This window comes from Wyeomyia smithii, chromosome 2 (genome assembly GCF_029784165.1).
Source record: "Wyeomyia smithii strain HCP4-BCI-WySm-NY-G18 chromosome 2, ASM2978416v1, whole genome shotgun sequence".
NCBI classification, from domain to species: domain Eukaryota; kingdom Metazoa; phylum Arthropoda; class Insecta; order Diptera; family Culicidae; genus Wyeomyia; species Wyeomyia smithii.
Genome location: NC_073695.1, coordinates 182,961,804 through 183,071,061, shown reverse-complemented (window position 1 = coordinate 183,071,061; position 109,258 = coordinate 182,961,804). Strand labels below are relative to the sequence as shown.

Here is a 109,258-nt window from a genome sequence, read left to right as displayed (position 1 = left end):
ATCAAACATTTATAAATTGATTATACGATTTTTTTATGTTTCTTTCAATAGAGTCGACTTGAGCACATCGATTAGTGCGTTTTCGACGTAGAATTATGTCTTACGGCAACATATATAGGGGTACAAACTGTAAAACCGAAAGCATCGAGAGCGTCACGAATATTGCCCACTTTCAAAAGTTCTGAACTCAGCTAGTTTCCAACGGATTCCGTTTATTTTTAAAGCAAAAATAACGAAACAAATACGGAAAATTATATCGCTTTACACCATTAAAATGATTAACCCTAATCGAGTGTATTTCCAAAGCTATTGCAAAAAATTATTGACATAAGACAGGCTGTCGTAATTCTACGTTAACCTTGCGGTCGTTTCGTATAAACAACCTCTTCCACTTTTTTGTTAGGAGAATAGAACACAACACTGCATCCCATCCACCGTAGCCTTTATCAGTCTTATAAGCTTTCCCGGAAAGCCGTTGTCGTCCACGCCCTTCCATACCCCTTTTCGCTCGATAGTGTCATACGCGGCATTGAAGTCGATGAATAACGTATGCGTTAAAAAATGGACTTTTTTCGGATGGTGGTAAAAAAATAACCAAGACTAAGATTTTACATGGAACGTAATTATGTTGGCGTCCTCGCAAAAAAAGTCTACGTCCTTGCGTGCGGCCTTCCGGTAGTTAACCGGTACATACGGTACATGATGGACGAAAACATGCGTGTAGGTGTGTTTTTAAGTTCTGTCTTTGTTTTATTTATCAATTCCTCCTCAGTTCGCACGACAAAATGTTGGAATAGATCTTACGATTCAGGTTTGCCCAAAGATCCTCGATGAGGCGCAACTTTTGGACGTTTGGCGGGTTCATCAACTTGGGTACCACAACGTAATTCAGCCGCTCCATCTCCTCCAATGATCGCTTCGGGTATTGGGCCGACACCAGATCTGGCCAGAACATCGCTTTTTCGCCCTTATGGTATTTCTTGATGAACGACGCAACTTCGGGCAGGCACCTCGAACTAAAAATTTCCTCGCGTTTACGGACAGTCCGGAACAAAAGAAGAGCAGCTTTGACGTCCCCTTCTCGCTGATTGTCAGCCACAGCAGCTCCTTCTTGGAGAACTTGGTTTGTGAAATAAACTTCACCTCGGTGCTCACTTCCTTCGTGGGGGAAGCAAAATACGAAGTACCCTGCCAGTCGTTGCCATCCAGTTTCATTACCATCACCACCGCCACGTCGTGATTCGCCGGAAAAATCGACTTGACTATCTTAATCAGGCGCTGTCGCTGCGTCATTGCCTGCAGCCCTTAGAATACTGGACGATACTGCTGTTCCTGACATGTATGTCCATGTTCGCCAAGTACTTTTTCACTGTTTGGCCGGTTGCACCGACCTCACGGCCAAGCGCACGCAGCGATGTAGCCACTTTTCCCACGGTCTTCCTCCTCAGCTACCTTTGGAGCTTCTTTCTATTCAGGGTCGTCGGCAGTCCGGAATTGGGCTTTCTCTTAATGCTCTGATTGCTGTCTAACAGTGCCAAGATGTTGTAGATGTCGGAACGGGCTTATCCGCTGTCCATGAACTGCCGCATGATGTCCATTTCAGACGCGACAGGGTACACGCACACTTTTGAACGGAGTAGCTTCACTGTTTTCGCCATCACGGTTAGAGTTCGACTGATAGAGTTGTCACATTTCTCCTGCTAACTCATGGGTTAATATGATTGATGTTGCATGCGTAGTTTCGTCAGTGCGTGTTAGTTAAATCCATTAAAAAACAGCAATTTTTGTGCATTGATTTTAGTGCGAACGTTAAGTGGTGCGTGGCGATTCTGCATTCACAGCATTTCTGGAGGGTTTGTCGTACGGTAAAGATTTGGTCCGTCATAGACCGTCCTTCCACGCAGCCGGCCCGATAGCTCACCAGAAATCTGTTGGCTACCGGTGAGAGTCGGCGAAAATGATTTGGGAGAGCACTTCTAAAGCAATTTGTCGGCTTTCTTATAGATAGAGCAGATAACTCTAACTTTCCACTCCTCCGGTAGCTGTTCTGTATATCAAATTCTTGCCACACCTTCCCAAACAGCCCCAAGCCATGGTGTGGCCTTTGCTGTACGTAAGAGTCGTCTCCATTCCACTCGGTCCATGGCTGCAGTTCGCCAGCTCTCCAGTTTGCGAAGGGTCCGCAGGTCATCTTCCACCTGATCGATCCACCTTGCCCGCTGTGCCCTTACCTCGTCCCTGACGAATTGGTTTCAAGAACCATCTTTACCGGGCTGTCGTCCGTCAGCCTTACAACATGCCCAGCCCACCGCAATACGATAGATGGCTTCTCAAACAGCTCCAGCAGTTCGTGGTTCATTCACCTTCTCCACGCTCCGTTCTCCATCTTGTAGACGGCTAACTTGGTGCGGCGACGGATTCTACTCGATCGGAGCGTCCTCCGGAGACCCCAGCATGTACGATTTCCTGTCATAATGCGCCGTTGAATTTCTCTGCTGGTATCGTTGTCGGCAGTTACCAGTGAGCCCAGATACGAGGCGGGAGGTTAGCACTGTCTTCTCGTAAACCCCTTTCTTTCATGTACTTTGTCTTCGATGCATTGATGACCAGTCCAATCCGTTTGGCTTCGGCCTTTAGTCCGATGTACGTATCCGCCATCTTTACAATGGTCCGAGCCACAATGTCGATATCATCGGCGAAAACAAACAGTTGAACCGAGTTTTGGAAAATCGTGCCACTCGTGTTAATCCCCGCTCTTCTAATGGCACCACCCAGGGCAATATTAAACAGTAGGCACAAGAGACCATCACCTTGCCTTAGACCTCTGCGGGTTTCAAAGGGACTCGAGAATGTCCCGATACTCGAACTACACACAACACTCGACCCTTCGTCGCTTTGACCAACCGCGTTAGTTTGTCCAGAAATCCGTAGTCGTGCATAATTTGCCATAGCTTGATCGATTGTGTCGTACGGCGACTTAAAATCGATAAATAAATAAATGTGTGGGCACGTTGTCGCGGCATTTCTGCATAACCTGCCGAACCACGAATATTTGATCCGTGGTGGCGCGGGCACCCATGAATCCCGCCTGGTAGTGCCGAACTGCGAATTGCGAACTGCTTCGCAAATGGTGATAGTCGACAGAGTATTTTGGAGAGTACCTTGTAGGCGGCGTTCAGCAGAGTGATTGCCCGGTAATTCCAGCACTCCAACTTGTCGCCTTTTTGTAGATGGGGCACACAATACCCTTCATCCACTCCTCCGGCACTCGTTCTTCCTCCCAAACCTTGCCAATGACCCAGTACACGGCTCTAGTGAGTGTTTCCCCACCGTATTTCAATAACTCACTGAGAAGTTGGTCCACTCCAGCAGCTTTATTGTTTTTCAGACAGCCAATCTCCTCCTCCACCTCCAGGAGATCGGGGGCTGGAATCCTGATGTCTTCTGCTCGTGCATCAAGATCAGTTGCTCTACTGCATCGCCGTTTAGATGCTCGTCGAAATGCTGCTTTCACTATTCGATCACCTCTCACTCGTCTGTAAGGAAGTTGCCGTCCAAGCTCCTGCACACATCGACTTGCGGCACGAAGCCTTTACGTGAGCTGTTCAGCTTCGTAGTCTCCATATAGGATAGTCAAAAAAAGGTTGGGAAGAGACTGGTAGGGCCAATTGGCGGTAGTCAAAATGAAACAACCAGCAGAGTTGTAGATTACCGAATATTCACGACGAGATTTTCGAGAAATTACGTACTTTCTGTAAATTCATACGAAATCATCTTCCCTGATTTGAGGACAAATGGTCGGCGTGCGACCAGACCGAACCAAGCGCCAAAAACATTATTTCGAGTAATCGGCGATCGAAGTTTACTCACCCCGTATGCTTCCTGCAAGCTGCTGCAGAGAACCTTTGTTATAATACCATTTTAAACTGTTCAAATGATTTCGTTTTTTCATGAAAGATAGATTATCAATTTTAACATCCACTAGTGTTAAACACTCAATTTTCAAAAAAATGGCGCTTCAATAATGATCGCTCATTTCGTTCTACATCGTCAAGCAATTTGAAAGTATCGAAGTTGAAAGTCTGTTGTCCGCGTTTACTAGCTAATTTGTGTAAAGTAAGTTTAGTGACGTGATCTGTTAGCTACTTGCTCCAATTCCTTGTTGTGTTCACACATAATAGGCTCGGTAAAAGTGAAGTCAAATTATTTTATTTAGTGCGAATAGTGCGTATAAAATTTGTATAAAGGTAAATGTGCTCAAACTTTATCGCTTCGCTTCGAGAATTGGGCCGACACCAGATCTGGCCAGAACATCGCTTTTTCGCCCTTATGGTATTTCTTGATGAACGACGCAACTTCGGGCAAGCACTTCGTACTATAAATTTCCTCGCGTTCACGGCCAGTCTGGAACAAAAGAAGAGCAGCTTTGACGTCCCCTTCTCACTGATTGTCAGCCACAGCAGCTCCTTCTTGGAGAACTTGGTTTGTGAAATAAACTTCACTTCGGTGCTCACTTCCTTCGTGGGGGAAGCAAAATACGAAGTACCCTGCCAGTCGTTGCCATCCAGGGTGCAAGAAGTTTCATTACCATCACCACCGCCACGTCGTGATTCGCCGGAAAAATCGACTTGACTAACTAACTAATCGACTTGACAGACTAACATCAATCTGGTGAGTCGTTACTATTACTCTCAAGAGCGGCGGGCGCGTCCGTGAGGAACCCAACAATTTGATCATTTTGAATAAACGACCATTAGTCGTACTGGCCGGCATCAAAAGCCGTGTCCATGATTTTTGCAGTTGAGTGGAGGCTGAAATAGCACATGAAACAATTGAAACACATGGGTCAATGAGCACTAGAGATAGGGAAAAAGAAAACGCACATAATAGGAACTTAGTCTAGACGATTAGATAGACACATAAAATGAAAATTATAATATAAAAGCATACACTTTAGATTGAAATACAAACCTGTTCGTGATTCGTAAATTCGTTAATACACTAAAGTCGCTTTTTACGCGGGGGATACATGCCGCGTAGAAAAAACCGCGTAAATTCCGGAATCCGCGTAAAAAAACCTGCGTTATTTTTGCGATCCGAGTGAAGAGAAACCGAGATCCGCGTAAAAAAAATACCGCGTAAATTCCGGAATCCGCGTAAAAAAACCGCGTAAATTCCGAAATCCGCGTAAAAAACCGCGTAAATTTCGGAATCCGTGTAAAAAACGAGTAAAAAGCGACCTTAGTGTATACTATATGGAATTTGTTTAAGGCAGATAAACCCCCACCAGGTGTTAGTCTGGTCCTAGAGTTTACGTTATTTCGGTCCGTTTTCTGTCCGTATCAATTCCATCTTACGCGTGGCAGAATTTGAACGATCGGCAAAGCTTTTCTTGGAGGGTGCATGCAATATCTGGCTGTAAATAGCGACATAACCCGTAATGAGAAATTCAGGTACGGGTGCTTTCTTACCGCGAATGTTGTGAATTAATATGGGGTTTTAAAGACTTCTGCTGGGAGTTAAAAGATTGTGCGGTCCTGATTCCATTTCTTTAGTTAATTCATTTGGAACGACCCTTTAGGAGGAGTCTCAACCAGGCAAAACACATCTAGGTAGGTAGTCTCCGTTTCGGAGTGGTGCTTTAGCTGCTTGGAAGCTAGGGATTGACCAGGGCCGGGTATAGCATCCTTAAATTCGCCTATCGTTGAGGCTGGCACGTCTTCTACGTTTGTCTAACCGACGGGATCGTTTTCTACGCCGCCATGATTCTATACCTGGGCGCCATTCCGGTGTTCGTCGAAATGCTGCCTTCACCTTTCGGTCACCTCACGATCCGTCAGAATACTACCATCTTAATGCCGGCACATTTCGACTCGCGGCACAAAGCCTCTGGGGGATGCGTTGAGTTTCTAGTAGAACTTTTGCCTTTCCTGAGAACGATGAAGTTGTTCCAGCCCTACATACTCTATTTGCTTCTCTAGGCGGCGCTCCTCCGCCCGGAAGATTTTGATTCGCTGCTTCTTCTTCTGTCGGTGTCTTTCTACATTCTGACAAGTGTCACTGCGCGTCTTAGCCGCCCGCGCAGCTTTCTCCTCATCCTTCACCCTCCTACATTCGTCATCGAACCACTCATTTCATTGGGTTCGTCCCACTTGCCCCATGACGTTCTCCGGCTGTTTTGCTGGTTTTCCAGCAGTACTCGAGAGGAGCTTCCTCTAGCTGATTCTTTTCCGGAAGCGCAGCTTCGAGCGAATGCGCGTAGTTTCAGGCGACGTTAGGCTGCTTCAGTAGCGCGAGCTCTAACCAGAGTGGACGTCGGTACTGAACGTTGTTAACAACGAAGGGTTTTGGACGCATCTTAACCATCGCTAGGTAATGGTCTGAGTCGGCGTTAGCACTCATATGATGCCTGAGAAGTGCCGACAATCAATCAGTATGTGGTCGATCTGTGTTTCTGTCTGGTTTAGTGACTTGTATAGGAGGTTGTGTTGGAAGCAGGTACTGCGCACCGCCATGTTTTTGTGGGTGGCAAAATCAATATGTCTTAGGCCCATTTCGTTAGTTGGTGTGCGCCAAACCTTTCAATCACCGGTTTGTATTCCTCCTCCTGGCCGACCTGAGCGTCGAAATCCCCGATGACATATCATGTTTTGAGTAGTGATCGTACTGACGCTCCAACTGCCCGTAGAATTCATCCTTGTCGTCTTCGGTATTTCCGAGGTGGGGCAGTGCACGTTTATGATGCTGATGTTAAAAAAACGGCCCTTGATTCTCAACCTACACATTCAAGGGCTGATTGGCCACCACCGAGTCATCCGTTTCCGCATCTCGCTTATCACTATAATAGCTCTGGTAGATGGCATGACCATCCCGGAACGTACGTACCATTGAGCCCTTCCAGCACACCTCTTGTAGTGCTACGACGTCGAACGCTGTCTGCGAGATTTCAATACTTCGGAGAGCATTCGTGTGCTCCCCTTGGAAATTAAAAAATCGGCAGTTCCACGTCCCGAGTTGCCGATCGTTAGTCCGTTTTCGTTGCGTGGGTCTCTGCCGATTGATCCAGTCCGAATCCCTTTGTTCCTCGTTCATTTCTTGTGAGTGTTCTATGGTGGCGGCTTGTAAGGCATGTGCATCAACCCCTTGTCTCGCCGGAGGGCCATCGTGCACAACACTGTTTAGTGTCCCACGTTGGCACGAGCACGGTAATCGGCTGGAGTACAGACACCGTTTTGAGGTGCTCCTAACTTGGAGGACAAACGCTCGGAAACTCAAAAGCACCCTCCTTTTATGTCAGCATACGACTGAGCTCTCTCCGGGGTTGGTTATCCGATCTTCCCTTGGTTGCTAATATCTCAGCTGGCGCCACGTGGAGATCGTGATAGAAGTGGCTGAATAAGAGGATACGGACCACGGTTGAAGTCTATTTTATTCCTGTAGGTGCAATGGGCACCATGGTACTCATTATCCAGCCGTTTACCAGCAGATAAATTCCGCAAGTTTTGTAGAAATGCTAACTCGAATGATAAGTTTTACATAGTGTAATTAATTTTCAGATGACCTATTTTTTATGAAAGTCCAGCGTTTTTTCTCTAACTGAGTAAGAGCTGCTCAGTTCTGTGTTTACAGGCTAAACGTCAAAAAAATCAATAACATTGTTTAGCTTGCGGTTCTTAAATGTGTGATCATTTTCATGGATTTAAGTAAATTAGCTGTAGTGTAAGAGAAAAATGAAGCAGATCGCAGGAAAATTAGACGAGGACCGCCCGAGGTTCTAGCTATATTATGTATGAAGATGGACATCGTGTAACATTGCAGTGGCCCTCAATGTACCTTCTTTTCGCGAAGCCATTCGAGCGATTTAATATCCATTAAAAAAACCTAAATTAATCCACCTAGCGGTCAGACCCAGCCTTTCTCATTCAAACTTTTATTTCTAAAAATAGATTTACATGAACGCTTCAATCCAATAAATGTATATTCACTCTTAAGGTTCTAAAATATTGATGTTGTAATCTATACATATAAAAATGTAGTCCGGTCTGTCTGTCTGTTTGATCAATATAGGCTCGAAAACTACCGAACCGATCGACGTGAAAATTTGTATGTAGGGGTTTTTGGTCCCGATAAAGGTTCCTATGTGGTTACTGGAAAACAGCCAAAAATAGCCGATTTCCGTCTAACATGAGTATCTCCGGATCTAGAATGATACACAGCAGCTGAAATCGAAAATGATCAAATTGCACCCAATATGAGTGTTTTTTCAACCAGAATGACGCTAAGAGGCCAGAAATTATATTAAATATCATTTTGAAATCCAAGATGGCGACTTCCGGTTTGTGAAAAACAGCCTAAAATAACCAAATACCATCCAATATGACAGCGGTTCTCAACCTTTTTTTGTCCGCGTACCCCTTGGCAATATTTTTCATATCGATTGTACCCCCTAACTTGGAATGTTCTCGCAGAGTGGGAAAGAGTAGTGGTAGATCATGTTGTGGAAGTCTAGTTAAAGTTTCAAATTGAACTATGGTCAAACAATGATTGCTACAGTCTTGTTTTAAGAGCAAGATTGAACAACAAAGTATTATAAAGAAAAAATTCTTTGTCCGCCATTACTGATTTTTCTACCGCGTACCCCCTGAAGGCTTTCAAGTACCCCCAGGGGTACGCGTACCCCAGGTTGAGAACCGCTGCAATATGAGTATCTCTGGAACCAGAATGATGCAATGAGCTAACAATTGACCTCAGGCACCATTTTGAATCGCTAAATGGCAACTTATAGGCAACAGTCGGAAATGACCAAATAATACTCAACATGGATATTTCCGTAATCGAGATGATGCATAGAAACCAAACATTGACCCTTGACACCTTTTTGAATTTAAAGACGACCACTTGTAGTTTCTGGAAAACAACCAAAATAACTAAATACCTCCCAATATGGGTATTTCCGGTGTTAGATTGATGCCAGAAAATTTGCTGAAAATGACCGAATACCACCCAATATGAATATATTCAGAATTAGGGCGATGTACAGAAGCCAAAAGTCGAGGATGTTGTCATTTCGATAAAACCAATCATTTCAAACGATTTGTCTTTTGACTTTGAACATATCCTATGGCCGATTCGTCGTGCATTTGCAGACTTTGAACACATCGCAAGGAATCAATGACTTTGGAACGTTCAAGTAGTACAAAACCACATTTAAATTATGTTGAGGCCACATAAATATACCAATCAAAGCAGGTATAGTTTTAAATAGTCTTTGAATTTCTTTTCTTTCCATAACTTTTGAGCCACATATCAAATTGTTATGAAGTTTGTTATTTGTAAGTTTGAGAGATGACTCGTTCGTATGACACTAGTTACGCTCAAATAAGTCTTGTGAAATAATAGACTTTCATTGTTTTATTAACAATTTAATACATAACGGTGGCTTAAGCTCAAATATAATCAAATGAAATGGGAACGTATAGGGCAGCCAAACTTTGAAACCACGTGTTCAATCATAATTCATCAGTTAACCCTTAACTAGCCCGCTCATCTGAAAATAATATTGATCAAATCGGTTGTGTAGTTTCTGAGATAATGAAGTTTCGTGATTTTCACATTTTGGTACTTTACAGACGAAGTTACAGTCCGATTACAGTAAAATTCAATAGGGTGTTACGAGGCAGCTAGACTTATTAGTTGACACTAATTTTGTGGGAAGCGGGTCAGCCATCTCTGAGAAAAGTGAGTGAGTTCGAGTAGTCTTTGGAATATGTTTCTTTTCATGGTTGGATTTCACATTTTTAAACATAACAGGCAAAGTAATAGTCCGATTGCAAAACAAATCAATAGGGTCTTATGGGGCAACTAGACCTTCCATTTGACACTAATTTTATGAAAATCGGTACAGCCATCTCTGAGAAACATGAGTGAGATTAAGTAGTCTTCAAAACACGTTTCTTGTCATAACTTTTGAACCACAAGTTAAATATTTATGAAATTCAAAAGTTAAGGGTTTTTCAGGTAGCCCGTTCATTTGAAATCAACTTTGTTCAAATCGGTTGTGTAGTTTTTGAGATAATGATGTTTCCTGATTTTTACATTTTGAAACATAACCTCTAAACTAAAAATCCGATTACAATGAAATTTAATAGGGTCTTATGGGATAAAGAGACCTTCCATTTAAAATTAATTTCATGAAAATCGGTTCAGCCATCTCTGAGAAAAGTGAGTGAGAATAAAAATCTGCACATACACACACACATACACACACACATACACACACACATACAGAAAATACTCAGCTCGTCGAGCTGAGTCGAGTGATATATGCCATTCGGCACTTTGGAGCATTTTTATACTTTCGGTTTTGCAAGTGATTGCTATACCTTTCTAGGAGAAAGGCAAAAAATATGAATGTTCAAACCAGCAACAGACGCAATGCATGGTCGAGTGATAGAATACAACGATTCTTTGGCCTTCATTAGAGCCGTTTACTCAACGATCGATAAAGTAAGTACAGGAGATAGTTTTGGAAAATGTTACCCTGAAGCAACAAATGCTTTGAAGGAATAACAGCGTTTTAAATCGAGCACCAAATCACCGACTCCGACTACATGTAACAAAATATCAAAAAATTGATCGCAATGACGAAAATATCCAACACAGGAAAAAACCGACTTCGAATTTCCAAGGGCCAAAAACACGGAAATAAATAATATGTCACCTGTAAAAACACCACCTTATGTTTGCAGTGATGATGCAAACATTAGATAATGTTTTCTCAGATGACACAGGAACTATTTCCGAGTCTTGTATCCGACCATTTGTGGCTCCTACACAACATCACCTAAACGTAAAATCAAGAACAAGCGGTGGCCGTGACTTCTGTAATGAACACCAATACCTCGAATGTCGAACTACCGTGGAAATTTCGGGAAAATTAAAATGCTAGACATTGTAAGATAGTAAGTTTTCCGAAAATCAATCATTTTTTGCCTTTCTCCTAGAAAGGTATAGCAATCACTCGCAAAACCGAAAGTATAAAAGTGCTCCGAAGGGTCGAATGGCATATATCACTCGACTCAGCTCGACGAGCTGAGCATTTTCTGTATGTGTGTGTGTGTATGTGTGTGTGTGTGTGTGTATGTGCAGATTTTTATTCTCACTCACTTTTCTCAGAGATGACTGGACCGATTTTCATGAAATTAATTGCAAATGAAAGGTCTTGTTGCCCCATAAGACCCTATTGAATTTCATTGTAATCGGATTTTTAGTTTAGAAGTTATGTTTAAAAATGTGAAAATCATGAAACACCATTATCTCAGAAACTACATAACCGATTTGAACAAAATTGGTCTCAAAAGAACGGGCTACCTAGAAAACCCTTAAGTTTTGAATTTCATAAAGATTGAACTTGTGATTCAAAAGTTATGAAAAGAAACGTGTTCTGAAGACTGTTTAATCTCACTCATGTTTCTCAGAGATGGCTGTACCGATTTTCATAAAATCAGTGTCAAATGAAAGGTCTAATTGCCCCATAAGACCCTATTGATTTGTTTTGCAATCGGACTATTACTTTGCCTGTTATGTTGAAAAGGAAAGGAACATATTCCGAAGACTACTTGGACTCACTCACTTTTCTCAGAGATGGCCGATCCGATTTCCACAAAATTAGTGTCAAGTGAATGGTCTAGCTGCCTCAGAAGAGCCTATTGAATTATACTGTAATCGAACTGTAACTTCGTTTGTATTGTGCCGACTTGTGAAAATCACGAAACTTCATTATCTCAGAAACTACACTACCGATTTGATTATTATCATCAGATGAGCGGGCTAGTTAAGGGTTAACTGATAAATTATGATTGAACACGTGGTTTCAAAGTTTGGCTGCCCTACACGTTCCCATTTCATTTGATTATAATCGAACTTAAGCAACCGTTATGTATTAAATTGTTAATAAAACAACGAAAGTCTATTATCTCAAAGATTACATGACTTATTTGAACATAACTAGTGTCATACGAACGAGTCATCTCTCAAACTGACAAATAACAAACTTCATAACTTTTTGATATGTGGCTCAAAAGTTATGGAAAGAAGGGAAATTCAAAGACTATTTAAAACTATACCTGCTTTGGTCGATATATGTGGCCTCAACATAATTTAAATGTGGTGTCGATTCCTTGCGGTTTGTTTGAAGTCTGCAAATGCACGACGAATTGGTCATAGGATATGATCAAAGTCAAATAACAAATCGTTTGAAATGATTGGTTTTATCGAAATGACAACATCCTCGTCTTTTGGCTTCTGTACATCGCTTTAATTCTGAATATATTCATATTGGGTGGTATTCTGTCATTATCAGCAGACTTTCTGGCATCAATCTGACACCGGAAATACCCATATTGGGAGGTATTTTTGGTTGTTTTCCAGAAACTAAAAGTGGTCGTCTTCAAATTCAAAATAGTGTCCAGGGTCAATGTTTGGTTTCTATGCATCATCACGTTTACGGAAATATCCATATTGAGTATTATTCGGTCATTTCCGACTGTTGCCTATAAGTTGCCATTTAGCAATTCAAAATGGTGCCTGAGGTCAATTGTTAGCTCATTGCATCATTCTGGTTCCAGAGATACTCATATTGGATAGTATTTGTTTATTTTAAGCTGTTTTTCACAAACCGGTAGTCGCCATCTTGGATTTCAAAATGGTATTTAGGATACTGGTTAAAGAAAAACTCATATTGGGTGATATTTGGTCACTTTGGACTGTTTTTCAGAAGCCGAAAGTCGTCATTTTGGACTTTAAAATTGCCTGTGAAATCAATTTCTGTCATCTGGGCGTAATTCTGGTTCCGAAAACATTCATATTGAATGGTATTTGGTCATTTCCGACTGTTTGCCAGACACCGAAGGTCACCATCTTAAAATTCAAGATTGTGTCTGTGATCAATTTTTAGCTTCTGTGCATCTTTCTGGTACCAGAAATACTAATATTTAATGGGAATCGTCCATTTCAGGCTGTTTTCCAGAAACCGGAAGTTGCTATCTTACAATTCGAAATAATGTCTGAGGTCGATTATGGAACATATTCGTTACCACTAAAAACATTCACATGCCAAATTTGGTTCCATTTAGTTGATTAGTTCGCGAGATGTGCAAAAATTTGTGAAGAAACATGTACTTCCAGAAGAGGGAGGGGCGTCAAACCATTATGAATACATTTGTCACCTCTAAAAACATTCACATACCAAATTTGGTTGTATTTTCTTGATTGGTTCTTGAGCTGTGCGAAATTTGTGTTTCATTTTCATGGGATTCCTCCCTTATAGAAGAGGGAGTCGGGTTTCAAACCATTATGTACATATTTGCTACCACTAAAAACATTTACCTGCCAAATTTTGTTCCATTTGGTTGATTAGTTCTCGAGATGTGCACAAATTTGTGTTTCATCCAACTACTATGGACATATTAGTTACCCCTTAAAACATCCACATGCCAAACTCGGTATCATTTGCTTGGTTTGTTCTTGAGTTGTGCAGAAATTTATGTTTCATTTGTATGGGACCCCTTCCTTTCAGAAGAGGGAGGGGTCTCAAACTATCATAGGAACCTTTATCGGCACCAAAAACCCCTACATAAAAATTTTCACGTCGATCGGTTCGGTAGTTTTCGGGCCTATATGGATCAGACAGACAGACAGACTTGACTGCATTTTTATATGTATAGATTACAACATCAATATTTTAGAACCTGAAGAGTGAATATACATTTATTGGATTGAAGCGTTCATGTAAATCTATTTTTACAAATAAAAAATTGAATGAGAAAGGCTGGGTCTGACCGCTAGGTGGATTAATTTAGGTTTTTGTCGATATACTGACTTTTATTTGGAACATCCCTATAAATATTCATTCCCATACCATATGCATATTCTACATCGCACTGAATCAACCTTGCAAATTCGTAGCTATAGCCAAAAGTGTATGTGTATGTTATGGGAATAATGGATATGTTTTGATTCTTTATAACACGTTGCATGGGTTCGAAGGAGAGGGACCAAACAGTGCCAATTACCCTACCTGTGGCATGGAAAGATTTTTATCATGAAATTTCAAACAGATAACATAATTTTGTATTTACATCAATAAAAGCACAGTTGTGGATGTATAAATTATTGCAAATACTATCGCTGATAAGCGTTTTTCACATGTAAGCTTATATCACAATAAAAAATTTGGTAAAAAAAACCTGTCTCCTCTACAGCAAAATGATTTTTGCACAGTTTTGATGTTGAATTTCTGAAATGAATTCATGTTTTGTACGTGGCACTATGAATAACACTCTGTTGTTTGACATATATGCTACTCTATGGATCATTGATTCATCATACGCCCGAACTCTGAAAAGGCAGAAGAACAATTGGTTTGACTTTCACATCACAGGATGGAATATGAGGTTTCTTCTCACTCGTTAACGTGTTGACGATCAGGAAAACGCCCTTGGTAATAATATAGACAGTCGCTGCCGGTAGCTTTACAATAAATGCCAACTGCTCAAACAGTGAAATAGCCGGACGAGTTACAACTTCAGTAAGCATTTTCTGGGCAACTTCTTCTAGTGTGATGCTCGTTCCGTGAACGGTTGTGATTCGATTGTGTAAACGTGTGTAAATGAAATGTGTGCACTTGAACTTCACCGACACCGTGATATCAACTATCAAATCCACACTATTTTACGGTGTATCGAACTAAGATATACTAATGTAGAGCTCTGGTTGATGGTTGCCGTTCGACTGAACGAATTTCATAGATTTGCGACTTTTGCGTGCTAGCCGAAATTCGCTCGCAGGAAAACACCATTCGTTTAGCATGGAGGAATGGTTTATCGCGAGATTATTCTTATCGATAGGGCAGGTCACCTTCCGTCCGGCTTAGAAGATATTTTTATATCCTAGTTGCTGAAACATATATATATATATATATATAACTCTAATTTATAAATAATTGATTGTTGATTGCTATTAAGTATTTTTTGTTGTTCCGATGGATGCTTTGTCATTTTATTCCCGGTCTTTGGGTCTATCTATAAAATGTGTTGAATTGCTTATTAACGATTTCAGATTGTGAGAATATTTTCTATTTGATAAGCCGGGAATTGCGATAACGAATTTTTATTTTCAATTTTAAATCACAAGAAGGTGTACGCTTAAAGTTGTGGAATGATCACTTGCGAGCATGGTTGTATTTTCCGTGTAGTGTTTTGTTTTCAAAGTGAGATATCGGTGCTCCCACAGACCGTTATTATTAAAAAAAAAAATCCAAAGAATCTGAGTACACCATTCGATTCGTTATGACGTCCAGAATCTCTTGTCGAAATTTCAAAATCATCGTACGGTACATTTTTGAGTAATGCCCTTTTGAAGGTCGTAAAGTTAAAAAAAGTGATATTAAAACGACGAAATACTCAATGTAAAGCACGTTTTTCAGCCACAGTTTTATGAAACAACTTACAAAATAGTTTCCACAAATTCCGAGTATTATATTTCAAGACATTTACAATTGGTGGAAAGATATATTTGAAAATCCCACAGTGCACAGTGGTCTAAATTCGAAAAATCGTGATCGTTCTAGATTTGACTATGAAAAATTGATTTTATGTACTCAATGTCCTCAGCAAAATTGTTTCATAGAACAAGGCCTTACTTTTGGCGTTTTTGGTTTTTCGATCAATTCACCTAACAGTTAGATAAAAGAAATATTTTTTTCTAATTTTCAATATACCGGATTGCTTTCTTCAGCAAAGTTGTGGAAAACTTTAAAAGAATAACAATTGATGAATACTGCGATGTCCTATCTGTACGTTGAACACGACAAAATAGAGTTTTTCGTGGAACACCCCTCCTTAAAATCAGTTTTTTGTCTATAATTTCGTCTGTAATGGTCAAAACAATGCAAAATGTTCTAAGAATTTATGCATTCAACTAAGCTTTCCTCAAGACTTTGTAAAATTTATTGTTTTGACAATCACAGAAAAAATAATAGACAAAAAACTGATTTTAAGGTGGGGTGTTCCACAAAAAACTCTATTTTGTCGTGTTAAACGTAGAGATAGGACATCGCAGTATTCGGCAATTGTTATTCTTTTAAAATTTTCTACAACTTTGCTGAAGGAAGCAATCCGGTATATTGAAAATTAGAAAAAATATTTTTTTTATCTAACTTTTAGGTGGATTGATCGAAAAACCAAAAACGCCAAAAGTAAGGCCTTGTTCTATGAAACAATTTTGCTGAAGACATTGAGTACATAAAATCAATTTTTCACAGTCAAATCTAGAACGATCACGATTTTTCGAATTTGGACCACTGTGCACTGTGGGATTTTCGAATAAATCTTTCCACCAATTGTAAATGTCTTGAAACACAATACTTGGAATGTGTGGAAACTATTTTGGATGCTGTTCAATAAAATTGTGGTTGAAAACCGTGCTTTACATTGAGTATTTTATCGTTTCAATATCACTTTTTTGTACTTCACGGCCTTCAAAAGGGCATTACTCAAAAATGTACCGTACGATGATTTTGAAATTTTGACCATAGATTCTGTACGTCATAGCGAATCGAATGGTGTAGTCAGATTCTTTGGTGCATTTTTTTATAATAACGGTCTGTGGGAGCACCGTGAGATATAAAGGGAAAGTATCATATCTCAAATAATACTCACATAAAAAGCAAAGCCTTGGTGCTACATTCCGTATCGGAATTCGACCTTCTGTTTTACTATACACAGACTCCGCAGCCGACTGTTAAGTGTACATGACAATTGCGGGGCTAGCGCTACGATCCTACTGACACTACCAGTCTCTCCCGAGCCGAGACTCGAACCTACGACGACTGGCTTGTTAGACCAGCATCGTACCTCGAGACCAGCTGGGAGGGTCAATACTCATATGTTGTGCAATAAAATTTAATTGTTGTATAATATTTCTTGCAAAAATCAGCTTCCATAGATTTTACAACTTGCACGGTCTCATTTCTCATACAAAAATCTCGATGCGACATCATGTGACACTATCGTTATTCAACAGTATCATTAAACATGAAGTAGGGCCTAGGTTGCAGTACACTACTAACAAACATCTCAATAGTTCGATTACAAATGCTATCCTGAGCATCCCACTGCCCAAGCCAGTCAGCAAGCATGCGCAATGTGTGATCTATTGCAAATGTCAAACCTGGGGCTGCGATATGCTGTGCAGCGCTAATCACGGTAGAACCATTACTGATATCACTAATGTGGGCTGTAATCGACCGATGACGAAGGAAGAATGTAACAGGCAACGGCAGAAATTAATCAATACTCGCGTAAGTGAAAACGAACGGAAAACTCCAATACACATCGATTGAAAATCAGAATCGACACCCGGGCAAGTTTTTCGTGCAACACTAAACGTTAAATAGTGAACGTGATGTGAAAAGTTAAGAATTTGTGACGAAACAGATAGTGTGGAATAATATTGCCAGTTCGATTACCTGGCAGATTCCTGAACCCGTGTTATTCTGTACAACGTATTATATTTGTGTAAGGAAAGTTTACTCATAAGAATACATAACTAACAATTGTGTACGGGTTATAATCACTATCGGATATTGTTGGATTTCATTAAACTCAATAAACGTTCCATAAGGTAAGCTGAAACAAGTATTCAGTTATGATTCCCAAGTGTGTTACAAAAACATAGATACCGAGTAACATTTATTTCCAAAAATCAAGTTCATAATTTATAATTCAATAATTTGAAAAATCATATCTCGCTGTCCAATCGATTCGATCGTAATAGATTGGCTGCGAGTGCCTGACGTCAACATAGGACCAAAAATTGTCACACGGTTATCATCCTGATTATGAAAGGGGACCCGATTCAAGAGCAGCGGGAGATAAAGTTATGCTATGCAAACCGCGTCTGGTGCTGTCTTTTTTTTTACCCGCCTACACATCTTCTCAGCGGTGGGCTAAAAGGTCTTGTTTTACGTATTGATTTATACGTTCGCAACCTTGGCAATCATGATTGATGTTGCAATAAAAAACCTAAATTAATCCACCTAGCGGTCAGACCCAGCCTTTCTCATTCAAACTTATTATTTATGAAAATAGATTTACAAGAACGCTTCAATCCAATAAATGTATATTTACTCTTAAGGTTCTAAAAAATTGATGTTGTAATCTATACATATAAAAATGCAGTCCGGTCTGTCTGTCTGTCTGATCCATATAGGCTCGAAAACTACCGAACCGATCGGCGTGAAAATTTGTATGTATGGGTTTTTGGTGCCGATAAAGGTTCCTATGATAGTTTGAGACCCCTCCTTCTTCTGGAAGGGAGGGGTCCCATACAAATGAAACACAAATTTCTGCCCATCTCGAAAACTAATCAACTAGATGGAACCAAATTTGGCAGGTAAATGTTTTTAGTGGTAAAAAATATGTTCATAATGTTTTGACACCCCTCCTTCTTTTGGAAGGGAGGACTGCCATACAAATGAAACACAGATTTCTGCACATCCTGAGAACTAACCAACTGAATGGAACCAAATTTGGCAGGTGAATATTTCTAGAGGTAACAAATATGTGCATGATAGTTTGACACCCCTCCCTTTTCTATGAGGGAGAGGTCCCATACAAATGAAACACAATTTTCGCACAGCTCAAGAACCAATCAAGAAAATACAACCAAATTTGGAATGAGAATGTTTTGAGAGGTAACAAATGTGTCCATAATGGTTCGACGCCCCTCCCTCTTCTGGAAGCACAAGTTTCTGCACAAATTTCTGCACATCTCGTGAACTAATCAACTAAATGGAACCATATTTGGTGATTGAAAGTTTTCAGTGGTAACCAATATGTTCCATAATTGACCTCAGGCAACATTTTGGATTGTAAGATGGCAACATACGGTTTCTGGAAAACAGCCAAAAATGGCCGATTTCCACCCAATGTAATAATATCCAGATCTAGAATGATACACAGGAGCTCAAATCGACCACAGATACCATTTTGAATTCTAAGATGGCGACTTCCGGCTTCTGAAAAACAGCTGAACATTACCAAATACCACCCAATATGAGTATCTCCGGAGCCAGAATGTTGCAAGAAGCTAAAAATTGACTTCAGACACCACTATGAATTGTAGGATGGCAACTTTTGGTTTCTGGAAAACAGCCAAAAATGGCCGATTTCCGCCTAACATGAGTATCTCCGGAACTAGAATGATACACAGCAGCTGAAATCGACCACAGAACCCATTTTGGATTCTAGGTTGGCGACTTTCGGTTCCTGGGAAACAGCCGAAAATGATCGAATAACACCCAATATGGGTGTTTCTTCAATCAGAATGACGCTCAGAGGCCAGAAATTATCTTAAATACCATTTTGAAATCCAAGACGGTGACTTCCAGTTTGTCCAGCCTAAATAACCAATCAGGTACTATTTTGAATTGTTAAATGGCAACTTCTAGGAAACAGTCGACAATAACCGAATAATACTCAATATGGATATCGAGGTGATGTATAGAAACCAAACATTGACCCTGGACACTATTTTGAATTTAAAGAAGACCACTTTTAGTTTCTGGAAAACAACCAAAATAACTAAATACCTGTGTCAGATTGATGCCAGAAAGTCTGCTGAAAATGACCGAATACCACCCAATATGAACATATTCAGAATTAAGGCGATGTACAGAAGCCAAAAGTCGAGGATGTTGTCATTTCGATAAAACCAGTCATTTCAAACGATTTGTTATTTGACTTTGATCATATCCTATGGCCGATTCTCCGTGCATTTGCAGACTTTAAACACATCGCAAGGAATCAACGAATTTGGAACGTTTAAATAGTACAAAACCACATTTAAATTATGTGGAGACCACATATGTCAATCAAAGCAGGTATAGTTTTAAATAGCCTTTGAATTTCATTTCTTCCCATAACTTTTGAGCCACATATCAAATTGTTATGAAGTTTGGTATTTGTCAGTTTGAGAGATGACTCGTTCGTATGACACTAGTTATGTTCAAATAAGTCATGTAATCTTTGAAATAATAGACTTTCGTCGTTTTATTAACAATTTAATACATAACGGTGGCTTAAGCTCAATTATATTGAAATGGGAACGTATAGGGCAGCCAGACTTTGAAACCACGTGTTCAATCATAATTCATCAGTTAACCCTTAATTAGCTCGCTCATCTGATAATAATATTGATCAAATCGGTTGTGTAGTTTCTGAGATAATGAAGTTTCGTGATATTTTCATTTTGGTACTTTACAGACGAAGTAACAGTCCGATCACAGTAAAATTCATTAGGGTGTTACGAGGCAGCTAGACTTATTAGTTGACACTAATTTTGTGGAAATCGGGTCAGCCATCTCTGATAAAAGTGAGTGAGTTCAAGTAGTCTTCGAAATATGTTCCTTTCAAAGCTGGGTTTCACATTTTTAAACATAACAGACCAAGTAATAGTCTGATTGCAAAACAAATCAATAGGGTCTTATGGGGCAACTAGACCTTCCATTTGACACTGATTTTATGAAAATCAGTTCAGCCATCTCTGAGAAACATGAGTGAGATTAAGTAGTCTTTTAAACACGTTTCTTGTCATAACTTTTGAACCACGAGTTCAATCTTTATGAAATTCAAAATTTAAGAGTATTTTAGGTAGCCCGTTCATTTGAAATCAATTTTGTTCAAATCGGTTGTGTAGTTTTCGAGATAAGGATGTTTCATGATTTTTACATTTTGATACATAACCTCTAAACTGAAAATCCGATTACAATGAAATCTAATAGGGTCTTATGGGACAACGGGGCCTTTCCTTTTTCAATTAATTTCATGAAAATCGGTCCAGCCATCTCTGAGAAAAGTGAGTGAGAATAAAAATCTGCACATACACACACACACACATACACACACATACAGAAAATGCTCAGCTCGTCGAGCTGAGTCGAGTGATATATGCCATTCGGCCCTTTGGAGCACTTTTATATCTTCGGTTTTGCAAGTAATTGCTATACCTTTCTAGGAGAAAGGCAAAAAGATGGCACAATAATTTGTTGCCCCGGGCTACCGACGTTTTTCCAAGTCTATAAATTATATAGGTATGATAAATTAATTCATGTTTTTTTCTAAGTTAAGCAACTTGACTACGTTGAAAAAAAATGTATTCCTCTATGGAATTTTAGTAAAAACTGTAAAGAAGGTGAACAAATTGAAAAACATTCGGCTTTGAACATTGAAAAACGATTTAACACATAAAACTCAGAACGAGAAAAAACAGAATCACTATCTCAATTAAAAAAACCTAAATTAATCCACCTAGCGGTCAGACCCAGCCTTTCTCATTCAAACTTATTATTTATGAAAATAGATTTACGAGAACGCTTCAATCCAATAAATGTATATTCACTCTTAAGGTTCTAAAAAATTGATGTTGTAATTTATACATATAAAAATGCAGTCCGGTCTGTCTGTCTGTCTGATCCATATAGGCTCGAAAACTACCGAACCGATCGACGTCAACATTTGTATGTAGGGGTTTTTGGTGCCGATAAAGGTTCCTAGGATAGTTTGAGACCCCTCCCTCTTCTGGAAGGGAGGGGTCCCATACAAATGAAACATAAATTTCTGCACAACTCAAGAACAAACCAAGCAAATAAAACCGAATTTGGCATGTGGATGTTTTAAGGGGTAAAAAATATGTCCATAATAGTTGGATGAAACACAAATTTGTGCACAGCTCGAGAACTAATCAACCAAATGGAACAAAATTTGGCAGGAAAATGTTTTTAGTGGTAACAAATATGTACATAATGGTTTGAAACCCGACTCCCTCTTCTATAAGGGAGGGATCCCATGAAAATGAAAAACAAATTTCGCACAGCTCAAGAACCAATCAAGAAAATACAACCAAATTTGGTATGTGAATGTTTTTAGAGGTAACAAATATGTCCATAATGGTTTGACGCCCCTCCCTCTTCAGGAAGTACATGTTTCTTCACAAATTTCTGCACATCTCGCGAACTAATCAACTAAACGGAACCATATTTGGCAGGTGAATGTTTTTAGTGGTAACAAATATGTTCCATAATCGACCTCAGACAACATTTTGGATTGTAAGATGGCAACTTCCGGTTTCTAGAAAACAGCCTGAAATGGACGATTCCCATTAAATATGAGTATTTCTGGAACCAGAAAGATGCACAGAAGCTAAAAATTGATCACAGACAAAGTCTTGAATTTCAAGATGGTGACTTCCGGTGTCTGGCAAACAGCCGGAAATGACCGAATACCATTCAATATGAATGTTTTCGGAACCAGAATTACGCCCAGATGACAGAAATTGATTTCACAGGCAATTTTAAAGTCCAAAATGACGACTTTCGGCTTCTGAAAAACAGTCCAAAGTGACCAAATATCACCCAATATGAGTTTTTCTTTAACCAGTATCCTAAATACCATTTTGAAATCCAAGATGGCGACTACCGGTTTGTGAAAAACAGCCTAAAATAAACAAATACTATCCAATATGAGTATCTCTGGAACCAGAATTATGCAAGGAGCTAACAATTGACCTCAGGCACCATTTTGAATTGCTAAATGGCAACTTATAGGCAACAGTCGGAAATGACCGAATAATACTCAATATGGATATTTTCGTAAACGTGATGATGCATAGAAACCAAACATTGACCCTGGACACTATTTTGAATTTGAAGACGACCACTTTTGGTTTCTGGAAAACAACCAAAAATACCTTCCAATATGGATATTTCCGGTGTCAGATTGATGCCAGAAAGTCTGCTGATAATGACAGAATACCACCCAATATGAATATATTCAGAATTAAGGCGATGTACAGAAGCCAAAAGACGAGGATGTTGTCATTTCGATAAAACCAATCATTTCAAACGATTTGTTATTTGACTTTGATCATATCCTATGGCCGATTCGTCGTGCATTTGCAGACTTCAGACAAACCGCAAGGAATCAATGAACTTGGAACGTTCAAATAGTACGACACCACATTTAAATTATGTTTTTTTTTTGTTCATCTATAATTTATTTGACACGGCACAAATACAATTTAATGTTTAACGGCGCCAATTATATCTGGTAGCTTACTTTCTAAAGTATCTTAATAACTAAAAGAAAATTTTTTATCCTCGCTGCCGACTACGAGCTGAAACTAAATGTAACTTAAAACTATAATATTTTGCATTAAAAGCACTGGTTTACTGTATGATGGTTTTCATTGCCATAGGTAAGCACATGTTCCGCTGCTGGGCCAAGATATTACGGACTGGCATATTGGGTTGTCTCCCTCGGACCTTGAGAGTATCGTGCGGGTCTGATTGCTGTTTCCGGATCCGGGGTCTTAACGTGTTCTTGTCGTTAGGCTGGATGCAGGCGGAAGGGGGTAGGACTAAACTGGGGCGTGGATGGATTTCAGGAAAACGTATATAAGGGACATGTAGGATAGGTCACGGCTCGCCAAGACATCACGAACAGGAACAGCCGACTACCTACCTTCGGCCTGCAGGGAAGCTATTAATTTAGACCTGGCGTCACGGTGTACAGGGCATGACCAAACAACGTGCTCTATGTCGTGATAACCTTCACCACAGGCACAGATACCACTTTCCCCGAGCCCAACACGGCGGAGATGCGCGTCAAATCTATAGTGATTGGACATAAGCCGGGACATCACGCAAATGAAATCCCGACCTACATCCAACCCCTTGAACCACGGGATCGTCGACACCTTGGGGATTATGGAATGTAACCACCTTCCCAGTTCCCCTCTGGTCCAAGCATTTTGCCAACTGATGATCGTATTCTGACGTACAAATGAGAAAAATTCATTAAAGGCAATTGGTCTTTCATAAATTCCACCGTTTGTTGCGCCTACCTTAGCCAAAGAGTCCGCTCATTGCCCGGTATCGAGCAGTGAGAAGGGACCCACGCTAAGGAGAGTGCTTAACATCTTTCATCGATCGGAGAGCCTCAATGGAACTGAGACTGTCCGTAAAGATGAAATAATGGTCCGTGGGCATTTTTTCGATAATCCCTAGGGTGTACTGAATTGCAGCCAATTCTGCGACGTAAACAGAAGCAGGATTATCAAGCTTATGGGAGACGGGTAAATTGTTATTGAAAATACCGAAGCCAGTGGACCCATCAAGAAGTGATCCGTCAGTGTAGAACATATTGTCGCAGTTGATGTTTCGATATTTATTGTAAAAAATTTTGGGGATCTGCTGCACGCGTAAATGATCCGGGATTCGACGAGTTTCTTCTATGGATGTATCGAAAAACACAGTAGAATCAGAAGTATTTGATAAGTCGACACGATTTGGGATATTCGAAGAAGGGTTAATATTATGGGACATGTGATTGAAATACAATGTCATAAAACGGGTTTGAGAATTAAGTTCGATTAACCATTCAAAATTTTCAATCACAGGACGGTTCAAGACCTCACATTTGATAAGAATGCGAGAAGACAGGCTCCAGAAGCGGTTTTTCAATGGTAGTTCTCCAGCTAAGACCTCCAAACTCATCGTATGGGTCGACTGCATGCAACCCAAGGCGATACGCAAGCAACGATATTGTATTCGCTCCAGTTTGATCAAATGTGTGTTTGCTGCGGAGCGGAAGCAGAAACACCCGTACTCAATGACAGACAATATCGTTGTTTGGTAAAGCCTTATAAGGTCTCCTGGGTGGGCTCCCCACCATTGTCCGGTTATTGTACGAAGAAAATTCACTCTTTGTTGACATTTTTTCATCAGATACCTAACGTGACAACCCCAGGTGCCTTTAGAGTCGAACCAGACACCAAGATATTTGTGTACCAAAACCTGAGAAATCGTTTTACCCATTAATTGTGTTTGAAGCTGAGCAGGTTCATGCTTCCTAGAAAAAACTACTATCTCAGTCTTCTCCGGAGAGAATTCGATACCTGGCTGTAAAGCCCAAGCAGACAAATTGTCCAAGGTATCTTGCAATGGTCCTTGCAAATTGGCAGCTTTGGCTCCTGTAACAGAGATTACACTGTCGTCTGCAAGTTGTCTTATCGTGCATGAATTTGCCAGACATTCGTCGATGTCATTTACATAAAAGTTGTAAAGAAGGGGGCTTAAACATGAGCCCTTGGGAAGACCCATGTAGCAAATGCGAAAAGTTGCCAAAGCGCCGTGCGTAAAATGCATGTGCTTTTCGGACAACAAATTGTGCAAAAAATTGTTCAAAATTGGAGAAAATCCTTGTCGGTGAAGTTTACCCGAAAGAATGTCAATAGAAACGGAATCAAAAGCCCCCTTTATGTCCAAGAACGCAGACGCCATTTGTTCTTAGCGAGCATACGCCAGCTGAATATCTGTTGAAAGCAGCGCAAGACAATCATTCGTCCCTTTGGCACGGCGGAAGCCAAATTGAGTATCTGATAGTAGACCATTTGATTCGACCCAGTGGTCTAAACGACGGAGTATAATTTTTTCCATCAATTTCCGGATACAGGATAGCATTGCAATCGGCGTATAAGAGTTGTGATCAGAAGCTGGTTTCCCTGGTTTTTGGATGGCGATCACCTTCACTTGCCTCCAATCCTGCGGTACAATGTTTTGCTCCAGGAACTTATTGAACAAGTTTAACAAGCACCTCTTGGCATTGCCGGGTAGATTCTTCAACAAGTTGAATTTGATTCTATCTACCCAGGTGCGTTATTGTTACAGGACAGGAGGGCAACTGAAAATTCTGCCATCGTAAAAGGTGATTCTATCGCGTCGTGACCCGCAGACGTATCGCGAACAAAGTTTTGCGCAGGAACAGAGTCCGGACATACTTTCCTGGCAAAATCAAATATCCACCGACTTGAAGACTCCTCGCTTTCGTTGACCGTTACGCGATTCCGCATTCTTCGGGCTGTGTTCCAAAGAGTGCTCATCGATGTCTCCCTCGACGTCTCGTTCACGAACCGACGCCAATATCCGCGTTTCTTTGCTTTAGCCAGGCTCTTAAGCTTGGTATTAAGCTCCGAATACCGTATATAGTCGTCGGGTATACCTCCCTTCTGGAAGGCCAAAAACGCGTCGGATCTTTGCGTGTAGACATCGGAGCACTCTTTGTCCCACCACGGAGTTGGAGGCCGCTCTTTGATCGTTACGCCGGGATATTTCTTCGTTTGGGCTTGCAATGCGGCGTCGAGGATTAAGCCCGCGAGGAGGTTGTATTCTTCAAGTGGTGAGTGATGTTGAATCGACTCGACCGCTTTTGAAATCATTTCCTCGTATAACTTCCAATCGACATTCCGTGTGAGGTCATACGGAATGTCAATTGGTCGCATGCGAGTTGAACCGTTAGTAATTGAAATAAGAATAGGCAGATGGTCGCTACCGTGAGGATCGAGGATTACCTTCCATGTGCAATCCAACCGTAGCGACGTCGAACATAAGGATAGATCCAAAGCGCTTGGGCGCGCTGGAGGTTTCGGGATACGTGTCATTTCACCGTTGTTCAAAATAGTCATGTCGAAGTCATCGCAAAGGTTATAGATTAAAGAGGAGCGGTTATCATTGTAGGGGAAACCCCAAGCCACACCATGAGAGTTGAAGTCTCCCAAAATCAAACGTGGCGAGGGAAGAAGTTCTATTAAATCAAAGAGCAACCGTTGCCCAACCTGTGCTCTGGGAGGAATATATATTGAGGCAATACAAAGCTCTTTACCTTGTATTGTCATTTGACATGCGACAACTTCGATGCCTGGAATCGAGGGGAGGTTAATACGATAGAAAGAATAGCACTTTTTAATCCCTAAAAGTACTCCTCCATATGGGGTGTCTCGTTCAAGGCGAATAATATTAAAATCATGGAAGTTGAGATCGATATTTGAAGTAAGCCAAGTTTCACAAAGGGAAAATGCATCGCATTTGTTTCTATTTATTAAAACTTTAAATAAATCCATGTTTGGTAAAATACTTCTACAATTCCACTGTAAGACAGAGATAGAATCCTTCGTATACGCAGATGAATTAGGCATCGAAGGATACAATCGCTGCAAGGAGGGGCCATTGGGCAGTCAACTGCTTCAAAAATGATCTAACTGTTGGGAGGAATGCTTTAAGAAAAATTTTAATTGGATCGGGTACATTGAAAGTTTCAAAAATCCAGTCCACAATGTCAGAAAATTTCACTAATCCAGAGTTTGTTTCATCAACTGGGAGTGCAAAAGGAACAACTGGGGTTTTAGATGTTCCTGGCAGTGCTGGGAACTCCTTCTGGGACTTTAAATTTGCAAGCCCAGGAGGAGTTTGCTTCGGTTTTTACGCAGCACTGTTTGGTTTGTTTGTAACTTTCATTTCACTTTGGGAAATCCTCTTTGGGACCTTTTCGGGGAAGTTTAGGAGAGGAAATATTTTTCCTCTTTCTAGACGCCCCAGGATTGGCATAAGTTGTTCCCGCTGGTGAATCGTCAGAATCGGTTTCATCAGAGGACAACAGATCAAAGGGGTTCGATGTTATGGTAGAAGTGGTCACGGTCTTCTTCAGCATCTCAGCGTAAGATTGCTTTGAACGCTCCTTAAGTGACCGCTTGATTTTATCTCTGCGCTGCATGTACACCGGGCATGTGGAGAGCTCATGCTGATTTTCCCCGCAGTGAATACATTTTTCAGCATTTACACTGCAAGAATCGTCCGCATGAGTTTCTCCACACTTGCTACATCGTGCCTTATTGCAGCAGTAGGCGGCTGTGTGGCCTAGCTGCTTGCAATTGGTGCAATTCATAACACGGGGTACATACAATCGCACAGGCAGACGAACCCGATCGATCGAGACGTGGCTAGGGAGAGCAGATCCGGCAAACGTAACACGAAACGAGTCTGACGGAGTGTACACTTTTGTGCCGTTGACAACAGACACAGACCGCAATTGCTTGCAATCTATGATCTATACTTTTACGTCGTGACACAAAGCATTTTTGAAGCAGCCAAAACCGCTTGCCAAGATACACTCGACCGACAGACTCGAATCGGTTATGACACCGTCGATCTCCACGTCTCGTGCGGGTATATAAACGCGATACTCGCGTGTGAAAAGCTCGGAGCGAGCAATAGCGTTGGCCTGTTCCAGGTCGCTGACCACGACACGGAGCTTGTTGGGTCTGACCTTGGAGATTTCGGTCACGGCCTTGTACCCCTCCGTCAGGTCTTTCGAAATCTGCAGGATGTTAAACGGTTTCGATTTCGGTCCTGCTTTTGGCCGAAAGATAACAGTAAAGCTGCCCTGAGATCCGTCCGGGTAAAGCCTGGGGCGAGGGGGGACTGGAGAATTAACAGAGGAAGGGTTGGCAGGAGGGACAGGGTCGGAGGGGTTCGGGGATGGTGGCACGGGAGGCGAGGGATCTACATCCATCCCGCTAAATCTAGCGCACTAGCGCCGACAGAACACGTACCTCTTTACTTCTCCTTTCAGCAGGGTTGGTTGTCCGAACGGTCGAAGCTGCAGCCGTTACAGCCAGCAGCACCAATACAGCAGCTCCAAACAGCCACCAGCAGCGAGCCGGGTGTGTGATCACTCAGCACAGCGACACAACTCGCTGTCAACTGTTGGCTTCTTCTTTTTCCTCCTTTGTGTTGAGATTCTCGTCCACTGCTGTAGCACAAATCACTTAGCAGCCAAATCGGCTTATGCACCAGCAAACAGCCACGATGCGAAACAGTTGCACAAAGGCGGGCGACCTTGAACCTTCACTCGACCAGGCAAACAATGCCAACACTTGCTCGCGCGTCTTTTGTTTTATATTCTATCGGAGCGATCACCAAACACATCCGATACTGATGCGTGTTCGGCACAGAATGATTTAAATTATGTTGAGGCCACATATATCGATCAAAGCAGGTATAGTTTTGAATAGTCTTTGAATTTCTCTTCTTTCCATAACTTTTGAGCCACATATCAAATTGTTATGAAGTTTGTTGTTTGTAAGTTTGAGAGATGACTCGTTCGTATGACACTAGTTATGTTCAAATAAGTCATATAATCTTTGAGATAATAAACTTTCGTTGTTTTTTTAACAATTTAATACATAACGGTTGCTTAAGTTCGATTATAATCAAATGAAATGGGAACGTGTAGGGCAGCCAAACTTTGAAACCACGTGTTCAATCATAATTCATCAGTTAACCCTTAACTAGCCCGCTCATCTGATAATAATAATCAAATCGGTTGTGTACTTTCTGAGATAATGAAGTTTCGTGATTTTCACAAGTCGGCACATTACAAATGAAGTTACAGTTCGATTACAGTATAATTCAATAGGGTCTTCTGAGGCAGCTAGACCATTCATTCGACACTAATTTTGTGGAAATCGGGTCGGCCATCTCTGAGAAAAGTGAGTGAGTCCAAGTAGTCTCCGGAATATGTTCCTTTGCATAGCTGGATTTCACATTTTTAAACATAACAGGCAAAGTAATAGTCCGATTGCAAAACAAATCAATAGGGTCTTATGGGGCAATTAGACCTTCCATTTGACACTGACTTTATGAAAATCGGTACAGCCATCTCTGAGAAACATGAGTGAGATTAAACAGTCTTCAGAACACGTTTCTTATCATAACTTTTGAACCACGAGTTCAATCTTTATGAAATTCAAAACTTAAGGGTTTTCTAAGTAGCCCGTTCTTTTGAGACCAATGTTGTTCAAATCGGTTGTGTAGTTTCTGAGATATTGATGTTTCATGATTTTCACATTTTTAAACATAACCTCTAAACTAAAATCCGATTACAATAAAATTCAATAGGGTCTTATGGGGCAACAAGACCTTTCATTTGCAATTAATTTCATGAAAATCGGTCCAGCCATCCCTGAGAAAAGTGAGTGAGAATAAAAATCTGCACCTACACACACACACACATACACACACACATACAGAAAATGCTCAGCTCGTCGAGCTGAGTCGAGTGATATATGCCATTCGGCCCTTTGGAGCATTTTTAAACTTTCGGTTTTGCAAATGATTGCTATACCTTTCTAGGAGAAAGGCAAAAATAAAGATGAGAAATTGCTAGTGGAATTTAAAGATGTGAAATTGCTAGCATATGTTCATGCTAAGTAAAATAAAGCCTAAATGCTGTCATTTTGCTGTCGGAATTATTATGTAACTAAATTGATTCATATTGACTCTTACTTAAAGATAATGCTATCGACTCGGCGTCTTTAATTGTAAATATTCCTGCCAATTGATTCTGCATAAATCCTTCATGTAATCAATAATACTGTTTGGAGTGAAAACTGAATGCCTCATCAAGCTTGGAAAAAATCTACTTTTACTATTGATAAGGCTATTTAGTTCACCTTTCCTTCATCATAAAGTTAACGAATTCCAGTGGCATGTTGAAAGACCAAAATAATAGAGTGATAGCAGTAAGTTCTATTACGAGATTTTTCATAAAAAGTTGTGCTAAGATGCAAATATAAAGAGCTCAGCTTTTGTACTTCGCAAAGTCATAGAGCTCATTACGCTTAGCAAAAGGAGTCGCTAAGCTGATAAATTGAGAACCACTGAACTGGAGGCTTTTTTATTTTTCAAAAAGGCTCTTCTGGTTTGAACGATGACTTGAAATCCATTTTACGATAGTTGTCTATCAAAGAAAGGACCATCCTCTACTGGCTTGATTTTGAAAACTATTGTGTTTTTCAATACTATTTATCTTTTTTTAAAGAAACTCTACCAATGCGAAATTTCGCAACGCAATTGATCTTATTGATATTGTTCCCTTCGTTTCTGGAGTGGCCTGTAGAATGACCTAGTACGACTGACTATTGATATGACTAAGTTGATATGGTTTCGGGAACCGGGATAATACCTACTGACCGATGCCAATTTGCAAAGATGGCGAGTTCTGGTGTCTGGAAAAAAGCCTAAAATGACCAAATATCATTCAATATTGATATCACCGTAATCGGGATAGTTCTCAGAGCCCGCAGATCAACTCCAGACGCCATTTGGAAATCCACGGTGGTCAAAAAAAAATGGTCAAATACCATCCAATATGGCTATCTTGTGATCTGGGACACCCAGTAACAGGATACGAATTTCAGACAACATTATAGATTCCAAGATGGCCATTTTTTTCTCCGCATCCAATTTAACATTGAAGGCATGGGAATTCTGAGATGATTTCACATATTTATATTTCCAAACGATTGTGATTAATTTATAGTCATTGCAAATGCATTGATATTTATTACATTTAAACTGAAAAGGCAAATTGTTTGAAATGTTTTTTTTAAAGGGGGGGATTTGTTAGTAGCTTAAGTATTTATGATAAATATAAGTAAATAATGAGTATGTGTGTTTAATTACAAATGGTGACTTATCAACACTGTTAGAAATTTGTAATTTTAATTATTAAGATTTGTGTGCTTTCGCAATTAGAACTTATCATTCGTAGGGATTTAAACCTACTTGTCAAAAAAGGGGAACTCTCCCACCCGGTTGTGATATCGGGTTCGATTCCCGATCATGTCGAGGATCTTTTCAAGCTGGAAATTTTCTCGACTCAGCACTGGGGCACGGTGTATCGTCGTACTTATCCTACACATGCAAAATGTGCCGAAAACAATATCGATAACGAATTCTCTCAACTAATCTAGTTAATCGAGACCGCATTAGCCCCCAGGCTAGCGTGCGATATTGTCTAATGTTTCAACACCAGTAAGTTTATGTAACTTGAGTGTACCAAACCAAGAAGGACGCTTTAGAATTATTTTCAGAATTTTACTCTGAATCCTTTGGAGCGTTTTCTTCCTTGTTGAACAGCAACTTGACCAGATCGGTACAGCATAAAGCATTGCTGGTCTAAAAATTTGTTTGTAAATCAAAAGTTTGTTCTTTAAACAAAGTTTAGAATTCCTGTTAATGAGAGGATATAAACATCTCGTATATTTGATGCACTTGGCTTGTTTACTCTCAATGTGCTCTTTGAAAATAAGTTTTTTATCGTAAATTATTCCCAAGTAGGGTAACCGCTCCTATATTCATCTCAGTACCTATATTCATCTCATCACGCCTTTTTGATCAATTAATCGTCAAATTTCACCATATTTTCAACGTAAAACTTTCAGCCACTTGAGAAAATCGAGAAGCAAATAGATTTCCTTTCAAAAAGTTGTAGAAATTTGTCGGTAAATTGGACAAATGAGAGAAATAAGATGGATATGGGTGCACCAAGCTGTTGAGATGAATAATGGAGCGATTACCCTACTTAACCTTGTCAGACCAACGTAAAATAACTCCATTTATTTTGACAACGAGATTATTGTTTGGCTTGAGGAAAGAAGCCTTTTGCGGAAAAATTATCATCAGAGTTTTAGAAGCATTGGGAGAGATTTTCCACTTTGACAAGTAGGAAAAAAAAACTATCTAACCTTTTCTGCATTCGACTGCATATGACACGAAGACTTTTTCCTTTTACGGAAATGCTTGTGTCATCGCAGAACAATGACTTTGCGCGTCCTGGAGGCAAATCAGGAAGATCTGAAGTGAATATGTTGTACAGGACTGGACCCAAGACTGAACCTAGAGGCACACCTGCTCTGACAGGATATCTATCAGATTTCAAAATCTGATAGACAACCTGTAGAGTTCGATCAGTAAGATTATTTTTTAAAACTTTGATTAGGAAAATTTGAAAATTAAAAATTTACAGTTCCGCAATCAAACCTTCATGCCAAACACTGTCGAATGCTTTTTCTATGTCTAAAAGAGCAGCTCCAGTGGAATAACCTTCAAATTTATTAGCTCGTATCATATTAGTAACTCTGAGCAATTGATGAGTATGCCCATGGCGAAATCCAAACTGTTCATCTGCAAAAATTGAATTTTAGTTGATGTGTGACATCATTCTGTTAAGAATAATTCTCTCAAACAGTTTACTTATTAAAGAAAGCAAACTGATTGGTCGATAACTTGGAACCTCAGCTGGATTTATATTGAAATTTTTAATAATTGATTTAATCTCATTCAAGCTAGTTTCAATTATTGCTGCAGGTAAAAAATTCTGGGAAGAAATTAAATCAAATTGACGTATGACTTCATTTTCAATTGGACTCATAAAATTCAAATTTGAATTATGAACACTCTCAAACTGCTGAGCAAGTCTTTGAGCCTTTTGTTCATTGGATACAAGAAAACGTTCACCATCTTTTAAAACTGGAATAGGCTTTGAAGGTTTTTTAAGAATCTTCGACAGCTTCCAAAAGGGTTTTGAATATGGTTTCAATTTTTCAACTTTAGTCTCAAAATTTTGATTTCTCAATTTCTCAAATAAATCCACAGACTAACTGACGTAACCTAGCTCCATCGCCACAAAAAACGTTCATTTCAAATTTTCAATCGAATAATCGTTTAAAATCTGTCTACGTGGTATGTGGATGGCCCCTAGGACTATTCGAAGACAAAATAGAATAGTATCCTGAAGGACAATCATTGAATAAAATTTGCCATTGGAATTACTTTGTGAATTATTCCATGATCGATGTTTAGCGTGAAAAACGCCGATTACAAAAAAAAATTTGAACGATTTCTGGTGAGTTTTTGTAAATCACCTTTAAAATAATTTTTGTTCTCGCGTGTGCATTGGAATGGTAAATATGCTGCAGCAATAAATAAAATCCCAAGTTCAGTTTAAACCTCAATTCCCAAAGTTTCAATAACTTTTAATGGGGAAGAGCACGATGTTTCATTCGGCGATGAATGATAATTGCAACTCCACCGCAGGATCCCTGAATCATATCATATCTATGAACCACGTAATTGGCATCATGTTTTAATTTGATGTTAGGTTTCAAAAATGTTCCAGTAACAAATGCAATGCACATTATTTACTGTTAAAAAATTAAAAAGCTCATTCTCTTTGGCTTTCAATGAGCGACCATTCCAATTTAATATTTTGATTGTTTTGTTTAAAATCATAGCTAAATTTTAAATTGGAAACAATTTTAATTGTAAAATTTGTTCCAATTTGTATGACTTCAAACATGGATTTTGCCTGCAACATGGCGTTCATAAGATCGAACATTGCCTGTTGCAGAAAAGAAAGTTTACCTGCCGTAATAGGCTACAGGCCAGGGAAACCAGATGTGCAGATTTGTCTGCAAAACGCAGATTTTTAGTGTCTGTGTGCAGATTTTTATTGCTTCGCAGATATTTGCAGATTTTCCATAGTTTCTGCAGATTTTTGTCAGAGTCTCCTTATATTTGCGCAGATTTTCTCAAAATGTGTGCAGATTTTCGCAGACTTTTGCCGACGCGAGCGAAATTTTCTCCAACCACGGATAGTTTTTTTTTAGATTTCAAGCAGATTTTTCCGGTTTTTCGAGCGGTTGCAGACATTTTTCAAAAACACCTGGCATCTCTGCTACAGGCAGTTGACGTTAGAAAAAATATTTTCGGTAGCAATGTTAGCTGTTTTTTTTTATTTTCTACAGTGTTTTGCTTACCTCCCGTATTAACGGTCATTCCCGAACTACCAACATTAGGCGGTATAATGTTCGAACTACCTGTAACCTGTGCACGAGTATGCAAAGGAGTAGAAAAACTCGGCGGTACCGGTACGCTTGGAGAATTTTGTTTTTAAGTTTGTTTTGATTGGGGAATTGGATTTTGTTTATCTTGCCTCGCCTTAACAATTGCTAAACGGACTAGGCATTGATAAAAATTTGAAATATGGTTGCCGATACAATTCGCACAGCGAAAATTTTTACTCTCTTTCACAGGACATGTGTCCTTTTTGTGTGAAGAGTCTCCACAAATAAGGCATTTCTGGTTCATGTTACAGAATTTTGAACCATGGCCATAACGTTGGCAAATACGGCATTGGGTGATATGCTTTTCACCTCCGCCAAACTTTCTATAAATTTCCCACTTTACACGCACATTATATAAAGCATGTGGTTTTTCAAAAAATTTTAAGTTGTTAACCTCACTGCGGTTAAAATGAATTAAATAATTAACTAGGGAAATTCCAGCTCTCTGACTGTTTTCGCCTCGTGATTTTTGTTTCATTAGAAAAACTTGGGTAGGGGCTATGCCAAGTAATTCTGTTAAAGTAAGTTTGATTGTTGGTGAGACCTTTCAAAACGACCTTGAACGGCTTTGCGCTCTTAGTGTCATATGTAAAAAGTTATTCATCTTTTCAGTTAAATACTGACTAAGACGATTACAACCCTTTATAGAGTAGGCTAATAAGCGGCATTCGCCTCTACAACCAATTTGATAAGTAACTTTAACGTCAGAAACAAACGTTTAAAGTTTCTTTTTGAAAATATTAAATTCAGAAGAAATAGTAACCACAATAGGTGGAACTTTCTCCTTTTTAAAAGAATTTACATTTTGTATACTTTCATTACTAATAACTTCCATTTCACCAGCTTCTTGCTCAGGCCAAATATCAAAAGGATTTTCACTGCAGACACTCGAATTGTCCGAGAGAGAATGCTTTTCTTTCTCCTCGCAGTGATGCGTGGTTTCTTTTTTCGCTCTGTCATTTCAGGATACGAAAAAAGTTAAAACAAATGTTATATTAAAAAGTAGGTAGTCTTGACAAAGTGTGATGCGAAATAAGTTTGAGGTAGTCTTTAAAAGACGCACTGACAAAACACAAACCTTGAAGCTATTAGCAATCAAAGACCAGTCCACAAGCAACCGAAAACACGTCTGATCTGTAGGACAGTTCAAGACGCACTGATGTTTGAAATGATTGGTTTAATCGGAATGAGAGCATTCAGTCCCTTGAACTTGCGTCAAAGTATCATGGCTTGTAATACATTGATTCCTAGTTGCTTTGTGACCCGTTTTTCTCATTACATAATTTTGGTTGGGTAATTCTTCCTATTATACTACTGATTACAATTAGTACAATCTGTTGATTTCCAAGAGCTTCGTTTCGAATAATAGCGAATTTCTTTATTCCACTGCGTCTGGGCAAATCTGCCGAGGAATAACGAAACGACATCGCGATTTACGACGCAAGTAAGAAAGAGATGCCAGAGAATTGTTTACGAACTAAGCCGAGGCGGGTTGAAGCTGACAAATTTTACGGTGCGCTTCGGGCATAACGCCAGGTTAATACTGGGTCAAAATCGAGCGAATAAAGAAAGGTTTTGACTACAGTTAGGTTGCTTCCAGGGCAAAACGAGGTTAGCTGGTAGAAAAAATAAATCCGCTGTACTAATGTTCAAATCGTCGACATCTTTGTTTCTCGTCGCCAGGATTACGCAGTTCTGAAGATTGAGTTCTGAACATTGCACTGAATTCCGGACGATATTCGGAAACACTTTCGTAATACGTTTTCCTTTCATCGATATTAAGCGACAAAAATATTGCGGATACGAAATTATTCAGACGAAAACCTTAACTGGTACTTTGCCATTGCCAATCGCTAACAATTGTCTTGGGATTTTCTGTAGTTATAACTTAAAAAATAAAAAGGTTCATTGTGCAAAACCATAACTTCAAGGTTGACTTACAACTACCTAAGGCTGTCCGTTACGCAACGCATTTAGCATTCTGTGATCGCAAGTGATAAGTTCGAAATAAACTCCTCCGATTCAATAATTCTTTAAATTAAAGACGCAACGATGACGATAAAGACGCCGTCTACGCGCAGCTGGAACGTGTATACAATAGCTACTCAAAACATGACATCAAAATTACTGGAGATCTCAACGCTCAGAACGGCAAAGAGGAGAAAATTACTCCGGGTATTGGGAAGTTCAGCGCATTCGACAAGGTCATACGTAGAACCATGTCTGCAGCAGCTGATGGTTAGAACCCGGAAACTGAACAGCTACCGAAGGAGTGGAAGGAGGGAGTAATATGCTCAATATACAAGAAGGGCGACAAGTTGGAATGTAAGAACTATCGAGCAATCACGATTCTCAACGCAGTCTACAAAGTAGGGGTACTGGGGGTAAGCCCGGCACTGAGGGTAAGACCGTCACCCCTAGGATTTTACTTTTAAACCCTTATTAACTATGTTTTGGAATACGTGAAGTGTTGGTATTTAATATTTTAGACATTTTAAGACACATCGAAGCCACCGTAAAACGTCAAACGTCAAAATAATAGACAAAACATACGCTACTGCAGCTGATGCGTAAACGGATGTGATTTTTCGTGAATGGAACTTAAGCTTTTATTCATTTGAAAAGACTAAAATAATTTTTCGTTGCTCTACAATTTATTGTCTGTATTGTCAGCAATCACAGGAATTCGATCTGAGGTAAATTGAAGCGATAAATTTGTAGAAATAATCTTTTTAAAAAAATGTGTGCTGTCGGGGTAACACCGTCACCCAGTGAGTGGGGTAAGCCCGACATGGTCTGAAGCTATTTGGATGTTACTGACACATATTTCTCATCTATAACCGATGTCTCGCTGGTAAATAAATTAATTAATTGACTTAGAACCATGCACTTAAGCTCTTCTGTGATTTAAGAAAGGTTCCAAGGGTTATTAGAGGTGTCAAATGTACTGAGTCAAGTCACAAAACTAACGGCTTTCCCGGTGGTATTTGAAATATGCTCCGGAGTGGTCAATGTGATCCTGGCTCCGATGAAACTAGTTAATAATATGATTTAAAGTGCCACATGATATTCTTGCCGAGTATCAAATTCTTTCATTGTTTATACATAATGTTCACCTGAACTTGTTCCGGCAATCTCCCCAGAACCAGCTAACTGACAACAACCAAAATCAACAGTAACATACAGAAATGTAAGATCTCTCATTCGTCGGTTTCCAAATTCAAATTGGTTCAGTTAATTCGAGTAAATTCATGAACAAACTTAGGTGCCGGTGTTACCCCCAAGGGGTGCCGGTTTCACCCGCACTGTTGCTAAACGTCGTTTTTACCTTAGTTTCAAAACTTTACTAATTCTTGTATTTCCTTAGGGGGGCGGGCTTACCCCCAGTACCCCTACTCTCTCAAATCATCTTTCGCCGCCTCTCGCCGCTAGCAAGAAGGTTCGTGGAAATTAGAGCTATGAAAAATTATGATTTCTATGCGAAACCAACAAGACTAATCGAGGCCACGATGGATGGTGTACAGTGCTGTGTGAAGATTTCTGGTACGTTATCAAGCCCGTTTGAAACACGCAAGGGACTTCGACAGGGCGACGGTCTTTCCTTTCTCCAGTTCAACGCGATCTTCAATAAATCCAGCCCGTTCATCTGCTTCGCTGACGACTTGAACCTTGTCGGAAGGACGTTTCAGTGATTAACACTGTAAATTTTACTAGTCTGGCGGAGTGGATCCGGGAACCAATTTAAACTGGTATAACGGGAACCAGTCAATGGAGATTCTATACGACTGGTTCCCGTTATAACAGTTTAAATCCACTCCGCCAGACTGTAAATATAGGGATTGTAGTTTCAGGTGGTTACTGAACAGTACACGAAGCTGAAAAATGAAGCAGAAAAGGTTGAATTGAAGGTAAATACGTCGAAGACCAAGTATCTGCTAGCAGTGGAACCCGAGCGCGATAGAGCTCGCCAGTAGCATAGTAATCATTAGAGATGAGTTCGAGGTATAGTCACTGTATACTGAACTAGTCTGGCGGAGTTGATTCGGGAACCAATTTAAACTGTTATAACGGGAACCAGTCAATGGAAATTTTATACGACTGGTTCGCGTTATAACAGTTTAAATTGGTTCCCGAATCCACTCCGTCAGACTGTGTATATAGGGAATGTAGTTCGAAGTGGTTAACGAATTCGTGTACCTCGGATCAATAATAATATCAAACAAAGGACTCAACAAGCCATTAATACCTGGCAAACTTCGCCCCGGATCAAGTGATGTATATGATGCAGACGTTTGTAAGACCGGTAGTCCTCTACGGGATCGAAAAAGAGGACAATGCTCAAGGAGGACTTGCAAGCACTAGTCGTTTTCGGACGACATGTCGTTAGGACCATCTTCGGCGGAGTATGTGCGGATAACGAGCCAAGTATTCACAAGTTTGAGTTCCCTTTTGAATATTAATTCATGAGTTAGGCAGAATTTTGTATTTTGTTTGTATGGGATTCCTCCCTTTGAAAGGAATGAGGTATGTCAACCAATCAGAGAAACATCTCCCGTACTCAGAAACCCTCACATATCAAATATGGCTGCATTCACTTGATTAGTTCTCGAGTTATGAAGAAATTTGTATTTCATTCATATGGTAGGCTGTCTTCAGAAAGGGGAGGAGTGGCGCACTGCCACAGAAATATTTTTTGCCCCCACCCCAACATGCCAACTTTTGTTCGATTTGGTTTGTAAGTTCTCGAGTTACGCAGAAGTTTATGTTTTATTTGTGTGGGAGCCATCGCTCCCAGAGACGGGAGTATTATACGCACACTACGATTAACGAATTCTTGTGTTTCCGTTTTGGAAATTTTCTCTCATAACTAAATGGGTTTTCTATCTTTTTCAGTTTTTCCTAAGGGGAGACAACTGGGTATAGATTTGCATCCACTTTGGGAACCACTCGCTGATTGGTTGAAATCAAAAACTCCGAGTGCGTTATCATTTATCATCATGTTTAGTTGTTTTTATTTATGTTTTTTTTATGATGTCACCCGTTATAAAATATTTTCAAGTGAGCATTCAAAATAAAGTACAAAGCGTATAATTACGGGTGTAGTAAGAGATCCGAATTAGATCATCACTTATATCAATTACCATAAGATCTAAAAGTGCGCAAGGAGTTAATACGGTTTTGCGTGAAGCTTAAGAACAGCACCGCTGCTCAATGTCGGAAGTACATAAAGAGTGTAGTGTAAGTTTTTTTCTACTTTTGAGTCCGTTCTGGATTAAGGGGTTTTATACCTTTTTAGTTTTCAGAAAACCGAAAAAAAATTTATTGCATTATCTTCAAATGCAACATCTTGAGAACATTTTCACGAATTTTCATAAAGATCTGAGCAAAAGGGAGAAAGTTAGAACGATTTGCAGCGCGCCACGCCACCGCCGCATAAGCTAAACTTGAAACTTTACACGCAATTATCTCGGAATAGTGTTTTCAAAAAAATGACTTTGCCGTGATCCTGATTGCGGGAAAACTACTGAACCGATTTCCTTCATCTATTCTATTACATTTTCGTTTTTAAATTCACCGATCTTTGAACGATCGCTTTTTGAAACGTATAGTTACATTTTGCGGCAAAAAAAAATTTAATGCAATTTTTAGCGCTTAAAACGTGCTTTTTTTTGGAAAAACGTTCCCGTTTGCACTAAAAACAAAATACTCTTAAAAGCGATAGTTCAAGGACACGGCACACTCCTAAACTAATGAAATAATATGAGTTTTTTGTGTTCAGTTGACCCGCTGAGTCTCTATCAGGATCACCGCAAGCCTCTGCAAAAAAAAGCGTTTCGGGGAAACGGCCATTACTCCAGTAATAATTGGTATATCTCAAAATCAAACGTATTTTGTTGTTGTTGATAAACTGTACTTTCAGAAAAAATTTAAAAAAAAAATCAAACTTTCCTCATTTTTCTCGATCAAAAAGGTATATAACCCCTCAAGTTCAGGCATATTGCTTGTGCGGAGAGTACAATTCAGATGGGTCAATGAATGAATCATAATCATTGATGGATGACACGTTTGATTTTAAGGATATTAGAGATGCAGATTTCCCGGCAACCCCCAGACGGTAAAACTATCGCCTTCAGGGGGAATTGTGCATAATGATGATAAAAAGCATAAAAATATTCAAGTATTTTCCGAGTAAATGCCATCACTTATGAAAAATACAACATGCCCGGGATCAACGAGGTGGGTGAGGAAGAAGAGTAAGAAGTCAGATGTCTCCCCTTAGAGTTTTTCCATCTTTTTTTTGCGTGTCAACCCGACGTAGACCACGACGAACAAAACAAAAAATAAGAATCTTGCGGTCTTAACTTTTTCTGACTTTTAAATTTTATTAGTGCCATCAAATACTAGAATAAAATAATAAAGAACTATCATTACACAGTGGTCGATTTAGTGGTATTTAATTTTTTGTGCAAAAACAGCTGTTGTTAGGTTAATAGTATATCTGAAAGATATTTTGTGTTTAAAAAGGCGCTTCTTTATAGAAAATAAAAATTAGGGTGGCTTCATTTTTATCAAAAATAGCAAAACTAACTTTTTTTGCTGATAAAGATACGGTTCTTTTTAGTTCAGAGGAGTTGTAGATCCATTTATTCTAAACAACTTTGCCGAAGAAAGATAGTCTCTATCTTGCATAGTTTTCACGGTACGATGAATTTAATATAGCAAGTTAGGGTGTCGCTGAAAAATTTAGTTTTTTCGATGTAACTTTTTTATTTTTGATTCTATTAAAGCTTGGTCTTCTAACAGTTTTTAGGTCTTTTTGAGGTGCATATTTTCTCTGAATACTGGAAAGCACTATCTCATTCACAAGAAAAGTTATTAGGTTTTTCGCTTTCGAAATACGCCCTTTTCAAATGTTTGTATTTACTTAAATAGCAAACACAAACTAAAACTATTGATTGCGTTTGAAAGGTCGTACTTTTCTGTATATAATATCTAAAATCTGGAGGGTGGATATTTTTCTATCTCAAATAAATCCAATTTGAACTTTGCGGTTTTGGTTGGATTTCTCGATATATGTCACATGCATGCTACTTTTTTTTGTAGTTGATCGGTCTATATCACTAAACCAATCCAAACGTAAGATCATAATTAATAAGGTGTTTTTTAATAGTTTTATGACTCATGAGAGCTGTTTACATAGAAGTTTGCAACACTCAACAGTATATTTTTATGTTCTGTCTGTGTTGTGCACAATCGGTACAAAATAATGGTCAAAAACATGTTATAGAAAAATTGGATTTTCTCACGCATCTTTATAACAGCGCATTTTCTTTATATATCAAATGAAAGCTCTTGAGTTGCACTACGAAACGTATTGTTTGAAGTTTAATCCTAGATCTGTTGATGAGAAAAAAACAGCTGTGAAAATCACCATTTTTTTTAGAAAAATGCAAATTTCTCAGCATGTATCCTCGACAGCAACTTCCAATAGCCTATTTTTTGTTCCTTTTATAGAGTAAAACAAACATGCCAATTTTCATGGAAATCGGTTCAGTTAAATTAAAGTTATAGCAATTTTACTTTTTTAGCAGTTTTTTGACATTAATTTTTGGCGAGCTTTTTTACCCCACTTACCCCTTTCAGAAAAACTGATAATATGCAAAACATTTCTCTATTATATAGATAAACAAACCCTTAAAGTTTCAGCCAAATCGGAGAAAATCGATACAACCTCCCTTGTAAAGGTGGTTGCGGTTCTCGCAGGGCCGGATTTAGAAGCTGGGGGGCCCGGGGCAAATTTGTTTGTGAGGCCCTCTTTTCTTGAAACATTTTGAGGTAACGTTCTGGAAGGTGACGAGCAAAAAAAAAAGGTCGCCCTAGGTCTAGGGGGGCCCCTTCAATCGGGAGGCCGGGGCATTTGTCCCCTTTGCCCCCCCCTCAAATCCGGGCCTGGGTTCTCGCGAACTGGCTCTTAAAGTTGCGATTGCATGCAAATTTGAAAAAAAATTGAATAATAAAAATCATCGCTTTGGTGTTAAAAACAATAGTGGAAAGTTGGATAATAAAAAAAACAGGGCGCTCCCGGTCATGATAGAATACAATATGATGTCATTTTTTTAGATATTCTGATCTCAGAAGCGCTGTTATGCTACAGAACTAAGAAATGAATCTTATTCATTACCCTGCTCACTGCAGTTACTAAATCATTGCTCGTACTATTGCTGGTAATATAAATCTCTACACGTGTTGGAAACTCACCTTGGTCATGCGTCGGCGGCTCTAAAAGACCACCTGTAATATAATATAAATATTATCGTGTGGTTTAGGGACGGCTACATAGGACTGACACGCAATTTACGGCAGATAAATACAACTTCGGTTGATATAACGTACCTAGATCGATGGGGTTATAGTCTGGAACATTCAACTTGAAAATGTCCGACGAACAGAAAAATGTTAATTCATGGTTATAGATAGTACACCTGAATGAGTCAATATCTAAGCAATTTATGGGAAACCACAAAATCGTTATCTTGATGTGCAAAAAAATACCCTATTGGACACATCATTGTGATTTCTGAACTAAAATCATAAAGTTTTCAATGATTATTTTTGATGATTGAGTGCATTTTTGAGAGTTGTTTTTTGATTTGAAATTGGATTACTCATTATATGCACTATTTCCTTCTACGGTGATAGTATAATCGTCATTCCACACGTCCATGTCATCTCGAGCTGCGATGCTGGTCTAAAAAGCTAGTCGTATGTTCGAATCACGGCTCGAGACAAACTGTGAGTGGCAGTTGGATCGTGCTGTCAAGTTCTGATTGCAGAATGTAGCATTATCAAAAAGAAGAACAAGACACTATTTTTACTATTTATAAAATGAAATATAAAAATAAACTAAAAAAGATGTGTAACAAAAAATCTAATATATGCATTTTGTTACTCTTTCGTTTACAGAAAAACGCTCAACATGCCTATAGTGAACATTCTAAAACGAGCCTCCAGTTACATCTTGGGCAGTGACGAGGATGGCGAAGAAAGCAACGAATTGGTGTACGAAGATAACGAAGTTTTGTTCTGCAAGAACAACATTTGCGTCCACCCTCCGGCCATTGTTCGCCAGGAGTCCGATATTCTACACTATCCTGGCTATCTGACCGTAACTACGAAAACCTTCATCGACCAGTATAACAATGCCAAAAGACCAACACTGTTCCTGACATGGATACCCAACTCGACTCTACGAAAATGTCCTTCGACGGTAGAAAATGTAACGTTCTTTCGAACCAGCAACTTGAGCGAGAGCAGATTGAGAGCTCATCAGCAGGAAGAGCACAAGCTGCAGCATGACCCGACACAGAAAGATGCCACTAATCAGACGCAGGCCTCGAAAACTGATATTGGCAATCCGAAAGTAGAGAAAAATGGAGAAAATCCCTTCACAGCCGCTCTGCGGATTGCTAATACGAACCCATTTCTGGAACCATACAATGAGACTATTGCTCAAAATTCTACCGACGTAAAGTCCATGAACTGTTCCGACTACTCCGAAACGATCAGTATAAGTTCTAGTTCAGATAAGGCAAGCCTGTGTAACAGTAACGAATACAGCCGCGAGGATGTTCACGATGACGAAGAAGATGAAGGAATTATGACATCGGATACTCACATGTCCACCAGTGTAGTGGAAGAAACGGCCGAGGAGCAGGAATTGAAAACCGAGCTTCAACCATTACTTGAGTCTGAGGAATCTAAAACGAACAGCGGTATCAAGACGTTATCAACACAGACCTCGCTAACGTCGGTAAATATCACGATCGCGAGTCCGCATATTCAAAACTTGGACATCTCGCCACCGGAAGCGGCATTGTCACAGAATGAACGCTTTATGCGATCGCTATCGATTTCGTCCAACGACGAGAACAATCCGAACTGGATGTCACCAGAATTGCTCGCATACAAGCACAATCTGGCCTTTCCGGAGAGTGCTTCTGCTTCGCCGATCGTAAACCGAAAGATTCCACTGAAATGCCGAAGGTATGTGTACCCAGTGGAGAATCACAAGATTTTCTTGGTTGAACAAAGAGATAACTGCTAATAAATATTTACGTGTAATGATTTTCAGATTCTCGGTGGATTTAAGCCAAATGCGAGCCCTCCGATTATTTTTCAACGATGAAAACTGTACGTCCGGTCAGCTGGTGATTGCTTCACGAGAATCTCAGTACAAGATTCTTCATTTTCATCACGGTGGGCTGGATCACCTTGCACAAGTGCTGCACCAGTGGCATTGTCTATTGCACAACATCAAATTAGCACCAGGTAAATCCGTAGAAAAAAAAAACTTTTTCAAGAGTGATCAATTTTTTTTGTCGATTATCTAGGACAAGACGAGCCGAATTTACCCTATCGACAGTTCATGGTGTGTCGTCCGGAGGTTCGAAAAGCTGAACTACATCCGGAAGAAGGCAAAGTGAACAGGATAACCACTGACTACTTCTATGGAACGCTGCTGAACGAAAAGGGACAAATCGAAGATGATCTACAACTTCGCAAGTGTGTGTTTTTCGGAGGATTGGAGAAAAGCCTACGCAAAACAGTGTGGCCTTTCTTGCTTCATTGTTATAGCACTAATTCTACCTTCGAAGATCGTGCTGCTTTAGCGGAAATCCGACGCCAGGAATACGAGGAAATCACCAGACGACGGCTGTATTCAATGTCACCAGAAGCACAGGCGCAGTTCTGGCGCACGGTTCAATGCGTCATAGAGAAGGACGTTGTTCGTACGGATCGCGGTAATCCGTTCTTTGCTGGAGAGGACAATCCGAACATTGATACCATGAAAAACATACTGCTTAATTATGCTTTCTACAATCCGGGCATGTCGTGAGTGTCTTTTGTCAGTTTATGCAAGGCTCTACAAGATACCAAGATTTTTTAACTTTCAACAGATACACACAGGGAATGAGTGATCTACTGGCTCCGGTGTTGTGTGAAATCAAAAGCGAGTCTGAAACATTCTGGTGCTTCGTTGGACTAATGCAGCGAGCGATTTTTGTCTGCACACCTACTGACAACGATATCGATCGTAATTTGGTAATAATTCTCATGCTACTAATTGTATTTGTATTTGAAGCTTATTTTACCATGTATTTTTAAGTGTTATCTGCGGGAATTGATACGACTGATGGTTCCTAGCTTCTACAAACATCTTCAGAAGCATACCGATGCGATGGAAATGCTATTCTGCCATCGCTGGATTCTACTGTAAGTTAATTGTTTTATATTTTATAGTATTTCCTGCCTTACTAAAATTTGGTGTTATCCTAGCTGCTTCAAACGAGAATTTACGGAGGCCGTGGGGATACGCATGTGGGAGGCATGCTGGTCAAACTATTTGACTGATTATTTCCACCTGTTTCTTTGCCTAGCTATTATTGCCGTTTATGCCGATGACGTTATTGCTCAAGATCTTCGCACCGATGAAATGCTTCTGCACTTTAGTTCGCTTGGTAGGTATCAGATGTTTCATAGCTTTAAATGTGGTTAAAACCAATTTTATTACTGAATTTCCAGCGATGTATATGGATGGACAGCTTATTCTGCGTAAAGCACGTGGTCTGCTGCATCAGTTTCGTCTTTTTCCGAAAATACCCTGCACTCTTTCCGGGCTATGCAAGCGATGCGGTCCCGGTATGTGGGACTCGGGCCATCATCCTTCGATCGAGTGTATTGGTCACCTAGACCATGAAACTTGTGCACTTGCAGTAGATTAGGAACAGTCCTGCTTGCTTCTATAACACCATTCCAGAATAATGATAATCTGAACAGTTATTGCCCTAAAGCAAATATGAGATTTAACGTTTATAAATAACTTACTTAAATATAACTTACATTGTAGTTAGGAAAATCTGTTGCAAAATCTTCCTCTTATTTTCATTCACTAGGCTTGTTGGTTAGTTGCAAAAGCAAAAGATTTTAATTATTTTACAGATGCTCGAATAAGATTTTAAGGTTACGAATATTAAGTTTCTATAAAACTTATTCACCCAGTTGTGACAAGAGAAAATTAACCATTAATTCTGATAAAGCAGTTTAACACTAAAATACAATCAATAAAATACAGGCACACATTAAACGAACAATAATAAAACAATGTAACGCACTTTTAACTCGAAATAGTTCTTTTCAGTTCCGTTGCTTTTCAATTGAAAAAAATATTAATCTAAACAGAACCTAGCTTAACTCAAGCCTCGAACACGCAATATCTTGCAATCCCCTCTACTAGAAAAAAAATGCTCTTGAATGAAAAAATTAAAGGTAAAAAATTAGTAAATAAAAGCCATACTTACACCGTAAATAGCTCATCAATGATGGGCTCTGATAATTGATTGTTGATGTTATGAACTGCTTATATAAATTTTATAACAACAGCTCTAAGCGCGGTCCTGGTAATAACAATCTTTCAGACTATGTTTCTTATAGAGAACGGTTAAAGGAATGTTTTACATTCTTCTTTGATTTGAGGTACAGAAGTAAAAAAGTTTTCTACATGACTGAAACCTGCTCTTTAAAACAGACAAATGTAATTTCAATAAAAATTAATTTCCAACGCTGCATTTATATCCGGAATAACTTCTGCATGTTTGGAATATTCTTGTTTCTAAAAATTCTTTTTCAACAACAAGTTATATTATTTATTTGACAACAAAAATGCTACCAACGTAATTACAAAAAGAGGAACTAATTTTTAAGACAACAGTTATGAAAACCAGTGTAGTAGTAATCAAATGTAAAGTACTAGTAACCGTTGTATATCTAACTCAGTATGGAATTTGAAAAAATGTGATTAAATGGTATATTTTGTTTTGAGGTGAAAACATACATAAAAGATAGGAAACCAAAGCTATAGCACTGAATATATTGTATAAAACCTGCTTCGAATAAAAGTCCGCCACAGACGAAAAACTTGTCATCATTTTGTGCGGGTTCTTCAACAAGGTACGGAAAGAACGAACCATCCATTTTAGTTCTGTTTTTTATATTTTTACCTTACTTCATCGAAATATAACTGTTTATAGAGAATGAACCGTCAGTAGGGAATCAAACTCAAATATTTTTCTTATTCAGTTCACACGACACTTACTGCGTGTTGGCGCCCGCAGACAGGTATGTTTAATCATTACTAGCAAAGGCTAAGAAATTAGCTTTAATAACCAAAGAATACGCTTAACAGAAAACTCATTCATCCCCAGGATGAGTGCTCCAGCCGAGCGTATCTCTGCTGTACAATAAAATGTGCTTCAAACAATCAATTTTTGTTCGAATAATGTCCCTTTTGTTTGCATGTACCGCAGTGTCACACTTTCATTCCTTGCGATGTTTCTTTTCCTTCTTCTTCTTTTTACTAGATTTCGACTTCTTACTCTTTTTCTTCTTCTTACTAGCTGACCCATCCGTGTCGCTAGAAGCGGACCGTTTGCTACGTTTGCGTTCTTTCTTATGCTTGCGCTTCTTGCGTTTCTTCGTAGATTCTTCTTCCGAGTCACTGCTTGATTCAGAGGATGATGAATCGGAGTCTGTACTGCTTGAATCGCTAGAAGTAGCTCCCGGTCGTGATGTTTTATGTATTTTTTCAGATCTAGCTAACTTGCTTAGTAGTTCCAATGGTAGTTTTTCGTCGCCACGTTTACGATTTTCTTCTTTTCTGGTGGTGGATTCCACTCGACGGTTTTTCTCGGCAAGAGAAAATTCACGATTGCGTCTTTCCGCTTCCACATCAATCCGTTTTCGCTCATGTTCTCTTTTATTATCCTTATGACTGTGGGCACTGGATTTATCTGGACTTTTTCTTAAGTGACCTTCAACTTTGCGAACACGGTCGTCGCTTTCTTTGCGGTCTCTTCGCGTGTCCTTTTCGCGTTCTCTCTCACGTTCTCGCGGCCGATCTCGTTCGCGATCTCGTCTAACCGGAGAAACTGTTCTATCCGGTCTCTTTTCGCGGCTTCTCTCCCTGCTTCGTCGAATAACTCGTTCACGATTTCTCTCATTAACTTCTTTACCAACACGTTCGTTAGCACGAGCGCTTTTTTCTTTGTTGACTCTTTCTTTCTTATCTAACTCTTTGCGTCTACTTGGGCTAGGTTCCCGAACGGCAACTACAACCCGTCTGCCACTGTCCTGCCGCCTGCTACTGCTACTAATCCGAATTTCCTCGCGACGACGACTATCACGTTCATTACGAGCCTTACGACCGGCAGAAGCTTCTTGTTCTAAAGATTTACTACGGGAGCGCTTTTTCGGTGGTTCCAACAGCTGGGTAGTAGAAGTTGTGGCTTTGACCTTACGTACCGGCGGTGGTGTCCGAGAATGCGAATACGAACTGGTACTGCTTCCACGAACTTCTGTTATCTTGCTACCCAGCCGCTCTTTGATGGATGTACGTACCGGAGAGGCACGAGTATTTTCGTTTTTAGCCATATCCGGTTTGATCTCCACTGAGCGTTCCGCGTTATTGTCGTAGGTAGGAACAGTGACCTGAAAAAAAAACAGAACGTATAGCGACAACTTGCCAAATCAGCTGAGTAAATTCATGGAATCTAATTGAATGATTTAAAAGATGTATATGAGATCTTTTTTTACGATATTGAATAACAAGAAAATTGAATTGTATGCTACTCAAACATAATAAAGCTCAGTCAAGCATCAACAATAAAAATGATCGCAAAGACTTTTCTACATATTTTATCCCCTATCACACTTTCTTATAATAATAAAAAAAGTGAAAAGCTAACGCTTACCTGGAATCGTTTAAGCTCTTCTTGTTGCTTCTCCACATTGACTTCCAGGTTCGGTCCATCAACATCTAATGGATCATTCGAGTACAATTTTTGTCGGTCGAGGCTAATTTTTTTTATTTCAATCGGACGTATAGCGTTAATGGCCCTAGTAAAAATAGCATTTTCTGCCCGTTTCAACACCTCATGCGTCACCTTAGTTGTGGATTCTTCCGGAGGAACGATCTGGATGTGCTCATCTGACGACGGTTTACGCTCGGAGCTAGTTATGACGGGAGGTTCCTCATCTATCTCCCATTTGGACAGTTCTGGAATGCCAATGAACATATTCGATTTAGGGGGAGAAGTTGTTTCACCATCTTCAAGTTCTCCTTCAAAATCTAAATTAGCGTGCAAATCCAAAATGGAATCGGATCGCTTTATGTCGTCCTGCATATGATCATCAATGTCAACACCACTACTATTCACCAGATCTGTTTCCTCATCAGGGGCATGTCCTTCCAGGATGGATTTCTCTAGTTGATCACCCTCATATTTATCTGGTATATCCGAGTACAGATCGCTGTGATCGTGACTTGTATCAACTTGGTGGTACTGTTCTTGATTTTGATTTTGATGGCTGCTGGAAGGTTCTTCTAGATAAGAATGATCCTCACGAGAACGATCAGAAAGAGCAAGATCCTGTGAACGATTTGGAATTAAAAGCGTATCATCGAAATCACGACCACTAAACTCTTGCGTGGTATCAACCTCCGCCTGTCGTTTGTCATGTGGTTCATTAAAATCTGAAATATCCATCCTAGGAACATGTTTTGGTGTAGCAGGCTGTAGGGAACTATCAGCTTCTTCTTGCTCAACCGTTTTTCTTTCTTTCCTGTTTTCCTTCGCTCGTTTTTCCTTCTCTTTGCGATCTTTTTTGTGTTTTTTCTTCTCTGCTTCTTTCTCTTTCTTTCGCTTCTTTTTTTCTTTATCCTTTTTTTTGTCCTTCTTTTCATCTTCACTTGAATCTCTCTGCTTACGCTTCGATTCCTTCTCACGTTCCTTTTCTTTGTCGCGATCTTTTTCCTTTTCCTTCTCAAGCAATCTTTTCTCTCTAACTGAGTCACTCTTTTTCTTCTCCTTATCCTTTTCTTTTTCCCGCTCATGTTCTTGACCTCGCTTGAATAATTTATCTTTGTCATGACGGTCCGGTGTTGAAGATCGCAACTTTCGTTCTTCCCGACGATAATGTTCGTCCACATCGTCCCGGTTTCTTTTCTTGTGGTCCTTCTCTTTGGAGACAGACCGAGTCATATGTTCATGGCGATCGTCGTGAATTACCGGCGTAAGTGCGCGCTCTTGTTCGTGGCTTTTTGGAGTATTATGGTAATCTTCAGTCGCAATAACTGCTGTGGCGGCAGCTGGTGCATGGTATTCTGCGTCCTGTTTCCCAGACCAACTGTCTTGCTCTTCGAATCCAGGCGGTGGTGGTTCTGAATGGACCGGAGCCGACTGCTGTACAGGAACCGGTGCCTGTTGCTGTTGCTCATAGTAAGCCATATGATCCGTTTTAACTGGGTGACCCATGTACGGTCCACGAGCAGCATCACGAGATTGATATCTGAAAAAACGTTAGAAAGAAGCAATGGAAGACAAAAAGGAATCGTAAATTGCCATTGTTTGCTGATATCATTGATAATGGTGAGGAGGTGGAAAATATGGAGGATAAATAAACAGTAGTGGGTAAACCTGGTCTCAGATGCTTCACAATCTAACAGCTGAACGTATTTGCAGTCGAATTAGTATGTAACGTAATTACCTTTTCTCATTGTTGGTATACGCTTTATTTGGGGTACAGTAATCACGTTCATCTATAACAGCGTCTTGATGATGTAGACAAAACCTTTGCAATGTTGTTACTTTATATGTTTATCATAACAGCCACCAAATGTAACGTAATATTTATTAGTACATAAATGATGTATAAACTTATACTTGTTCATGGCCGTATCCGACATTTGGCTCGATAAAATCGCTTACGTTCAAGCATTCAACATGACACGCATGGAAATGCTAGAGCATGGAATCATGCTGGAACACGGTTTCCCGGCGTAACTAATTAAGCTGAGTCGTTTGACGCTGGAAGTTGCAGTACGAAGAGCAAACGTGCAAAGAAACGGTACGATCATCACGAAATCTCACATATTTCTTGGTTTTGCGGACGACATCAATATCATCGGTATCGACCGTAGGGCCGTGAAGGAGGCCTTCGTACCTTTTAAAGCATAGTTTACAGTTCCAAGCGAAGTGAAAAATTTGACAAGTGAATTATTGAATCAAACCGTAAATTTTCGCTTGCGAAATCTGTCGTGAAAACCCATCCACGAGCGTGAAAAAATGAACATTTCGTATGAGATTTTCACTTCGCTTGAAACTCTAAATAGGGCTTAAGAGGGAAGCAGCGAGATTGGGACTTGTCATTAACTTTGCCAAAACGAAGTACATGGTAGCTGACAGGGAGCGTGGGAGTTCCCGTGTTGTTGGTGCTGAGGTGGGCGATATGAGCCGTGAAATGAAACGACGAGTTGCAGCTGCGAAAAGGGCCTTATACGGACTACTTAACCAGCTAAGATCCGGTAGTTTGCAAACTCGTACAAAACTAGCGCTGTATAGGACGCTGATACTCCCGGTGGCCCTTTACGGACATGAAGCATGGACGCTGAAGAAAGCTGATCGACGAGTGCTCGGAGTTTTTGAGCGTAAAACTCTGCGATCGATACTTGGCGGTAAATTGGAAGATAGAGTGGGACGCAGGCGCATGAATCACGAGTTGTGCCAGGTATACAAACATGCTGGGACAGGCTTCAGTGAGCTGGACATGTAGCCAGAATGCCTGATGAGAGAGCCGCCAAAACTATCTCCAGTAGAGAACCAGGAAAGGCCGTCGACTCCGTTATAGGCCTCGCACGCGGTGGTTGTGCGCGAGGGAAGAAGATGCACGATCTGCTGGTGTACGAGGAGACTGGAGAACAGCTGTCCAAGATAAAAGAAGCTGGACATCTCTAATTCACTTGGCTCTAGACCGGTGAACGGTCCGTTAGCCGACAAAGTAAAGTAAGTAAGATTCGACCGAAAACAAGAATAGGGTTGGTTATGTAGCATTCGTCAGTTCCTGAAGACATGATGGTTCTTCAAACCGTCACTTACACAACTGTCACCGCACTGCACCAGATGTAACCAATGAGTAATTTGATAGTGATTTGATAGTTCGATGTGATAGTAAGGTCCAAACAATGATGTATGTTCACAGAGAAGAAAAGTTACTTTTGCTTCGACGGAGTAAAGAACTAGGTTGTACCTAAGTGAAAAAAATCTAACTCCAAACATTCTAGTATGTTAATTAGACGAAGGATTATGTACATGCTATGGATCTATCAACAATTTACGGAATTGAGGGCAAAAATTTGATAAGGATCGCGAATACGCAAAAAAATCTTAACCGGAAACTAATAGCTAATTGTGTAATACGTCAGATTATCCAAAAGTTGTGGATCAATAATGAAATACCTGTGGATTGCCATAGCCGCGACTATATGGGGGTATAACTTTTCTCGACTTTAAAAAAAATTTTTTTTTATTCAAAATTTTTCCAAGCGTTGTGGGTTATCACATACCATTCAACTGCATCAATCAACTGCCCGAGGGTCGGGGATTCAAGGGAAATTTTGTGAGTTAAAGGAAAGTGCTAATCAGTGACATATACTTCTCACAACTCTTATCCTTCTGTATGAACACGCATTTGCTAGCAGTGCGGCCTTTGCCGACAACATGGCCTCCTAATCGGCGTTTCATGGTGAATGGTTCGCCTGCTGTTCACTAGAATTACACAGGCATCAATTGTCCAATTTATCACACGTCTGGTTTTCTTCTATGTTTTTTAAATTTTAAAGATTGTACAGTATACTTTGAATTTTTGTTCAGAAGTTCGAGCAGACCATTTCTCTTCACTAATTGCATTTTTTGACTTATGACGTACATTTTAAGTAAAGTAGGCAATGTACGTAATTTTTCGAAGAGAAAAATGAACGAGGACAGCCTAGTCGACTCTTTCCAGCAGATATAGTAAGTCGCTATACAAAGTGTGAGAGCGGCAATTTTTCAGTTACAAAAATAACTTACACAAGGCAGTTGTGTGGTCGATCGAGGCGTGCTTGAAACAAGACACAATAGTAGAAGGTGATCGATAACATTCTTAGGGGAGATTACCTCCCCAGTAATTTAATTGGCCAAAACACTTTGCCGGAGACATCTGAGATTGTGGGTTCGTGTCCCGTCTAGAAAATAACTTGAGATGGCCGAATTCCGCCTAATATGTGTATTTTTGGAATCGGGATTATGCCCAGACAGGGATGGTATTCTACGCCAATTTTTCAGAACTCGTAAGTAATCTACGTAGAGAACAGTTTTCTACGTTTTCTACGGTAGAAAACCTCTTGCAAGTAGAAATCTCTCAAACACTCGAAAATTCACAGTATGAGTCATAAAATGCCATTCGCTTCGCTAATTAGGTGTATTTAAGTAACGGGAGAATTGATATAACAAAAAAAAAGGAACACGAAGAAGCAGTGTTTTTCCGGACTATTTTGTGATTATGGCGAAACAAGCTCAAAACTCAAAAAAGCTAACGAATTTTTCACTCAGTAATTTCAATCGTAATTCACGGTTCAACAACATTTACAGAACTATGCTATCTGTCAAATCTCATATATTTAGAACGTACCCAACATCTCAATGGTTCATGGTTCCCCTGGGGCCCTGGCATATATGAAAAAAAGCCCACCAAAAATTCCATGCAACTTTAAACGGTTGCAGGAAGAATTCTTTACACCCTCGGGAAAAATAACTTAAAATGAGTAAGATTTGACGCAATTTCGTAAAAAGTGGAACAACTCATAAACTGAGTAACTCCGTAAATACGCATAATTGAGAAACAAGGCGTTTCAAAAACTGAGTGATTGTTACTCACTGTTTGGGTACAGTGTTACTCAGCTTTGAGTTGAGTAATTACTCATTTTTTTGATTCTGAATTGCTACTTAATTTAATTTACAAATTTATATAAAGTTTCGAAGATAAAATTAAAAATACCTGGGTTTGTTGTTTGTACTGGCTAGAAATTCCTAGGATATTTTGTAAACAGGAGGTATTTCTAATCCGAAAACTTATGAAACACTTATCAAAAACAAATTCAATTGATGGAGATTAAAAGCAACGATTTTAAATGTCAAATTCGTTCTTAATTCACACAAAATAATCATCACAATTAAAAATAAATAGTATTTTTAAACTTAAATTTCGTTTATTCTTCATGTAATTTACCACGAAAAACTCATTGCAGGTTTTCGTAGAATACTCGTTTTAGTTAGGTATTCTACCAGAGGTATTCTGCGTAGAAAACTCGTCGAAAACTACATGAGGTTTTCTACATGACATCCCTGCCAGAGACCAACACCATTTTGAAATTCAAGCTGGTGACATCTGGTTTCCGGAAAACAGTCAAAATGATCAATATTTGGTCAATTTAGGCGGAAAACAGTTTCGGAACATATTCCCGGAAAACCGGATTTCCGGGAATGAATAAATTCTAACGGGGCACCACTAACGCTTATTTGAAAGTTGATAAAGTATTGAGTCACTTGGTGCTAAAACTATCGAAATTGGATGAAAATTGCATAAGTTACAAGAATTTCAATATGTGGGTACCCGGGTACTCTGTCGGGCATATAAGGGGTAAAATAATTCGATTAGAATCGTAACGCTAGCCCCACAATAGTTCTGTAAACAAGTTGACCGCGAAGTCCGCGAACAGAACTTTCGGCTCCGGAAGCGGAATGTAGCACTACCACCAAGGAGAAGAAGAATAAAACTTTGTTTCTAGAACATTTATAAGTATCATCTCAAATTTCAACAGCACAGCGAGATAACGCAAAAACCGTGTAAAATACTGAAAACACAAGTGTCGAGTATCCAAAAAGCTGTTCAAATTTAAATAGGGTATAGGTTCGTCATGTTTGTAAAATTATAACCACAATAATAAGTTGAATGATCGGCAAATTTTGTTGAATATTTTTTGCAGGTTGCTTATTGAGTCAAAAAAAAACGCTCTCAATTGTTCAATATATGCGAAATTAAAACGGAAAGTTGCGTCTAGATTTCGGTCCCGTTCGGTTGAGAATCGAAACAAGCTGGTTCCGGTCTCTTTAAATCCGCTGCGATTGGCTCCATTCCGGTTCGCCCAAAGTCTGGGAACGAAAATTGTCATTTTTTTCGAGCAAGCGTTAGTTTAATGAAAATTAATCATCAAGTCTATTATGCATGTTAGAAACAGTTTGATTGAATTAAAACAATGCAAAACGAGTTTCGTTGTGAACTTGATTTCTTAAAGTGTTGTTTTCGTTAAATTTAGAGTGACACGATGTTTCTCAACCACTGAATATGTTCTTTCGATTTTTTTGAAAGATTGATTACAAATCAAATGAAAATTTGTTTTTTTTTTTGTATAATACAGATCGGACTCGATTATCCGGAATGTCGAAAAAAAAATTTCATTCCGGATAATCGAATCACAGAAAAAATATTCGAATTTGCGATTAACGAATTTTCCTTTTTCACTTATATAATGCAGTGGCGTAACCAAAAATTATTTCTGAGGCCTTTTCGTAAAATCTTGAGAAGCAAAAAAAATTGAACATTGATTATTTTACTTTATTCGAACACATTCCACGCATGCCAGAAGTGACATCAAGGGTAATAAATATTTCAGAAGGGATGGTAAAGGTAAGATTTCGGAATAAAAATGATAAACAAACACCAAAAAAAAACCTAAATTAATCCACCTAGCGGTCAGACTAAGCCTTTCTCATTCAAACTTATTATTTGTAAAAATAGATTTACATGAATGATCAAATCCAATAAAGATATTTATATTCACTCATTGGGTTCTAAAATATTGATGTTGTAATTGAAGTATAAAATATGAAATTTGACGTAATGTTAGTGCTTAAGAAATAGCGAAATTAAAGAAATTGCTCTTAATTTCGAACAATTTAATCACGAGCGATACCGGGAACGCTGAGCCCATATATATTGATCAAAGCAGGTATAGTGATGAATAGTCTTTGAATTTCTTTTCTTTCCAAAACTTTTCAACAGCATATCAAATTCTTATGAAGTATGTTATTTGAAGGTTTGTGATTTTTTTTGTAAGATTTGGACCACTGGGACCATTATTTTGATCTTTTGTGGTATAAGTTTGAGATATGACTCGTTCGTATGACACTAGTTAAGTTCAAATGAGTCGTGTAATACTTGAGATAATAGACTTTCGTTGTTTTAACAATTTAATACATAACGGTTGCTTAAGTTTGATAACAATCAAATGAAAAGGGAACGTATAGGGCAGCCAAACTTTGAAACCACGTGTTCAATCATAATTCATCAGTTAACCCTTAACTAGCTCGTTCATCTGATATCAATATTATTCTAAGATAATGAAGTTTCTTGATTTTCACATTTCGATACATTACAGACGAAGTTACGGTCCGATTACAGCAAAATTCATTGGGGTGTTATGAGGCAACTAGACCTTTCATTTGACACTAATTTTGTGGAAATCGGTTCAACCATCTCTGCGAAAAGTGAGTGAGTCCAAGTAATCTTCGGAATATGTTTCTTTTCATAGCTGGATTTCACATTTTTAAACATAACAGGCAAAGTAGTTATCCGTTTGCAAAAAAAATCGATAGGGTCTTATGGGACAATAAGACCTTCCATATGACACTGATTTTATGAGAACCGGTCCAGCCATCTCTGAGAAACATGAGTGAGATTAGATAGTCTCCAGAACACGTTTCTTTCCATAACTTCTGAACCACACGTTCAATCTTCATAAAATTCAAAAGTTAAGGGTTTTTAGATAGCCCGTTCATTTGAAACCAATTTTGTTCAAATCGGTTGTGTAGTTTCTGAGATATTGATGTTTCATAATTTTTACATTTTGATACATAACTTCTAAACTATAAATCAGATTACAATAAAATTCAATAGAGTCTTATAGGGCAACTAGACCTTTCATTTTCACAATTAATTTCATTGAAATCACGACATTCGGCCCTTTTGAGCACTTTTATACCTTTGGTTTTTGCAGTGATTGCTATACCTTTCTAGGAGAAAGGCAAAAAGTGAAATGATAGAAATGTATTTTTATTTCAACTTCAATCCTGAGCAAGGCCGCAAACATTGAAATAGTACAATATCAAATTTAAATGATGTTGAGGTCACATATTTTGATCGTAGCTATAGTTTTAAACAATCTGCGCGTTACGTTTCTTTCTATAACTTTCAAACCACATGTTTAAATATTATGTTTAAGGGTTAAAAAGCCCATTAATTTGAATTCAACTATGTTCATAGCTTCTGAGATATAAGAGCGATTTTCACATTCTGACGCAGCGCCAAAACTAAAAGTTTGATTACAATGAAATTTAATAACAACCTTAGCGGCAAATAGACCCTTCATTTAACACCAAGATAGAAAGAATCGGTCAGACCATCTCTGAGAAAAGTGAGTGCGAAAAAAAGGTGCACATACACACGTTCACACCCACAGACAAACATATACACCTATACATGCATACATGCAGAAAATGCTCGATTCGTTGAACTGAGTCGAGTAGTATATGACATTCGGCCATTTGGATCACTTTTTACCTTTTAATTAGCCAGTGATCGTTGAGAGAAAGTCAATATGTTTACTTTCATTATGTGATTTCACATTTTTATGAACAACGGACAAAGTTACAATCCGATTGCAATGAAATTCAATAGCAACCTATGGGGCAACTAGACCTTTCATTTGACACTTACTTTGTGAAAATCGGCTCAGCCATCTCTGAGAAAAATGAGTGAGTTTAAACAACCTCAGGATAACTTTTCTTTACATAGCTTTTGAACCATATGTTCAATCATAACGAAACTCAAAGGTTAAGGGTTCTGGGGACAGCCCAATCATTTGAAACCAGTTTTATTGAAATCGGTTGTGTGGTTTCTGAGATATTGATGTTTCGTGATTTTTACATTTTGATACATAACCTCTAAACTAAAAATCCGATTACAATGAAATTCAATAGCAACCTATGGCGCAACTAGACCTTTCATTTGCAAATAATTTTATGAAAATCGGTTCAGCCATCTCTGAGAAAAGTGAGTGAGAAAAAAAAGTTGCACATACACACACACACACACATACACACATACATACATACATACAGAAAATGCTCAGTTCGTCGAAAGAAGTCGAGTGGTATATGACATTCGGCCATTGGGACCACTTTTATACCTTCGGTTTTTCCAGTGATTGCTATACCTTTCTAGGAGAAAGGCAAAAATTTCGGATAATCGAGTTCGACCTATATTTAGCTGCGGAAAATGAATATATTTACCCATTGAAAATTCAATAGAGCGTATTTACTAAAATTAGTGCACATTGTAGAAATAAAAACTTGCAAAAATCGCTGTAAATTTGCCAAACATGTTCGTTTTTAGAATAAACACCATGTCAATAATTAATTGAATCTGCTATTTTTTACTCTCACGTAGTTGACGAGGAGTCATGAGATGGATGATCTCCTGATCATTAGAGCTTCACGAAACTTAGCCTTGATCGGCTGAGCTGGAAACTCTTACGACAAGTTGTTTTGTGTCAACTGAATTTGTTCTTAATTCAACTATTTCATATTATTTTCATTATTTTTTCACTGCTGAACTGATTTAGCGAGTAGCGAATGTTTGAAGATTTTGACGTGGAACTATGTTTTTGTTTACTATACTGGGATGCATTCTGTGAAATTGGATATGAAACTGGCAAATGTTGTGTCAGATTTGAAACGTTAATAACAGCATAACCACATGATGGATAACAATAACCAATATGTTGTTGGATAGATAAAATGTGTAACAATTTTGTAATATGCTAGTTATCACTCTAAATTCATTGCTAAGCCGTAAAATTGATAAAAAGTTTCAATGACAAATGTATGCGGACAATGAACCAATCACATGCGAGCATCCCTAGCACAGACGACGTGAATGGACACCATCCGTTCCCTGTGATATTCTCTGTATCAATATCGAAATAAAAATTGACAGAGTTTCCCCGTCCCGCCGTGCATGAGAGCGAAGAAATAACATCATCGCTTTTTTCTCATATAACCGTGCCCTGTCTAACGTACAGTCGCTGAGCGAACACATTGATTCTGTCTGCAGACTCTGTAATTTGGAAACAAAAAATCCTCTAATTACAGTGTTTAGTCCCATGTCACCATTTCATACAACCCTAGGGCTGTATACCTTGTAGTATTTAATATAAGTTTTACACAATAGCACTTGGGGAAAACCTCAATTGTCAACAGGCCATGCTAAGTTCTAGTGATGTTCAAAATTGATTACAGTTAATACACTGGTGGAAATATTTATAACTCCACCATCATTTTTGGTGTTAGTTTTTTACTCAGTATAGTTGTCAACTTCAATAGTTTATTATCTTACTCATACTAGTATGCCCAGCCTTATAATGGAAACATTTTGAGTTATTAATGTGTTTGTGAGCATGGAATTTAAGGGATAGAAATAATTATCACGCCACCATGTTAGTTTCTCAGTTCAGTTCGCTAGTATGTGTCTGACTTCAACATTATTCAAAATAACTGTTAGCCAGGTTAATTGGAGGTTATATAATACTTATTATACCATACGTACTTCAAAATAATACATTTTTTTAGATTTTTTAGGACCATGCTACAGGGAACGGTTTTAACGGAAAACGAGCGGAGTAAAATCGATGTTTAATATTTGGTTTGGAACGAGTTTTGCAAATGACCAGAAGCCAATTTTAGAAAATTCCATATTAGGCCAAAAACGTCCCATAAGGTCGGACCAAAAATATTTTTTCGAGATAACACTAGATCTCGACGTCTGAAGTATTTTTAAGACATTTGGCATCAAGAAAAAAGTTTCGGTTTTCCCAATTTCATGTACTCCTCCTCCCTTGGTAGATTTTCGAGGGTCGAAAAATCACAACTTTGAGCGCTGAGGCACTTCTAAGTTATGTTCCATTGAGCTGAAATTTTACATAGATGGTTTTTGGGTCAATAAACAAAATATACATACGGATTTTGAAATTCGATGATGGATTTTTTCCATACAGTCATTGCCACCCTAACATATTCCTATTTGCTTTAAAATATGTTACTTGGATTTAGGGTTTGCAATATTCCCGAGGATGGATTTCCCGGGAAACGGGAATAAAAAATCTTATTTCCCGATAATTCTCGAGAACCGGGAATGGAAAAAAATTCTTAGCAAAAATGAGATTTCAAATAAAGTTTATTAATAAAAAGTATCAAACAATCGTTTACAATTTCATTATCAATTCGCATGAAAAACGGATTAAAAAACAAAACTTTTTCCTCAGATCCGCTGACAATTTTTCGTTAGGCCCAAATAATGTAGTTCCCTTCTGTAACTTTGCTTAAGATCGCTGAATCACCGCTGGTGTCTGATTTCTAGAATTCTTCTAAATCATCGATTCCAGCTCTTGCTACATTTCATTAGAAACTGAAGAGTCCAATACTTTTAGTTTGTTGAAGATAAAACTGAGTGTTTGGCAGGCAGATTTTAGAGCATTTGAATGCCTATATAAATTAAGCAAATAATTTGATATTACACGACAAGCAAATATTGATCGTCATTTCAAGCAAAACTTTGCTTCGTATAATGCACACTTTGAAGCTGCTTTACACTTCTACGACGTAAGTTTCGTGTTTTGATACGATATTTAGTTTTATTGCAATATTATATGGAAAAATTTTCGAGAAGCTCGGGAATCGCGGGATCCCGGGAATCAATGTTTCTATTCCCGGGATCCGGGAATAATAGAATCCCGGGATCCGGTAATTCCCGGGAAATCGTTCCCGGGATTGCAAACCCTACTTGAATTGAAATCACGCACATTCAAAGAAATGCAAATGAAGAAACCTGTAAGTTTGCTGCTTGTGATTTGAATCACGTTGAGTTTGATTTTTAACCGGACTTTTCCGCACTCCGGAAACATTACCTGGTCTACATAACTCCGTTAATACAAAAAAAAATCACGGGTTTTCGAGTTAACGCGGATTGGGAACCAAAAACTTCTAAGTATTTATTGAGTAAAAGACTTAGTCAAGAAAAAGGCCACCGCCCTCCGAAAGATCAGAAATAACCGTCAAAGAGGACAATTTTAAATACTAGTCGTAGAGCGTCTCGGGTTGTTTAAAAAACCTTTCTTGGTGGTTTACTCTACGGATTTTTGAATTAACGCGGGTTTTTACAGGGATTTTTGAATTAACGCGATTTTTTTACGAGGTACGTATCCCCCGCCTTAAAAAAACCTGACTGTAAACGAAACAACGAAAGGGGGCGCCATAATAAGTTTTCGCCTGCAGCTCAAATCAGTCTTCGTCCGCCCCTGGGTAAATAATGTCCTAGAACGAGAGCATCTTCCCATCTTCCTGCAAAAATATTAGTTCTCTGTGTCTTCTGGACTACTTCGTTTTAAGGGAGAATCGTTGCCTTGTTTTCCTATCCAGTTTCGTCCTAATCATGAAGTAGTCCAGACTTCGTTAGCTCCCCGGACGATTATAGGACAAACCTGACCATAACCTATAAAGAGTATTACGGTCAAAAATAGGCCAACTTCGTATAACAAAAAAAACTGAACACCCCTCATTTTGAAGAAGTGTGTAAAGTATTGTCTTATGTTTGATTTTGACATTTGCTCTCCAGTTGTGAAAATGGCGTCGAGGCAAGAGAAGCAGCGCATCCAAAATTTTGCTCGCGCATCGCTTAAACCCGAACTACTCGCACGCCAAGTTGACGAAATTGTTGAATGTGGCCAAATCAACCGTCACCACGTGATAAAAGTGTTTGGAGAACATTTTTCGACTGCCAGGAAGACAGGATCGGGGAGAATCGAAATCCGAAGTCCGCAAAAACGACGAAAAGAGTGGCCAGCAATTTCGAGAGTAATCCCAACCTTTTCGTCCGAGATGTCGCGAGTAAGCTAGTGGCATACTGCGTGATCGGCAAATTATCAAAGAAGGCTGTACAAAACATGATGGAAACAGTCAAGAGAAAGGTCCAGTAGCAACTCGCATTCACTTAAAAGGAAGCTTGAGTCAATATTTTTCCCTTCTTCTGTGCAAATTGAACATGACAAAAAAAAAACATTATTTGATTTAAAATAAAATGACCTATTTACACACATTTTTGTTTGATCAATTTTTGGCCGTAACACCTTTAATGTGTATTAAATTATAATATTTGACCGTACGAGAAAGTTTATTCACGAAAATGAATCCAAATTATATTTATCCACGAATTTGATTTGAATAAAATCCAGAATAAGGCAGATATTATTTGCTCGATTAGGAGCTATCTACATTCCACGTGGCAAATGGATTATAAAACGTCCACGGCTGATACAAAATTTTTAGAATTAATATGAGCGGGTGTCCGTGTATGTTTTTTACCCTTATTATTACCCTAAGTGCACTAATATATACACCAACATTGTTTCAACTAGGGTAGGGTACGGCTTAAGCAGTAGCGCCTATTTTAATCAGTCGAAGAAAACAGGCCTCAAACTCCTGCATTTTGATCAATATCGACAATTTCAATGATGGAAACGAAAACCTTGATTGTCTAGCTGTCTTACGAATATAAAAAATACCGTTAATCACAAAGCAATCTGTGAACAATTGCAATTAAAACAAATCGACCTATATAGCAGCCATTCAGGAGCCACTTCGGGTGCTGAAAAAAAACGCCTGCAAAACAGATGGAAACTACTTAAAATAGGTTCGGGGTGATTAGAATAGTGTCCCTCGATTGGTAACTTTGATTGATGATTGTTAAAGTTTACTAACTTAGTTTTACAATCTGAAAGCAAGTTCTGACAGAGAAAACGATAGCGAACAGATTGATATTATACTGTTTGAGTTTCACCCAACACATTTCGAGTATTTCGTCTGAATAAACAGGCGGTTCCTGAAGCTGCTTAGAATATGTTCCCTACCCTATGTGTTCTTGTTGTCAGTTTTATCATATGAGGATTTCATTTTGTCAGGAGCTGGTCGCAATGTTAAAAAGTTTAACGAGAAGGAAGGATAAGTGGGGGAAAACCCGGGAGTTAGCCAATTTTGGGTCCTTCAATATTGAAGGGCCCTGATTCTACTAAAATTTGAATCCACGACCATTCGTTCGTCAAAGCGAACTCTGCAACCTTGCGGCTATGCAACTTCTCGTCTTGAGTTACTTATATCCGCTATTCTGCCGGTACCCGTCCCATACTGATTTTGGTCACTTTTGAGTTATCGTCCGGAATCGACTTAACTGTTATCATATTTTCTGGAAAAAAATTTAAAATTGATACTTTTGTATGGAAAAACATGGAAAAAATACCAAGTTGTTTTTGTCCCATATTGAAAGTACCCGCATTACAGTCCCACTGCATAGTGGTACAACCTGCAAACATATAATTTTGCTCCAGATTAGTGTATATCGGATTATTTTAGGCATATAGAAGTATGTCATTTAAATAACTAGACTAGTTTTGTTTTTCTGTAGTATAATCTACGTTGTCAATGATACTGCCGGTTGCTGGTTGAATTTATATGTGATGGGACAAAATATGCGAGTACTTTCGAAATGTACCCGCATATTTTGTCCCATTTTGTCTTTTTTTAAAGTTATATAACGTAAAAGCAGTTCCATCCATGGTTTTTTGTTCTCAATGATAAACTTGTGCTGCCATGAAACTGTTTTGGTCGTTGGTTCTGAATGTAATTGCTGGAAATCCGAAAATTCAAGGATAATATTAAATCGCCGTTTTCTCAACATGTTGTTTTTCATTATGGGACAGTTATCCGGGTACCGGCAGTATTAGCAAAATACACTTTTTTTCTTACTCAGGGGATACGTAGCGCGTAAAAAACCGCGTTGAATCCGAAATCCGCGTAAACACCGAAACACGTCTGGCATAACTTCATTTGCTTAATGTTATTAATTATTACTGCTAAATACTTTCAAAAAAGAATCAATAGCAGTGTAATATCCACCTGGGAATCGAGATGAATATCAAGAAAAAATATAAAGTTTTTTTTCCTGTATGGACTTCCTCACTGCGACCAGAATCGTAGATCTATTGTGAGATATGCCCGGGTGTCTGCTGTATCCCGCACTTCTATTATTAGCAATACCGCTATTGAGAAGTGGCATGCTTATTATTATTGTTTATTAGTGCTTGTGTGTAATGTGATACTCTTCCTTTTACACCAGAGGCGTCTCGTCCACCTGTTTAACCTGTTCATAGGACAGGTAGACAATCTCAGAAAAAATGTGATTTTTTCACATTTGTAGAGTGGATGAAAAATCATCGAAGGTAATTTATTTGCAATTTCAATGTTATCCCGAACATCCTTATTTTATTTTCTACATAGTGGAAATTTATGCATCGTGAAGAATGTAACCTGATGGGCTACACTTCAGACTACGCCATACAAGTCACACACAATAATGACTACCGTTTGTTCAGACCTTTCACCTGAACTAACCGTCGTTCAACACTTCTCTGCACCTTCAAGTGCGGCAGAGTAGACGCAGTCATTTATGCTCACCCCTACTGTTGCGACGCCTCGCGTAAAAATGACATTTTTGGTTCAAACTTTCTGCTGAACAAAACCGATGTCAGCAAGAGAGAACATTCATTACACACCACCTCTCTTCAGTGTCTGGTAATCTGTTTCGTTATGCCTTTCTGTTTCTTCTCTCGACGTCATTGAAATTTGAGAGAGACCACGTGGGCCCCGAGAGTTCGCAGATCCATCTTCAGAGCTTTCGTAGTGCAAATGAAAAACGAGAAAATTCATTCATTATTTCTGTCAATGTGGTGGAATTCTTCCGTCGATGTATAGTTTCATTCAAACCTCTACACCCATTTTGTTCATTCGAAAACTTGAACCTCGCATAGTCCGCATAGTATACGTTTGTCTTTTTACGCGCTGCTTTCTTTTTAGTTTAAAATTTTAACATCGTCAAAGGAAACGCTTTAGCATTGAACTAAGATTTGATGAACAAAGATAGGTTTTTTACTCATGCGATCTACGATATAAAACAATGTTTTTATTTATAAGAGATAGAAATTTGACACCTTCGACAAAAATGCTACAACTTTCTCCAAACCAAGATGAATAACTAACCGTCCATTTTAGAAGAAGCGCAATAATATACATAGTAGGGTTTGCAATCCCAGGAACGATCCCGGGAATAGGAATATTGATTCCCGGGATTCCCGAGCTGCCTCGGAAAATTTTCCTTACAATGTAGCAATAAAACTAAATATCATATCAAAACACGAAACTTACGTCGTAGAAGTGTAGAGCTGCTTCATAGTGTGCATTATACGAAGTAAATATTTGCTTGAAACGACGATCAATATTTGCTTGCCGTGTAATATCAAATTATTTGCTTAATTTATTTGTCAAAAATATATGCTGTCTTATTCAGTAAACGAAAAATTAAGAAATATTTTCTTCGTCTCATGTCTTTTTTTGCTAGTGAGTTTACTACTAAGCGGATAGTTGCTTGATTTTTTCTTTGTTTATTGACAAAAAAATTCGAAACCTGTACATTGATAAAAAAAATTGAAACCCGTAAATCAATGGGTCCAGAAATAAATAAATTAATAATACTCAGTCAGTGTAACCTGGGTCGTGGCCGCGATTTCACATTAATTACGAAGGCATTCAAATGCTCTAAAATCTGGCTGCCAAACACTCAGCTTTATCTTCAACAAACTAAAAGTATTGGACTCTTCAGTTTCTAATGAAATGTAGCAAGAGCTGGAATCGGTGATTAAGAAGTATTTTAGAAATCAGACACCAGCGGTGATTCAGCGATCTTAAGCAAAGTTTTACAGAAGGGAACTACATTATTTGGGCCTAACTAAAAATTGTCAGCGGAACTGAGGCGATTGATAGACGAGATTGTTCATGAATTTCTGGAGTGAACTTGAATAAATTTTGTTCTTCAATTGATAATTAAATTGAAACGATTGTTTGTAACTTTTTATTAATAAACTTTATTTTAAATCTCATTTTTGCTAAGGATTTTTTCCTTTCCCGGTTCCCGGAAATTCCCGGGAAATGAGATTTTTCATTCCCGTTTCCCGGGAAATCTATTCTCGGGAATATTGCAAACCCTAATACATAGGAACTTTTCCAAATGAAGTATATTGAAAAAAAAAAAACGTAACCAATTTGGAGCACGAAATCAGCAAAATAAAATTTACTAAGGTTTTTCACGCGGTATTTACGCGGATTTTACAGAAAAAATGGTTTTTCATTTTCCAATCGTTTATTTAAAGTGTCCGATGAGTTAACAGGGTGGCGAAAACCTGGAATAACTTGGAAAATCACGGAATGTCAGGGAAAACCTTGAAAAAATAAAAAAAAAGTTTAGAGGCAAAAAGATCATAAACATAATTTTAATCATCGTCGGACAAAACCTGAATGATACTGACATTGCATATCACAACGCCATCCGTCGAGCGAACTTTTCTAGTTCTTCGACAGATCAAGAGTTATCTACGACTAAAACCGATCATTGAGAATCATGATGTGATAAATGTGGATAAAGATTACCTCTATGAAATGATGCAGATATCATTATTCTACGAGAAAATTATCGGAAACTCGCGGTCATAATAGACCGTAGAAATTCTTTGCTAGAAGGTAGAATGTAGAGAGATAAAGGTTTTCGAAACTGTTATCACGATACTGTTTTTTCAGTGTTGCAAATGTTGATTGAACAGGTAGCCCACTTGGTCACGCGTCGCCTCTGTTTTACACGCTTAGTGTTCTACTATACCGACTGCTCGTTCCTCTTGCAAATATCACCAATCATAATTTTCTGGAGAAGTTTCGTCGTGCGTCCTTCTGGCCTTTTTTATTAATAAGAGGGACTTATGGTTTTGTTAAGAGAAAGTCGCGCAAAGGTGTTATAGATTTCAGCGTAAAGAAAGGGTAAGAGGTGGGGAACCTCAGAATGAACCCATACTTTAAGTCCAGTTTTGACATCCTTGGCCCTGATTCTACTAAGATTCGAACCTACGACCATTCGCTTGACCAAGCGGACTCTGTTACCTTGCGGCTACGCAGCTCCCCATATAATAAGTTAAATATAAATCAGTGAATATTAAGTAATTGTATGAAGTAAACGTTTTAGTGTAGCGATAAATCAAATTCCCAGATTTTTCATGATATTCCCTGGAATATAACATTGATTTCCCTGATTTTTTTCCGCATCCAGTACAAAACAGTGCAATGTATATGAACGCAACGTAAAAATCCGAATGAAAAAATTGTTAACGGTTATGAAAACAGACGGAAGAGTTACCGCATTAACCATTCATGTTGAAAAAATTGGTTTTATTGCTTTTTTCATTAAAAAAAACCTAAATTAATCCACCTAGCGGTCAGACCCAGCCTTTCTCATTCAATTTTTCATTTGTAAAAATAGATTTACATGAACGCTTCAATCCAATGAATGTATATTCACTCTTTAGGTTCTAAAATATTGATGTTGTAATCTATACATATAAAAATGCAGTCCGGTCTGTCTGTCTGATTGATCCAAATAGGCTCGAAAACTACCGAACCGATCGACGTGAAAATTTGTATGTGGGGGTTTTTGGTCCAGATAAAGGTTCCTATGATAGTTTGAGACCCCTCCCTCTTCTGGAAAGGAGGGGTCCAATACAAATGAAACATACATTTCTGCACAACTCAAGAACAAACCAAGCAAATGAAACTGAATTTGGCATGTGGATATTTTAAAGGGTAATAAATATGTTCATAATGGTTCGACGCCCCTCCCTCTTATAGAAGCACATGTTTCTGCACAAATTTCTGCACATCTCGCGAACTAATCAACTAAATGGAACCATATTTGGCAGGTAAATGTTTTTAGTGGTAACAAACATGTTCGATAATCGACCTCAGGCAACATTTTGGATTGTAAGATAGCAACTTCCGGTTTCTGGAAAACAGCCAAAAATGGACGATTTCCACCCAATATAATAATATCTGGATAAAGAAAGATACACAGTAGCTAAAGTCGACCACAGACACCATTTTGAATTCTAAGATGGTGACTTCCGGTTTCGGAAAAACAGCGGCAAACGACCAAATACCACCCAATATGGGTATTTTCGGAATCGTAATGATGCACTGGAGCCACAAATCGGCTTCAGACACCATTATGAATTGTAGGATGGCGATTTGTGGTTTCTGGAAAACAGCCAAAAATGGCCGATTTCCGTCTAACATGAGTATCTCCGGATCTAGAATGATACACAGCAGCTGAAATCGACCAAAGACCCCATTTTGGATTCTTGATTGGCGACTACCGGTTCCTGGGAAACAGCGGAAAATGATCGAATTACACCCAATATGGGTTTTTCTTCAACCAGAATGTAGCTCAGAGGCCAGAAATTATCTTAAATACCATTTTGAAATCCAAGATGGCGAATTCCGGTTTGTGAAAAATAGCCTAAAATAACCAAATACCATCTAATATGAGTATCTCTGGAACCAGAATGATGCAATGAGCTAACAATAACAAATGACCAAATAATACTCAACATGGAAATTTCCGTAATCGAGATGATGCATAGAAACCATACATTGACCCTTGACACCATTTTGAATTTAAAGACGACCACTGTGAATTTCTGGAAAACAACCAAAATAACTAAATACCTCCCAATATGAGTATTTCCGGTGTCAGATTGATGCCAGAAAATTTGCTGAAAATGACCGAATACCACCCAATATGAATATATTCTGAATTAAGGCGATGTACAGAAGCCAAAAGTCGAGGATGTTGTCATTTCGATAAAACCAATCATTTCAAACGATTTGTCTTTTGACTTTGATCATATCCTATGGCCGATTCTTCGTGCATTTGCAGACTTTAAACACATCGCAAGGAATCAATGAATTTGGAACGTTCAAATAGTACAAAACCACATTTAAATTATGTGGAGACCACATATGTCAATCAAAGCAGGTATTGTTTTAAATAGCCTTTGAATTTCTTTTCATTCCATAACTTTTGAGCCACATATCAAATTGTTATGAAGTTTGTTATTTGTAAGTTTGAGAGATGACTCGTTCGTATGACACTAGTTATGTTCAAATAAGTCATGTAATCTTTGAAATAATAGACTTTCGTTGTTATATTGACAATTTAATACATAACGGTGGCTTAAGTTCAATTATAATCAAATGAAATGGGAACGTATAGGGCAGCCAAACTTTGAAACCACGTGTTCAATCATAATTCATCAGTTAACCCTTAACTAGCCCGCTCATCTGATAATAATATTGAACAAATCGGTTGTGTAGTTTCTGAGATATTGAAGTTTCGTGATTTTTTCATTTTGGTACTTTACAGACGAAGTTACAGTCCGATTACAGTAAAATTCAATAGGGTGTTACGAGGCAGCTAGACTTATTAGTTGACACTAATTTTGTGGAAAGCGGGTCAGCCATCTCTGAGAAAAGTGAGTGAGTTCAAGTAGTCTTCGAAATATGTTCCTTTTCAAAGCTGGATTTCACATTTTTAAACATAACAGACAAGGTAATAGTCTGATTGCAAAACAAATCAATAGGGTCTTATGGGGCAACTAGACCTTCCATTTGACACTGATTTTATGAAAATCGGTTCAGCCATCTCTGAGAAACATGAGTGAGATTAAGTAGTCTTTAAAACACGTTTCTTGTCATAACTTTTGAACCACGAGCTCAATCTTTATGAAATTCAAAAGTTAAGGGTATTTTAGGTAGCCCGTTCAATTGAAATCAATTTTGTTCAAATCGGTTGTGTAGTTTTCGAGATAATGATGTTTCATGATTTTTACATTTTGATACATAACCTCTACACTAAAAATCCGATTACAATGAAATTTAATCGGGTCTTATGGGACAACGAGACCTTTCATTTGCAATTAATTTCATGAAAATCGGTCCAGCCATCTCTGAGAAAAGTGAGTGAGAATAAAAATCTGCACATACACACACACACACACACACACACACACACACACACACACACACACACACATACACACACATACAGAAAATGCTCAGCTCGTCGAGCCTAGTCGAGTGATATATACCATTCGGCCCTTTGGAGCACTTTCATACTTTCGGTTTTGCAAGTGATTGCTATACCTTTCTAGGAGAAAGGCAAAAATCGCGCCCCGCACAGTGGTCTGAAACTGCGTATAGTCGGAAAAAAGTCATTTTTACAACTCAATGCGTCGAGCTAGTACTCATCGGGAATTATTTCTGCAAGGTTTGAACTATGTGAAAACGCTTAAGAATGTTCAAAATATTATTGTTTTCATACTAACAACATAGTTGAATCAGTAGGCTTCTTGTATACTGATAATATCTCCATTTTTGCCTTGGTTACACAAATGATTTTTGATAGAATGCAAATGTAGCAATCAACTTTATAATGGTGTGGAATTGATTATAAGGCTTTACTTCATCACTCTGACAACTTCAGATGTTTTTTAAGTGTTTGTTTACGGAAATAAGCCCTCCCGAAAACAAATATGGTAAAATACATGGCACTCCAACTTCATGTAGAGTTTTAAATGGTATCCCCGCCGATACCCGCGTTCATTCAAAATCTATAATGTTCCTTTGTGTTCATAGAAGCAGGAATATAAAAGTTTTCTGGGCAATTTTTGCCGAAACATTCACAATATCAAAAACAAGAACGAACGTGCGACACGCATCCGGCCATTTTTGTATGCTGGCTGTTCAACTACACCAACTGCACTTGGCATGCGCAAGCACTGATACAACGACGCTCGCTGTTTAAGCCGTAACTTTGCGTGTTGTTTGTTGTGTTTGCATTGCTCGATAGAAAAGAGTTGTTTTTTTTTTTGTTTTCGGAAACTATACTTTAAGGAATCGATAAAAGTTAGCTTAGAATCGAGGTGAGTAGCTATAAAAAATCGATTCTGTACTCATTGAACAGAACCGTAAGGGAATTTTATGCATTTTTATTTTCGTTTGTAGCAGAATGAAGCTGTTTTCTGTAAAGAAAAGGCGATTGTTTGATCTTCTTCGTGAGTCAGTCAATTTACCCAGGACTAACCAAAAAAACGCTTGGTTGAGTGTATGCTGGCTAATCTTCGTAAAGTTTGTCGAGACGAGCTATATGATCGAGGAGCGCTAATCGTCCGGAAAGAGGTATCACGTTTTTGCTCTAAGTTTTATGAACGATTGAAGAAATGTGGTAGGGTTCTTTCCGTGTTCTTATCGAATTACGCTGATTGGTTGGATGGTGACATTATATTCGAGTTGTCAGATAGTACGAATGTAAAAACAAGTGTGAAAGTGGGTCGTCCTTTGAAGTCATTTATAGCCTCGGGAAGACATTCCAGAAGGCTAAAAACTGAAACACTACGAGAAAAACATTCCTCCGTGAAATTGTTACATGCTGCTGCAACGCAATTCAGATCGGAAGGTGATAAACAACTCGCAAAATTATTGTTCATGTTGTGTAGTGATCCTCAAAAAGCTGCAGATATTTTGAAGGCTTACAACGAGTCTGAAAAACTTACGTTACCTGTTAAAATAAGTCCTGAGCAGAGCGTATCGTTAATAATTGAAGCGAATCTCGGTAAAGCACAATATCTTTAAATAAGATCGGTTGCGAAAAATCACTTCGCCGATGTATTTCCGTCGTAGGATGCCATACTTGAAGCTAAACAAAAAGCTTATCCTTCACCGGATTTCATCAAAATTACCGGAACGTGCGCGAAAGTAAAACTTCAAAAACTGTTGGATCTAAATGCTTCAAGAATTGTGGAAGTTTTAGATAACCAAAAATTACTAAGTTCAATATCTCAGACCGATCTTGAATTTTCTTATAAATGGGGGTGCGATGGGAGTGGTGGACATTCCCAAAATAAGCAGAAAATTGCTGGGGTGTCGCACGTGGACACATGCGTTCTGCTTACCGCAATAGTGCCGCTGCAATTGAAAATATGCAATATATCAGATTCTCCTATTATTTGGACAAATCCTTCACCATCGTCAACTCGATATTGCTAACCGCTGCGAGTTCAATTTTTAAAAGAAACAAAAGAAACATTGAAAAAAGAAGAGGAGTGCTTTACACATCAGATAGCAAATTTGCAGCCATCCACCGTTGTTTCAGAAAATGGAAAAGCTTTGAGAATTCACCACCGATTATCCATGACAATGATAGACGGAAAGGCCAGGAACATACTAACAGATACTTCTTCTATGGCAGCTTGTTGTGCCTGTGGAGCAACCCCAACATCAATGTCTGTTAGTTCAGTGGTTGATCGACCAGTAAGGAACCATTCAAATATTACATAACGCGGAATTTGGCAATTTTCAATACCCACCCACCCCCATGTAACGCAATTTTACATGTTTGCCACATGCGATATAACGCTCCGCTTAATACCCCCCCACCCCCTAGAGCGTTATGTATTATTTGAATGATCCCTTAAGACAAGTGTTTTCAAGTATGACATTTCTGTGCTTCACGCACGCATACGCTTCCTAGAGTGCGTTTTGCATGTATCATATAAAATGGATATTCAATATAAGGAGAGAAAAACTCGAATTCAAAATGCTCTAAGGGAAGAGTTAGGCCTTTTGGTGGATGTCGTCAAAGAAGGCTCGGGTTCAACAAATGATGTAATACTGCTCGGAAATTCTTTGAGAATCCGAACATAGTGTCAGCTATCACAGGATTCGACCAGGATTTGATTGAAAGGTTTGCTGTAATCCTCAAGACGCTGGCATCTGGCTGCGAAATCGACGTTGATAAATTTAAGGTATATGCAATGGTTACGGCCCAAATGTTTGAGAGCAAATATCCATGGTACTACATGCCTGCATCAGTACATTTCGTACTAATCCATGGAGCTGATGTGATGGCATCACTAAAGTTGCCCATGGGAGTGTATTCCGAAGAAGCCTTGGAAGCTAGAAACAAAAAATATACGTTCTTTTCGAGAATACAGAACCCGCAAAATTTCTAGAGAAGCTACAATGACGGACTTATTAAATAGATTGTTTCTAACTGGAGATGTGGTCTTCTCTTCTTATAAATTGAAAAGGCAAAGGAGTCACCACGAATTTTCAGAGAATATAAAAAATCTGTTGAAGTAATATCTGAGACTTTTTCTAATTTTTTTAAATAAAATAATGATATACATCTGTCAATACAATAAACAGTTTTTTCTTTTCTTAATTACTTAATTTTTACTATTCTCTACAAACTACCTTTAGACGTCATCCTTCTACTTTGCTTCCTTAAAGAGTTAGCGACAGCGCCGCCCTAGCGGTGAAGATTTGAACTACGTAGTTATTACCAAAAGATGGCCAATAGTTTCAGGATCAACATTCAAGAAGACATCGTTCATCTAGGAGGCAACCTTTAGGAGTTATTAATTTCGCCCCGATTTCAGTCATTTCCGACCACTGTGCCCCGGTTAAAATTTTTCAACTGATTTTTTAAGGTTTTCCCTGACATTCCGTGATTTTCAAAGTTTTTCCAGGTTTTCGCCACCCTGTTAACTTATCGGAAACTTTAAATAAACGATTGGAAAATGAAAAACCATTTTTTCTGTAAAATCCGCGTAAATACCGCGTGAAAAACCTTAGTAAATTTTATTTTGCTGATTTCGTGCTCCAAATTGGTTACGTTTTTTTTTTTTTTTTTTTTTTCAATATACTTCATTTGGAAAAGTTCCTATGTATTAGGGTTTGCAATATTCCCGAGAATAGATTTCCCGGGAAACGGGAATAAAAAATCTCATTTCCCGGGAATTTCCGGGAACCGGCAAAGGAAAAAATCCTTAGCAAAAATGAGATTTAAAATAAAGTTTATTAATAAAAAGTTTCAAACAATCGTTTCAATTTGATTATCAATTGAAGAACAAAAATTATTCAAGTTCACTCCAGAAATTCATGAACAATCTCGTCTATCAATCGCCTCAGTTCCGCTGACAATTTTTAGTTAGGCCCAAATAATGTAGTTCCCTTCTGTAAAACTTAAGATCTGCTTGAAATCGCTGAATCACCGCTGGTGTCTGATTTCTAAAATACTTCTTAATCACCGATTCCAGCTCTTGCTACATTTCATTAGAAACTGAAGAGTCCAATACTTTTAGTTTGTTGAAGATAGAGCTGAGTGTTTGGCAGCCAGATTTTAGAGCATTTGAATGCCTTCGTAATTAATGTGAAATCGCGGCCACGACCCAGGTTACACTGACTGAGTATTATTAATTTATTTATTTCTGGACCCATTGATTTACGGGTTTCAATTTTTTTTATCAATGTACAGGTTTCGAATTTTTTTGTCAATAAACAAAGAAAAAATCAAGCAACTATCCGCTTAGTAGTAAACTCACTAGCAAAAAAAGACATGAGACGAAGAAAATATTTCTTGATTTTTCGTTTACTGAATAAGACAGCATATATTTTTGACAAATAAATTAAGCAAATAATTTGATATTACACGGCAAGCAAATATTGATCGTCGAAGCAGCTCTACACTTCTACGACGTAAGTTTCGTGTTTTGATGATATTTAGTTTTATTGCAATATTCTATGGAAAATTTTCCGAGGCAGCTCGGGAATCCCGGGAATCAATATTCCTATTCCCGGGATCGTTCCTGGGATTGCAAACCCTACTATGTATATTATTGCACTTCTTCTAAAATGGACGGTTTAGTTATTCATCTTGGTTTGGAGAAAGTTGTAGCATTTTTGTCGAAGATGTCAAATTTCTATCTCTTATAATTAAAAACATTGTTTTATATCGTAGATTCACTCAAATGATAATTTTCAATATAACTTTTCTCCAAGATTTTCTACATATATTATATCTCCTACGAAGTCATCAGTCATACAAAAGTACATATTTTTGCGAAATATTTTGGAATTTGGTTTTTGAACCATTGCACAATGGTCCAGAAACCAAATTTAGGGGAAATTTGGGTCTAGAGCTCTATAGCAATGTTTTAGAGAAAAACTTTCTTCTACAAAGTTTTTTTTTTACTCTCGCTTATTTTCCGTCGGTCTAGATCCGCCACTGTTGTGGCCAATCACCGACGCCCAGGGAGACGACTCCACACCCAGGACCCTAACTCACGACCCGTTAATTAACGGACCGGCGCCAACGGCTTTACTTCCTCATGTGATGGAAGGCGTGATCCCAGAGATTTTTCGCCTCAGAAAATCTCCCGGTGTCGGCTAGGATTGAATCTACAGAGTTGTTACATATGATAATGCGCGCTTATTGAAAAATTATCGAAAATTAGGATGACCAAAATTTTCGAAGCAATCAACTATCTAACTTTTTTATCTTCGAAGATAGAAGAAAAACTTGTTCTACAATGTTATAGCTCCAATAATTTTTAATAACTTTGTTAAAAAAGGTTTTTATCTATCTTTGAAAACAACCGATTTATATTTAAAAAACACATTTTGCGCTCTTACTTCTTTATTTCAAGTTTCACATAAAAACTGCCCTTGAAAGACTTTTAGAGCTTTTTAAGAGAAACAATTTGCAATTCTGATATCGTAAATATCTCTATTCTACTCAAAGTTATTAATGTTTTTCATCAAAAAACATGCGTTTTTCATTTGTTTGTCATTCTTTTTGGGGCAAACATAAAAAATATCTCTTGGTCTCATTTTGAAGGGCATACTTGATTTTATAAATGGAAGAATTTTTAAAAATATGTTATTTTTAAATTTGAGTAAATTCAATTTAACCCGTAAAGACCCGGGACGGAACTTGTTTCTTGAAAATACTCGTTCTCAGCACTGGAACGGCCGATTTGGGAAAAGTTGGACTTTTATTCAAGGGGATAGTTGCTCTAAGTTTTGGTAAAGATGCCACCCCTCTGGACCCCTCCCCGCTTTCGTGAGACGCAAATGTCTGTTTTTTTTCTAATTTTTCAAACAAATTGAGCTAACACTGGGAATTTTCATACGTATCAATTGCTCCATGCATCAAATCATGTCAGGTGGATGAAATATGGTATGTAAGAGTGAATTTTGGAGTTTCCGAATTATTTCAGTACAAAATCACAAAACTACGTATTTTTATAAATAATCAAATAAAAAAATCGTTCTTCAAATTTTAAGCTCTACATTTTTGAAGTGAAGTCTCCTGAATCAATACACGATAAAATATTTATTTTGGCATTCAAACATTTTGAGAAAAACGAGTTTTAATTCACTAAAGTACGTATTTTCACGTAAACCTGATTTTCTCAGTCTCCCACAGTAGATTTCAACTTGTCTCTTCAATGTTCAAGTTCTATATTTCTAGATTAACATCTTCTGAAGCCAAAGATGCTGAAAGATTTATTCAAGCATGCACAGATTTAGAGAAAAACGAGTTTGAGTTCACTTAAGTACGAGTTCTTATGAAAACTTGATTTTCTCCGAATCTGTGCATGCTAGAAAAAATCTTTCACCATCTTTGGATTCAGGAGACGTCACTCTAAAAATAAAGAGCTTGAAAATTTAAGAGACAACTTTACTTTGGTGAATTTAAACTTGTTTTGCTCAAAATGTTTGCATGCTAAAATAAATTTTTCATCGCGTATGGATTCAAGAGATCTTACCGCTAAAATGTAGAGCTATAAATTTGAAGAACGGTTTTGTTTGATTTTTTATAAAAATACGTAGTTTTGTGAATTTGTACTGAAATAATTCGGAAACTCCAAAATTCACTCTTACATAACATATTTCATCCACCTGACATGATTTGATACATATTAATTTTTTGGTATTTTTTTTTATAACTAGAAGTAATCACCGTTAACTGGGGTGACTTTGATCACTTTTTTTATTGTATCTCAAATATATTCAGAATATACTGAAAACAATATTCTTTGATATTTTTAAAATAAGTACTGGCATGCATTGAAAAAGATTCAGTCACTACTTCAAAAGTTTAGCAACAATTTTGCTGTTTTTAAATATGCTCTAAAGATTTTACACCAATAATCATTCCGGGGTGACTTTGATCACTTCATTGTTTTGATGAATTTGGAGTAACACTTTGCTACTTTCACTAAATTGAACAGCCTAAAACGACTCCATTCCATTCACATTCTACGTGAACAGTTTATAATGGCGAATGCCCAAGATTCATTAAAAATTTTTAGAATATATATGAATGATCATTATTTAGTGAGAGAGGTGGTCTAAAATCATCAAAAACTAGTCCATGAGGAATACGACTTATGAAATTGTCCAAATTTGCATGTTACTTCACGTCTTTGGTTTTTGTTAAGAAGTAACATGTAACACGCTGTGGTGAAAATTGGGACTCAACATTGCCTTCGAGGAAAAACTTGCAAAAATAACAATGCAATGTATTGTTATAATATTTGTTCATCTCAAGAACTAATCTGGGAACAAAATAAAAACACTTTACGTATTGCAACTTGTTGTTTTGAATCTGCTTGAACCGATTGTTTGTATGCAACAAAAATCGCCAAAAATACACTTTATTTTCAAATAATATTTTAGCATGAAAAACACTCTTTAAATAGCAGGAAATGCATGAATAGTAGCAATGCGAACATATATCCACACAATCAGTGAAGATTACGACAAATCCCAAGCACTACGAGCATTTTTTTACCACATTTTCAGAAAAGAGGTACAGTGATCAAAGTCACCCCGGTGATCAAAGTCACCCCAGTTTACGGTACCTTTAATTTGACCCAAAAAGATCAAAAATCGATCAACTGGTTCAAAAGTTATGATTTTTTTTAAATAAAATACAGCGAATATAGCCGTTTTTATGGTCACCCTATTTCGGAAAAATTCCTGCGATTTTGAGCACAATTGAAACACTTTGCGTGACCAACTTCGAAATAGGGTGACCATAAAAAACGACTGTGTTCGATGTATTTAATTTAAAAAAAATCAATGCTATGATGGAGAAACATTTCCCAGGGTCGCGATCCATTCTAGAAGAAGAAACGCAGGACTCAAATGCGCCATGTGCTGGTTCGACTATCGCTAGGACAAATGCGCATTACATAGCCTGCGATATCTTCACAGAATCGAAAGTGGAATGGGCAATCAACTCATTCGAGCCCTATAAGTCCCCGGGACTGGATGGATTATTTCCAATAATGCTTCAACGGTGTGGAAGGGTAATAATTCCATCCATAACCGAGATATTTAGGGCAAGCCTGACACTTAATTACATACCCCCCAACTGGAGAAAAACGAAAGTGATCTTCATACCAAAGACTGGGAAGCGCGACAAAACACTTCCAAAAGCCTTTAGACCAATTAGTCTAACCTCCATTATGTTAAAAATTATGGAAAAACTAATTGACTATCACGTCAAATCAACGTACCTAATAACCTCTCCGCTGAGTAGGTATCAGTTTGCATATCGAAGCAACATGTTAACAGTGGATGCAATACATATGCTGACGACAAAAAATAGCGAAATCTATAGATACAAAAAAAAACGCACTCGCTGCGTTCTTAGACATAGAGGGAGCTTTTGATAATGTATCCCATCACTCAATATTGAACGCAATGGGACACCATGGGTTTGATACATATACCTCAAAATGAATCGAAACCACACTGAATAGTCGTGAGATAACTGCAGTATTGGGTAATACTACCCTTACAAGGAACACAACTAAGGGATGCCCGCAAGGTGGAGTTCTATCGCCTTTGCTGTGGTCACCAGCTACTTAGAAACTTAACTGAGCTAGGTTTCGAAGTGGTCGGATTCGCCGATTATGTTGTGATTCTTGTGAGGGGAAAATTCTGTACAGTATCGGAGAGAATGCAGTTAGCTCTAAACTATACTTTAGAATGATGTAGACAAGAGGGGCTGACCATTAACCCCTCTAAAACAACCATTATTCCCTTCACTCGGAAAAGAAGGTACAACTTGAAGAGCCTGAAGCTGGGTGAGACTACACTGCAGCTTTCCACTGAGACTAAACATCTTGGAGTAGTTTTAGATCAGAAACTCAGCTGGAATGCACATATTGAATATGTCATCGGTAAAGCTACGAGTGCCCTCTGGGCATGTAGCGAAGCTATTGACAGAACATGGGGTCTAAGGCCAAGTATGATTTATTGATTGTACCAGGCAATATTGAGACCTAGAATAACGTATGCCTCGCTAGTGTGGTGGCCTAAAACAAAAGAAAGGTTAACGCAGAACAAGCTTGGCAAGTTGCAAAGGCTAATTTGTAATGCAATTACAAGAGTAATGAAAAGTGCTCCGTCGAAAGCCTTAGATGCAATTCTGCATCTATTACCACTCCACCAGGTAGTACAACTAGAGGCGGAAAAAGTGCATTGAAACTAACACGCCTTAAAAAAGTACCTGATGGAGATCAGACAGGCCAGCTGGCAATCCTCAAACATTTCCAGCTGAGCAAACATATACCAGGTATCGAAGACTGGATGAATACAGAAGCAAACTTCGAAATACCTTTCAAAATCATAGAGACCGAACGGGAAGATTGGGAACAAGGTGGCCCGAATATCCGACAAGGCTGTGTCGTCTTTTACACATGTGGCTCAAAAAAATGATTCAACCGGAGCAGGTATAAATGGTCCAGGGATAATTATCTCGATACCAATGGGCCGTTGGCCTACAGTGTTCCAGGCCGAAATGCTTGCAATTTATGAATGTGCACAAGTCTGTTTGGCTAGGAAATACAGGCATGCTAACATATGCATTTTTTTATAGCCAAGCAGCACTTAACGCACTAAAAGCTTTCACATGTACCTCTAAGCTAGTATGGGAGTGCATCCTTTCCTGAAACAACTGGCAGAAAGGAACCAAGTATGGTTATACTGGGTTCCTGGTCACTGCGGAGTGGAAGGCAATGAAAAAGCCGATTCGTTAGCTAGACAGGGGTCATGTACCGATTTCATTGGCCCAGAACCGTTCTGTGGGGTGTCATCAAGCGCCTTGAAAGCAGAATTGAAGACCTGCGAACATAGGACAACACGAGAGAACTGGATATGCTCAGTAGAGCTACGCCAGTCTAAACGCTTTATAGAACCAAGCGTGGAGAAAAGCCAGCAATTGCTTAGTTTAGATAACAAGGGACTAAGGACAATTACTGGACTGTTTACAGGACACTGTCCAAGTAAGCATCACCTGAAACAAATTGGTCAGTCAGATGACGAAATTTGTCGTCTCTGCGGGTTCGAATGTGAAACCGCAGAACATTTGCTCTGCCACTGCAGTGCACTAATACAGCGCAGAATGAGAGCTTTTGGAAAAGAACCTTTGAAGCCTTTTGAGGTCTGGTCTGCGAATCCTAATGAGGTAATACATTTCATACGAAATTCAGTGCCTGATTGGGAGAAAGGGTGCGATATGACAACGACGATCACTTCCATCAGTAGTGACATGTCTGCCACGAGTACCTAGACTAAAGAAGAGGTATACCACAAAATAATGGTCGCAGTGGTCCAAATCTTACAAAAAAAAAGCTTGTAAAACCAGAAGAGCTGCTCTTTTGGTACTTACGAAAATATAACAACAATGGCTATGGAACTAAAGCAATTTTAACATTACAATGTTTAGACAAATTGTAAAGATAGTGTCTCTACTAGCGCTTCATATATGACTTGTTCGAATTTCGCCTTCTTGACAAAATATAGCCTAATGAGCACTGAAAGAGCGAAACCAAGCATGCTGGTAAGTGCAGGAATTTATTTTGTGCGATTTCGTGAATCTTCCTGTGTTTCGTACAGACATGGATCGTTAGGAGTTGTATAAACAACTTTTCTACTCGTACCAAAAGACAAATCCTTCCAAGTAGAAGACATTAATCCAGAGCGCAGTTAACCCTTTATAAGGCAGTGGCAACTATATTGCCACCGACAAAATATATTTTTTACGCTGCACTAATATTGTTTTTAAATTTGACTTAACCAAAGACTTCGAAAGGTGTCTTAGAACACTTCAGTTTTTTTCTAGGATTGCAGTGTACAATATTCATTTTGGGTTAATTTTTATGTGAACAAACCGCGATTTTAGAACGTCCTTAGGAAATTAATTTTTAATTTGGTGAATATCCAACAAATTGGTAGTTTTTCACCAGAAACTTTCTATTTAGGACCTACTGTGTTAAAATATGCAGCTTTTTTGTTAAAATACATGGAATATTGGACGACAAATTTCAAATTTCTTCCTAAAATTTTTTTTAGGATACCACTTGAATAATTTTTTATTTCGATCTTTTCCATGCAAAATAAATAAAGTCCTAATGTCACATTCTAGTTACTATGATGTTCTATTTTTTAAGATTACAAGAAAGCAAGCTTACAAAGCAGTTGCAAAAAAATGCTTCCATCGTTTTTGGGGTTAACAGGCAGTGGCGACTATATTGCCACCAACGGTTATGCGTTTAACGGACAGTGGCAACTATATTGCCACCAATTTTTTCGATTGAATCAATAGTGAATTTTTTAGCAAAGGAACAGATGTGTTGTTCCTTTTGTAAGGAATACGTTTCACTGAAGTTTAGGTCGATTTCTTGTGTAGTTTCCACGGCCTTGAAGGGTTAACGCGCAGGCATATGATATGCTGTCACAAATGTATGAATGATAAAAAATTTAATTTGGCACAGGTTTTTTTCAAATTATTTTTTTCTAAATGGTACACCTTGTATTTTTGTATGATTTTCAGGAAAGGAGAAAAAGAGATGTTAATCTAACGCTACGTTGTTTGTTTCGGTAGGTGGGGGAGGGATTGTTAAATACGCTACGTCATTGAGGTATGCTCCCTGACGATTTCTCGTCAGTTTAATGACAGAAGCGCGTTGCAAATAACTAAGTTTCTGCAAAAAAAACTGAATCTCACAAACCAAATAATACCCAACATATGAGCCGTTGCGAACCAGAGTGGTCTATGTGCCATCAAGCAAATTGTTTAGGAGAAGCAATTTTCGAAAAATCTCTGAATAAAATTCTGTTCAACGGATTCTTTCAAACAAAATGTTCTAATATAAAGGTTATGAAGTGGTTTAACATTGGGATACATAAAATTAACAGTTTCTTCGCAAAATCGGTGATTTTATCTCACCAATGTACATAGACCACTCTGACTTCATACATATATTCACTGGAATCCTCGAATCGTTTCGGAACAGAGTGGTCTATGTACACAAACCTGGTAAAAGACAAAGAAAGTGACGGTAACTCGTATAAAATGGTTAGTGTCACATGTTATATGATACATATAGCATGTCACATGTAAGATGTCACGTGTAACATTACATGTAACACAAAATGTTACATATTACATAATATTTTACATGTTACATTTTTCGTGTTACATTACGTGTAACATGTTACATATTACGTGTGACATGTACAGAACAAGTGACATGTTACTTAGCACATGTAATATGCTACATGTTACGTGTTACATGATAGTATTACACCGATTTATGTACATAGACCACTCTGTTCCGAAACAGAATGGCCATTCTGTTTCGGACGCAATTTCAACATGGTATAAATCACCTTTAAAATTTGATTTTTGAAATATTTTTTATCTCCCAAGTACAGTTTTTTGTGTAGATGCGGAATATGCAAAAAATTCATTTTCGAAAAAAATGGTCTTTAAACCACTCTGGTTCGCAACGGCTCATATGTAACAAATGATTTCTAGCCTTCAAACATCAAAAAACAGAGCATTTTCCGAAAAAAGGTATAAAGTATAGGAAGGTATAGTTTCTATAAACAGGTCTTGGGATGAAGCCGGATATCAGCTTGTTCCTCAATTTCGTTCAAATTATGTAAATTTCATATTTTCGTTCGAACCAATTCGAACATTCGAACATCGTTTGGCTCAGTCGAAAATGGAAACACAATTTTCAAACAAACCGTAAACAATATTAAAGAGCGAACACGCAAAAAATAATTTCCGTTAAAATGATAACCCCGAGCTCGAAATTTGCTATGAAATATTAAGGGACAGAAATATGCAATTCGTAACTATTAGGCCACTTATATAAAGAATTCGAAAAAAAACTAATAACAAAGAAATAACTAGTATGAAACTATGTTTAGAAAGTTCGTTTGTCGTATAAACTGTTCATGTAAGTTAGGAACAGTATTTGATTTCCCATAAGTAAACTCAGCCTGTATACAGTAATTGCTTGAACGCAAAACCACATACTGGAGAACATAGGACGAAAAACAATGAATATAATAAGTGCAGTGGCGTAGAAAGCATTTGACGATCATTATGAAATAAAAACGTTATTAGAAAGAAAGTGTAGATGTACATTTTACTATAGTTTATCTCCATTCTAGACAGCTTCTTAGATAAATCTAAAACGAAAAAAATAACAACATTGCAAAGGGATTGTTTTCGGATAGTGCGGTTATGTTCGCTTCGCTGCTGCTTCGAGGGCTCCATTACAACCTGCATCCGTTAAGTTAATTTAGGAATTAGGAGAAAAAAACGTAATGAAAGTAAAAAACGGAACCGTCAGGTTATATCTGCTCCTGGTGATGCTGCAGCTGTAGACATGCCATTTCCTTGCTGGTGTGGTCCATAAGTAATAGTGCTGTTCGATGTACGACTGCCGATCCTTCTTAGTAAACGTCTAGATTAGTGTCATTTTATAAACATCTCTTGTTGTAGGTTACTCGAACTATCGCATTTATTGCTGTTCATTATAAAAAAGTACAGTTCTTTGGTTAATAAGATTCTATGATTTCTTAAGAGACTAATTTCCACTGTCTGACGCCGGCACCAGGTAATAAATTTCAAGTCGGCTAAATTTCAACTGTGCACTGTTGTCGATTGGTAGATCCTTTTAAATCGTTCTATAGCTTCGTATCCAACTTTTACGATGCAGCATGCAACAATCGTTGATGGCACTATCGCGTAATTCCCGATCATGTGACTTATACTAATCTATGTGTTACTTTTTCACGATTGGTTTAAGTTATAGTAGTTTACGTTATCGTACATTCAACTCAAAAAATATGAGAGTAAACTTTCGAGATCACAGCTTTTTGTTCAAATGAACAACATTTGTTTAGAGGATAATATCCAGATGAAACTTCATTATTATTATTTTATAGTTATAATTACTAGAATGAATTCTTCAAATACCTGAACATTTCTTTGCTTGGCAATTACAAACATTGTGCGCGCAGTGTTTCAAACTCCAGGTATGTATGGTTTTGAACCTTTTATAATATTACAGTTTCTTGCACTTTTTTATCACATGTCTTCAGTCTTTTTGAAACATTTTTAACATCTAGACCTTCTTGAAGTATACGATCTTCAAAAACATTGTTGTTCCATTTCGTTTAAAGGGTAGAAAGCAGGATACGCTTTACGTTCCGTTTCTTACCCCAAGCAATATAGAAAGATAACCATTCATGACGTCTATGAAGTTCGCAAAAAATAATCCTTTAATGTTTTGGAATATTTCGACAGCTAAATGCCGAATGTACAAAAAAATAATATCTTATCTTCAACATCTCAACAATTTTATAATAAAAAATAATAAAAACATTTGATTCATATTGTCGGAAAATTTGACAAATAAATAATATTGACCATAAACTTAGCATATGAAATTGAAAAGCTGAGAGAGTTTACAACGACATATCGATTAAAATCATTTTATTTTTTTAGAAAGGTGCACAGCAGACTAGTTGTTTCACTGCTCTCTGACTGGAAAATGTTTCCTGTGCACTTCATATGTCGCATTTTTATTCAAAGAAAGATGGGAGCGTTTTTAAAAACGCATTATGATGTCAGAGATTGTTATCTCATTATATAATCTCCCTTATATTTTAAATATATATTTCAGATTTGGAAAAAAATCAATAAAATTAAAAACTGAATAAAGAACATAAATAATTGTTAAATAACAAAAAGCGAGATTTGTAACAACAATAGCATTGGTCTATTTAAGAATGAGCGGAATAATATTTTTTCCAGATAGTTTCTAGAAATAACTCATAACAAATTGCGTCTATATTCTTTTATATACTTTCATGTCATATTATCGCAACTATTGTTCAAATTCCCCATACGCTAACGGACTAGCTAAATCTACTTTACCCGTAAGTTCGACAACACGTTTATCAACGCATACATGAAACCATTAACAATGTTACATCACAGATAAAGCAATAATGGAAATCAAGTTGTTAAGTTGTGATAGCATTAATGGAATAATGTCCCAGACCAGGACTCGAAAAAAATAATTCAACTTATTACGAACCTAGCAGCCCCAAAAATTTAATATTATGAATTGAAAAGTAATTTTGTAATAAGATTGCTTACATCATAGTTGGCGTCCCAAATAAGGTACATATTTTACGACAAAGTAGTTTGTGATACAATTTTAGTAGTTTCGCAAGCATTGGATAATCGATGCTTGCGTAAAAAGTTTATTAATGGGTTGGGTTTTTATTTGTGACTATAATTAAATCTTGAAATGTAATCAAGAACAAAACAAAACAATGCAATTAAAATTCGGGTATACAAAGAAACGTGTCGCATATTCACGAAAAAACTGAACATATTACTTAACCATACTTAGAGCAGTACTATTTAGAACGGTCTAGATGTTTTACATGTTTATATTCTATTTAAAAAATAACGTAGCAAACAACATACAAATTATTCTTACAGTTTTGGAGAAATATTTATCGGTTTTAAGATCTTCAATCACATTACAGTAGATAAAATATATCACAATGATTAAACAAATTATGTATGTGATATTTATTTTTGATTTTGTTTTTATTTTAACTTTGGTGTAATGAACACATGTTGCAAATAATTCTCCAATTACAAAATTGTTAGCATGTTTCAATCTCTTTTATATACCCACGAAAAGAACCTCACTGAAACACGTTTTTAGCAACGCAATAGTATATTATATTGACAAGAATTTAAACTCTGCTCCGTTACTATCCTACATTACTCGACTCGCGAATATTTTACACCATAACCGGATTCCGGATAAATTGTCTTGATTGTCTTGATTGAGGAATGCAAAACAATTACTACTTAAATAAAACGTAATATTATTATTTACACTGTTTAAAAGTTTTTAATGAATAGTTATCAAGTAACGAGCAAAGTTTAAATCGATGGTAAACAAGATTTTTATATACTTATGATTGTTTCGTACATTTCTATGCAGAAGAACAAAACAAGTATTACTAACATTTCCCAATATTCATTAAAGATACACAGTCCAGCTGAAAGATGCTTATGTAGCAATAGTATATACGTACCAAGAACTAAGTTTTACTGATAAAATAGATTTTTTCGCACTAATTGTCATCAGATGCAAAACAAAAAATGTTTCGCAGAACGGGTATATTTCTTGGAAATGCGCATACAAATGCGTCCAAACATAAAGAAAACGAGAAACACTAAACGAGATGTAAATAAATAATGCACAATACCTGTTGGGAACCACTCCGGTTTGCTGCATTGGTGGCTGTGGTGGTGGTGCGTAATGTCCAGCTTGTGGTACTCCATGTGACATACCACCAGGAACAACCCCCGGTGGAACACCATGATGGTGCGTTGGATCGTGATGGTGGTAGTCGCTTGGACCCGGTACCATCTGGTGACCGTACTGTTCGTGCTGAGCGGCCTGCATTGGCGCATGGCCACGGTCATATCCTCGTCCAAAATGTTGTTGGTACCCACCGTCTCGACCACCGGCACGACCGCGCGGTCCGCCACGGAAACTTCCACGACCACGGTAGCTGCAGAAACAAAACAATACAAACAAAAAAGTTGTATTAAAAGTATGCACGGACGTATTGAGCGTGAGCTTTAAATTCTATTATTTAATTTCTTCATGTATCTTCACTTGAGTTTTGCCGTACAGAAATAAAACATGAAAAAACAAGACAAAATCACAATCACAAAAAAGAGCTACTATTCTAATAAGCAATCAAAGATTACAAAAATCATGGTGCTAGGTTTGAAATGCGGTGAATGAACAATGATTTATTGAGCTTTTATGGCTATTTTGATGCATAATAATCGAACTTACCCAGAATAATTGTAGGCGGGTGATCTCTCTATATTTTCACGATATTCACCACGATGTTCTTCACGGCGTTCTTCACGACGTTCTTCACGTCGGTCTTTACCGTACTTTCCGTGCCTGGGTAAACCAGAAATAAAAAGTTACATAAAGCACTTGATCAAAATGCGAGAAACTTTAACAGATGCATACCTTCTTTCTTCAAATGATTTGGAGCGGCTTCTGGACCGACGCTCTCGATATGGACTACGAGAGCGTTTTTTCGGAGATTTACCCTTCTTTGTCGTCGGAGACCTGCATACCAAATTTTAAAAAAATTAAGTATCGTATTAGACTTTTCCAACTTGTGTCACCTACCGTGAATATGATCTAGATCCACTGGAACTGTACGAACTAGAACGATTCCGACGCCTTGTTCCGCGTTCTCGCTCTCGATCTCTGTCCCGTTCACGATCGCGATCTCTATCTCGTTCATCACCATGTTTTTCATCCGGTGAACGACGACGTTCCGGTGTACGCGGTCTAGGTGACCTATGTCGGCCACGTTCAGAAGAACGACCGCGTCGATTGCCTGAGGCATTATCAAAAGATCTAGATCGACGATTCCGATCAGTAGCGTGAGGTGACCGGTGACGATTAGCTTGCTTGGCTTCCTGTTCTTTGCGACGTTCTTTTTCGCGCATAATGCGATTAAATGCTTCCAAAGGATCATCAATAATGCTGGAATGATTGAAACACAGGTCAGTTACAAAAGCTACATGTATAGTGCACGATATATTTACCCTGGACCAACGCTTGGAACAGTAGGATACCCAGCAGGTGCCATTGGCACCATATGGCGTGGTCTCATGTGAGGGGGATGTGGAGCATATCCACCTCGTGGTGGATACATCATCCTCGGTCGTTCACCGTGGTACATACCACCATGATGTTCATATGGTCGTTGCGGAGGATAACCATGCTGCATTCCATAGCCTACGGGATACGGATGGGGACCCGAATGTGGTGGACCCGGATAAGGATGATGTGGCTGAGACATATAGGTTTGATGTGGTGGAACACCACCCATCTGTGGCTGATGAGGATGATGGTTGTGTTGTGGTATCGGTATTGTGCTACGAGCATTCGGTTGGTGATAATCCGGTGAACGAGTGTCATATTCATGCTTTGGATTCGATGGAGGAATTGCTTGGTAGTTGCTTTCACTATCATCTATTTTTGGCGTAAGGGAGCCGCCTTCTTCAGGGAGTGTTTCATCATTGTTTCGACCGCCTCCACTGCTGCTACCGCTATTGTAATGTGACGAGTGTTCATGACCTGTCGGGGGTGTATCGTGACGATAATGATGTGGCGGGCGTCCATTGTAATGGCCCAGATATGCACCGCGCCTCTGTAAGTGCGCTGGTGGCACCGTCACTGTTATGTTGTCTTCGTAGTCGGACTCATTGTCGAAAACTGATTAAAGAAACGTAAAGTACTGTTAAAACTCGCAAGCAATAAATTGTTGAATCATAAACCAACCTTTATCATCACCTGGTGATCCGATATCTCCATGTTGAGATACCTCTTCGTAGCTTTCGTGTAAGTCACAATGGTCTGTAGATTCCGGTTGTGTTTCTATGTCAGTTTCCGCCTTATGTTGGATGGCATCCTCCTCTGCTTCATTGGAGATAGTTGCTGATGAAGTGATATTGGTGGAAGAAGTAACTGCTGTCAATTCTGCTGTAGTTGCTACCTGCGATTCCTCGGTAGGCTTAGTTTGTTTATTTGAAGCAGCTGAAAGGAAATTGGCATTTGATGAAAATCACTTGGTGATCGCGTGGTCCCTGTAAACATACCTTGACGAACAGTTTTGACATAGCCAGTCTCATTGCGAAATGCGTTTACTGAGTTCCGTAGAAATCTGTTCGGTATTAGTGAACCAGGCGAGGAGCCTTTTTCTTTACAATCTGGGCACTCATTGTCTTCCGATTCTAACAGGGCGGTGCGGACACACTCGTCGCAAAATGAGCTTCCACAGCATGGTATCATTACTGCATCAGTAAACAAATCCTTACAAATACCACAAATCAAATCTTCCGGAATAACCTGTTTTTCTTCCGGGGGTACTTGAGGTAATTGAATAATTGGATTATTCTCTGGATCTTTATCCCGCTCAATAAAAGAGCGCGGGATGCCGGAAGTTCGTTTCACATCCATTGCTTCTTTAGGCTGCACATGGAAAAGAAGAATTTAATGTTATCATCATTGAAAGAAAATATTACAACGCATATAAAATCTCACCAAAGGTCCTAAGGGACAGTTTTTAATCCAATGACCGGGTTTGTAACAACGATAACATTTGTAGTTGATGGGCACTTCGCCGGTTTGCGATGCACCACGGATTTTCTGATAACTGAAAAATAGAAGCAAACTTCTATTATAAATGATAACAATCGGTAATCGGCCATCCATGTGCTCATTATTGTGCCAGAACATAAAGTTTACTGTGGTTACGCGTGAGTCTCTAAACGTTCCGAAATAATGGCAAATGAATAAACAATGGATAGCATGGTTACAAGACGTTTACCTGTGCTTGAACCTAGTCCATAGTGTGAGCATTAGTGTGGAAAAATATATTTTATTAAAATATTATAAGAACAGTGTTTGATAGTAATGAAAGAGTTGCGAACAATCAAGACACACTTTCGAGTTCAATGCAGTATTGCTTTTAAAAAAACGCTGCAGTTTATACCTTTTTAGTAAAAGTTCAGTTAAAACTTTCTCTTTAAACTGTGAGAATGTGAGATAAAATTCAGTATGATACAACATGTATTTTAATGGGTCGAAGTACCGAGGAGGAAAAAAACTGACTGAATTAGACACTTAGAAATCTAAATTACGTATTCTTTTGGGACAATATGCCACACACCAATCGGTGCCAGTTTAATTAGGAAATCCCAAAGAAATTCCTAATTCTAGTTCTGTTATTTCGAACAAAATGAAAATCTTTACTTTTTTCCATGAATTAGATTTAATCTGAGCTAGGGACTATAACATAGAATATTCCTAATAGCTGAGAAATCATCGTCCCGTTTGCGGCCTCGAACGGCATGTAGAAACTCCAAAGCTACATTTCGCTAAACGAGGGGTTAGTTGGTTCTAGAATTTTGAACTTAGCTTCAGCTTACCTTCTGATACCTGAACAAAATTTTACGAAAAGTCGACAGTGCATCAACAATAGGGTACCAATGGAATGCTTAAAAGATATTAGATTTTTAAATTTCGTTCAGTAGTCATGTTTCCCATTATTAATTTCCCATGGGAAGCCACTATATAGGCTCATTTGCAAAAGTAATTCCACGCCCTTGCGAGTGGCTTTCCGAGAGTTTACCGGAACATTCGCCATGGTGGACATGCGTGTAGACATGTTTTTGAGTTCTTTCTTCGTTTTATTTATCAATTCCTCCTCAATTTTCGCGTCAAGATTGTTGAGGTAGTTCTCACGCTTCTGGTTTGTCCAGAAACTCTGGATGGGATGCAGCTGAGGAACGTTGGGTGGGTTGGCCGACCTGGGTAGCGCATCGATTTTCAGCCGCTCTATCTCCTCCAACGATTGCTTCGAGTAGTGGGCCGACACCAGATCGAGCCAGAGCACCGCGTCTTCGCCCCTACGGTATTTCTTGATAAACGACGCAACTTCCAGCAGGCACTTCGTACTATAAATTCCCCCGTTCACGGCCAGTACGGAGCTTCTCGCTGATTTCAGCCACAGCAGCACCTTCTTTGGGAACTTGGTGTGTGGAATGAATTTCACCTCAGAGGTCACTTCCTTCGTGGGTAAAGTAAAATATGGAGTGTCCTGCCAGTTGTTGTCATCCAGGGTGAGATAGGTCTCGGCGTGGACCACCATTATCACGTCGCGATTCACCGGGAAAATCGACTCGACCATCGAGCAACTCCGAAACCAATGAACGGGACTTCCGCTTTCTGATGTCCATGTCCGCCAGGTACTTTTCCACTGTTTGGCCGGTTGAACCGACCTCCCGATCAAGCGTACGCAGCGATGTAGCCACTTCCCCCTCGGTATTTCTCTTCAGCATTCTTTGGAGCTTCTTGTCGCTCAGGGTCGTCGGCTGTCCGGAACCGGTCTTTCTTTCGATGCTCTGATTGTTGTCCAGCAGTGCCAAGATGTTGTAGATTCCGGAACAAGCGTAACCGGCGTCCCTTTCCCGTACGATATCTGTCTTCGACGCGACGGGGTAACGTTCTTTGATCGCGCACACTTCTGAACGGAGTAGCATCACTGTTTTCGCCATTATGGTTAGAGAATTCGATATTTTTCGATAGCAAATCTCTTAGAAATGCATGAAATGTCGAGAACTGATGTTATTTCAAATAAATTTGTGTTTAAAACAAAACTTTAATTTCAGGGACATGGAAACTTTTGCGTTGGGAGACTCGAGCTACACCAGAACACACAAGAGACACTCCCAGCTCGAACAATTCTTTTATCGATCAAAAAACTGTAACTTTGACCGCTTTGAGGCTCCACTTCCCAAAGTCCGATTGAGCTCAAATTTGGCATGGAAAATTTTTACGAGAAAACGAAACTTTAGAACTCTATCGTAAATGAAATTCAGAACTCTTACGTGAATGAAACAATTAAAAAAAAAATTCCTTTCTCTGAGTAACGTTACAACTGCACATAAGTCTGTCTGTCTGTGACCTCACAGAAGACCGTGTAAATCTCTGACCACGGATTCAGCTTAGCGGTGATGAAATCGAGATTGTTGACAAGTGCGTGCATCTAGGCTAACAGGTGATTACCGATAACGACATTAGCAGAGAAATTCGTCGAGGTCCTACAGCGGGAAAGCCGCCGCAGCACGAAGTTGACTATCTACAAAACTTTGATCATTCTGTAGCCCCCTAAGACCACGAAGCTTGGTCCATGCTCGAGGGCAACTAAAGCGCACTTGTGACTTTTGTACGGAAGAAGTGTAGATGGAAGATGGCAGAGGCCACGAATGCTGTTATATTCCAAACTAAATTCATTTTCGAAAACGTATTCTCGGATCGCGACTATTTGACCCATCATGAAATAAAATTGTTGAGCAACTTGTCGCATGCTACGACGGATGCACGTCAATCGGTTGTAGAAACAGTGAAATAGATCATTGCATACAAAAAATAACCTCACTTTTTTGACATTTCCCACGGGTTTGTGTTGAAATTTTTCTTCCATTCACTGTTTAGTGATAGAAGTGAAAATGAATGATACGAGTACGAAAAAGATAAGATAACTCTCCGCCTATGCGAATTCGTTACTACCAAGCAGTAAAGCAATTTTTAACAACACACTTCCGCATTTTCACTCGAGCCGAAAATTTTTAGACCATGTAAACAAACCCGCGACCACTGTCAAATCTCTTTCTTTTTCTTTTTTGTGACGTCGCCGTGCTTACTTTCTTACTTTTATGGCGACAAATCATTAAGATCCTATGTCGAATCCAGAATATGTCTCCACAATACTCGGTCTTGGGCTGCTACTTTCCAGTCTTCCCTTACACCCGCTGCTCTGGCATCCTCGTCGACAGCACACATCCAGCGCGTGCGCGGTCTGCCTCAAAGTCGTCGGCCTCTATCCGGTTTTTTGTCCACCCAAAGCCTCTATCCGGTTCTCTACTAAATATTATCTTTGCCGCTCGCTCATCCGCCATCCGTGCTACATGGCCAGCCCACTGTAACCTGCCGTGTTTCATCAGCTTGCCAATATCAGCGTGTTTGTATACTTCGTACAGCTCGTGATTCATGCGCCTGCGCCACGCCCCGTTCTCTAGTTTGCCTCCGAGTATTGATCGCAGGATTCTACGCTCGAAGACCCCAAGCGCTCGTCGATCGGCCTCCTTCAGCGTCCACGATTCATGTCCGTAGAGCGCCACCGGGAGGATCAGAGTCCTATAGAGCGCAAATTTCGTACGGATCTGTAGGCTACGGGACCTAAGCTGGCTACGCAATCCGTAATGAGCCCTATTCGCCGCCGCGATCCGCCTCTTCACCTCGCGGCTCACGTCGCCGTGCAATGATCTATAAAAACCGCTGTTTCTACAACAAAATGACGTTGGTAACATAACTTCAGTCAATGAACTTTTTTCCACAAATCATACGTTCGGCAATGTTTTGTGATTATATTGATGCATTATGTACAGATCAGATTGTTGAAATTCGCCCTAACATATATTATACAAACGTTTTTGGAAAAAGCTTCGTACTGAAAATTTTACTCGCTGTCACATACGTCAGTCTGCGAGATTACGGCAGTGCTGATGAAAACAAACTGCACTATGTACGTTTTATACACCAAATTGAAATACTTTGTAGATTTGTTACCTTGTGCTTGTTAACATGAGCTCTATATTGAACCCGATTAAAGTGAGATCGCTGGTCCTATAGTCTTTTTTGTTTCCTCATTGTGAAACAGTTATTATTTTGCTCTAGATGAGAACCCTAAAAATGAAGCTACGTGCAATTTCGCATATCTTAATCGACAATGTTGCATATATCAGTCGACTCGAAAACTCAGTAAATCCCTCTTTAGAAAAACAGCGCGAAAATCAATCTGAAAATACGTTATTTAGTTATTATTCGATAAAGTTCGATTTTTAATTCATTTAAAATAGTTTCTTTTTTTAAATTTCAAATGTCGCTACACTAGATATTTGATGCATGTAACATTACCAACTTTTAATATTTATTATTGATGGACTTCGTCAATATCAAGAGCACAGCCTAGTTGAAGCATACTTCAACCAAAGTCAAGCATAAAAATCCCAATAAAATGTAAATTTCGTGGTTTTCTGATAACGAAATAGCCAGGGTTCTGCACAAAAGGCAAAATCATGAAAGGCAGAGTTCTCTGACCGTACACACAAGGCAGAATATTTCAAAAGGCGGAAATATGAAAGGCAGAATTTCGAAGAGCACGAAAGGCAGAATCACTGGAAGCAAAACCTGACTCCCGATAGCCAAGTGCGTGATGGCAAATTGGTGTGAATCCTGGTCACGGTACCAAAGCTGCTACTCTACATTTATTATTATAACCAGACCTAATAACTGGTCGCAAGCAATGACCAGTTTTGGCGGGAGGTGCAAATCAAGCCTAATTATTAGATCCGAAACGCGCAAACTGGTTTGGCTTAGGACCACGGTGTCCCGGAGAGTAATTTTTCGATGTTAGGTATAACACGCTCTTCTCAACGGCTTGTTGGGTATTATTAACATAAAACAATTCATGCGGCGAAGACGCATAATCGAGGGCAAGTAACCGAGACGGTACAAAGCCGCCGTGGTTTCCGTAGTCCGAGCCGTCTGACCCGCTGTCGGAAGCTGTGGCCTCTCGCATACAAACGACTGATCTACTGGAATTCTAGGATTATTCAAACAGGTTTTCTTTCCCTTAGTTAAGTCCGAACGACCGGCAGCGAGTAAGGACAACATACACTTGGACAATATAGTCGGCCAGAGGCCGCGAGTGTGTGTTATTGAAGAAAAAATAGATGACACTATGTTAGTGAAGTACATAACCAAAATAGAATCTGCCATTTTGTGATTCTGCCATTCGTGCTCTTTGTGATTCTGAATCCCTTATGAAATATTCTGCCTTTCGTAATTCTGATGTATTTCAGGGAAGCCAAAATTGTAAGATTGAAAATGTTACGAATAATAATTTTAAAAAATCCATGACAAAAGCAAGATTTCTAAAACGTCGTGCACAAATTACAAAAGGCGGCGTACACAAATTAAGTAACGCCAAAAATTCTAAATTTCAGACTCCCTCTCCCTTATCTTATCTTACCTTACCAGTCAGCTCCAAGCCGAAGTGTTCCTTCGATGTTCGAAGAAGTCGTCTTCATTCAATTCGATCCATTGCTGCAGCTCGCCAACCATTCCGTCTGCGGAGGCCCCGCAGGTCGTCTTCCACTTGATAGCCACCTTGCTCGCTACGAGCCTCGTCGCATCGTTCCAGTCGGGTCGTTATCAAGAGCTATTTTCACCGGGTTGTCGTCCGACATACCTAGCCCACCGTAGTCTGCCGAATTCGTCGTTTGAACGATGAATGGTTCTCCCAGCAGTTGATGCAACTCGTGGTTCATCCATCTCCACCATGACCCATCCTTCATCTGCACTCCACCACAGATGGTATGCAGCACATTCCGTTCGAAAACCCCAAGGACGCGTTGGTCCTCCACGAACATGGTCCAGGGTTCGTGGTCTGATCAGTATTTTGTAGAGGGGCAACTTAATGCTGCGGCGGATTTTATTCGAGCGGAGCGTTCTCGAGTCCAAAGTAGGCACGATTTCCTGCCAAAAGGCGATTACGAATTTCTCTGCTGGTGTCACTGTCAGCAGTCACCAGTGAGCTCAGGTACACAAACTCGTCTACCACTTCGATCTCATCACCGCTAATATGATTTCATGATGGGAGGTTGATACTGTCTTCTCTGTAACCTCTCCCTCTCCTGTACTTACTCTTCGATGCGTTAGTGGCCAGTTCAATTCGTCTGGCTTCCGCCTTCAGTCCGATGTACGTCTCCGTCATCTTCTCAAGTACTCGTGCTACAATATCAATGTCATCGACGAAGCCAAAGAACTGAACAGACCTCCTAAATATCGTGACACTCGTGTCAATATCAGCCCTACGTATCACACCTTCCAAAGCGATGTTGAATAGCAAGCAAGACAGTCCATCATCTTACCGTAACCCTTTTCGAGATTCGAAGGGACTCGAGAGTGTCCCCGAACTTGAACTACGCACATCACCCAATCCATCGTCGACTTCAGCAACCGTGTCAGTTTATCCAGGAATCTGCCATAGCTATGCATAATCTGCCATAGCTAATCTCAATCGATTGCGTCGTGCGACGATTTAAAATCGATAAATAAATGATTTGTGGGCACATTATATTCACGCCATTCCTGTAGGACCTGTCGTACCGCGCATGTTTAGTCCGTGGTGGCGCGGGTAGATGGGGCACCCTGTACCCTCCATTCACTCCTCCGCTCCGGTACTACCAGCCTTCGAAATGTTCACGATAGAACCACTTTTCACTGTGATAATCATCTTTTTCTTTCTCTGACGTTACCAAGGCTCGCTGTCTTAATACATTCTTGAACGAACATGTCAAACGAGCACCGCCACTACGACTTTTTTTTTTCTCAACGTATTTTGACATTTTTTCTAGAAATGAGAATTACGTACATTGTGTGTGGATATTTTGGAAATTATTTAGGGTAAGGAACGGCTTAAGCAGTAGCGCCTATTTTAATCAGTCACAGAAAACAGGCCTCAAACTCCTGCTTTTTAATCAATATCGACAATTTAATGATGGAAATGAAAACTTTGATTGTCTAGCTGTCTTACGAATATAAGAAATACCGTCACAAAGAAATCTGTGAACAAACATCATTTGAAGAAATCGACCTATATTGCAGCCATTCAGGAGCCACTTCGGAAACTGCTTAAAATAGGTTCGGGGTGATTGGATTGGAAGTGTCCCTCGATTGGTAACTTTAATTGGTCATTGTTAAAGTTTGTTAACTTAGTTTTATAATCTGAAAACAAGTTCTAACAGAGAAAACAATAAAGAACAGATTGATATACTACTGTTTGAATTTCACCCAACACATTTCGAGTATTTCGTCTGAATACACAGGCGGTTCCTAAAGCTGCTTAGAATATGTTCCCTACCCTATATCATTGATCTTGTAATAATATTTGTCATCATAAATAGAACGAAGTAGACAGAAATATGTCAAAATAACATCACCAAACGAATGACAGTGTGCATCTCTTTGATACGCGAGTTTCAAATGACCATCCTTTTCTTTGTTTGAGAGGCGACAGTTGTTTTACGTTAACGAGCGAAAACCTACTGTGACGCACGCTAAGGAAGCGAGATCAAATGAAAATGCTGCCGTTTCGAAGCCTGGGTACTACCTCCTCCTCCCAAATCTTGGCAATAACCCAGTGTAGCGCCTACGCCACCGTGTTTCAACAGCTCACCGGGGAGTTGGCCTGCTCCAGCTGCTTTTTTCAGCCGACCGATCTCTTCTTTAACCTCCTGGAGGTCAGAGGCTGGGATTCTGTCGTCATCTTCGCGTATACCGAGATCTACTACCACTTCGTCGTCGTCCTCTGCTACAGCGCCGTTAAGGTGCTTGTCGTAGTACTGCTTTCAATCACCTCACACTTGTTCGTGAGGAGGTTGCCATTCAGGTCCTTACACATATCGGCTTGTGGCACATAGACTTTGCGGGAACTGTTCAGCTTTTCGTAGAACTTTTGGTGTTGCAGCATTTTCGCTCATGCTGCATTCTTCTTTTCCACTAACTGTACAATCTATGGCTGATCGAATATGAATGTGACTCCCTCTCTCACCATTAACAATAACTAACGCTCAATATGATACAAGCACCTCCACCCCCTCCATAAAAAATGTAACGGAACAACGACCTCAAAATTATCGATTTTGAAACAATATTAGTAACGTACCTGTCTCAACTATCCCCCTCCCCCATATGTTACAATAAGCAACGCAAAATCAATGCACGACGCCTAAAACGAAACATTGGATTTTAGATACCGTACAAAACTCAGCTTTAAAATAGAATTTTTTATTGAATAATCGACTTAGTTTTCTGTTCATATATATGAACGTCATTCGTTTCGCCGATTTCTGACGTTTTTTAACTGTTTTTCAACTGGGATATAGCTTGATTAGGGAACGTCACTGTCACTGTACACGGTGACAAAAAAGTCCGGTCACACTTTTTTGGGGGTCGCCTGTAGCCTACACGTTGCATCTCTCTGGTGCCATCTATATGTCAAATGAAAGGGTTAACTTTGCTGCCCAAAATGGCAGAGTTTCGTTTCTGTGCAGTTTGTTTACATTGAGTTGTGAGCCATGGCAGAGTTAAGAGCAGCTGTTATCGCTGAATATGTGAAAGGGTACAAACCCGGACACATATTCAAACACCTAAAACCGCTCGGAATCAACCGGAAATTCGTGTACCGGACCATAAATCGGTACCTAGAGACCGGAGGCACCGAGGACAAGGCACGATCTGGACGACCAAGGTCTGTGAGAACTCCAAGGCTGAAAAAGATTATACGAGACCGGATTCGCCGGAATCCCGCCCAATCTGCACGGAAGCTGGCCAGGAACCTTAAAATGAACCGAGAATCAATCTGCCTGCTTCTGCGCAAGGATTTAAAACTTACACCGTACAAAAAACAGGTGGTTCATGGGGTTACCAAAGCTATAAAGGACAAGAGGTACCAACGGTCGCGGGAGTTGCTCGGTTGGCGCGCAGATGACGAGATTATTTTTTCGGACGAGAAGCTGTTCATTTTGAAGCAATGATCGAGTTTGAAGTGTGAGCCTCCAGCAAGCTCCTGCGGACAAGCTGAACGTTTCCCGGTTCCAAAATAAAACGTCAGTGATGGTTTGGAGAGCCGTTTGCAAGAGAGGTAAACTGCCTCTTATTTTTATCGATAAAGGGGTCAAAATCAACGCAGCGTACTACCTAGACACGGTTTTGAATAAAAATGTTTTGCCTCAAGCTGAACTATTGTTTGAAGACGATTACTACTGCTTCCAGCAAGATGGAAGATGAAGTATCTTTATGAGTTACTGAATAAAGCTATGAAAGTCAGATTCAGATTTTCTTCTTATTCTTTGAAATATTGAATTTTTGTCACCCTGTATATAACAATGCTATTCCTGCAAAAGCGCAGATTCTTTGCTTATTGTATTCTTAGTGAATTTAGTAAGGTTGCCTAATGAAGAAGAACACACTGTTCCAGACATTGTATTTTTACATACACTACCGAATACAGAACTAAGGCGATCATGGTTGCAGCTGGAATTATAGCAAAACAGAAAATAAACATTGCCATTATATTGAAGTTTCACAACTTTTGGGTCGAAAGGAGTATCTCTGTGTTCCAATCTCTACAGTTTTTTACAATTACCTTCCTCAACATCATTAATTAACTGGAGTTGATTTCCGAAACAAATGAATATTTAGGTATAATCTGTTGATACAAATTGGTTTAACCTGTTAATAGGCTTCATTACTATGACTTGATTAAAAACTCACTGATTTGTTTGCTACTTGCATACAAACAGTCATGATATTAAATGCCAAAACAAATAAACTATAGGAAGATATACATCAGCCCCTTAAAAACGTTTCCATTGCACATCGAACTCTTACTAATTCAAAACCTATCAAACACTGTTTACGATATTTTACCAATTAGCCACTACACTGAAACGAACAAAATGTACTAACTTGGTAGGATCATATTCCGCCGTGCTTTGAAAGATCATTTCACGAATTTTATCCTCTTCTGTTCCGTTCATGGTGGACAGATCGACATTAGCTTGTACGGCTGTGCTACTTTCGTGACCCTTTCTGGTTGACGCCGGTTGTGCATTGTTATCCCCCTTCGGTTCCCAATTTTTCTTAGGTGCATTCTTTAGTGGAACTCGTGCAATTGTGAGTGAAGTGTTTTTCGGGATTAGAGACGCATCATCGCTATATTCTGCGATAATTTGTTCATTAGATTCAGATGTTCGTTTAAAGCTTCATTCGATTCGTTTTACCTTCTTTAGTTTGTGCATTAGTAATCTGCAAATCGAAATCCATTGTTTTTCCCAGTCGCTTCTGATGAATAATAGCCTTCTTAAGGTCTGCCACCGATATATGTAACCCATCAAAGCTGATGGTGTCGAAATCAAGCGCACTTTTGAATTTATAATGGACCGACATCTTGACTAGTTTTGCCAATTCCCTGCAATAACACAGATTTACGAGTTTCCACTTATAGTAACACCCTAAGTAGACTATTTGCGGCGTTGAACAAGTAATATATTCAGGTATTTGTGGCTGATTTAAATGTACATGCCAACAAATTATTACCAAACTTTCATAGTAGGTACTGCATATGAACTTTCAGAAAATACTAAGAATACAAATCCAAAACGCATCAAATTAGACGTAAATTGCCTAATCTACCCTAGAACAGGTCCACCCAAAACTATTTTAGGTTAGAATTCTCAATGAAAAAAAAGTCTTACTGTTAGAAACCTATCCAATCCGGTCAATCTGTCCGATAAGAAATTGCACGAAGTTGGATCACTACAATGCTGTCTAGTCAAAACTGATTATGTAAACCGTACATTGCACATTCAGATCGCATTTTCACACTTTAAATCCGGATCAATTATTCCTCCATGTTTGTACATTTTTCACTCTAACAACGTTCGCAGCAAAAATGGAGGCTTCGCTTGAACTCTGAAGGTGCCTCTTTTCCAACTAACTTCAACTGTAAAATTTATTGTTGATTAAATTCACTAGCTGCCAGGTGAACGAAATAAATAACCTCGATCAAACACTTTGTCGAATTAACATATTATGAAGAAAGTTAGTGCTCGGAAAAATAGCCTAACGCGAAATATTTTCGGCTGAACTTTTTACTTTCACTGTACCTGGTGCCTTTTGCTTTTGCAAGTGACGCTTTGGTTTCGTCTGACAGCAGTGCTGCCAGTTGTAAAAAATAGATATTTAGACACTGTAAATAAAAATCACGTCGAAGTAAAGTGATTTGCTGTTGAATTCGCACTGCTTGCCTAACATTTCATAGAGAATTTCTTCATTCTACACTGTAAATAAAAATCACGTCGAAGTAAGGTGATTTGCTGTTGAATTCGCACTACTTGCCTAACATTTCAGAGTTGAATGAAAATCTTTCGAAATATATGAATGCAAAGAACGATGAAATCAACAGCAAATCACTTTATTTTTTGTTGTTATGTTAATCTTTGTTGATATGCTTATGTTTGAGATACGTGATGTTGGTCAGTTGGATAATTATATAAATTCACAATAATTTCAAGAAACTTCTTTTTATTTAAGATTTCCAATTTTTATTTTATTTTAGATTTTTAATTTAATAACAAGATGATCCCTGTCACTGTATCGATGCAATCGATTTCAGGATCTGTAAAAGAGTCGTTTAATTGTTATTTTAATTTAAAAGGTTCATAAAACTTACGCTCAAATAAAATTTTGATCTCTGGGTTAATGTGCTGCTTTCGCCGTTCGCCATCGTCACTATTTTTGTTTCGCTTTATGGTTTTGACGTTTGTCAATTGGAATTGCAGCTGTAATTCAATTGATTTAAACAGTGGTGTTAATATAAGAGATATTCATTATAATACGATGGTGATTTCCATTAACCTGTTTCAAACGCAAGATAATTTTATTAGAAAGTGTTAATCTTCAAGAAATCAACACTAAATCACTTCAACTTGCAGTGTGATGTGAAGAATTGAGTCAAGTGCAAAAACACTTGAGGCAATCGTGACATTTTTTTATAGTGTACCAGATCACCTCGTTTTGACCTGGAAGCGCACAAACTGCTGTCAAAACTCTTCTTTATTCGCTCGATTTTGAACCAGTTTTGACCTGCCGTGCTGCCCGAAACGCACTGTAAAAACCGCCGCACGTGCTAAGTTCGTAAACAATAGATCATTGCACACGAGAAATAACCTTAGTTTTCTGACACTTTCCACGGGTTTGTTTACAATGTGTTAACTTTTTTTCCATTCACTGTTTAGTGATAGGGGTGATAATGAATGATACGAGTACGAAAAAGATGGGAAAACTCTCCGCCTATGCGAATTCGTTTTGTGATCTTTTGGTTTATTTTTGAATACGCAATTTTTAATAAGACGCTTCCGCATTTTTATTCGAGCCGAAAATTTTACGTTGTAAACAAACCCGCGCAAAATGTCAAATCTCTTTCTTCTTCTTTTTTTGTGACGTCATCGAGCAATGATCTATTATCTGGCACCTCTTTCTCACTTGCGTCTTAAATAGCGATGACGTTTCATTATTCCTCGGCAGTTTTGCTCGCACACAGTGGAATAAAGAAATTCGTTATCAGACATGAATAAAGAACTTTCGAAATACATTTTATGAAAAATATTTCGATAATATTACTCGATATCGGTAGATATATTTTGATATCTATCGTTTATCTGTCAATTGACACCTCTCCAACGATAATATTACGTCAATGAGCTATGATATAAACAGAGGGGTGTACAAAAATGCAACGATAAATACTTCGTTATGATAAGTATTGAAAATATTTCGTAATATATCCATAGTGTCTTACCCCAAGCAAAGAACGATAAAATCAACAGCAAATCACTTTCTTTAATGTTGCTATGTTCATCTTGTGGTTATTACCCAGTTAGACTGTGGATGATGATTAACCCCAACTTAGGGACTTGTTTCTGAATGAGGACTTTACGCCATCAAGTACTGGTTACGAATGCATGAGTTTATTTCAATATCACTAAATCGAACTTAATGCTAGTCAAAATACATAATTGGAAAATAGAGAGACGAGAGTGTCTCTCAAGAAAGAGAGAGAATTGGAGGTACCTGGTAACAGGCATGTGTACTTGAATTTTATGACGGTTGTCAACCCGTCGTGAAATATGGAAATGCTGTAATTTGAGTACGGTCGAGGCTGAGCCTGCACGCAAAAGTTGAAGTCTTGTACAATCACTGTGTCTTCCCGATTCGCACAAATGTTGCACAGAAATCGCTCAATAAATGTGTGAAACGCATAACGCAACAGTTGTACTGCGAATACATTGACATAGAATGAAATCAGAATATGTATCATATACCGACACTTTATTTCTCACGTCGAGTGTATTAGTGACTAGACTAGACACATCACATACAATTTGCAGGTTCCTCTTTCGCTTCTCTTTCGGTTCGGATTGCGACGCGCAAGGCGATATTTCGTTGCTTCACGAAATGAGCGAGACACCCGTGCTGTACATACTTGATACCATAGTGTTGTTAGTCTCACTCATACTGTTGGTGCGTGCTTGCTGCTATTCAGAGGAATGCATGAAGAAGAAAAAGTATCTCGAAAGCGTGTGTGCAAAAGACTTGAAAAGCGTAGCATATGTCTCGTCCTCAAACAGAAAGGAGGAGAATGGTTTTGCTTCTCGCTCGCTTCGCAATGCTGCTTGATACCAGTTGAAACTGTTTAGGTGTAGTAGTTTGGAGCTGCCAAATACATTGGAGAAACGCTAGAGCATTAATTGCGTTATGCCCAACACGCAATCATTGTACTGGTTCCGAATTACATCAACAATTGCGCTAAAAACGCACAATTTTGTACTGGTTTCGCACCATCCAACTTTTGCGTGTGTGAACTTGCATCGTTGGTGGTTCTAACATAGGCAATTGAACCCAAGCGTTATTGCTCACGCTGCGAGACCTCAACGATAGAATTGAAGGTTGCTATGCCACATCTGTTTGCAATATGCAACTCAAATATTTCATACTACATCTTCCCCTTTTATGAAAAATGATGAGCGTAGGGAAATCATTTTTAAATCATAAAATGTTACCAAATACCTTCAAATTTTAAATCTAGTTATATAATAATGGTTTGATATCGTTTTCAATGTTACGTTATAGTTTAATTATTCGGTTCTTATGTACTGTTTTTTGTCCGTTTGTGATACAATTTTTTATTGTTATATTTGGGTGATTAATTGGTATTACCTCGTGTGGGCCATTGTATACCATATCTAGTTTTCTATTATTTTCAGATTTTAGTAGTATTTTTTCTCCGATTGAGATATCTGTAGGTTTTGCTGTTGCTGATTGTTTTGTAATTCTTTTTTGTTTGGATTTTATTAATAATTCTCTAGCCTTACTTGCTGCGTATTGTAGTCTGTAATTAAGTTCGGTATAATAACTATCGTAATTATATATTGGATCTATTTTCTCGGGATTTGCTAATCTTTGAGGATAATTTGCCAAATTTCCAAAGACCAATTCATATGGTGTGTAATTATGCTCAGTGTTGGGAGTAGTATTATAGCAGAAAGTATAGTATTTAAGCCAAGAATCCCAATCATCTTGTTGCTCACTAATAAATTGTCGTAAATATTCATTAAGGCATCGATGATTGCGTTCTAAGCCACCTATTGTTTGCGGGTGGTAGGCTGTAGAAAAATTGTGATTAATTGAAAGTAATAGACATATATTTTGGAACAGTTCGTTCTTGTATTCCGTTCCTAAATCTGTTTTTATCAAAATTGGGCATCCGAATATAAGTATAAAATGATCTACGAATGCTTTCGCAAGAGTTTGTGCTTGCTTATCGGGTATAGGTACGGCAATAACGTACTTTGTGAGATCACATTGTAACGTCAAGGCGTATCTATTCCCATTTATGGTTTTTGTCATAGGACCTATTGTATCAATAGATACAAGGTTGAATGCTTTACTGGGAGTAGTTGTTTCAATAAATTTTTCCCTCGTATGTATCGTGTGTTTATTTCTTTTACAATCAATGCAGTTTTTAACGAACTGGTTGATAGTTTTTCGCATGTTTTTCCAGTAATATGTCGTTCGTAGTTTATTTAATAATCTTGTGGTTCCAACATGTCCACCTAGAGGAGACGTGTGACTTTCAAGAATTATTTTGTCGATGTCAGTTTTGTTTGTTATAATTTGTGCTGGTGTGTAGACTACTAGGTCTACTTCATTTAGTGATTTATTATATAGCGCTTTAAAATTTTCAGAGTTGATTTTCGAAAAAATAACACTGTTTCTTGCAATTGCTAATCTTTTTATATTTAAATGTGTGGCCATCACATTAATTATGTCAATTATTTCTTTGACATCTTGTATTTCCTTGCACTTATTTTCAGAAAGTTGCGCTTGAGCAAGATTCTTTTTCATTTTTTTATCATATATATCCATTGTCAAAGTTGGTGTGGTTTCATTTATTTTCAAAACTAGTTTCGGGAGATTAAAAGCGTCAATATTATTCACCGAGTCGTATGCCCTAGGGTGATCAGTCTCAGGGTTTCGAATTTCAGTGTCGTTATTGGCTTTACTTCTTGTCATAGACCTTGTCTGTATTGGTAAAACAGAGATAGATTTTAGTTCATCTGAGTCAACAATTACACGTGAAAGTGCGTCGGCGCCGATATTTAGCTTTCCTTCGACGTGTTCAATGCTGAAATCAAACTCTTCCAAATCCACTCGAATTCTAGTCAATCTAGAGGAAGGATTTTTCATCGTAAAAAGGTATACCAATGGGCGGTGATCAGTTTTCACTGTAAACCGTCTTCCATACAGGTATGGTCGAAAATAGGTGATTGCCCAGTGGATTGCAATCAACTCCTGTTCTATGGTGGACTTATTGCGTTCACCCTTAGTAAAGGATTTACTTGCAAATGCCACTGGCAAGTAAATGTCGTCATATTGTTGAGTAAGCACTGCGCCACAAGCTATTTGGGATGCATCCGTGCTTAAAATAAAAGGTTTTCTGAAGTCAGGAAATTTCAAAATTTGTGGAGAAATTAATTTGTGTTTTAAAATTTCAAAAGAATTTCCACAATCTTCTGACCATTCAAATTTTACATTTTTTCTTAATAAATTGTTTAGAGGATGTACTATTTCTGCAAAATAGGGTATAAAACGCCTATAATAATTACAAAAGGCGACGAATCTTCTTACGTCGTCTGCGTTCTGAGGAACTGGGAAGTCTTTGATTGCTGAAAATTTAGATTTATCGGGTTGTATCCCCTCATTGGAAATATGGTGACCAAGATAGGTCACATCAGAGCAAAAGAAGTTACACTTCGCTGGGTTTAGCTTCAGATTTCGTTGGCGAAGTTTATCGAAAACAAGCTTTAAATTTTGTAAGTGATGTGTAACGGAACATCCAATGACAATTATGTCATCGATGTATAAAAACGCACAGTCCGCAGGGAGACCACTCAATGCTATGGTCATCATCCTTTGGAAACTGTTAGGAGATATATTCAGACCAAATGGAAGTCTTTTAAACTCGTAATGGCCTGAATCAGTGGAGAAGGCTGTATATTTCTTCGAATTATCATCAATTTCTATTTGATGAAATCCGGACGTCAAATCTAGAGTAGAGAAATATTTAGCTCTACCTAGTTGATCTAAAATATCATCGATTCTAGGGAGAGGAAATTTATCCCCTAGAATCTTTTTATTCAATTGTCTGAAATCTACGACAAGACGCCATTTTTTGTCATTTGTCGCAGACTTCTTGGGAACAACTAGAATGGGTGAGTTGTAAGGGGATAACGATGGTTGTAAGATATCTTCCTTCAACATTTTGTCAACTTGGATTTTAATTTCTTCCCGATGAACTTCAGGAAGTCTATAATTTTTAATGTAAACAGGCGAGTTGTCAATGAGCTCGATTCCCTGTTTATAAAAATTGTTACTCGTTAAGTTATCAGTCTTTAGGGCGAATATATCGTCATACCCCTTACATAATTCAATGACTTTTGAATTTAGTTCTCGCGGTGTTTGATCCAGTTGTAATTCCGAGATCAATTGTTCTTGTCGTTTTTCTACATTTTCATTATGCTTATTGAAAGTATAAACGTCGTAGTTCTCGATATCGGTCAAATGATTTTGAAAATTTCTGCTAATAGCTACCATTTTGTCGGTAGTATTTAAGAATTTTAAAATTGAATTTTTTGAATTTACTAAAGAGTTTGCGACGAATACTCCTGGTTTAATTTCGTTAGATTTTACTAAATATGTACTAGTCGTGCTTCCAATATTGACCTGTCTAAACACTTCGCAACGAGGTGGGATAAAAATGTTGCCCTCGATGCTGTCATGAATGGGAAATTCAAAGTTTTCAGATTTATTTCTACCTGTCAGAATCCAGGTATCATAATCAATAGTACAATGGTACTTGCATAAAAAGTCTCTACCGAGTATTCCGTCGGTAGGGATCGGTAAAGGATGGTCAACTAGATGAAATTTATGACCAATTTTATTTTGATTTTGTAAAGTAATGTAGGTAAGTGCGGTACCTAAAGTAGGTACTGCATAGTCATTTATTCCTGAAACAGAACATTGGTCATTGGTGTCAACAAATGTTGCTGGATTAATTCTGTTTGTTTTGAAAATAGATATTTCAGCACCAGAATCCACTAGTAAAGTGCATTCTGAGTCGAGAAAATCTAGCTTCAGGACCACAAAATTACTACAGGTTGAATTAATTGCAAAGAATTGTTTCGTTGGTTTTACTGGCGCTGCACTATTTGGGCTAGACGCACAGGTTGATTTTGTTGCTGTATTTGTTGGTTCGGAAGTATTCCCCCAATTTGTTGTTGCTGTTGGGGGATCTGGACGTTTCCCTGGTTCTGATTTGCGTAATAAATTTGCTGTCCAGCTCCCTGATTTCGATAGTAGGATTGCTGGTTACCTCTACCACGCCAATTATTGTTGTTACCAGTTCTGTAACCGTTATTATTGTACTGATTAAAATTGCGGTTATTGTTATAGCGTCCACTATTATTATATGTGTTTCTACCTCGAGGACCATATCCTCGTCCGCTCTGACCACGTTGGTATCTGTGTCTTCCATGACCTCTCTGTGTTGCATGGAAAATATGTTTTTGTTGCAATGACTCTGAAGAGTCATTTTCTTGCAGTTTTTGAACTGCATCATTGATTTTTTCAAAGTTTCCTGCTTTCAGGATTAACTTTGTATCTTGGTTTTTTATACCATTTATTAATGTTTCCACTCCTCGTTTCGTAGCCATCTTTTCGGCTGTGTCTGGAGGGATTCCTTCAGTGAGGTAGGTAGATCTCAGATCGTTTGTTAATTTTTCAACCGCGTCGCAAAATTGTTCGGAGGTTGAATTCTGTTTTGTTATTTTTAGTTTGGCCAGAATTGCATCTGATGTTGCTTTTGAGGCACATCGAAGTTTTATAGCGTTGAGTATTTGTTGGAGCTCATTTAGTTCTCCAATCGCTTGTCGCGCTACACCGGTAAGCCTCGTTTTAATAAAACGGACCACTGTGTTTTGCGCTGTTACTTTTTGTGCAGCTGTTGCGGCCTCAAACTCTGCCTCGACGGTGTCAGCAAATAATGTGACCGCGTCGATAAATGCATTTAATTGCGCTGGTGAACCGTCATAGGTATTAACCAATGCGGTGCCCAGTTTTATATCTACTGACGGCATTATTATTATTTTTCTGCTAGCTCTACTCACTTTTATGCAAAATAGAACTGCCAACACTATTGATTTAAATGAATGGCTATTTTTCGCAAAAGGTAATTTTGCCTCAATTAGATCTTTAATTTCAAGAAAAGTTTGTCTGGATGATTTTATATAGAAGTTTAAAGTGTCCGGAAGAGTTACACTTTCGATTTTAATTAGCGTTTTTTCTATATTTTTAAAAAGTTCCCTAGAATATGTTATTTTTTTCAGCAATGTATCTTTTTTAAAATTCCTATAGGGGGCTTTTTTTAGATTATTAAGTATTCGAGTTAGTTCTCTTATTCCGTTTTGAACTCTTATGTTATCAACTTCAAAATCCATCTAATTAAAAAAAATCTCCATTTACGGTAACTTACGATTTGAA

General features: G+C 38.6%; 2 protein-coding genes and 1 long non-coding RNA gene across 4 annotated transcripts; 1 reads left to right on the top strand and 2 right to left on the bottom strand.

Annotated features, from left to right (window-relative positions):
* Positions 1 to 14,035: 14,035 nt before the first annotated feature.
* Positions 14,036 to 14,952, bottom strand: LOC129725554 (uncharacterized). The gene is made up of 2 exons (XR_008728108.1): positions 14,466 to 14,952; positions 14,036 to 14,397 (listed from the first exon to the last, which is right to left on the bottom strand). It is a non-coding gene; the product is annotated as an uncharacterized LOC129725554 (long non-coding RNA).
* A 2,259-nt stretch (positions 14,953 to 17,211) lies between these two features.
* LOC129725553 (TBC1 domain family member 16) lies at positions 17,212 to 47,616 on the top strand. Its single transcript, XM_055681536.1, has 8 exons — positions 17,212 to 17,682; positions 43,606 to 44,685; positions 44,774 to 44,970; positions 45,033 to 45,534; positions 45,600 to 45,744; positions 45,809 to 45,915; positions 45,979 to 46,160; positions 46,225 to 47,616. Exons 2-8 carry the CDS (start codon positions 43,619 to 43,621, stop codon positions 46,422 to 46,424), a joined length of 2,400 nt encoding a protein of 799 aa, XP_055537511.1. The 5' UTR covers positions 17,212 to 17,682; positions 43,606 to 43,618; the 3' UTR covers positions 46,425 to 47,616.
* Positions 47,617 to 47,670: 54 nt separating this feature from the next.
* Positions 47,671 to 101,292, bottom strand: LOC129725552 (E3 ubiquitin-protein ligase RBBP6). 2 transcript variants are annotated; one of them, XM_055681534.1, is made up of 13 exons: positions 100,855 to 101,292; positions 100,381 to 100,568; positions 100,067 to 100,319; positions 90,011 to 90,122; positions 89,566 to 89,938; positions 89,249 to 89,503; positions 88,510 to 89,182; positions 88,085 to 88,447; positions 87,920 to 88,021; positions 87,734 to 87,847; positions 87,132 to 87,440; positions 49,449 to 51,045; positions 47,671 to 49,185 (listed from the first exon to the last, which is right to left on the bottom strand). In XM_055681534.1, exons 2-13 carry the CDS (start codon positions 100,544 to 100,546, stop codon positions 48,016 to 48,018), a joined length of 5,487 nt encoding a protein of 1,828 aa, XP_055537509.1. In that variant the 5' UTR covers positions 100,547 to 100,568; positions 100,855 to 101,292; the 3' UTR covers positions 47,671 to 48,015. The 2 variants fall into 2 exon arrangements, with proteins under 2 accessions (XP_055537509.1, XP_055537510.1); XM_055681535.1 differs by lacking the exons at positions 100,067 to 100,319; positions 100,381 to 100,568.
* Between the last annotated feature and the right edge of the window lie 7,966 nt (positions 101,293 to 109,258).

Excerpts from the sequence above, each read along its gene's own strand:
- LOC129725553 (XM_055681536.1), top strand. The coding sequence starts at position 43,619 with ATGCCTATAGTGAACATTCTAAAACGAGCCTCCAGTTACATCTTGGGC. Across the intron at positions 45,535-45,599 it reads TTCTACAATCCGGGCATGTC|ATACACACAGGGAATGAGTG; the intron begins GTGAGTGTCTTT and ends AACTTTCAACAG. Across the intron at positions 46,161-46,224 it reads TCTGCACTTTAGTTCGCTTG|CGATGTATATGGATGGACAG; the intron begins GTAGGTATCAGA and ends CTGAATTTCCAG.
- LOC129725552 (XM_055681534.1), bottom strand. The coding sequence starts at position 100,546 with ATGTCGGTCCATTATAAATTCAAAAGTGCGCTTGATTTCGACACCATC. Across the intron at positions 100,320-100,380 it reads TAATGCACAAACTAAAGAAG|AATATAGCGATGATGCGTCT; the intron begins GTAAAACGAATC and ends AAATTATCGCAG. Across the intron at positions 89,939-90,010 it reads ACTGTCCCTTAGGACCTTTG|CCTAAAGAAGCAATGGATGT; the intron begins GTGAGATTTTAT and ends TTCCATGTGCAG.